The 132,666-nt window shown below is 35.5% G+C and overlaps 5 protein-coding genes and 1 long non-coding RNA gene across 12 annotated transcripts; 2 read left to right on the plus strand and 4 right to left on the minus strand.

Moving 5' to 3' along the window:
- Positions 1–24,016: 24,016 nt before the first annotated feature.
- On the plus strand, positions 24,017–30,800 carry LOC121244743 (tetratricopeptide repeat domain-containing protein PYG7, chloroplastic). 2 transcript variants are annotated; one of them, XM_041142946.1, is made up of 6 exons: positions 24,017–24,392; positions 25,380–25,466; positions 26,198–26,249; positions 29,014–29,306; positions 29,509–29,655; positions 30,306–30,800. In XM_041142946.1, the coding sequence occupies exons 1-6, from the start codon at positions 24,240–24,242 to the stop codon at positions 30,585–30,587; spliced, it is 1,014 nt and encodes a 337-aa protein (XP_040998880.1). In that variant the 5' UTR covers positions 24,017–24,239; the 3' UTR covers positions 30,588–30,800. The 2 variants fall into 2 exon arrangements, with proteins under 2 accessions (XP_040998880.1, XP_040998882.1); XM_041142948.1 differs by having other exon boundaries at positions 24,338–24,392; positions 26,194–26,249.
- A 1,416-nt stretch (positions 30,801–32,216) lies between these two features.
- Positions 32,217–43,121, minus strand: LOC121244014 (probable protein phosphatase 2C 6). 5 transcript variants are annotated; one of them, XM_041142063.1, is made up of 7 exons: positions 42,896–43,121; positions 42,329–42,616; positions 41,209–41,620; positions 39,964–40,353; positions 33,914–34,031; positions 33,497–33,720; positions 32,217–33,159 (listed from the first exon to the last, which is right to left on the minus strand). In XM_041142063.1, exons 3-7 carry the CDS (start codon positions 41,539–41,541, stop codon positions 32,620–32,622), a joined length of 1,605 nt encoding a protein of 534 aa, XP_040997997.1. In that variant the 5' UTR covers positions 41,542–41,620; positions 42,329–42,616; positions 42,896–43,121; the 3' UTR covers positions 32,217–32,619. The 5 variants fall into 5 exon arrangements, with proteins under 5 accessions (XP_040997997.1, XP_040997999.1, XP_040997996.1 ...); XM_041142065.1 differs by having other exon boundaries at positions 41,209–41,513; positions 42,865–43,121; XM_041142062.1 differs by having other exon boundaries at positions 42,865–43,121.
- LOC121244016 lies at positions 36,964–42,130 on the plus strand. Its single transcript, XR_005936362.1, has 3 exons — positions 36,964–37,122; positions 39,494–39,504; positions 42,082–42,130. It is a non-coding gene; the product is annotated as an uncharacterized LOC121244016 (long non-coding RNA).
- A 1,880-nt stretch (positions 43,122–45,001) lies between the features above and the next one.
- On the minus strand, positions 45,002–49,427 carry LOC121244013 (FHA domain-containing protein PS1). The gene is made up of 7 exons (XM_041142060.1): positions 48,953–49,427; positions 48,643–48,851; positions 48,442–48,528; positions 46,233–48,299; positions 45,988–46,123; positions 45,490–45,878; positions 45,002–45,409 (listed from the first exon to the last, which is right to left on the minus strand). Exons 1-7 carry the CDS (start codon positions 49,245–49,247, stop codon positions 45,167–45,169), a joined length of 3,426 nt encoding a protein of 1,141 aa, XP_040997994.1. The 5' UTR covers positions 49,248–49,427; the 3' UTR covers positions 45,002–45,166.
- A 20,800-nt stretch (positions 49,428–70,227) lies between these two features.
- On the minus strand, positions 70,228–91,580 carry LOC121244493 (protein PSK SIMULATOR 1-like). 2 transcript variants are annotated; one of them, XM_041142578.1, is made up of 14 exons: positions 91,060–91,580; positions 90,189–90,791; positions 84,738–85,063; positions 84,519–84,611; positions 84,328–84,418; positions 83,781–83,874; positions 77,942–78,039; positions 77,474–77,543; positions 76,759–76,862; positions 71,839–71,955; positions 71,540–71,616; positions 71,147–71,191; positions 71,001–71,068; positions 70,228–70,811 (listed from the first exon to the last, which is right to left on the minus strand). In XM_041142578.1, the coding sequence occupies exons 2-14, from the start codon at positions 90,510–90,512 to the stop codon at positions 70,555–70,557; spliced, it is 1,764 nt and encodes a 587-aa protein (XP_040998512.1). In that variant the 5' UTR covers positions 90,513–90,791; positions 91,060–91,580; the 3' UTR covers positions 70,228–70,554. The 2 variants fall into 2 exon arrangements, with proteins under 2 accessions (XP_040998512.1, XP_040998511.1); XM_041142577.1 differs by having other exon boundaries at positions 70,228–71,068; positions 91,060–91,574.
- Positions 91,581–122,512: 30,932 nt separating this feature from the next.
- On the minus strand, positions 122,513–125,919 carry LOC121244205. Its single transcript, XM_041142227.1, has 4 exons — positions 125,599–125,919; positions 123,128–125,357; positions 122,768–122,988; positions 122,513–122,668 (listed from the first exon to the last, which is right to left on the minus strand). Exons 1-4 carry the CDS (start codon positions 125,917–125,919, stop codon positions 122,513–122,515), a joined length of 2,928 nt encoding a protein of 975 aa, XP_040998161.1.
- Between the last annotated feature and the right edge of the window lie 6,747 nt (positions 125,920–132,666).

Consider the following 132,666-nt stretch of genomic DNA (forward strand, 5'->3'; position numbering starts at 1 on the left):
GATGTATTTAGCGGAAATTAGTTCTTGAAAAAGAAGGGTGAAAAACAACCTATGCCATCAATAAATCATCTTCACTTTTTTCTTTTCAGATTGGATAGTTAAACTGAAAATATTGCAAATAAATTCAGATAAAAACGTGATGCTAATATAGAATAGTAATGGATCTGTATTACAATGCAAAAACATGCACATCTTTTATTTATATTGTCGTTAAATTAACTGATTAAAAATCAACATGTAATTGTTGGCACCATCACAAGTACTACTAATGTATTAAATAAATGCATGACCAACAATAAAAAGCTAATAAAAAGAATGTGTTGCGAACCATCACAAGTCTATCTTTAAACCATACAATTTCAGCAGGTTTATTACTAATAAAAAGCTACGGATAAAAGCACAAAATAGAATCGTTGTGAACCCAAAACAAATTCTAAACTTCATCCACAAAATACTATCTTCTCTGATTCCATTTAGATCGACCATGTGCCTTTCTTCCAACTCTTTGGTAGTTTTGTTTTTAATTAAAATTTGTAAAGACATTCAAGCATTTCTAAGAACAAAAATAGATCAGAACTGTTATGGTTCCACTTTAATGCAAAATTGCATGGAGAGTCACAAAAGAAAATTGGAACAAAGAGTACTATAGTGGATCATTTTTTTTTTTTTGATAGGTATGGATCATTTTTACTAAACTTAGGTTCATAGTGCTCAAATTGTAGTCACCTTGTATGTCGATTATGCACAATATTATAGATTTCAGATGTTAGAAGATAAACAAACACACCTTCAAATAGTAACGAACATTTGCATATCAAACATGACCACATTTTGCTATAAATGCTAGCTGGCGTAGATAGATAATACAGACCACTTACAATATACTTCTACAACAACTAAACAACAAGATGATGAAGAAAAGGGTGGGGGGACCAGCAAAAATATTGTTGATGGGTTGAGCCGATTGAAGATCTCTGTGTGAAGAAAAGGAGAGGGGGAGACCAATGGCCTGGGACACAGTAAAGAGTTACGTGAAGAAGAGCTTTGAGTTGAGTAGATTGAAGAGCTCTGTGTGAAGAAAAGCTCTGTGTTAGGACGTCGATGGCCTGGGACACCGTGAGAGTCTGAGACAGAGAAAGCTCTGGGGTGCTGATTGAAGAGCTTGCGGCGAGGCTGCAACTCATGAGTCGTGATTGAGGTGGCTTGCCAATAGGTACCATGGGCGTGGGTTAGGGTTTTTTTAATCTAAGATTTGAATGAGGGGGCGGCGTGAGTGAAGATTGAAAAGGGAGTGACTATGTGTGGCTTGTGCGGCATGGGTTAGCGTTTTTTTGCAATTTTGGGTACAAGGTATAAACATAATTTTAACTTTCTAAATGGGTTATAACGGGTCAGAACGGGTTGATCCATTATCAACCCGTTAAGCAATCGTGTCTTAACAGATCAACCCGTTTTGACCCAACCCCGTTAAGACTAAACCCAAACTTGCTATTATCGTATCGTGTTTGTGTTGGGTTAATGGGTCATGTCACATTTTGTCACCCCTAATGTTAACATATCTCCTTTAGATCATTGTATCACACATCATGGCAACACTGATTACTCCAACAGGCATCACGACAAGACTAATGGCAAGACTTTCACAAGCTTTAGACTCAGTTTGGATTGAGAAATATTCTTAACCCATCTCATTTCATCATTATAATTTTTACAAATTCACACATAAAATACAATAAACAACTTAACTTTTTCGAATTCTAAAATAATAATAAAATTAAAAAATAATATTCTAACAATATTATATTCAATTTTTAACTTTAATATCAACTTATCTCATCTCAACTCACTATCTAAACCTAACCTAATGTGACAGCACGAAATCAGCCTCCATAAATGTTGATAGCTTTTGTATTCTTTCCTTTCTATATTGTACAAAGTCAAACATCCTACATGTTATGGGATCTTTATTTCCTTTTGTGTATATATAGGTGCCATGTACACTATGACAAATCAATGAAAAACATCCTTTTATAATACGTTTTCTGTAGGCTACAAAGATTAACAAAAAAAACCTTTTATCTATTTGCCAATACTCATTATTAGCTCTAAAGACCCAAATTCACAGTTCACACAGCAAATAGAGAAAATGCTCCTCCAAAGCACCGTTTCATCATCTCTACCTCTTCAAATGAACCTCCAAGTCCATCACTCAAGAGATAAGGGGAGAGAGAAATATTGAGAGGGACTAACCGAGAGAGAGAGAGAGAGAGAGAGCTTACCATGAAGCTGAGGGTTAGTGCCACTGGGTGGCTTACGGTTGCTGAGCACGGTGACTCAGAGTGCAACCATGGTGGCAGCAGCTTGGTGGTGCGACTGTGACTCGTGGTGATGTCTTGGCAAGGTGTTGTCATGCGTATGCCGTAGGCTTGCTGGTGTGGCGCAAAACAATGGTTGGGCAGCATGTGGTGCAGCCATGTGTGACACGAGGGGCTGCTGTGGCTATGCTGGTGGCTTGCGACTGAGGGAGGTGGTATAAGTTGTCCTAGGTGGCAGTTTACGGTGCTCTGTGTTAGGAATTTGGACCTCCCAAATTCACCCTAGGATCCACGTTTTGGTGAAATATGAATAAAAATAAAGAAATAATAACAACACAAGAATTTATATGGAAACTCCAAAAAACAGGAGAAAAACCACCAGACCTAGAGAAGAAAATACACTATGTGAAAAATTATTACAATCACATATTTTTTCTCATCGCCCCAAATGACACCCACAAAGCTTTCTAACTAGTAAAACTTTGACTCTCACCTATTTCCTTTTTACAAGAAAAGGCTAATAGAGAATTTTTCTTAGAGTCACAAGTTACTAATTAAGCTTATAACTTGGTGTACTTTATCTAGAGGCTAAGCCCTCTTATTAGAGGCCATGGGCCTTGGCTCCTCCATCACTCCCCACCGATGTGGGACTCCAAAGGAGCATAAACCCAATAATCTCCACCTTGCGACTTTGGCCGATTCCACAGCCACGCTCCACCGCAACGAAGATCTTCATAACTTATGTTATCATGCTTCACCATAAAAGCATACTCACTCATAATAAACCAATTCCAAGCATTTCAATTTTGGCCCATGTCGAAAATAACATTGCAGAAAAATTATAGTGCGACTTTCACGTTTGGCTTTCCTGGAAGTTCATCAGCCATCGACATAAATTTCCACCACACACCCTGCATTAATGCCAAACCAATGCCTGTGTGCAAACTTTTGAACCTGCTAACATTAACACATCCTCTATTATGACAACTTTGGAAATTAGCGGCATGCCATAAGGATGTACATGTCCCTTTAACAGACATTGCCTTCCATGGAGAGAGACACAACGTTAGTTTCATTACCAGTATCTCCATTTACTGACTTGGAGCCACTTGCTGAACCTACTCCTGCTCTTGGACAATTTTTCTTGACGTGCCCAGATTGTCCACACCCCCCAGCAGACTACTTTCATCTTCATGGAGTTCTTCTTCTTCTTCCCATTACCAGCTACTACCAATGCTAAGTTCTTAGGTAGACCATTTCTTCCACCACCTAGTCTTCTCTCTTCAGAAAAGAGTTTACTGGTAACCTCTGAAAATATTATTTTCTCCTTCCCGTGTATCAAAATAGGCTTCATATGCTCATAGGAAGGTGGAAGAGACCAGATGAGTCTCAAGGCTTGATCTTCATCATCAATTTTAACTCCAATAGATTCTAGCTTAGAGACAATGCCATTGAGAACACTTAAATGATCTGAAATAGTTGTACCTTCACTCATATGCAGTGTATGAAACTGCTCCTTCAGGTACACCAGATTCGAGATGCCCTTCATCTGATACAACTCTTCGAGATTTTTCCAGAATTCCTTTGCCGTAGATATTCCATGCACATTTGCAAGAACATTCTTGGCCAGACACAGACGTATCGCACTTGCTGCTCTCAAATCCAGATCTTCCCAATCTTCATCGCTCATTACAGATCTGCTCTCTGTTTCATCAGTCACGCTAGTATCACTGCTGACTTTAGGGATTGGTCTGCACTTCAACGCCTTGTGTAATCCTGATTGAATCAAAACATCCTTGACTTGAACTTGCCACAAGCCAAAATTGATTCTCCCATCAATTTTCTCCACCTTATATCTAATAGAATTTGAAGCCTTATTTCCTGACATTGCTTCGATGAATTTTTACCGTAGAAATGAATGGTACTCACTAAGTAAGTTCAAATGAAAGATTATTCTTTCCTAGACAGAACTTCAAGGTTCCCAAGAAAGATTGGAAGGTCACACTGGACCACTTAAATACCAATCTCCTAGACAGAACCTCCTTAGACTGTATGTATTCACACTACCACACCAAAGCTCCACCCACCAAAAAGAACCTAGTGGCTCTGATACCACTTGTTAAGAATTCAGACCTCCCAAATTCACCCCTATGATCCACTTTTTGGTAAAATATGAAGAAAACAGAGAAATAATAACACAAAAATTTACGTGAAAACTCCCAAAAACAGGAGAAAAACCACCAAACCCAGAGAAGAAAATACACTATGTGAAAAATTATTACAATCACACATTTTTTCTCCTCATCCCAAATGACACCCACAAAGCTTTCTAACTAGTAAAATTTTAACTCTCACCTCTTTCATTTTTACAAGAAAAGGCTAATATAGTACTTTTCTTAGAGTCACAACTTACTAATTAAGCTTATGACTTGGTGTACTTTATCTAAAGGCTAAGCCGTCTTATTTATAGGCCATGGGCCTTGGCTCCTCCATCACTCCCCACCGATGTGAGACTCCAAAGGAGCATAAACCCAACACTCTGATCTGGTATATAAAAAGACAGAGGGCAGAACATGCATGAGCAGGTAAACATGGGGCTGCTTAAAGTGGTTGGCCTGGACGATGCTAAGACAGAAGACGTGTGGCGATTTTGGCTTGGCTTAAGGAGGTGGAAGGTGCTGTTGTGTCTATTTGTTGAGGAGGTATTGTGCTCTTTTTTAGGTTGAAGAAATAGAGGTGTTTCAACTGTTCCAGCGGTTATAGTGGCATCTAGTGTCCCTTGGCGGTGACTGTGCACGACGACATTGTGACTGAACATGGAGACTGGCAGCTTTTATTGGTGGTTTTGAGTTACAGAAATGGAGGAGCTCTAGATTACGGGAGTGATGCCGTGAATGGTTGGTTTGGTTGCCGGTGGTGCGGCTGGCTGAGGGAGGTGGAGCTTGGACGTGGGTTGCGACTGTTGGACTGGACCTGGAGGAAGCCCTTAGTGTAGCAGACATCGACCGTGTTTCTATGAAGAGGTGGCTATCGGTTTGGACAGGTCCTTGGCGGCAATTGCTGGGTCTCACGACGGAGAGAAAGAGAGAGGTTGGGAATGCTACTCATGGTGGCTGGCGCTTGGCGGCTTGGCGCATAAATGAACTTGAGAGAGAGAGAGGTTGGGTGTGCTGCTCATGGTGGCGGCTTGGCACAGAAATGAACTTGAGAGAGAGAAGTCAAGAGAGAGAGAGAGAGCAGTGAGGAAGGGAGATAGAGAGAGACAGAGAGATCTAAGGGTCTGTTTCAGTGGATTGGGTAGAAAGAGACCTTCTATACAACTTTTGCACTGTAGCTCAACCTCCTCACACAAGGTGACGTGGATTTTATTTATTTATTTTTAAGTAAAAGGTTGAAAATTAAAACCAAGAATCTGCATTTCCCACATCCCTTGCGTTCCCCCTTCACCTAGCGTTCGCTTTTCTCCCACCCAACTTGAATCCCTACCGTAAGGTGCACAAGCCAAACCTTTCCATAAATCCATCTCTCTCCATAAATCCTCCCACAACCCGCATTCTCTTCTCACCACTCAAATCCGGATCTCTTCTCACCACATGTGACAAATCACTTCCGTAAGGCTTCGTCGACAAGATTTCCTCTTCTCACCGCTCGTCTGGGTTATTAACAGATGATGAACCAAAACGCATTAAAACCTTTTTTCATTGTCTAGGATATTAACAAAAGTTAACATTAGATATTAACAGGTAGTACCCTTTCCATTTTTTCATCGTTTGGGATATTAACAGAATCATTTAGAACCATACATTCTAATGCTTGATATTCCTACACAAAAAATTTACTCAAAATCAACCAAAAAAAAAAAAAACCCTCATGTAATTAGTGTTATCGTGAAGTGAACATCAGATCTGGGAATATGGGTTCTCTGCATCGTCTGTGTTTATCTGTGGCGCTGGGGTAAGGGGTGAGGGAGAAGAGTCTGGGTCTGAGATCTGGGGTGAAGGGCGTCAGGGTGATGGGAGAGGGTTCAAGTTTGAGAGTTCGTTGAGGATCTGGGGGTGAGGGAGAAGAAGGAGAAAAGGGAGAAAATGGCGTTGGGGGTGAGGCCGACAAGGGAGAAGAGGAAATCGAGGCTGGGGTGAGGGGCGTCAGTATGAGAGAAGCTCAGAGAAGAACCGTGACATGGGCGGTAAACCGGATTCGCCACGTGAGGAGTGTGGCGTGTGATCTGCAAACCAGGGGTTGAGTAGATTTATTGGGGTAGAAGGGTAGAAGTTATGTGAAAAATGTGGAAGAAAACCAGAGTGCAGGGCATAAGGCTTGTAGGGGATGTATGGGTCGACTGATTGGTGATATGGCATAGCAGATGACACGTGACACTATCCTGTTTTTCCATTTGGTATTTAGAAAGGGAGCTGTTGCTGTAGATACATAGAATCCCACAAAGGGATTGGTGGCATTATGCCATGCTTTTTTTTTTCCCTCCAAAAAGTGATCTACCGGAGACTAGAGAAAAGTGAAGGAGTTGTACATGCACTGTAGAGTTCTCGCCCATGCCATCCAGTCTCTTCTTCACACTTGCGTCTTTCACAAGTTTTCATTCCTACCCAACCATGACTTCTTCAGCAAACCAGGTTTGTAGCTCTCTCTTTCTCTTTCTCTCTCTCTCTACCACGTCTTCTTCGGCAAACCAGTTTTCCCATTTCTTTTTTTTTTTTTTCTTTTTTGTGGTTGGTATCGCCGGAGTCGTCCCTAACGTTGCCAAAAGTTACATATTTAGATTGGAGCCCTTGCCCGTAGGTATACACAAGATGGAATGGGAACAAAATTTTATACACATTCCTTTTGCATGAAGTTGGGAAATATTTAAAAAATGGCATTTTTACACACAGAAGCAGCCCTCCAAATCCATGAACAACCATTTTCTCTCAAATGACATGGAAAAATGATAAGTAGTAACAACAAAAGATTCAAAAACCGGAAGATGGAATAAATCAAAAATTTATGTACAAAATGTTGCCCAAAGAATCCCATAATTTGTCTACTCTCCCAAACATTTCCCAAAGAATAATATAATGTAGCCAGACAAATGGTAATGTTGAATCAGTAATGCACTAGTTAATAATTGTTCAATTAGAACCTCCATGAGAGAAGTCATGCAAACTTCAAGTCCCAGTAATGCTAAAAGCGTGCTAGTTCCAATTTGTATACACAAATCAACCAACTGTGTTCTATGTTAGGGCAACTCAAATGGAATCGAGAGAGAAAGAGATACCTGGCATCGGTGACCGTGATGGATGTCGGTGATTGTGATGACGGTCGATGACTGCTGTGGGCGACAGACTAGTTTTCGTGCAGGTGGGAAGGAAAATGGGGGAAGGAAGGAAAAAAGGAGGAGAGAGAGACTGATGGGCACCAAGATGGACCTAATCTTAAAGATCCTTTGCAAGTTTCAAATGGGCCAATTACAAGGTTAAGAGCCAAGAAGATCAAGGATGTAATGCAAAGATTGGTGCAATCCACTTGGATGAAGCTAGCAAGACTCCAACATTCAAGATGGGCTTCAGAGAAGGAGATCCAGTTTTGATCCACTTGATATCCCTGAGTGACTAGCTTATATCAATTGGATCAAAATTGGATCTCATTCTTTGAAGCCCATCCTGAGTGTTGGAGTCTTGCTAGCTTCAACCTAAGTGGATTGCACCAATCATTGCATTGCTTCCTTGATCTTCTTGGGTCTTGACCTTGTAATTTGCCCATCTGGAACTTGCAAATGATCTTTAAGACTAGGTCCATCTTGGTGCCCATCATTCCTCCTCTCTTCAAAAGGATTCGACCTCGAATCTCCACCTACATCAGATGGAGAACGGTCAGAAACATTGGAAGTAGTAAAAACATGATACTCATCGGGAAAATCCACTTTATATGCATTACCATTAATTTTCTCAAGAATTTGAAAATGTCAATCCAAACTACTCCTGTCATCAACAAGCAAAAGCATTAAAGCTAAAGGAGTAAGTGGATTAAAACCATAAATAATTTCAAAAGGAGAATAAGAAATAGTAATATGCAAGGTTTTATTATATGCACTCTAATAAGGGCCATTGATACTCCCACAAAAGTCCATGTAACAATTCAATGAATGACAAATAATACTCCCACAAACGTTCATAAAATACATCTAAAATTTTCCTTACACCAAAATGACCTCTCTAATTATATGCAAACTCAATGAATGGCAAATAATACTCTCACAAACGTTCATACAATACATTAATGAATGGCAAATGATACTCCCACAAACATTCATACAACATGTCAATGAATTGCAAATGATACTCCCACAAACGTTCATGCAACATGTCTAAAGTCTTCCTTCTACCAAAGTTACCCAACAAATCACTATGTCTATCACACACAAGTAGCTTATGCATAAAACTAGTAGGCACACAAACTTTATTCTCTCTAAACAAGTATCAATCTAGTTTATAGAACTTACCAAATGATAATTTCTCACATGTTCTATACACAATAGCAAAGCCATCGTCATTAGCATGCAATTTCTTATCATATTCAAATCTCAATAACTTCGCATTTAAAATAAAGATAAGGACATACCTTCTTGTTAATACATTAACCACAAAATTTTCCTCACCATGTGTGTATTTGATTACATGAGGAAAAGTCTCAATACAATCCTCCCACTTAGCATGCATTTTACTCAACAGCTTATCTTGTATCTTCAAGTGTGTCAAAGACTCATGTTCTTCAAAGAGAGGTCGAGTAGGAATTGTCGTACATGGCACAAAATCAATGCAGTGTTCTATCTCTCTAATAAATGGCAATCCACTAAAGACACCACTAGGAAACACGATCTCATATCCTTGCAACAAAAAGACAACAACACTAGGCAAAGATACCTCAAGTTCGTTAGTATTAAGACTTGCCTTAGCATAAAAACTCAATTTTCTCTTTATTTTTCTCTCACTTTCTTCACTCTTTTCTTTACTCTCTTTTTTCCTTTCACTCTTTTTTTTTTCTATTCACTCTTTTTTTTTCTGTCACTTAAATTTTCTTCTTTTTTTGAACTCTTGAGCTCACAATTACTTTTCAACTCATTCTCTTTTTTTCTTAACCTCAGCCTTATCTTTTTTTTCTCATATTTCTCTCTCTCCTTTTCAGTCTCACCATTTCTTTTTTTCTCAATCTCACATTCTCTCTTATTTTTTAGCTCAATCTCACTTTCACTTTTACTTTTTAGCTCAATCTCGTTTTCACTTTTTCTTTTTTGATCACTCTCACTTTCACTCTTTCTTTTTTTATCACTCTCATTTTCATTCTTTTTTTTTGAGCAACCTCACTTTTCTGTTTCAGTTGGTCCCCATGGACCTGTGTTGGAGTTGAAGGAGCAAGTTTAATTATTTTTTCATTCTTTTCAAAACTGTACATGTTCCTTAACCCATCATGGATCACCTTCCTATCATACTGTCACTTCTTCCCCAACAAAATATGGCTAGCATGCATAGGTATTTCATCAAAAAGCACCACATTCTTGTATTTTCCAATTGAAAAAAAACTAACACTTGCTTATTTACCCTAATCTACCCATAAATCACAAAACCACTGCAACTTGTATGGTTTAGGGTGTTTCAAGGTAGGTAAATTCAATTTCTCAACTAAAGTAGTGCTAGCCAAATTAATACAACTCCTCACATCAATGATCATACTACATACCTTGTTATTGATGTGGCATCTAGTATGAAAAATATTTTCGTTCTATTGCTCTGTATCATCCATCTTAATTTATGTATTGAGAACACACTCGGCAACAAGAGACTCACCATACTCTTCATTCTTACACTATTATGTTCAATACTAGGCTCACACCTCCTCCTATCTCTCATGCCCTGTATATTTCCAATTACCGCTTCACCCAACAATAAGTTCAACCGCTCAAATTATTGTTACATGGCTTGCAACACAAAAGATGAGTTATTTACCATCCCCTTTGGTGATGAGTCACTCTTATGAGACATCAAATATGCTGCACAAAAAGAATGTTAGTGGAAAACCTCACGCACTCTCTTACGTACACTCGAATAATGGCACTCTACTCGTGTTTCACTCATAATTGATTTTTTCCCAATAATAGTCTCACACTCTCTTGCCTTTTACCTCAATAGTTTTCCCGTTCAAGTTCTTTAAAAACTAGTTGAACTAAATCAAGACAATACAACCTTGTATTATTCCAACCTGCAATAGGTTTAAGAAACAAGGAATGAATAAAATGACACGAGACTCAAGGAATTTATACGAGGGAAAGAGTAATTATAAAACAAGATACTAAATAGAAAGATGTATTCTGCCCCTTTGATGATAAAGCCCAATCAACAAATGGTTTTCTTTCTCTTTGTTGTAACTATGTAGCAACCTTTGAATATGCTACATTTTCTTTTCTTTTTCTTTTTTTTTTTCAATTTTTTTCTTTTCTTTTCTTTTATTTTCTTTTATTTTATTTTATTTTCTTTTCTCTAATTCAATCACAAACAACAATATTCAATTGTGAAAATCAAGCAATTGAATTCAAACACACAAGAAATGACAATGAAGTAAAAGAGAATCAATGGAACAACACTTCAAGCAATTGACAAACTTAGAGATGCAAGAAACCCTAAAATTTTGAAACCCTAGGTGATACAAATTTCAGACAAACCAAAAACCCTAAGAATTTCGGCAGCCTACTTTTTGTTTCTTTTGTTTTTTGCAACCCTAGAACAATGAAGCCCTAGAATTAAATTTAAAGATGCAAGAATTAAAAGATAGAATTAAACTCGATTGGAAACCGAGCTCTGAATACCAAATGATATGAATCTGTGGGAATGGAATCCCTTGAACCAATTATCAATTTGAAAACTCACCCAAGAAAGCCAAAATCAAGCCAATGGAAAATTTAGACCCGTTGAGGAACTCGTTTCAAGAACCTAGACTATATGAAAATCTAGACCTGTTGAAGAAAGTAAATTATAAGGAAGAATGCCACAAATGTTGTTATTTACCTTTGATAAGTTCAAAAGTTTATTCAAGAACAAGAGGGAATAAACTCAACTCACAATGAATAAATTGATCAAATTTCATAAACAAATAGAATGAGGTTACAAAGAGTATTTAAACCAAAATTTAATTAAAATCCTAGCCAAAATAAATTCCAATCTTCCAAAAATACCTCTGAGTAAATAGTGTCGCGGCCACAATAATCGGGTACAGTAACTTACATATCTCAATCCCACCAAAACCCTAGGTTAACATGAAATCATTTTCCAAAATACCCTTAGGAAAAATACAAAGCATTTCCAAAAGAAACCCTAGCTTAAAATTAAAACAATCCTTAAGCTACCATTAAAAACTTCTCTTGAAACCCTAGCTCATAAAACATAAAACATATGTGGGTCAAACATTCTCAAGCTCCATTATTCTAGACTAATTCCTATAACTAATAAAATAAACCCTTTTAATAAATTAAAAAAGATCCAAACAATAACTTTAGCCCATGTCTTCCATAGCTTGCATCAAGTGGATCAAAACTAGATCTCATTTTCTGAAGCCCATCTTAAGTGTTAAGTTTTGCTAGCTTCAACCCAAATGGATTGCACCAATCATTGTATAATTGTATCAGTTTCCATTTAGAAATCACAAATATTAATATTACATTATAAATTTTTAAAAATTTTGATGAAATGGTGTACTTTTTTTTTTCTTTTTTTTTGTTTGTCTAAATATGATTCTGAACACATAAAAAAATTCAAGTAGTTTTCGAGTTCACTTGAAGGATCACAATTTGACTTCACTCTTGAAATGTCATTCCAACTAATAAAATCTATAATATTCATGTATTTCAAATACCGAAAATTATTAGAAATTTCTCCAATATTGGTATATTCAAACCATCCAAAATCATTTGCTAAACCTTAACGGCCAAAAATAAAAATTGGGGCCTAACTAAAATTCCAAACCAACCTCAACGGATATTACTCCTCCAGCTTAATTTAGACTCAATAAAATTATCCTTAATTCATCTCTAATAATTTTGGATTAACGTGTTACAAATGAGATGAAAACTCATTCAAATAGAAAATGCATTAAAATTAAGACTGACGTCCTTTTCATACTTACATTTACTCCCCACGACCCACATTAGAGAACGTTGTGAAGGAAGGGAGGCTCCAATAGTAGGACCAGGTGTACGGCTGAGCAAAAATTAAAAAATCAGACTTTGAATACGATTTTGCATTGTCAGAGTTGGAGCTCTAAAAAAACAGAGTCAGAGTTGGATCCTTTTTTCCATTTTCTAGTCAAAGTCTGAGTTGTTGTTGGACCGCCTCCGATTTCGAATCCGACTTTGTACATATGTAATAAAAATATGTATTATTTATATATTGATCATATATACTCATATAAAAATAGTAATATTTATATAGTTTAATTCAATACTAAACTAGCATGCATGAATTATTATAAAATAATATGCTTATACTATAATATAAATAGACCAATAATTTAGCACATGTAAACACCATAATATTACTACTATACTTATACTATAATATAAATAAACTAATAATTTAGTATATGTAAACATCATGATATTACTACTATACATAATCTAGTATAAAAATAAGTTAGACACTAGTAATATGTAATTAAACACTACAGTATAATGTTGAATTTAGATAATGAAGTGATATAAGATATTCTATGACTAGCAGTGAAGAATAAGTGAAAAGTAAAAATAAAATAATAAGCAGTAGTGGAGTATTATAGAAATAAGTTAAATACTAATATAGAAATAAGTTTCGTATAATAAATTAATAACATGTAATACTATAGTATAATAACATGTAATTAAAACTATAGTACAAGTTTAATATAGAAATAAGTCAGACACTACTATAGAATAATATAACGAGTTAATAAAATGTAATACTATAGTATAATAACATGTAATTAGACACTAGTTAATTAGTAATTATTAATAATCAATGCTAACAATTAAATTTAGTGATGAAAAAAACTATAAATACATAAGTAAAAAAACTTATGGTTAAAAGAAAGATTAAAATTAATTTAGGGGTTGGTTCAGGGTTTAGGAAAAAAAAGTCCAAAACAGAGTTTATGAAGAAAAAAAGAGAGTTTAGGCTACGTTTGGATATTGAGATGAGTTAAGTTGTAAATAGTAGTAGAGTCGTGCAGCCTGACAAATTCTCCCGAGAAGACTAAATGCCTTTTTTTGTTTTGATCTTTTTATACATTTTTTTTATATTCTTAATTATTTTTTAAAAAAATTCACAACATCATTCAAAAACACTTCATTAATCATTAAGTAAAAAAAAAATTATATCGGGACTCATTGTCGGTAGGGATCCTCGGGACACAAAGCATATTCCTAGTAGTATTTTGTTGATCCCATTGAGATGAATTTAATTTTTTTAGGTTGAGATGCATTTAACTTTTTAGATTAAAATGTATAACGTAGGTTGATATAAATTTAACTTTTTTATGAGAAATTAAAAAAGTAGTAGATACTATCAATGGTTGGTTTGAGATGAGTTAAGTTTGATTTAACAGCCAAACACAACCTAAAACTCAAAACTGCAGTAGCCCAGCCCAAAACAGAGTCATAACAATGTCGTTTGATGAAAAAGCCTCCCAAACACAACCAAAATTGAAGTAAAATGGCATAATTTTCATAAGCAAAAATGGCGTGACATGGTTTTACGTGGGAGCCATACTACACCCACTGAGGGTGTTGCACGAGGATGGCTATTGACAAGACCAAATGGTCTTTTTTATTTATTTATACAATTTTTTAATATCCTTAAACATTTTAAAAAAAATTCACAACATCAATAAAAAAAATATTTACTTGATCACTGAGTAAAAAGAAAAAAAATAAAAAATAAATTATCGAGAGATAATGGGATCCCCAACATTTCTCCTTTCATGGTTAGGAAAATGTTAGGGAACTGATGAATTAGAACCCCATATTGGCCGATACTTTTTTTTTTTTTGGTTATTTTAAAAATCTTAATGGTTAAGGAAGAGTTTATTAATGAATTATTTTTTAAAAAAAATATTTAAAAAAATATGTAGATATATATCTTATATATATTAAGTGTCAATAAGCAGGCAGCTCTTGGTTTATTTTTTTCTCTTTTTTCCCCTACTTTTATATTTCTTTTCCCTTTTGTCCCTTGGTGTATCTTTTTTTTCATTTTTGTCCTTGCTTTCTATATTTGTTTTCCCTCTATGTCCCTTTGTTTATCTTTTTTACCTTTTTGCCCCTAATTATATATTGATTTTTCTAATGTGTCCTTCATTTTTTCTTTCATCTTTTCCTATTTTTTTTCATGTTTTTGTCCTTCAATTGATAGTTGTTTCTCGTTAAAGTCCTTGATTCCATTCTTAGTGAATTTACGATTTTCTCCTTTTTTCCTCTCGAATTTCTACTTTCGATTTTATCCCAATCTAAATTTTCCTTCTCCCATTTTCCACAGCTTTCTAGAATTATTTTTTTTCTCATCTTTATCGGATTCTAGATTTCTCTTTCCCATCGCCTTCACAGTGTTCATCTTACAACATTTTGATATTTTTTGACATTTTTTAACGCTTCATATTCTTTTTTTTTCGTCTTGTCAACCGCTTCAGCCACTTTTTTTTGCCCAATTTTTGTTCTCCCATTTTCTATCGGTTTCTCGATTTCTTTTCTCTTCGTCTTTATCAGATTCTAGATCTCTCTTCCATGTTTTGCACCACTTCATCCGCTTGTTTTTTCTCCATCTTCATCAGATTCTGAATTTCTTTACATTTCTTTGCCGTTTCAGAATTTTTTTCCCAATTTATTTTGGTCACTTCTACCAATTTAGCCGTTTGTTATAAATTCTTTCTTTTTTATATTTCCCCACCACTTAAACAACTACTATCAGATTATTTATTTAGTTTTTTTTACACCGCTTTCACTGCCTATACTTCAGTATAAAAGCAATTGTGATGTTTTATTTTTTCTGCTATTTCAATCTGATAAAATCACAAATCTAACTGCCGCCTTCTGCATTCTAAATTTCATCGACTCTACTCTTTCATTTGTGAATTTCAAAATATATTATTAGAGTACGAAAATATAAATAAATAAATAAACAAATGCACATAGTATTTGAAGCTGTGTGGAGAGTTAAATAGAAATAAATATGTGCATCTGACAAACAAACAATATTATAAAAGGTAAATTCCTAACATAATAGAAACAAATATAAATAAACAGATGCGTATAGTATTTGAAGTTGTGCAAACAAATAAATAGAAAAAAATATGACTAAAAAAGATCCTCTTACGTAAGACAAAATATATTCTAAAGAAAAGGAACCAATAGAAATCAATATTTATTCATTGATGTACAGATTCACAATAGAAGAGAAAATAAACAAAACAAGGTCAAACATGTGAAATATCTGTTCAGATTTATAGAAAAATGAACATCGCAGATTATAGAACACATACTCTTCAAACAAAATATTACCACTTACAAAAAAAAAAAGTGCATTTACAGAAAAACATATACCAAACAAAAATAATTGTCTACATGCATTCATGGAATACGGATCTCTCTATGTTTCCATATTTAAACTTAAATACGAACTTTCCTAAGCTTCCATGGAATAGTACATACACATGCATATAAACAAAAAAATCCCATGTGAAAAAAAAAATCCCAAATATGTAGTACAGTAGATTTGAAGAAGAACTGCACAAGCAACAACAACAAAAAGTGCAAAATGAGAAAAGAAACAGAATAACAAAGGAAATTTGTAGTCCAACATATCTGAATCAGAAGTGCTCAGGTTTAGAGTAAGAAATAAACTGAGGAATCTGAGACAAAACTATGTCAAAATACGTCCAGGTTCAAAACAGATGATAAAAATTATAACTCTACTAAACAAATAAAATAGAATAGAATCGAACTTTATATACTAACAGATGCCAATAAAAATTCTTCAGACCTAGAATAAGATGTCCAAATATGCAAGAATTTATAAAGATTGGCAAGAAAATAAAATCTACACAAACTTCACTGATGTAATACAAACAAAAAAAATTAAGATCTGAAAAATAAAGAAAAGAAAAATAAATATATAACTCGTCACATTTCAATAAAAAAATTCAAAGATTGATACTCAACTATCTACAGTTCTTCATATGGGTAGAAACAAGCACAAGGAGGGTAAAAAATTAAAACCTAGAGCATGGCAAGTAATGTATGTAGCATTCATCATTTCTGTTGGACGACAAAGACTATAAATGCAAAATAGATAACTGAGACCAAATAAAAACACAGAGAGGAAAAAAATAGAAATAATGTAAACATCTCAGACTTCAAACATCTCATAATTTAGATTTGAAATAATAACAGGTTTAATGAGTAAATATCAGATCCAGAGACTTACAAAAGCACAAAAAAATTAAAACTTTTACACTCCAAACATCTAAGATTTCAGATTTAAGACCATAACATATATGTCACAAACAAATAAATTTATGCATCTCACAAAAAAATAATATTAACATCTCAAACTTCAAACATCTTAGATTTCAGATTATAGATAATAACAAAAGTGATGAGTAAATAATAGATTCATAGATTTCGAAATTAGATTTCAAATAATAACAAGTGTAATAAATAAATAACAGATGCAGAGATTTATAAAACTAAAAAAATTAAATTAAATTTTACAAGCGTATATGTTCTACATATTTCCAATATATTTATGACATAATCTACATAAGTCTGAAAAACATGAATTTATCCAAACATCTCAAAAATCAAATTTAAGATAATAACAAGTGTAATAAATAAATGTGTACGTTTTGAGATGTTTAAAGAAATGTTTGTTCTACATAAATCTAAAAATTTTGAATTTCTTCAAACATCTAAAAATTCATATTTCAGATAATAACAAGTGTAATAATAAATAACACATCCAGAGATTTACAAGACCCAAAAAAAACAAATTCATAACTTTTACAAGTGCACATGTTCTACATAATTTCAATATGTCACAAACAAATAAATGTCCTGTAACATCCCGTAAATTAGTGCATTTTTAATGAAGCATTTTTATTTATTTATTCAAAATTTATTCTCTTATTTTATAATTATCGGATATTTTAAATGGGTTATTTTATGATCTTTAAATTGTGAGAATTAAATTGTTATGTTTTCTTAATATTTATTTATTGTTATACATTTAAATTGTTCTTCTTTAAAATTAATTGATTGTGGAATTTAATTATTTTATTTTCATTGTATCATTACGTTTAAATTATTTTAATTGATTTGTTGTTTTAAAATCATTTCCGTTGGATCATTTTCGTGACTCAAGATGTGAGGACTGGACCTCATTTCTTTCACTCCATTTTCTCTTTCCTCTTTTTTTTTTCTTTTCTTCTTTTCCTTTCTTTTTTTTTTCTTTCTTTTTCCCCTGCTTTCCCCCCTCCCCGCGCGCACGACCCAGCTCCCTCTCTCTCCCTCTCTCTCCCCGTGCGTCCGTCACCTTCACCTAGACCGCCGCCATCGCGCCGCCGTGCGAGACACCGCCCGGCCGACCAGCTCCCTCTCCCTCCGGCGACCTCACCCCCCAAATCCCAGCCCCTACCTCGCCGCCGGTAGCCAGCACGCACCCCACGAAGCCGCGGCATTCTTTGCCCCGTTGCACCGCTGTTGCGCCACCTCCGTCCACCATTTCTTCACTACTTCATCCCCGACCTTCTAGCAACCCAATGGACCCAACCCCAGCTCCGATCCGTCATCGATGAAGCCCCACCAAACCCATTTCCGATTTGTGCATCTTTGGCCTAAAACCACCTCTTGCGCCGCCACCCACGGCAAACCACCACCACCATTGGTTTCACCGACCTCTCTAAGCCCTACCCTATCAATTTTGGGTCTTAGTTTGTCCCCGTTGAAAAGTGGGTATTTGAGACCCACGGTCACAGTGTATTTTACACTGTGTTGTTGCTGAGTCGCTACCTTTCGCAACTCCGTGATCCTCCAGAAATCATATTATAGCGCTGTAAGTATTTTCCTTAAAGAACTTTCATGATTTAAATATATTTTTGCACTAACACATATTATCTGTGAATTGAGTTGTTTTGCCAGACTGAGTCCGAGGAGTTTCGGGGGTCGGATGGATTGTGGACGGAGTTGTTGTGTGTTTGTTTGCATTGTGAATTGTGGTTGTTGGTTGTTGGTTATGGCTTGTTCATGTACATCGCATATTGCACGCATGATCATGTTTGTAAAGAAAATTAGGTTTTCGCATGATTGCATACATGTTCATGTGTTTATTGAAAATTAGATTCTCATGTGAGTAAAAGGAAAAGAGACTGTAGGGATGGTGGTAAGCAGGGATGGTGGTAGAGTCCCGCCTGCAATTCCCGCCTACGGTGCACGCGATAGGGATGGTGGTAAGCAGGGATGGTGGTTGTGTCCCGCCTGCGATTCCCGCCTACGGTGCACGCGGTAGGGATGGTGGTAAGCAGGGACGGTGGTAGAGTTCCGCCTGTGATTCCCGCCTACGGTGCACGCGGTAGGGATGGTGGTAAGCAGGAACGGTGGTAGAGTCCCGCCTGCGATTCCTGCCTACAGTGTCTGATAAATGAGTTGTTTTGTGTGAATCATTTTCTGGGAAAATGACAAACTATATTTTTGGGCCAAAATGAGATTTTTGGCGTGTGTTGGAAATAATCATTTTTCTGGGAAAAATAGTATTTTATGACTAAATGTATTTTGTCATATTGTTGGTTGCATTAATGTATTTTTATTCCGAGAGTTGTTTGGTTTATACTTACCTGTGGTACCATTTTATGGTATCGCAGATTTTGATGCAGATGATGATGACGAGCCTTAGCTTGGCTCCGTTGGTGGAGTGATCTGGGATTGCTCTTGTTTAGCGAGTTATGTTTTTATCAATTTATATATTGCATTTGTAATATATTTGGGATGACTGTATAACTCTTTAAAGATAAATTGTGTTGAATATTTGTATTTAAAATTCTGGTACTTAGTTGACTATTATAATATCCGCTGCGAATTTTTATTGTGCACCTTTGCATGTTGCACACACACTTGAGCATATTTCGTTGGGATGCGTGACCGTATTGTCATCATCCCGACGTCACGATTCCCGTTCTTTTGTACGTGGGAGTCGGGGCGTCATATGTCCACATATCACAAAGAAATAATATTGACATCTCAGACCTCAAACATATCAGAATTTGTATTTCAAATAATAACAAATTTATTAAATTTATCTACGCAAAAAAAAAAACTAACAGAAATGAACCACATCTATTCTTTTATCTACAGATTTACAATACAAGAAAAAACAAATAAAATAAAGGTCAAACACAAATAAAAAATATATATTAATCAAGATGCAAAAAAAAAAAAAAAAAATGAACATATTTTTAAAGATATGAAGATCTGTTCAGATTTATGGGGAAAAACAAAAGAAGAAACAACAGATAAAACAAAGACAAAACAAGAATCATATCTGAATACGATCTCTTCAAATATATGAAGATGTGTTCAGAAATAAACTCACTTTAGGAAAAACATACATTAGCTTAGATCTATGGGAAACGATTAACATCTATTCATTTACCTACAGATGCAAGATGTACGAAAAAAAACTTGAAAGAACAGAAAAAATGAAAGCCAAAAAAAATTACAAATGAACAAATATATATATATATATATATTTATGAAGATATGTTCAAAAATAAACCCACTTCAGAAAAATTATACACCAACTCAAATATGTAGGAAATGAAAAACATCTGTTCATTTACTTACAAATGCACGATGGAATAAAAAAAATAAACAAAAAAATATGAAACAATAGAGAAAATAAAAGTGAAAAATAATTACAGAGGACGGAAAAAGTAAAAAAAAAAAAAGAAGGAACACCATGAGATATGAACACGATCTCTTGAAATATATGAATATTTATCCAAAAGTATACAGGAAAAAAGAACCCAACTTAAAAAAAAATAGATTGACTTGGATATGTAGGAACAAAGAAATTAACAGCAAAAAAAATGAGAAAAAGTTGAAGGTCGGCTCGGGTCTGAAGATCTGTAGATGTATGGGGAAATAAAAATTAAAAAAAATAACAACATTCGTATCTAAACAATTGAGTTGGTGAAATGGACCTATTCAGATTTATAGATGAAAAAAAATTTAGACTTCTTCAGATTTATAGAGGAAAAAAAAATTTAGACAAACCAACTTAAAAAAAAAAATATTGTACTTCGATCTGCATGTAGAAAACAGAAAGAAAACAGAAAAATTAAAGAAATAACATGTAAAAAAATCCCCAATAAAACAACCAAAACGTTAAAAAAAAATAAAAAAAAAAAAAAGAACAATCTTCTATAATAGAGATATAAAGAAAGAGAGAGGGAGAGAGAGATGATAGAAATAACCTCTATAGCCGTGTGGAGAGACTTGTATTTCGGGGAGAGGAGGGGAGGATCTCGGCTTCTTGGAATGGCGAGCGATGGTTAGAGATATAGAACGGAGAAAAGGCATAAGTAGGGGTGCAAATCGGTCAGTTCGGTCCGGTCTGGCCTATTTTTTTCTTTTTTTAAATCAATTAATAAAAAAAAATTATTTAAAATACTAAACTAAACTAAATGACTTATTAATGTGGATTATGTAACAAACTCAATAACAAAATATTTTATACGATTAATGATAATAAACTAGATGAAAATTACATCATTAATTTATATAATTACTATATAATTAACTAATTGATCTTATATATTAGTTAATTCATAGATTATTGACAAGTGTTAATAACATATTTAAAATTTTATATTGTTAATAGTGATAGCTTAGATGAAGATATATATAAAATATTGTTAATTTATAGAATATTAGCAATATTAATAACATATTTAAAATTTTATATTGTTAATTGTACAATTATTATATAAATATAACAAAAGAAAAATTGGTTTAAAGATTAAAAAAAATTTTGAACATCACATCATATTACAAATAATTTTGAAATTTAAACTTCAAATTGATAATAAATTATATTAAAACTAGTAACACAAATAAATTTGTAAAATTATCAATTTCAATATTCTGCAAAATTTAATTGAAAATTGTGAAAAAATTATTCTAAATATATAGTCATTTTTGTTTCGAGAATATGACAATTGTTCATCAAATTTTAATAAGCAAATATTAACAAATTATATTCTAATATATTAGCATGGTCTTATTTAAGAAACATAAATATATTATAAAAATGATTGTATTATCTGTTATAATATATTTTTTTTGCATCAAACTTGCTGCTTTTGTACTTATCTTCTTGTTGTTCATTCTGCTGGTTGCTGATCTGCTCTATTTCTACTGATCATTTGTTTGTTCTCATCTCTAGGTATGTTTTATTACTATCTATACAAATAGATGTCATTGTCTACAAATAGATGTCATTGTCAGCACTGTATAATATTTATGCACTTATTTGTTTGAAGCATTTTCCAAATATGCGAAATTGTGATTACTAATTAAAATTAGTAAATACTTGTTGTATGTGTATTTAGATTTTTATTTGTAAATTGTTTGATATTATATTACTTGATTTGATTTTAATATTAAGCATATATTGTTGATTGGATGATGTTTTCTTATGCTTTAATACGGATATTTGTATTGTTGTTTATTTTTTACAATATTGTTTCTATGTTTTGTATGTCTACATGTTTGACAAATTATTATTCTTTTTTTTTTTTTTTTTGTTTCTCAAATTGCTGAGACATTCACAACTCATCATAAGAATGCCAACTGGTAGGCTTAAGATGAAATGGAGGTTGGTTGGGATGAAATGAAGATGGAGAATGTGAACTTCTAAATTGTGTTGTGGATTTGAAATAATGCGTGTTCTTAAATTTAGAAAAATGTTGATTGTTTGTTACGGCTCAATTAATGTCGTAATACTATACTTTTATTGATGCATTTAATTGTTCAGTTTTAATGCAACGATCGACATTCCTGGTTGGATTAATTTTTTTACATTGTTGTTTTCTTATCTTCTTTTGAAAGATGGAGATTGGAGATGAATGATGAGAATTTGTTAAATGTGTATTGTGGATTTGGAAAAGTGCATGTGGTTAGATTTAGAATATTGATTGTTTGTTACAATTCAATTAATGTGGTTAGTTTGGATGAAATGAAGATAGAAGATAAAAATTTGTGATTTGTGTGTTGTGGATTTAGAACAGTTCATGTGTTTGGATTTAGAATGTTGAGTGTTTATTAGCTTCAATTAATATGGTAATATTGAACTTTTATTGATGCATTAATTGTTAATTTTAACACAGTGATTAACATTCCTGATTAGAGAGAAATTTATGATGTCTGATCTGCATCAGCCATTTTATTACCTATCAAGTGAGAATTGCAGCAAAACTACTGGGTATGATAAAGATGATAATTTTTTATGCTATAATTGCAAATAAGTAACAACTTTACAACTAAGGTAAATATTCATCCAGATATTTTGAAGTTAACAATTTCTACATTATAATTATAACATACTATTTACTAATATAAAAAACTAATAATTTATTTATTATTCATAGATCTCAATTCTATTTAGAGGCATTTGATGACAGTGCCTCAATCGTAATAGTTACCTTTGAACCTCCAGTAGAACGAATATTTGATTGTACAACAACAGATCTTGTACAACATGCATGGGAGGTTAGATTTGTACTTTTAAGCACATTTAAGAAAATTATTATTTTTTATATATTTTTCTCATTACAAGAGGATCTTTCGTATATAGAGAATATTGTAAATAAAATTCAAGATAAAGAGTAGATGATTGTTTTGGGCACATTTATGAATGAATTTGGAAAATTACACCAAAACAAACTTAACATATTATCTATTAATAATGTGCCTGAGACAATAGAATAATTATTTCAAAAATTTTCTTCCAGACTTCTATTAATTGTGATGTATAGCTACAAGAAATTAATGTGTAATTATAAATGTGTTTATAAAAAATTTTATCTTATAATTATTAGGTAGCTCTTGCTTTATATTTTTTTTCCATTTTTATCTCTACTTTTATATCTGTTTTCCCTCAATGTCCGTATTATCATTTTGGCCCTAGGTGTATTTGTTTTTCTTTTCTATCCTTGGCCTTGTAATTTTATTTTTTCATTTTTTACAATTTTATTCATCTTTTCTATCTTCTTATTTCTTGCCGAGTCTTTATTATATTTTCTACTGAGAGTTTTTTGGATCTGTAATAAAAAATTGTATAGCTATAAATGTGTTTGTAGAAATTTCTATATTTGTAGTCATAGATATTCTGCAGATGATATATATAATTTTTTTTATAATCATTGAAAAAATCTTAAAATATAGACAAAATTATTATATTTCATAATTATATATATTAATCAATTTTTTATTATTACACATTTTTACAAGAAATTTTTATTTTTAAAAGTATTTTTTATATTTTTACAACTTGGCACACATGGAATGCACATGTATACCCTTTACTAGTGTGTGTATGTGTGTGTGTATATATATATATATATATTATACTTATCGGTCCAGCTATCGGTAGCAGGACCTAGAAGGTTTCTTTTTCTAATCTCCCCGCGACCTCATCCTCATCCCTCACTCACTCTCAATCTCAGAAATCGTTTCCTCTTCTTCAGCGCTCGTCCCTGCCCTTGCCGCGGCAAACACTGCCCATCTTCGACGGTTCCTTCTCCTCCAGTCATCCACGGCGTCTCTCCTTCATCCCCATCGCGACCTCAAAGCTGTTTGCCAAAATGTCTCTCCTCTCTCAGTCTCTCTCTCTTCTCCCACCCTGCCCCTGCGCCTCGCCGTCGGTTCCTTCTCCCCTCTCGGTTCCTTCTCGCCGTCGTTTCCTTCTCCCCTCTCGGTTCATTCTCGCCGTCGGTTCCTACTTCAGTCAACCCACGGTAATGTCCCCAGTCCCCTGAGATTGATTTCTGGTGGATGAGTTTTTTTATATGGGCTTGCTAATGACGAAGAAAACTTGTGGATGAGTTATTTGAGATATTAAAAAAAGGCTCAAATTTGAGTGGTGATTTGAATGATGAGAGTTCAATAAAAGTTGGCATGTTACCTAAAAGAGTATAAATTTCATTTTTTGGTACGGAGGAAATGAGAGACTACCTAAACACTTGGTATTCTTCCATCTTCCATAGATGGCCATTTTTATCCTTTTCTATACTTTAAATGGCAAGGATTAACTTTTTTGATCAGTAAGATTAAAAATGGCAAGGATTAACTGTCAGTTGATCATTAGCGATGGAACTTGATAACAAGGTATTTGGGCTAGTTAACTCTGTAGCAGGGTGGTAGGATATATAAGGTAATTCATATAACTACAGGATAAGCATCTACTGCATTAGTGATTGAACTGGATTTTGATGCATAAAGTCAGAGATAATTGAAGATATCGGACAAGTTGGTTCAAAAAGTTAGTAATTGGTGTATATGGAATGAGAGGAATGGACATTGTTTCGAAGATAGATAACGTTTGTCGGGAGGGATTAGAGATTTTTTCTTCCATACATTGTTACTTTTGGCATCGGCTATTGTATTGGATGGGACCTGTTTTAATGATTTCTATGTTGCTTTTTCCAGTTCTTAGCTTGTAATTAGGTGTTTTGTCTTGTATACTCTTTGTGTACTTGGGCTATGCCTGATTGTGTGGATTAATAAATTTCTTTTCACTTATAAAAGAAAAATATAGTAATTGAAATTTTCTGTCCTAGTTTCTTATTTAGTTAAAATTATTGTAAAAAAATTATACTTTGAATACTTTATTTGATGTTTCTTATAAGAACCTTTGAATTGTTTTTCATAAAAAGTGACCTCGTAAAGTATGCCCTCACTACTGCTACTAGTTTACTGAGTTTAACGCTACTGTTACCACCCAGGCAATTTTGCAGCACTATGGTGCACCGGTTTTGCTAACCTCTAAAACAGTCTGCAGACTGACCCTTGCTGGATTTCCCAGATTTCAGGTACGTTTTCTGATAATCTCTGCATCAAATGTTGCCACTAATGGAGACCCTCAAGAAATTTCTGGTTTAAGGAAAAGGGGGGTCTTGCAAAGTTGCTTTTGCTTTTCACGGTAGGAAAATCAACCCTGATTAAATACACAAGATGTGAGACTTATAGGGAGAGATCCTTCACATAGTAATTTTAGAAGTATATGATTGGTTTTTGAGTTTTAAAGAGGTTCTCAAGAATTTGTTATAGAGTCTCTTAATGCACTCATAAAAAAAAGGCCAGTTAATGTAAAACTTCAGTCAAAATAAAAAGCTTCCAAGCTCTTCTTTTTTAAAAGGATGACCAGAAAGTTCCAATCCTCTATTCCATTATTGCTTGTATGCATATGGAGCTAAAACTCACATGCCTAGTTTTCTCCAGGATCATATTTTATGCTTTGGTGTGACTTAGAAATCGAGGTTTACCCTTCAGTAATAATGACTAAAATCTCGAGAGAAAGTCTGGTTTGTTGTATTCGGTGCGTAATTTTTGTGTTTTTTGGGGCGGCCAGGGGGTCTCATTAGGCCTGTGTGCTGCATAACCTTTTCCCTGCCTTATAATTAATATAGAGTAAATGATTTTTTTTATCTCTTTACGTGCCATCTTTTCTTTTCTTTTTGCTTGCTTTGTTGCTAAGAACTTAGATGCATGTCCCCATACTTCTCTTGTTGCTAACCTTTTATTCTTTTGTGGATGAAGGCAGATATTTCAAAGAGAAATGGCAATGAAATTCCTTACCTCGAAAACTTTAGACGGTAACTCCCTATTCTTTATTTCAACCTTTCCACATACCATCTCATTATATTGGGTAAGCTATCTGCATTTTGTGGTTCATTTGGTATTTGATAAAGGTTTAATGCCCCCTTCCCCATAGGCTTAGGAATGCCACTAAGTAAACAAATATAAACTAGGTATAAAAGATTTTCATACACATTAGAAAACTAACTCAGAATCTCCTTAATAAAAAGTCATCAGTAGAACTGATTGAGAAACCGTAGTCGTTGTAGTTGTCAAAAGATGGTAGGACCACCTTAATTAAGAGCACTTTGTTCAATCTGCCTACTTACGTTTTATCCTTGTTACCATTACTAGCTGGTGTGGTGAATCGCATTGAGAAGCTCCAACGCATTTTCCTTTGGAGTGGATCAGGTGAAGAGTTTAGGCCTCGTTTGTTTTCAGAACTCCTCACAACTCATCTCATCTAATCATTACAACTTTCCTAAATTTTCACACAAAATAAAATAAACAATTCAACTTTTTCAAATAAAAAAAAAATAATAATATTAAAAAAATATATTCTAACAATATTTTATTCAACTTTTAACTTTAATCTCAACTCATCTCGTCTCATCTGCGAAAACAAACGAGGCCTTAAATTTCACTTAGTCAAGTGGGACAAGGTATGTTCTCTGATTGCTGGTGGTGGGTTGGGTATCTGAAATTTAAGAGTGTTTAATCACGCTTTCTATGGGAAATGACTGTGATAACTATGAGAGGGAGGCCCCGTGGAAAATGGTGAGGACACATTTTTAGTTTTTTATAGGATTGCACAAGACCAGGAGGCATCGGTGGCTGAGTTAGTGGAGATGTTGGTTGGTTCACTTCGATGGAATGTAAATTTCACCAGGATGGCCCATGATTGGGAATACTTTGGCTTTTCAGATTTCATTAGTTTATTGCATTCACGGCAATAAGAAATCAAAGAGTAGATAAGATGTGGTGGACTCCCTCTAGGAAAGGGAGATTTTCTATTTGATCTTTCTATAAGACTCATGAATCAAGATAACATTCCTTTTCCTTAGAGGAGCATTTGGAGGACGAATGCACTTTTAAAGGTTGAGGTATGGATAACTTCTTTGGGGAAGATCCTGACTATGGACAACGTAAGGAAGCACCGGATGATTGTTATTGGCTGGTATTGCATGTGCTGAAAAAGTGGTGAAACAGTGGATCACTTGCTACTCCATCATGAGGTTGCCTGAACACTATGGGATAAATTCTTTGGCAGTGTTGGGCTAGCTTGAGTTATGCCTGCGAGAGTAGTTGAGTTTCTGGCCAGCTAGAGAAGCCTTTACGGTATTCCACAAATTGTAGCAATTTGGAAGATGGTCTTCTATGGTGCATTTGGAAGGGAAGAAAGGGCTGGGACTTCGAAGATAGGGAACATTCGCTAGAGGGAGATTAAATCACTCCTTTTACATATGTTATTTCTTTGGGCAAAAGCTACTGATGTCAGGGGGATTGATTTTCATGATTTCCTTATATCTGTTTCTTTCTCTTAACTAGTCAGTTCCTCTTATATATTTCCTGTGTATTTGGGCTATGCCTATTTTTTCTATTAGAATTACTAAAATCTTATACTTAAAAAAAAAAGAAAGAAAGAACGACAATGAATTGCATTTACATTTAATAAAATGAAAAAAAATGCTCTTTTAAAAATCTTGGAGGGTTAGAAAGGTACCACAGTTCATGGCTTGCCTGGTGACTTTTGCCTGGGTTATTCAAGGCCTTATATAATGCCATCAACTCATGCCCTACATCATTCTTTGCATGCCAAAAATCAGAAATCTCTTCAATATTTCAGTTTGTATTTTCAACAATTTAATTTTTTTTATCAACTGAATTAGCGATTAGATTTAGTTAGCCAACAAACAACTGATTATGACTCATGCATAGAATGGCTGGTCAGGCAGTGACCGTAAAAGGTAATATATATACGTGTTTGCATGTGTGTCTACATATGGATATGGGGTTTTGGTGAAGGTCATTGGTGGTCCTAGGTTTGGACATTATGAGTGGATGAGAAGGGAAGGCATTGTGAGAGAAGTAATGTCTCTATTTTTTTTTTTTTTGATAAGTAATGTCTCTAAAAAATGACACGAAACAAGTGGAAGAGGATGGAGAAGGTTAGTTCTATTGGTCGTGGGACTGAAGTTCGCTGCAAGAAAAGGAAGATAAGTTTTGTGAGCCTTCTAAACAAAGAACAATATTATCGTGAAATTTTACTTTTTCCTGATATTTTGAGCCTTAAGGTTTATTTGTACTTATAAAAAAAAAAGAGAAAAAAACAAGCTTGGGTTTATTTGCAAGTTTATGTCTGTCCTAAATATTTTTTTTAGGAGTTATGTTACTTACAAGCCAGTGTGTAAACACACAACTTACTGTGGGAACATGTCAATCATAAAAAAAAATTGAAAGCACAAATATCTTTTATTCAATTTGATGTAGCAGGCTTCCACATCAATTGTGTTTAGTGTGTCAGTATTGCAAATAGAATTTTTCTTTTTTAAATGTTGGTCGGCTTCAACATAAGTATAGCCTATGGAGTATATTTGTTACTTTTTATCCTAAATCAGCTAAACTTAATAATGTCTGCTTTCTTTTTGCTATCAGTAAATAAAAATAATGTCTGCTTTCAACCAGATAATAATTCCATATTCTAGTTTTGGTGTTATTTTGGTAGTCTTTGCATGATTTTGATTTTCATATCCTTAAATGATACATCCTCATTTATTGCAGAATGTCCAACGAATTGGTTGCTTACTGAGGATATCAATGATGGAAAAAAACCATTTGTTTGGGTATCTTTGTTCTTGTGTGCACAAACCTTTTGGTTAACTAATGCTCAAGTGGCACATGCAAGTGAATATGGCAAACCAAACATGGTTTATGAGACTGGGGAGTTGTTTGAGTTGGGAATCCAGCTATCATATTTGCTGTTATTGTTAGGTTTCCTCGGGGTTGGGACCTTCTATGTGATTCGTCAAGTCCTTGTACGCAGAGAACTTGATCTTTCAGCTAAAGAATTGCAGGTAAGAGTTCGCAAATTTTCCGCCTTTACCTTTGATGGGATCCTTGCTTCAACATTGACTGATAATACTATGCAACCTCCCTAACCCATTTTAGAGCTTTAAGTGAAGACACATTTATTTCTGTTTTTTACCTCTGTTTTGCTACAATAATGGACGTGGAACAGTATTCTTTTTTTTTTTTTTTTTACCTCGATGATTTCAGGAGCAGGTAAGAAGTGGTGATGCCAGTGCAACCGAGTATTTTGAACTAGGTGCTGTGATGCTGAGGAGGAAATTTTATCCAGCTGCTAATAAATATTTGCTTCAGGCAATTGAGAAATGGGATGGAGATGATCAAGATCTTGCCCAGGTAATATAATATCTTTTGTGTATAAGCAACAATTTTAATGAAAAGCACAACGGTGCAACCCAAATATACAGAAATTATACAAGAGACAACACTATACTAAGAAGAAGAGGGAAAACAGAATTCAAGATAGTTATAATAGCTACAATACAAGTTTAAAGCATTACGTAGTTAACTCTAAATGTGGCTTTTGTAAATTGGAAACTTGTGTATTTTCTTATGATCGAAACTCTACATAATCTTCAAATTTATTTTACAAGTACGGTTATCTCTTGACTCAAAAGATTGTGTGCAATGTCTTCCGTTAGGAATTTTGGCTGTCTTGACTTGCTCTGACCAAATTAAGTCATGCAATGGATCAAAGATGAAATTGAAAATTGTACATCGCTGGGTATAGGATTGTATCAATTATAAATCACAAGCAGCTGTGCATACATATCCCATTCATTTAGGTGTGGGCTAATACTTGTAAGACTCTCTAGACTCCCGTCTTTTGCTAGGCTGTATTTGCTAGTGTAGTAACTAAACCTGTCATTTTCCCACTGTTTGCCTGCTTGTGAAATTGACATAGTGTTTTAGCTCTATCCCTACTTGTGAAACATGGCAAATTGAAACTTGGCTGATAATCATTTTTACTCAAATCAACTCAATAGGTTTACAATGCGCTCGGCGTCAGTTATATCCGTGATGGAAAATCCGACAAGGGAATCAATCAATTCGAGACAGCTGTGAGGCTTCAACCAGGCTATGTCACAGCTTGGAACAACCTTGGCGATGCCTATGAGAAGAAGAAAGACTACAAGTCCGCTCTCAAGGCATTTGAAGAAGTGCTTCTTTTTGACCCTAACAATAAGGTGGCACGACCCCGACGAGATGCTCTGAAGGAACGTGCTAAAATGTACAAAGGAGTCATCGTAAAATCGGAGGAGAGATGATTTCGGGCAGCTTGTATTAATGCTTGCTATGATCTATTTCTAACGAGGATATACATTTTTCCAGAACTTTGGATCGAAAGTGAGCAGATGTTCCATGGGTTGCCGTGGATTTTACTTATTAGAGGCCTGAAATAATCCCCAATTTGTTTTCTGTAACACCTAAGAAGAGTATCTATTTTTCATAGCACTTAAATAAGATTTTACGGATTTTTATGATGTTTTTGATATGATGCCATTTTATATTTTTGTTTGATTGTAATCGTCATCTTATTTTTATTTTTTATTTTATGATTTATAAAGCAGCCTAGTTTGGGTAGTGAGGTATTCAGGTATTCTCAAAATATTTCACTATTATTCAATACTATTTATCTAGATTTTAGCCCGAAAATCCAGGTATACTCGGACCGGAGTTTCAAACCCGGAGTGGAACTCGAATGAAATAAAAATCTGGAATTTGGGTTGGACTTGGTTTTTTTTTTTTTTTGAGTTTTGCTATACACAAGTAAGTTTGCGTATCAATTTGTGTACTAATGTTGTCTTTATATTCTAAATTCAAATTAGTACTGTTTTCAATAAAATTTACTTTCTGATCAATCATATTGAATGGATACGTGTATTAGTACATAGAATTGCTTATAATTAGATTTTTTTTTTTTCTTTTCTCAGCATGCTTGAATGCAGCATGCTTCAAACTTCAGTTTGAATTTGCAGTACATACTGTAAAAATAAATAATGAGAAAATAACAGAGTATGAATGGTTTGCCTTGTGGGCAAGTTCTCAAGTAACCAAATTTTGGCTGAAAGTGGCATGAAATGGGCAACACAAGTTGCTTTGACGAAGGCCGAGGGTCAAACGTATTGATAATGCACCCAAGCCCCTATATATTCGGGAGCCATTTTAATGGGTTTTTAATTTTGGTGGTAGCTAACTTTTGGCCCAAAAAAATAATCGTCAATAGCCTATATGATATACCTTCGACCCAACTCAAACGGCTAAGGCCATCTTTGAAAATGAGCTTTTGCAAATCATTGAAGCATGTGCACTCAACCATGCTGATAAAATACATGAAATATTTTATTACCCAAACGCAATCTTAATCCTTGGGTTTTTGTCTCAATGGTATATACTATCTGCGAACTTCCCCTGGTTGGAGATTTGAGTTTTAATAATTCTTCAAATCCAACGATCAACATTTATAGCTTATGATACGGAACTTATTCTGTTTTCACGACTAGTGCTATCGGGCGAAAATACATCATAGAAATGGGCTCCTCATCCTACAAATGCCAATTAAGATCAACATGAAAAAGTAAATCTTTAATGGTAAATTCTATTATTTTTCAAAAGAGTACGAAACCTGCATATCCTAAGACTATACCTAACATTACTCTCCGATTGCAAGGTCTTCTGATCAGTTGGTCAAAGGTTTGGCCATCAGTAGTCTCTGCATGAACTTGATATATATAGCTCATGGATTGCAACTAATTCCCCCATAACGCTGACCCCGGGAAGGAAGCATTGCCTTAGGTGAGTTACCACCTTTTGTTGGATGTGTTGATGGTGCTTTCGACTCTCCATAGAGGAGAGCTATAACTTTTGTTTTTGTTTTTGTTTAATGAATATTTGGATGATTCAAAAAATTTCATACCATAAATTCTTTTTTATCTTAAAAACATATCAACAGTAGGCTATCAAGTAAAGCAACAGAGCACAAAACATTACAACCATCCCCCCTGCCTCTAAGAAAGTTAACTTTATTAAATGTATTTGAAAAGAGAAAGACTGAATTTCACTAAACCCATCACAACAAGAAACTGCAAGACGAATTTTTTCTTCAGTGAAAGTTACTCCAATATGGTGTGGCTCACTGACTTACCTAGGTATTCTGCCGACACCTGTCAATCCGCATCTGCAGTTTAAAACCTACAGATTCTGCCATAAATAATTTTCCCAATGCAATACTGATTTGGAAATTGTTGAAGTTTCATGTTGCTGAGGGTAAAATTAAGGGCTGATAAGCCCTCATTTGTATCATAGCCACTTTGTCCAACTGGTTGCTCTTTTAATACCAGATGAGAACCTGGGAAGGCTTAGCAGACTGTTAACCCTGGTAACACCTTCTAAGGCTGACCACTCCTCATCTTCTGCATTTGAAATGCACTCAGCTAGACTCCTCTTAGACTGACCCTGACACTTCGCAGAAAGCTTTTCTTCAGTTGGCTCAGAGACGGGCACAATCTCGTCGGAGCCACATACAGTACTTGAATGGTCGAGAACAGAACTTTTAGTATCATCGGCTTCCAATCTCCTAGCCTTTTCATCTGTTACTGCAACCATCTCTATTGCCTCTTGTGATGCCTTTGTCATGTCATTGTCTACTACAGCCTCACTGGCTGCAGGTACATACTCTAGAAAGAGGCACACAACAGCACAATCATCATTCTTTGAAGTGGGATATTTAAGTCTCCATGCTCGAAAAGCGCAGTCTACAAGAGCTCTGGCTGCTGTTGAGCGACCTGGAGCTGAAGCCACGATATCGACAGCTTCTTTATTTGAGAGGACATCCCAAACCTGCATCAATATCAAATAGATAATATGATGCTGACATAAGCTTTAAAAATTGAAGAAAGAAGAAAATTTTGCACACATAGGCTTTCTCCAATTTACGACCTTAGTCTAAACAGAAAATTTACACTACAATTCCAACCAGGTCTAACGCTAGCAGAAAGCAAAGCGACAACACAAGTATGGAAAAAGTGGCTAAAATGCAATACAAAACCGAAGGCATGCCACCACAGAAATTGGCTAGATAAACTAACGAACCAAATTACAAGAAAAGTTTCTAAGTTTCAAAACTACATAAAGACTTTAAAATATTGGCTAGTTAAATGATAGCCGAGAAACATACCCCATCCGTGGCAAGAATAATGAATTCATCTCTTTCAGTAAGATGGTGATAGTACACGTCAGGAATGGAAATTAAACCAAAATCTTTCAGGCAAAAGTCCCCAAAAGCTCTAGCCATTGCCAAACCAGGCGAGTCATTATTAGGCAACCATACACGTGCCACCTCTGGCTCATCCTGCAAAGCAAAGACCCTTCCTTTGCACCGCTGGATCCTAGCAGCTTCCCCTGAATAACAAAAAGATAAAGAGTCTCAAGACCTTTATTTTGATCAGAAGTTTTATAGATAGGTGTGTATGTGTGTGGGTAAGTATCAGTTTTATAGATAGTAACAAAGGTCATCTCACAGCTAAGATCGTTTTGCCTTTCTCCAGATCTGCCTGTGCAAGTAGGAGAGAGAGAGAGAGAGAGAGAGAGAAACCTGGAAGATCAGGCTTCAAGTCCACAGTCAATTGTGTAGCAATCAAAGAATTGTCTATATCCCTTGTTCCCATTACTGCTCTCGAATCTCCGACATTGGCAATCACAAGATCCTGACCCTGAAAACCCATCAGCCAGCATGGTTTTCAGGGAAACCAAAACACATGAGAAAATTAGTGTGATAAAGTAGGTTATTGGAAGAACTTACCCTCAGAATGACAAAGGGGAAAATCAAACATATAATAAAAACAATGTTGTAAGAAACATGCTGTGTAGCCCTACTAAGTAGTGAATGTAGGACTTGGTACTTATACTTTTACAACTTTTACCCACTCCGTGTGTGTGTGTGTGTGTGTGTTATTCCTTTCCCCAACATGGGACCAGGGTGTTACATGTTGACCCCAACTAGTAGAACTCCCATCAAGATTGTAACATGAGGTTTGTTAGCCAAAGAAAAACTTGTATTCCTTTAGAAAGCTTGCCCAAAATAAAAGATCATCTTTCAAACTAGCAGAGTTCACAGAAAATTCGTCAGCATTATCTGAATATTACAGTAGTTATGTAATGACTCAACGAAAAATCTTAAGCCACATCTAGTACTCTATGGGATGCTTGGGGAATGAGATGAGAATTTTGTAAATAGTAGTAAGATAGTTTGTGAACAGTAGTGAGATAGTTTGAGTTAAGTATTTATTGGGTTTTGGGAGGGGAGAGAGAAAAAGTTGAATAAAAAATATTATAAAGTTAAAATATTGTTAGGATATAATTTTTTAATATGTTTTGGGATTTGAAAAATTTGAATCATTTTTTGTTTGGAATTTTGGGAAAATTGTAATGATTAAATTGAAAATGTTTGTGTTTGAATAATGTTTGGGAAGGATATGAGATGGGATGAGATGAGATGAAAATTGTTTTCAAACATCCCTAAAAGGAGTAGTCAAGTTTACAATCAGTCCATTGGAATAATTATAAAGGGCAAGAACTTCTGTCTAGACATTATAGGATCCCATTCACTACGCTCCTACACTTAGCGCATGCTTGGACACTTGGAGTACTCAAAATTTTGTGAATAGTAGTGAAATGGTTTGAGTGAAGACGTTTTATCTGGTTTTAGGAAATAAGAGAAAAAGTTGAATAAAAATATTATAAAGAAAAAAAAGTGTTTGAATATAATTTTTTTAATATTATTTTTATTTTGAAGTTTGTAAAAGTTGTATTGATTTTTGTGTTTGAATAATGATTAGTTAATGATTTGTTAATATGATTAAATGAAAAAGTTGAAAATTTGAAATTGAAAAGTATTTTATATTTGAGTGATGTTTGGAAATGAAATTATGAGAAGTTTAGAGAATTTTGAGAATTCTCAGTGTCCAAACATGCCCAATTTGGGATATTACAATATTCTCCCTTAAATCCCTGATGTCCTGTCAGACCATTCAATTATAGGTAGCACAGCACAAGTCCAATTGATTCTGATACCATTTTAACGACCAAAGGAAAGCTCAAGCAACATATGGGTTGATCCTCCAAAAGTATTTGTCAAAATTACAATAAGGCCCCATGGGATCTTTATAAGGGCAATAACTTCTCCTTCTCATAAAATATAGGATCTTATTCACCATCCTCTTATTCTTGGTCTGGGGTATTACAAGTTCTTGGTGAAAAGATGTGGCAATTTAATGTCAGAAATACATTTTAATTTTAGACGTTGCAGACAATGGGCTCAATTCAATGATTCTTGTCAAGTGCATTTACCAGAATAGGAAAATTGTTTCGATTAGGAACAAATAGGGCTGCAGAAAAATTTGGTATGCTAGAACAATATTATAGCAAAAATAGTTTTTTGCTTATCTATGGCAGAAAAGTGGAGAATGAGAACAAATAGATAGAAAATAATTAAAAATGGAGTGGGCCAACAATGTATATATATTACATACATGTTATTGGGTTCATAAATATATTACATAAATAATATGTTGACTTGTGTAATGCATAATTTTTCTAATCTATCATGATATTTCAACTGAAATCATGACCAAAGTCAAATGTGTTTACCTGGAGGATCAAATATTAATGATGAAGGTTCAACTTAATATCATTGGCGACAACTTATCATGAGAGCCATTCATCGCATTCTAATGTTGTAGTTTTGCCTTTGAAAATAGTGGAATCTAATGAGCCATTTATGTACCTCATATTGAGGACAGCTCGGATTTTTTTTTTTTTAATTTGCTTTATATATTATTTTGTGTTCATAGCTAAGCATGTGGTTGAGAAAAAACCTTCTACCAACAACAATCTCTCTCTTTCACTCTCAAAATTTATTCGTTTAGCCTATGCACCAACTAATGTTTCTCGGTTAACTTTTTTTTTTTATAAGTAAACGATTGTATTAATACAATAGGCATAGCCCAAAGTATAAAAGATGGTATACAAGAGGAGAACACCTATCTAGGATGAGTTTCTCAGTTATTTCAAATGCATTAAGTTCTTTGTGCTTGTCCCCAATCACATATAGATTCACAATTTCCATCTTCCTTTTGTTATCAAAACGAACAAACAATAACTCTACATGGAACATGGCTTGCACATACAGCACACGTTATGCTGAATTTATGGGTGTATCATTCCAGTTGGGAGGAGTTATAGGCATATCTTGAAGGCAAACAATATCAATTTTCCAGCTGCGAATGAGAGATCTAATATGAAAATGCTTATTAACATCATTGATCACCCTTACATTCCATGAAAGAATCTTAGGTTTCATGTGATGACAATACGGTAGGTGTGGCAAATCGTACTGAGAAGTTACTTAGAGCATTTTTGTGGGGTGGTATGGGAGAGGAAAATAAGTTCCATCTAGTGAGTTGGAATAGAGTTTGCGGTCCAATTGTTAATAGAGGTCCAAAATTTTAGTTTTAAAAATGTGTACTTGGGAAAGTGGTTGTGGAGGTATCAAAGGGAAGAGGAATTGATGTGGAGGGAGGTTATTGATAGGAAGTATGCAAGTGAAGGGGTTGTGGGGGGGGGGGGCTTATGGTGTGTGTTGATCCTTTAAAAATCGCACAACAGGGCGGAAGGAGAGAAATAGTCATTCCTGGCCCACTGAGTTGACTGGACCTTGATCGGTGTTGTTTGGAATCCCCGTCAGTATTCCGGTGCGGCTATACGGTGGCGATGCATTTGTCCATGGCAGTGGATAGAACATAAGTGCAGAGAAAGTATAGAGAGGTGGACACAAATATATTTGTTTACAACCATTCATATCTCATTGTACAAAGAAAGTTAGAGCTTTTCCTGTTGGAGATGCTGTCTTTCTTGAGAGGTTGCTGAAGAAGAAGATGATCTGATTGAGAGAGAGAGTATTTTGTCATCTAGTAGAAGACTTTTTATATATCTCTTTGTTGCGTGTGCCAGCCTGCAGTGATGGGACCTAACCACTTTGCGTGTGTCAGCTTCCATTTTCTTTCTACTTTCCCTCTGACACTTGTGTGCTCTCATGTCTCTTTATTGTTTGTCTTCTTGTCCCCTAATGGTAGCCTAGTGGACTGGGCCCAACTATGGGTTATGGTATTTTATCCCTTTACAGAAACCTGCAATTCTTAAGGGCAATTTGTTCTAACAAAAGTCCTTAAGAATCTTTAAAATAAAATATGCAACATAGGTCGTTAGTAAGGAAACCAATTTTAAAAAACGAGTTCTTTGTTCTCCATTCCGCTTGTATCGAGCGATAAATGCCTCCAGGGGCGAATTTAGGAGGGAGGTGTACTCGATCGCGTATGGTGCAAGCGCGGAGCTCAGATGTTTGTTGTTTTTGTTGGAATTTTGTGTGAAGTAACCCATACAAAGCGGTTAGAGAGCCCGTTGAACCCCTGGGTCCACTTTAGGCCGTTGTCGAGCCCGTTGGCTCGTTCCCGAAGGTAACTTGCGCTAGGCGGTTGTGGAGCTCAAAGGCCCGTTAACTCCGAAGGCTCGTTCCTAGAGGTAACCTGCTGGCAGCTGTTATGTATTGTGGCCAACCAAGGGACTGGGCTTGTACCCCGCAAATGTTGGCAAGTCTAGAGACTTGTGTTTCGACTGGCTGTTGTTTGGGCTGAGCTCAGAGACTCCGGCCTTGAGCCAATGCATCGCTTGGCTCCTGCCACGTTTGAGCTCCGCCCTCACGTCATACGTGGTTGAGTACACCTCGTGCCTAAATTCGCCTCTGGAGGCATTTATCGCTTAATACAAGCGACATGGAGAACATAGAACTCGTTTTTTAAATTTGTTTCCTTACTAACAACTTATGTTACATATTTTATCTTAAAAATTCTCAAGGACTTCTGTTAGAACAAGTTGCCCTTAAGAATCGCGGGCTTCTGTGAAGGGATAAAATATCATAGCCCATAGTTGGGCCTAGCCCACCATGCCACCACTAGGGACAAGAAGACAAACAAGAAAGAGACAAGAAGGGACATGAGAGCATACAAGTGTCAGAGGGGTCAAAAGGAAAGTAGGAAGAGAAGGAAAGCTACACATGCAAAGGGGTCAAATCCCATCACTGCAGGCTGGTACACGCAACAAGGAGATATATAAAAAGCCTTCTACCAGATAACAAAATCACTCTCTCTCTCTCTCTCTCTCTCTCTCTTGATCAGATCTTCTTCTTCTTCAGCAACCTCTCGAGGAAGAGTGCATCTTCAACAGGAAGAGTTCCAACTTTTTTTATACAGTGAGATATGAGGGACCATGAATGGCTGTAAACAAATATATTATAGTGGAGACTCCTCTCCAGAAACCACCGTAGACGTAGGTTTAGTGTCGAACCACATAAATCTGTGTCCATCTCTCTTTACTTTCTCTGCACTTAGCCACTTATATTCTATCCACTACCATGGATGAATGCATCTCCACTGTACAGCTACACCAGAACACTGCCGGAGGCTCCAAATAACACTGATCAAGGCTCAATCAACTCAGTGGGTTGGGAATGACTATTTCTCTCATTTCGGCCTATTGTGCGATTTTTATAGCATCAACAGTGTGAGTCTTTGGATATTTATTAGAAAGGGGTGGGATAATTCTGTGAAACAAGTTAAGTTCGAGGCTGGAGATGGTTCAAGAATTCGCTTTTGGTTCGATGATTGGTGTGGTAAGCATGCTCTTTTTAGAGTTTTTCCGGCAATTTTTAGAGTGGTTGTTAATCAGCGGGCTTCTGTTTCAAATTTGTTGATCGAATCTAATGGAGCTGTCCAGGATTGGGAACTTGAAGAGATTGCAGATTTTTTCAGCTTGTTGTATTCTCTGGATATTGGAGGAAATGAGAGGGATTGTATGTCATGGAAGCTTACAGCATGTAAAAAGCTTTCAGTTGGATCATACTATAAGTTGTTGACTGTTCAGCATCATTTCTCTTTTCCATGGAAGAGTATTTGGAGGGTTCATGTGCCGTCAAAGGTAGCATTTTTTATTTGTATAGCATCTCTTGAGAAGCTTCAGACAATTGATAATTTGAGAAAGCGTGGCATGATTATTATGGAATGGCGCTTAATGTGTAAGAAATATGGTGAAATCGGTGGACCATTTACTCTTACATTGTGAGGTGGCTAAGGTGTGATGGTGTGTTCAGTAGAGCAGGGCTTCTTTGGGTAATGCCTAAAACATTGGTGGATCTACTTGCATGTTGGAATGGGCTTCATAGTTGTTCTCAAGTGGCAGCCACGTGGAAGATGGTTCCTTTGTGCAGTGTATTTGGATGGAAAGGAATAAGCGGTGTTTTAATAACAGGGAGAGTACCGCAGAGGAAACCTGGAAATTTTTTATGTATACCTTGTTTCAATGGGTTTCAGCTATTTTACTTAATGGAGGGGCTATTCATGAGTTTTTGTTTTCATTTCCTAATCTTAGTCTGTAATTAGGTGTATCTTTTGTATACTTCCTGTGTACATGGGCTACTACGCCTATTGCATTTGATGAATAAAATTTTATTACGTATAAAAAAAAAAAATCATTCCTGACTATTACAATATTTATTTATATGCAAGGAAAGGTGTCAAGTTGCATGAAGATTACCTGCTTTACCAGAGTAACTGCTGTAGTTCCACTACAGAAACAATCGACTGTGGGATGCAATTTTAGTTCCTTATCCATTAGCTTGAAAGCCTTCAACATAGACTGTTTAAGTGGAATATACATTTCAGGAAGGTTTTCATTGGCCTCAACCTCTAATGTCTCATAACATTCATCATCCATGCTTGGAGATTTTGTTTCCTCTGTGCTCAAGGTTCCATGAGCATTTTCAATTTTGCAAAGGCTGCTCTGCTCACTAGCGGATTTAGTTGTCCATTGAGTACATAGTATAACTGGAAGAGAGTCCCGGACTTTCTTGGCAACCATATGACCAAAAGGACCATGACCATCAAATACCCCACAAAATATTGTATCGCTTCTTGAACAGAAATTCTATTGTAGAAACATGCCAACCAAGTTGTCATAATAACACATACAGGAATAAGAAAAAGGGAAAATATTAGCATCTAAAGGACAATGAAACGAATAGAAAAAAAAATATTAACATTAGGAAAGGGCTGTTGTTAGTGAATTCATTTAAAAAAAGGATTAGTACCATTTTTTCGGGCGATACTTTTGCATGGACACACCAAATAAATAAACAAAAATTAGAGGAAGAAACACTCTTTTTACAAATTAGAGGAAAGAACATTGATACACAACAACATTAAGCCTGCTTATTTGAAGGTACTATTCTGTAGGATAAGCTGCTATTCTTTGTATTTCAGCCTGGGCATTTACGCAGTGTAAGATTCATAAACAATGATATTTATGGAAGCGCCCAAAAGGCAGCAACATAGCTGGTCAGGACACTTCTTATCTCATCCATACAATGTGTTAGACCATCTAACCCAAAAGTGTAAACCATTAGGGAACAGGATAAAATGAATATTAAATTTTGATTACCTATCGAGAGAGAGAGAGAGAGAGAGAGAGAGAATATTAAGTTTTTCCATAAGGTTTTGGGTTCCAAACAGAGGCAATGGCTCCAAGGTCAGATGGAGCTAGGTATTGTTCAATGGGAAAAATTGCATCCATGGATTTGAAATGGTAAAATGTGTCAGATTTTCTTTTTCTAATATCTTGGACTGGATCATCGACAAAGATGTTCTCAAACTTGAACTCTAACTAATGCATATAACTGAAATTGAGTTTTAAAAGAAAAAAGACTTCATCTCAAACTAGAGGTTTTAGTCAAACGCACAAACCGGTTGATGAAAGGAATTGGAATGGCAGTACTGCACTAACCTCCAAAACAATCATGGCATCCTGATTAGTTCCTTTCTTACCCTGCTGGGTATATAAGCAGGCAATTTTACTGGCACCATTCATAACCATCCTCGCGTTCTCAGGAGTCATCATCTGATGGAGCAGTCCACCTTCAAATGAAGCTGCAGAGGATTTCTTTTTCCACCTCCCTGAACCCTGTCTCTTACTCTTCTTATTATTAGGAGAAGTTGAAGAAGACATTGATGCTGCAGTTGCACACGCACTAGAGTTTTCAGCAGCAGCAGCCTCTATTGTAACCACTTCCTCCATATAGAGCCTCTTTCCTGAGATTGATGAACAGCAAGAACCCATTCGATTCGATTATTGACGCTTTACCAATTATCCCCACGGCAGGCACGACCAACCTCTCTCCTGGCTACTCCTGTTCCTCCTAATTCCCATTTCAGATCCACCAAAGTATTTTATTTTATTTTTGATAAGTACGAAATTTATTAAAAAACCACATCATTAGGTATAGCCCAAGTATACATGAAGTATTCAAGAGAAAACACCTAATTACAAACTAAAGCTGAGAAACAGATCCACCAAAGTATTAATACTTCTTTTAGCCATCGATTTTTTTTGCAACTACAGTAGCTACGTCATTATCACAGCCAATATTTGTGGTTAACTGAAAACTTCTCAGCAACAAAGTACACATCGACTTACTTCAAGTAAAAGCAACAGCAGTTGCCGAGCAAGTCATTCAGGCATTGCCTCCTCCTCTTATTTCTCTTTCCGTTTCTATTTATCTCTCTTCCTCACGCCATAGAAGCATAATCACATTATAGTAATAATAATGATCATCGAAAAGATACAATAGAACATTTTTTTAAAGTGGCGACCACTGAGGGAGAAAAGCAATACATATAAAGGTGTGCTGAATTGCCGGAAGAGATATCAAAAAGGTATCCACAGAGAGGGAGAGGTTGGGTGCTTTAATTACTAATTGACACCGTATCAAAATGAAAAGCTTTTAGAAAATTTTTTTTAATGTAACCAGTAAAAATACAATAATCAAACCGACAGATTCGAGAGAGAATACACCGTTTTTTCCCGTTCAAGTAAAGAAGAGAATAAGGGAAATCTTACCACTTACCAGAAGTCTCGGCCGTAGCCGAAAACAACGAGAACTCGAAAACGGCGTTCACTGAGGGTGGAAGATCGAAGTTCAGGAGACGTCAAGGCAGTGTTTGGCTATGGGAAGAAAAACCCAAGAGTCTCAGGGAAAGTTGAAGAGTGATCAGTCTCAAAGACGAAAGCGTATCAGTCCAATTGCTATGTCTGGAAAGACTCGCACCCTTCTGCATATCTATGTACCTCTTATGCTAGGATTTTACTTGAATTCTAAAAAAGACCCAGTAATGGCAGAACAGAGCAGATCAGCCTGCATATATAGAAACCCGTTTTCTTTAAAATCAAAACTTGAAAAAAAAAAAAAAAAAAAAGAAAAAGAACGCGCCATTATACATTGAGGTAAGTAGCATAACAAACTGAATTGAAGCTACATGGGGATATGATGCCTAGAAAGGCATGGTGATTGGTCAGATCGAGGACCACTCCGTTTGAGAAAATGAATACAAGGAACTACGAAAAACACCAAGAAAAGAAAAGTAGAAGAACAAGAACAAGAACAAGAAGAAGAAGAAGGAAGAAGACTACTTACAGAGAGTGAGAGAGAAGTGAGCGAGCTGAATTTAAGAGGGTGTTCGAAGAAGATCGTAGTCGCCGGAAGGTTCTGAGGCAGATCGTAGTTGCCGCCTGCCAGAAGGTTCTCAGGATGGTGGACTTAGAGTTGCAGGACGATGACTGAGAAGAAAAAATGCCAAAACTGAGAGAGAAAAGGACCGAAGCTAAAGGAGGTGGATGGATGGATGGGGCCCCTCATTTGCTTGGAGTTATTCATATTTCAATATCATGCTGTTTTGAGATATTGGTCCACTCCATGCAATTTCAACTACCCCCAACTCTCATTTATTTATAAATTAACTACTAAAGCTGGTCAAATTTCATTCTTCACTCACCTCTCCTTCTATCTTTTCATCTAAAGTTTTTTATCCAAGTTTCATGATGGGATTTTAAGTAAAAGTGATAATGAAGACTTCCCAATATTTATGGTAACATTTCTAAATTTTTTTAACTTAATAAACATATTTCAACTGATAATACACCTATAATAATGTTGTTTATAAATAGTATTTTGTCAGATTTTACTATTATATAAATAGTGCCGGTGACTTTATTTTTTTACTTGTCACCTTTAAGGTTGTTCTCTAGTTTTGTCCTTTAAATTTGACTACTAGTGTATTTTAATTTATTTTTTATTAATGATTAAGAATTAAGAAAGCGATTCCTAATAAATTTGAATATTTTTTAAATGTTTAAAGATGTTTTAAATCTTTTTTTTTTAAAAAAAAAAAACATAATTATACTAGAGGACACGTCTAACGATACATACTAGACGACAGAGTAGTAGGGTCCTTTCAAAAATCTTCATCTAGCTAAAATTCGAATTTACAAAAAAGCCAGAACCTAGAGAAATACATATAGAGTATTCTTACTCGTTTAGGAATGGGGATAAGCATTACTATTCTTTTGTTGGGTATAACTCATAATGCTATTGGACTTGTAGTAGTAAGTTTTCTAAAATCTTCAAGTTTCACAATTGTATTTTAAAAAAAAACATTATTTTTATTTTCTGAAAATAAAAAATCACTTGACTAATCATCATTATTTTCAATTTCGTATCATACCGGTCAGTACGGCCGATATTTACCGTACTTGCCGCTGGACTAGTACAGCTACCATATACGTTTCGTACCGGCTTAAATACCAGCCATACCGGTCGGTACTGGTCATACCAGCCTCAATTTCGACCTGTACCGGCCTATATTTCAACCTTTAATTTTTTTTTTCAAATTACAAACTTATTTTTTTACCCTAATTCAGACTAAATTATTTATAATTTATATATATATATATGTATTTATATATAATTTATTCATATATAGACTATTATTTTAGAATATAATTTATATATATATTTTTATATATATTTATATATATAATTTATTCATATATTGACTATTCTGAAATGATAAACGAAACGGTATTAGTATTGAAATATTTTGTTCTAATGTCTTGACCGGTACGACTTTTGATACGGTATTCAAGATTGCTAATCATACCTACAAAAAGCCCACAAGGGAGATCTAACCGCCAAATTTGGCCATCGTCGCACCACTCTTAAAAGCAACCTTTTGTGGTCTGCCCGATGGCCGTGCCACCTTTGGAACGAGAGTTTCCACTCCCACAAAAAGAATAAAGAAGCCTCCTGATAAGGTCACCAAACTGCTATTTCTTATGTTTTCTCGGTTAAACCCCAAGATCCTTGAAATCTCAATGAGGTAATAACTTCAGAACATGTGATCCATAATTTCAAGACATGCATAATCCAAACAAGAAGCTTCAAGCATCAATTGTCTGTCACATTAAGGTTGTGCTTTTTACTTCATCTTTTAGTGCCTGTTTCTGTGGGGTTTTAAGTACCCTCAGAGTGGGAGCTGCTTTAAGAAACATATGTCCCTAATTCATCAAAAATACTATCTTTAATTCTGAAGAGTGAATATTAAGATAGTAAAACCTGTTCATGTGCTTGAACATGTAAAGTTATCCATGAACAGAATTTCTGATCCCCTGCTTGTGCTGAGATCAAATTAACAGAAATCTTTGCGTGAACCAGCAGAAAGACAATAGACCTAGGCCACAAATGGACTTGAAAAAAGCTAAATTTCAATTTTGATCATCGCTTGTTCAAAAAATTTTATAATCGGTACCAGCTACTGCAAAACAGGCCAATTCGGAACAGCTCCCACTCCTCTTTCTCAACAGAGAAAGCAGAAGATGAGGAAAAACTGAAAAGAAAAAGTAAATTGTTTTAGCTGACTGAACTGATCCGCCCATATTGAGAGTTGTGGTACAGAATAAGCTTCAGACCCTTTGCACTTTCTCCTTTTGCTGACTTCTTGAAGGGGCAGCGACAATACTGTTCCCTTAAAACCATATCATCTAAATAAGACCATGTACGCCCTCTGGGAGAGCTGTCAGCCCACAAGAACCTCTCAGAAAAGGGGTTAACCAGGCTCTCACGGAATTGGGGCGCTGTCTCACAGATTAAACCCTGAAAACAAGAAGAAAATGTAATCTAAATTGCATATTATTTAGGAGGGGAGAAACAGTTAGTGGAGATATTAGATATACCTCTGCCATGGCTTTGATTTTCAGAGTGACATTGTCACTTAGAAGGACAAGACGTCCCTTAGTGTTTGTTTTCCTGATTAGCAGAGCACAGTCCAGGATATGGTCTTCTGCTGTTGGTGAAACAATTTCAGACAAACTCCCATGGCTTGAAAATAGCATTGAGTTTGCTATGCCATGAGAAAAATGCACCCTTCCATCACTGTAACAAGATTGAGGGGAAAGGGGAGGGGTAGGAGCAATCATACTTCCCTCCTCCGATGAGCTCTGCACATGAATCCACCAAGTTTTTCTCAACATACATTCTTCAATCCATTCTAATGCTGAAGGAGCCTCTGTTGTTCTTCTGAATAGACTACAGCGCCGCTTAAGACAATCCAGTTCCCTTATGACTAATTCAAAAGAATAGTCCATATTTGTAGGATTCCAGTAAGTATTTGATGGAAAAAATTGAAATCACACAGAGGATGACATAATGGAACTGCTTAAAAACTTAGTTACCTGTTCTTGGAATTATCAAATGAGTTCCTTTGAGACCCTGTAAAAGATGTAATGACTTCCTTGACTCCTTGTTTAGAAGAGTAGTAGAGTCCACTATCATGGTCCAGCTTCTTCTGGCCTCTCCAGTGGGGTTGTCCTGCAAACGAACTTCACTTAGATGTATGTATACACGAAATAGCTACTTATAACCAAACCATAGGCATGTATTATTTAAAGAGCTATAACATTTGATTTTAGCAACTTACAGAAGAGATGTTAGTGTGCTCAAATTTAGAATTGCAGCTTCTCATAGCAGTTTCAGGGATTGAAGCATCTGGTTTACTCTTTCCTGTGGGGTCCACAAGTAAAGGTTGAAAGGGCACCCTTTCTGATATTCTCCTTATTGGCACAATCTCTTGGTCCAACCTCACTCGATTTATTGAAGCTGGTCTAGCTGATTCCCGTTCTTGACAAATTTTTTGTGTTGGGTTTCCATTGTCTAGACAAGCGGTCATGTCTTTTTCTGGACCAGGGCTTAAAATCACCTTTGAAGAGGACGATAAGCATGACTTAAAGTGCTTAGTTGCTTCAATCCTACCCTTCTTTCTGAAGGAATTCACAAGAGTTTTTGGGGTAAAATTCTCCTTATCCGGGGTAAAGATTTCTTCCTGCTCATGTAAACCAGTAAAAAGAGCCTTCGAAGTTGAGTTCTTTTCTGTATCCTCCTGACTATCTAATTCAACTTCAGCACCAATACCAGCCCTTTGAAGAAGCTCTTTTTCTGGAGGGATACCAGGGCTGAAAGTCACCTTTGAAGATGATGATGCACGTGACTGAGAGTTCTTAGTTTCTACAATCCTACCCTTCTTTCTCAAGGAATTCACAAAAGCTTTTGGGGTGAAATTCTCCTTATCTGGGGTAAAGACTTCTTCCTGCTCATGTAAACCAGTAAAAAGGGCCTTTGAACTCGAGTTCTTTTCAATATCCTCTCGACTATCTAACACAACTTTAGCATCAATACCAGCCCTTTGAAGAGGCTCTTTTTCTGGATGGATACCAGTGCTGAAAGTTCCCTTTGAAGCGGATGATGCGCTTGACTTAGAGTGCTTAGTTTCTTCAAGCCCACCCTTTTTACTCAAGGAATTCACAAGAGCATTTGGGGTGAAATTCTCCTTCTCGGGGGTATAGATTTCTTCCTGCTCAAGTAAACCAGTAAAAGGAGCCTTTGAAAGAGAGTTATTTTCTATATCCTCCTGACTATATGATTCAACTTCATCATCAATACCAGCCTTGACGTTCTTACCTCTACTCTTACCTGCACCTGTTTGGATCTTAACACTAGCAGGTTTACCTCTTCTTGACCAAATACTGCATTGTTTTTCCAATCCAATTGAGGAGCTTTCTGAGAGTTTTGCTTCAGATAGTCCTGCTGCAGCAAATACAGTCTGCATTTTTTCTTTTTCTGTACTCTCTGAGAGAACTGTAACAGTACCCTCCCCAGGAACCAAAGATGAGTCCATGTATTTTGTCGCAATAGGTACAGAATGAAGGCTTGAGATTTCCCTCATGCCATGGTCTTTCCTTGATACACTCACGTGTTCAGTTTCTTCGAGCAATTGAGCTACCAAGTGGTTCTCTTCATCACAACTTGCAGAGTCCGGGCTCACCAGCAAGTTAATTGTTTGTTCTGCTGTGAAGTTATCCTTATTTCCTCCATTGGGTAGTGATAGTAAAGCCAAGAGAGGCTGTGGGTCCTGGTTTTCTTCATTTACTTGTTGATTGATAGTCTTTTCAGGAAATTTCTCAACTGACAATGACGAGTTCTCCATGATGAAATTTTTTGACATTAGTCTTGAAGCATCCACCCAATTCGTTGCTTCTCCCTCCTGAACAAAAACTGAGGAACCTATGTTTTCCAAAGGCTTAAACTCCTGCTCTGACCTTCTTGAGGGGCTCTCCAGATTTTCTATTTCAAATAACACATCATTGACAGAGTGACGTTTTGGGCTCCAGTTTTCTTTCTCTAATTGCTGACCTTCAGTCCCCAGTATGACTCCTCCAACAGGCAGAGACAAGTCTCCCAACCCAGATCCTGGTCCAAAGTGCCCAGAACAGGGGCTCAAGATATCCCTCGGTTCACCAACAATTCTTGATGGGTTCTCATCAACTTCCTTTTCCTCACTTATCAAGAATTCAGGCAAAGGGGGAGCTGATGGTATTTCCCTGTTCCCAATCCATTCCAAGTTTACACCAGAAAATAAAGAATCTAGATCGTCCAAAATTGGATCGAGCGAGTGAATGTCTCTATTGTCAACTGAAAACCAGTTATTATCCTGTAAAACCCAGATAGAATATTTTTTTTTGGTGAGTCCAAGCTAGAAATACACAGACAAAAATCAGCTGCAAGCCTGCATGGCTACAAACAAGTTAGAAATATAAGGTTCTATTGCTTTCACCCATATATTCTCATCTCACCTGATATTTCTCTTCCTCTTTTCCTTGCACTACCAATGAATCTTTTTCTTCAATATTTTCATTTCCAATCGATAAAGGTTTCTCATCCTAACAGAGCCCAGAGATCCAAAAAGAAACGAAGAACGAAATCAGAAAAATTTTTCTACCAACAACTCGTGGTCACTCTAAATATTTTGCTGGTAAAATCAACAACTCTCTCACCTGATAAGTTTCCTCTTCTTTCTCCTTAGTCATGGACACATGCAACTCGGGTGGCACAAATGGATTTTCCAAATCATACGCGCGGCTCATAGGAATCCAATGCAGCCTATAGAGTCTGCTGGAGCCACCTAGCCTCACTGTATCACCCTCCATTAGCTCCACGCATTCCCCCGGCTCCACCTTCTTCTCCGAGACCCAGGTCCCATGCACTGAATGACCAAGAAACCATCATGAGCTTGGTTTTTATCATAAAAGAAAACCCAATATCACAAACCGAAGAAAAACTTCGAAAGTGAGAAGAAAGAATTACCGGACGATAAGTCCATGACAGAGAGCCGTTGCTTACAGGCTTCTGAGTGGATTTGAAGGTGGAATCTGCTGATGCTGGGATGAGTTAACATAATGTTGCAATTGGGGTGTCGTCCTACTGTCAAGATTTCTTCGTATTCTTGATCTGGGTTCTGGGAAACAGAAGATAGTGACGACGGTGCTGGATTGTTGACGATAAAGATGTTCTTGAGTATGGCACCATTCTTTAGGACTGTGAACACCGGGATTTTCCTCTCTCCTTCTTCATGGGGTTTGAACTCTTTCTTGGCATCCATAGATGGGTAGGGGGGTTTGGCGAGGGATTATAAGGATCAGGGAGTTCGAAACTTCGAATTCGTGAGGATTCCCGGTTGGTAGAGAGAAACAGAGACAGACAGATGGGGGGGATCTTTTTTTTTTTTTATAAAACCGGTGAAATTGGAAAATTTTCTTTTGCGACTGCCCTTCGGCGTTCCGTTCCGATTAGGGTGATGAAATGGAGCCGTTGTACTGAATTTGAAATTCAAATTTATTTATTTTAGAGCAATAGTCCGGGAGTGAAATGTAAGTCTAGGTTATTTTAATTTTAAATTTTTTTAAAATTATAAAAATATACCTCTTAAAATAATATTTTTTTATTTAATAAAAGATTTATACATGCAGTTTTCATTTGAGAATTGTAAATAGAATTTCTCTTTATTTGATTAGGTGGTATTATCATATTCAACCCTCTATCATTGTCAAAAAAGGAAAAAAAAAATCATAAAAGAGAAAAAAAAATATGTAATATTAAATACTGTTATGGAACCTACAATCTCTGCATGATTTTGAAAAAATAATAATAATAATTTTTGTACGTATTTATTTATTATTTTATTATTATTTTTCATTACTATTAATTACTATTTAATATTTTATCATTATTTTTTTATTATTATATACAGAATACATGAGAATATTTCACTACCTAAACGTAATATTTTTTCATTTTAGGCCCTGTATGGTTTTATAGATGGTCTCAACATTTAATCTCATCTCAACATTTAACACCATTCAAAGATAAACACTTTTCAAACAAATTTATAATTTTTCAATTTTTTCATCTAATCATTATTTACTTATTATAATTTTCTAAAACTTTCAAACAAAACATAAAAAAATAATTAAAATTTTACAAAGAATAAGGCTATAGAGCAGCTCACTATAGCACATCAGCCATAGCACACCTAAGTTGGCTTTTTTTTTTTTTTTTTTTCCTTTCCTTCTCCTTTCCTTTTTTTTTTCCCCTCTACACAGCACATCAATCTACTGTAGCACATCAGCCTACCCACACGTCAGGTGTGTTGCGGCTGCAGCCAACAGTAGACTGATGTGCATATTTATTCTTTTACAAATTTTAAAACAAAAATTATATTAAAAAATTATATTTTTTAATATTTTTATCTTATTTTCTAAAATCCTATAAAATATCTTATTTCAAATTATTTTACTATCATTCACAAATAATTTCATTATTATTTATAAATTTTTTTATTTCATCTTATATCATCTCATTTCTGTAATCAAACTTGGAACTCTACCCCTCGCTATACCTCCCCTTCGAGCCACAGGTGGTGGCCAAGACCTCACCTCCTAGCCTTATTTTATTTTCTCCAAATTACTGTGTTTTTTTTAAAAATAAATAATAATTATTACAATTGTAATTTATTTTTAGGAGAATAAAAAAAAAAATATTTTTCACTGGACAGCCTCATTGTTCTCCGTTAACTAGAATAGAAGAAATCCCTAACACAACGGTTTAAATTCAAAACTAATGATAATAATGAAAGTTATTTTAAAACGAGAAATTATATTTACAGTCTTAGAGTATATAAGTTTTGTATATTCTTTTTAAGAAAAGTGAATAAATATATGATTCACATGAAAAAATAATTTTTTTAATAATAGACTCTACTCTTTTTCAAAAGATGTATTCATATTTATATACTCTAAAACTATATCTATCATTACACTTAAAAAAAATGGATCAAAGGTGAATGTCAACCTAGACAAAGCAGATGGATTATTTACTGAACTGAAAATGAGAAGGAGATTAAGCTAAAAGGGCATTTGGCGAACTCAACTCCTAATCACCTGCAAGTAGTGTTTATTAAGGTGACCTATATTACTGATACTATTGCAAAGACAATTTTGGAAGAGTCCTTTGTGACTCGAGCATTCCTTTAAAAAGAACAAAATGTCTCACTTGATCAAGTTAAGTAATGCCTACGATGTGAAATTCAAATGTTAATTGGATCATCGATCCTAGGCCACGAGTTGTCTAACCCAAGCGTGGACTGGGTGGCCTAACTAGATCATTCAACCTAGCTAGGTGTTGTCTACCATGTTGAATATCCCCATGAAGTAAGTATGAACCTATCATGACTTCCCATGAAGACTTGGAGGTCAATCATTTGTTAACCCCATGGATATGTGAAAAATTAGCTTTGTCAAAGAGGAGGGAGGATGAGTAGATTTGGACTTCCATTACGTGTACCACTAGAAGAAAATAGGTCATTTCTAGCGATTTTATGATCGCTGCAAAAAAGCGCTGCAAATAGTCATTATTTGCGGCGATTTTACAATCTTTTGCGAAGATATATATTGCCGCAATTGATTTTTCTCAACGATTTAATAGTAAATGGAAAAGCCATTTCCGTTAATTTTTGGGACAGTTACAATACACAAAAATCGTCGCAAATAGTAATTTTTTGCAACGATTTTTACTTATTGCTGAAATTGATAAAAAAAAATACTTTAATTTCGTCGAAGATGCAGCAAATTAAAAATCGCCGAAAATGCTCAAATGCAGCGATTAATAGGAGTATTTGCGACGATTTTTAGTGCTAAAAAAGACTTGATTTCTTGTAGTGACAATAGAGGTTATTAATGGGGTTTCTAGGTCAGTTTCAATGGTAAAGGAAGAAAGAGGATTGAAGATAGAGTTGGATATATGTGAGTCATGAGGGTCTTGATGAGAGAGAACAAGTCGTAAGTGGGTTTAGCTTCCCCTACCTCAAGCAGAAAGAATACGTGGTATTGTGCTTTGACTCTACAATGCACAATCTATTTCTTCTCTTTGAAATTTTATTAATGGACTCCCCACCATAGAGAGAATCTTTCCCAAAAAAAAAAAAAAAACCAAAAGGAAAGTTCAAGAGGTGCAAATTGCGAAGTATTCATGCGAGAAGGCATTTCTTGTTTGAGGGTTGTGATAAGAGGACAAGCCTTGAGAGAGTTTCACTTTATTTGCCTCAAGCAAAAAGAATATGTGGTGTTGTTGTTAGACTCTTCACATCCCCTTTTGTTGTTCATTCTCTTTGTCATTTTCGGGATTGATCTCATCATTAGAGAAAAACTTCTCAAAAAATAAAAACGCTGTGTTTAGATGTTGAACTGAGTTGAGTTGAGTTGAGATGATAAAATATTATTAGAATATTATATTTTAATAATATTATTATTATTTTAGAATTTGAAAAAGTTGAATTGTTTATTATATTTTGTGTTGAAATTTAAAAAAGTTATAATGATGAGTTGAGATGAGTTTGCTAACCAAACTAAATAATTACTTGCAAAAAAACCCATTGAAACCCTAAAATTATGTGGGAAGCCAATGAGGAGATATGAATATAGGTTATGCAATTTAGGTTTTGGGTTTGCAATATAAGAATGGAAAAGAAATGGAGGTTGATCCATTTATGAAATGAAAGTTGATGGATCTTTTTTTTTTTTTTTTTTTCAAAATGAAACGACACTTTATTATTTGTTGATGTGGCAAGTACCAACAAGTTACATAAATTATGTGCGTAAAACATTCATTTGTTTAGAATTACTTTATAGTTTATATCTCATACATTTCATTTTGGGTACTTATAGAATCACCTCTACTTCTTTTTTTATCTATACAAAATGAAAAAAATTTATTCATCATCTATTTTCTCATCATTCTCTCATTATCCGGTTATGATGTGTCATTAGATGATAGGTTCACAAGTGAAATATAATAAATAATTTTCAATCATCTAATACCCTACATACATATATATATATATATGGCATGTGGTACGTGAGAATTTTCTATGATCTTATGAGGGGTATATATGGTATCCTATGATAAATTGAAAATACTATATATATATATATATATATATATATATATATATATATATATAATACTTGACATTACGTGACAATTACCCTTTACTAGTTAAAGCTTTCCATGTTATCACAAACTTGTTATATATAATTAAAAGTTTATTATAAGCATCGTAATTCTAATATATAGATACCTATTTGATCAGTAACTGTGGAACCAAGTGCAAATTAAGCATGGGGTAATGGGATGGCAATACTATAATGTTGGCAATTATACGTTGAATTGGTTGAGATTCCAACGATGTTTTCGATGAAGAATTGCTTAAACTTGTTGAAAAGTATTAATGCTAGTACCGGATACATTTTTTTTTTACAACTACTTCAAATTAGATGGAAAATCAAGATTACAAAAAAAAAAAAAAAAAAAAAAAAAAAAAAATCTTAAAATAGGATGCGAAGTAAATGTCCTGTTTACACCCTCCAATTATAGGTTGACACCTCATCAATATCTTGTACATGAATAAAATGTAGTCACCGACATAGAATTATTGAGAAAATTATAAATATATTTAAATTAAAAAAGAAAAAGAAAAGGGTTTGAATAATTGGGTGGTTTGGCCGCCCAGATCAGGGTGCGGCTTGCTACCCCAAAGTGGCCAAAATCACTTCTTGCAAGGTGGCCTCAAGGTGCTTGTACACATTCTAGACTTTATATATCCTAGTATTACTCTTTTTTTTTTTTTTTTTAAATAATGATAGTTTTTTGGTTCAAAATGTGACTGTTCTATACATCCTACCTTTAAAACAACTCTATTATGAACTGATAAGTCTTTAAGATCTTGTCCTCGAAGCTTTTCCAGATTTTCAATAAAATTTGCAATAGTGATAAATGTGTTAGAAACTACGATCTATCGTATGACTGTTCATCCAGACAATGTTTTTTCCCATCTTGGTCTGAAAATCGGGAAATCGGATTACGGTTCCGAGTTCCAGCCCAGAATAGAACTCAGGTTGCAAAATCTGAGTACGCCTGGTTCGGGTACTGGATTTTAAACCAGGAACTCGGCACTTTTTTTTTTTTTCCAGTTCGAATCAAGAGATCCTAATTCACTCTGCCGATCCACTTGCAAAGCATGGCGCATTAGACATTAATCTATTTTTTTTTGTTAAATAGGCATTAATCAAATAATAGATGTGCGTAATAAAAAAAAAATGCAAGCGGCGTAATGTTCACCCTCCTATCTACACTAGACGTCCCGAAATCAGAAATAATGTGGCCGGTTTAAACCCAACACATTTCACCAGAATAAGAAAGGAAGCTCGCATTCTTGTATTTGGTAGACCCAAAATACCATCCCTCTCTTTCTCTCCATCTGTGCCTTTGCAGGTTTGCCGTTTGCATTTCTGAGTCTGGGAGTATTCAAATCATCATCACATAGAGCCTTCTACTGTTGTTGTTCTTGAAAAATCAAAAAAAAAGAAAAAAAAAAAAAGAGTGTTCCAGCCCGGGTCTAATCCGGGCTAACCCAGTTTGAGTTCCGATAAAGGTGGGAAGCTGACACCTATCTTGCCACCCAAGAGAAATAACTCTGACTTTTTCAGAAGCCCTAAGAGTTGGTCTATACAACTACCCATTTCCTCACATACGGCACACAAATTCTGATTTTTTTTTTTTTTTTAAATTCTAGCTAAACGTGTGTTTAGATAGAGAGAAACACACGTTCTTCCTCCCCCCACATTCTTCCTCTACCAATGGCCTCTTCACGTCCCACCATCACGTTTTTCCTCCGCCAGCGGACTCTTCACGTCCGGCACCGTCTAGGACCGCTGAAGCAACGACTGACCCACCGCTGTCTGCTGGTGAATCTTCTCCAAGAGGTTTTTTTTCTCTGTTTTATAATCTTTGAGAGGCAAACTATTTAAGGAATTTCACAGGTTTGTTTTCTTTGTTTAAGTGTTTTCTTTGCCTTTTAAGATAAGTTTTTCAGATTAAGTAGATAAAATTTTTGGTGATTTTCTTTGCTCAAGTTATGGTTTTTTATGTGAATCTTGCAATGCCTTTCTTGCCTTTATTTGGGCTTGAAGAAGCAGAGAATATTGTAGTTAGTTTTCTAATTAGCAACTAATTATTTTCTGGGGTCTTATTGTTAAATTTTTTTCTTTCTTAAAAATCTTTCAATGAGGGTATAATGACGTTATGATTTTTCTTTGCTCAGGTGGTTATTTCAGTTCAACGTGAAAAGTTTGGATTATGGTTTGGAGTTTTCTTAAAAGTACCAAAAATTACAATAAAGTTTAGATTTTTCTTTGCTTTTATTTTTTGTCTACTTCCTATTGAATTTTATGAACTATGACTTGGCTATATAATCATCATGTAAAATGTAACTATTGGAATTGGCTATCGGAAGTTCATTACATTAACTTTTTTACTCTTTTGTCTATATATTTGATATGTTTTATTTTCCAATTTGTTTGGAAACTTGGGACTTGGGGTGTTAGTGCAGGGTAGTTTTTTCGATGCATTGTATAAGAGTGAGAATTATTTTTTTGATGCGTTGTATAAGAGTGGGAACTATATTTTGGATTCAAATCCAAAATTGAACGATTAGAGCCGTATGTAGAATATTAGTTGGAGTTGGGTATCTGATTACGCTCAAAAAATAACGCGGTAGTTGTAGCACAGTTTTGGGGTGTCGATTCCATAGAGAGACAAATTAAAAGAATAACAGAAGGAACAAAAAAACTAAAGAAAAATATGAAATGATTAATGGAGAACAAAGATTAATTTTAGATACAAATTAAAGTGAAGCAAAGTGACTAACGAAAAAAGTATTCAAATTTGATAAACAGTAAAGCATCGGGAATCACTTGCACAAATTTGATATTTTAATTATTCTTAATTCTTTGAATAACTCAATTGAGAATTCAATTCTCAAAATTTCTAATCAGAAGGTATATATTTATAAACCAAGATTAAACCAAATGTAACCATTTGAAAATCATTCACTACTTTTAAAATAAGTAAATTATTATCACTATTGAGAAAATCCAATGATGACAATATACCCAGCGATATTGTAGCAAAGAATTCAATCAATATAGATAAATAATTGATCTAAACATAATCAAAGAGCTAATCCATTCAATAGACAAAACATGACTGAATCTATAAACAGAATAAATTCTATGATTATTTGGAGAAGAAAACATCAACAATAAATTGAAAATGATAAAACAAAAGAGTTTTAGTAATTGAAAATCAAATACATAAATCAAAAATAAATTAAAAATATCATCTAATGTGAAAGTTCATTCCTAACCCTACTTGAGAATTTAGTTACCCATAAATATAATAGACAACAAAAATCTCAAGAGAAAGATAAAGCAAACGGCGGCCATTGAAATTAATTTCATCTTCCCCTCTTCAAAACTAAGCCGTCTCTCCCTTTATGAACTCTCAATTTCATGCTAATAAAATGCTTATATAGGGTAGGAAAAAACCCTAATGTCTTCATATTCCAGCATACAAAATCGCCTAAATTTTAGGACTCATCTTGGCAACCACGTACGCATTCAAGAGTTCGAATTTGGAAATCCTTATTACATACAACTTTGTAGCTCTTTAAGATAGCTTTCCTACACATCAAGAATAGTATCAATCATATATTTGAGCATAAAATTATGATCAAAATACTAAAGTATGTACAAGCTGTCTTCTAGCGAATTTCAGATTGACTTTTTCTCTTTGATCTGAATTACTCTCAATTACTCTCAAATCCCATCATTATCTTTATTTGAAGAGTCCTACACTCGTTGAAAGTTCTTAGGTTATTCCAAAGTCTTGCCTACTTGAAAGTCTTTTGAATTTGATTGGGTTTGGACTTGTTCTTTTATAGGCTCTGAAATTAAACATAAAAATCTACTCAGAACTATCTCAAAGTAAATAGAAACTCAATTAAAGAATACACGTTAATTCTGATGATTTCCTATTCACATTTTAGTATTTTAGTCCAATAATAGGATGTTTAGGGTGCACTTTCATACACTCATTAGTAAGCATGTCCTTTTTTTTTTTTTTTTTTTTAGCTGGGTAACAATTTAATTTCCCTATCTTCAGTTGAAATAGTGGGATGGACAAAGAGGAAGATGGAACACCACCTATGCAATCTACATCAATTTCACCGACTCAGGTATGAAATATAATGGTTATTTGAAAATGTCGTTGTGTCTGATATTGCCATTTAGTTAAATCTATTTTTTGTTTATGTATTATGGAGATATTATGGTCCAGGAAACCCGTACTACCCACCATTTATCATGCCTCAAAATGCATATCCAAATCCATATACATGTGCTTGGGGTAGCAACGTAGGTTATTTTTAAAGTTTTTTTGTTTTTTTTTTTCTTATATGCATTTGAGATGTTCTAACACCGTGCCTAACTAAAGCTATCGTTGATGCCACCTTTTGCACCAACGATGCCTTACCCTCCGTTGAATAATCTGGAGAAGTTCACACGAGTTCAACGTACCTATAAGATATATTCCTTTTAAACATTTTTAATTTTTTTTTCTTATTATGCATTGAATTTATTTGAACACCATGCTTCATTACAGCCTCCATTGAGTAATCCAGAGGAGTCAACAAGATCTGAAAAGACTTCCCAATTAGCAAGTGAATCATCAACTGTGCCATTGCCATTGGGTGCTGAAACTGAAAAGAATTTTGGAGGTACATCACACATGATTGATCAGAGCTGTCACTTGACTAACGGTATTAGACTTTTAACTCAATTAGTAAACATCCAGTGTTATAATATAAATTCTAATACAAAACATCATACATTTTCATTTTCAGAAATTTTGTTGAACATTAATAAAGAGGCAGAGGCCAAGGCAACTAATGAAGTGTCGGATGATGATGAAAGAGTTGAGGAGCCAAAACCTAGTATGGAGTTCGCTACTAATAAAGAGCTTCTGGCATATTATAAGCAATATGCCAAACAACAAGGTTTTGGTGTTATCACACAAAGGACAAAGAGAGATACATATGGAAAAATGAAGCATGTGACAATTGGATGTACACGTGGCGGTAAGTACCATCCGAGTCTTATCTCAAAGCCGTGACCAACAATTAAAATGGACTGTAAGACAAAATTAAACGCTTACTTGGACAAAAAGGGTGTATGGGTTTTGACCACTACTGAGAATACTCATAATCATAATACTGTTAGCCCATAGAAGTCTATATTTTTTAGAAGTCACAAGTGTTTAGATGAATACAGTAAAAAATTGCTTGATCTGAATAATAGAGTAGGTATTCGAATGAATAAAAATTTTGGAGCATTTGTTATTGATGCGGGGGGTTCGAGAATCTTGAATTTTAAGAGAAAGATTATCGAAATTTTATTGACAAAGCTTGATACTTGAGGCTGGGTAAAAGAGGTGGCGAAACACTTATTGATTACTTTAAGAGGATGAGGAAGATGAATGATGGATTTATTTCTGTGATGGATGTGGATGACGAGTTGCGACTCAGAAATGTGTTCTAGGCTGACGCACGTGGTCGAGTCGCGTATGAGTATTTCAGAGATGTGATAGCCTTTTATACGGCATATCTAACAAATAGGTACAATATGCCTTTTGCTCCCTTTGCTGCATGTATATATTCTTGTCTGCAATCTTAACTTGCTGTATATTCTTGCCTGCATGTATATATATTCTTGTTTGCAATCTTAATTTGCTGTATATTCTTGCCTTCTCTCTTAATTAATTTGCTGAAACTAAAGAGCAAAGTAAAACATTAACTAAGGAATTCAACATGCTGAAGTGTGTTTATCTGCATGCATTACAGCTTGTGCATTTTGCACTTGAGAGAGAGAGAGAGATAGAGAGAAGGCCCCCATGTCAAAACCTGTCCAAGACATGTCCATAATATTCTAAAATATTGATAAAAACCAACTCATTACATCACATGTTTATTAAATTCACTAAACACGACTAATTACATCACATGTTCATTACAATCAATTGTCCAAAGCTAAAACAACTTACATGAGTTGAAGCAATGCCCGACATACAAAAATATTTTTGGGATACATAAAAATTACAGCAAAAATTGCAATAAATAACAACCACGATGTTAACAATGATTTCAAGGTGCCCTTATATATCTTCTCCATTGCTTTATATTTGGCTTGTTCGATTGTTACATGTTCATGAAATAATCTCTCATTCCTTCGTTGAGCTAACTCTAACGTTATCTTGTAGTATGGATTTTGTTGACTTTCAATATCAATCCATTCAAAAATCCACAAAAGCAAAGTGGCTTGTCCAAACTTGCTTTGTCTTTCCCTCTTGAAGTACACGTACTTGAACCGGTATTACTTGAATTTGTCATTTGTTGGAAAATAGATAAACATTGTCATTGGTAAATAAATAAACATAGTCCACAATAAAGAAAACAAAATGAGAAAGCATTACAAATCCAGGCACAACATAGACTGCAGAGAGTAAATATAGGTAGCTTGACATACCTGCAGTGGAAGAGAATACCACTGTCATAAACACAACATACAACATTTATAAATCCATGAGTCTAATATAAAGGCCGTAGTTGATTTGCAAACACAATTATGTACAATGCTTATTTATAATTTTACCAGAAGAAAGAATATTGAAACAAAGGATTCAACTCATCAACTAAACCAAAAAAGAAAATGATGAATGAGATGAGAACTTGTGTAACTATAGTGTGCAAATGGGCTAGCACAAGTACACGGATAAGCAAACCTAAGGAGTCCTTACAGATCAAGATAATGCTATCCTACAAAATTGAGGGCAAAGTTAGAGCCACCCCATTATAAAATTCACTTTGCTAGGATGCATAAAGACTTTTGGTGGCAGTCCTTTGGTCTAAATATCGTCTTAACCTGTCCAACAAGGTAAGGCTGGTGTGAAACATTTATTTGATTATATGCATTTGATTCCCAAGTGTGAGACTGTTCTGAGTTTTTTTTTTAATATTTTTTTTTAGATTGTTGTTTTGAGGTCACTATTCATCATTTAGAAGAGAATTAGTTTTGTTTTTCTCAGTTGCCAGATAGGTAGATGTGAAGTGAGATTTTATTACATGTATATGTCTGCAAGTTACCATGAAGCCTCGCCATGATTCACAGAACACAAAATGTGGTGACATTGGAACTAGTCAAAACATTCTTAATCACAAACTTCAAACTCATCATGTGGCTAGGAGAATCACTAGATGATAAAAAGGCTCTATGTCATCCCTCTAGTTAAATAAATGAGCATATGAATCGTTCAACATAATTAGACAGATAAAATAGAAGATCGTTATGCACTAATGTAAAGTATAAACATTGATGACATAATAAAAAAAAAAAGAGGCAAAATATTTATATTCAATATCATTACATATGCTTTAAAAAGCAAAGAAAACACTATACTCTCAAAGTTCAAATAACAAGACCCTATGGTCGGGAGATTCTTACTATTGGAGAAAAAGGCTAGTGCTCATGAGAGCCATTAATAAAACCATCACTAATTTGCTGGTAAGTGTATACCTTTCCCCACACTGTACCTCCTTCCACCGTAATTAATAGTGTTTACATGCAATGCTTGACATCATTTATGATGGGATTTAACATCCAGTCTTGGTAAGATGAGGAATTGTTAATTGTTTGAATTACTATATTGGAGTTGCCTTCCAGGATAATATTATCCAGCCTCATTTTTTCTGCCTTCTGCAGTGCCATTAGAGCAGCTTTGAGCTTCATCTGTATTCGGGTGAGTGCTGCGGATATGATAAGTTTTAGTACTTAGAAACTCCCATATGCTATTCCTACATATGGATGTAATTATACTGCTTTGCTCCCTCACTGCAGCGTCAAAAGATAGGATCCAAGCCTCAGGTGGGTCTTGATGTGTTATATCATCAACTTTTGGGTGGTCATTCTTCATTGACCAAGCTCTCTTGTGTTCCTAGAAAGTTTTTTGAATTGATTTGACAAAAAAATTGGGGGTGGTGTGGATTTGATCATGGATTATTTTGTTCATGAGAAACCAAATAGAGTCCATTGCAGTTGTTGCAACGAATTGGAAGCTTTAACCATGGCGGCATAAGTCGATTTTATAGAATAAATTCTAAAATAGTGATGGATCTAATTAATTTTGTCTGTGATGGTATGGAAATCATAAGTGGCCAAAGGAATTTTTTGTATTTCTCTTGTTGTGTCTTCAGTGAAGAGGGCATTAAGAAGTAAGATATTGCACCTTCTTGGTTCTTCTAGGATGAGCTCAAAAATAGTTGAATTGTGGTCAATGAAAGAGAATCTAGGATTAGGGTGCTGTCTAATAGTTGAAATAGTAAGAATACAGGAATCATTCCAAATTTTTGCAAATGTACCATTGTTGATCTGGTAGCAGTAGCTAGTTTTCAGAAATTCTTTTTGTTTTAAGATGTATTTCCAGAACCAAGAATCTGAGGGCTTGGGATTGACATTGATGAAAGTGGTTGAACTTAAATATTTCTTGGATAGAATTTCCTTCCATAGACTATTAGACTCTTGTACATATGACCATGCATATTTAGAAATAAGAGCAGAGTTGAAGAAAGTCATTTGTTTGAGGCCTAACCCACCTATTGATTTTGGTAAACAGATTTCTTTCCAAGACTTGGGGGTATATTTCCTTTTTGTGGGGCCATCAATGCCCCCACCAAAATTTGCGGAAAAGGCCATAAAGTTTTTTTGTAATTGATTTCAGAAGGAGAGTTGTTGCCATGGCATAGTTGGGTATCGCACTCTCTACTGCTTTGATGAGGACTATTTTTGTTACTTGAGAGAGGATTTTTGCTTTCCAGTCTCGGAGCTTGGATTAGATTTTTTGAATTATATCCAAATGGAACTTTTTTTGTGTCCCCACCTCTAGACAAAGGGAGCCCAAGATATTTTGAATAAGGAGGGGAGATTCTGAAGTGAAAAATGAATTTGATCTCAATTTTGGTGTTAGGTGGAGTATTCCTGCTGAAGTGGATTGATGATTTCCTTGGATTAATGCTTTGTCCAGACCAAGTGTTGTAAGTATGAAGGCAATTAGAAAAAGCTTGAGCATTAGAAGGAGAGGCTGAGCCGAATATAAAAAAGATCATCCGCAAATAAAAGGTTGGAAATTGAGGGACAACCTCTAGCCAGCTTTAAGCCTTTTACTGAATTAAGATTTTCACTTCTAAGGATCAAATGTGAGAGGATTTCACCATCCAGAATGAAAAGGAACGGGGAAAGGAGGTCCCCTTGTCTAAGGCATCTTGCTGGTTTGAAAAAATCGTGAGGAGATCCATTTATAATGATTGAGTAAGAGACCGTGGTAATGCATTCTTTTATCAAGCTGATCTATTTCTGATTAAACCCGGCATGATAGAGGACAGAAAAAATGAAAGTCCATTCCATAGAATCAAAGGCCTTTACCATATTAATTTTTATGGCCATTTGTCCTATCCTTCATTTTCTTTTTTTCATATGATGGAAGATTTCTTGAGCCAGGATGGTATTCTCTTGTATAGATCTTCAAGGGATGTATGCTGATTGGCAATGAGAAATGATTTGGGATATGACATATTTAAGACGATTGGCAAGAATTTTTTATATGATTTTATAGCACACATTTGAGAGGCTGATTGGTCTGAATTGGTGAACGTCATTTGGGTTATCAACCTTTGGGATCAGGACCAGACTGGTATGATTTAACTCCTTTAGAAGTTTACCATTGAGAAAGAAATTTGGATGACAGTTATCGACTTTTTTTTTATCACCTCCCAGTAGGTCTTATAGAAGAGCCCTGTAAAACCATCTGGACCTAGCGCTTTTGATGAAGGAAGCTGATGAACAATTAAGGCTATTGCCTCTTCAGTAGGAATTGAATAGAGGAAATCATTTTCCTTATCAGAGATCTTTGATGGGAACAAACTGGCTAAGTTATCCGGGGTAGGCGGATTGGATGTGGTGAAGATTTGTTGGAAATGTTCTTGGATTGTTGAGATGATGATAGAGTGATTTGAAATCCAATGATTTCTTCCCATTTCTAAATAATCTACTGTGTTGCATCTACGCCGGATGACGGTAGATGCATGGAAGAATTTTGTATTGAGATCAGGAGTATTCAGCCAACTGATTCTGGGTTTTTTGTTTTCAAAGAGACTCTTCACGAATGAGGACTTCATTGATATTTTCTTTAAGTTCAGCTCCTAGATTGTCATTGGGGATTGTCTCTTCGGATTGCAATGATTTAAGCACCGAGTTCAGATGCTTGAGCTGTGTTTGGATATGGCCAAAACATTTAAGGTTCCAAGACCTTAAGGCTTTTTTTGTAGCTTTCAGCTTTTTTGCTAGAATGAAAGCTAGTGTTCCCTTAAAAGGTAAGTTCCAAGCTTCTTAAATGACTGTTAAGCTGGAGGGGTCCCTAGTCCAGAATTCTTTAAATTTGAAGATTTTGGATGAGAGGAATTGTTCGAAGAATCTAGGATAATAGGGGCATGATCTGACGTATCCCTAGTTAAAGTTGTGATGGAAGCTTGACAGAACATATTTATCCATTGAATGTTTGCAAGACCTCTATCAAGTCTTTCTCAGATTAGGCTATGCCCTGGTATATTATTGCACCAAGTATATTTGGGTCTAGCAAAACCAAGATCAACAAAACCATTTCTATTCATGAATAACTGGAGGCCTTTTGGATTGGATGATTGAGCAATTAATTGCCCCCCTTGTTTTTCAGATTAAGTAAGAATGGAATTGAAATCACCTATGGCTAAGGATGGACCAGGGTATGCTTCGGTGATTTTCATTAGTTGGTCCCAAAAGGCATGCTTCTTACTGTATGGAGCTGGGCAATATATCAGACTGAGTAGCCAGGGAACATGGGTGGGATTCGAGTACACCAACACTGATATTATATTGCTAGATATATGTACAAGATTAAAATCAAAACTAGGCCGATACATAACTAAAAGTCCTCCCCATACTGTAGCTCAAACTCCATAGCAGCCTACCTCTTCGTCAACCCCGCTTGTAATAGCTTCTTCTCATACTTATGCTTCTCACTCTACTAACATTCCTACCCTGTCTTCTCCCACTATAGCACCAAATTGTCCAATGGTTGAGACTGCCTCTTCTTCCTAAATACCTACATCTATTGACATCTCTGCACCACCCCCACCTAGGATCTTAACTCACTCCCAAATAGGTTTCTCTAGACCCAACAATTCTCAAACTCTCACATGTTCTATTCCTTTAAAGTTTAAACACACTTTGGTAGCCCTCCACAGTTCTATCTCATTCTTTTAAACAATCTCATTTTATCAAGCTATGAGATATGTGGAATGGAGGAGAGTTATGAACATGAATATGAAGCAATCCTAACGAATGGTACTTGGACTATCTGTCTACAACCCCCCACCATAATTTCATACATACCAAGTGGGTTTATGAAGTAAAATAGAAGGCTTATGGAAGCATTGATCGCTACAAATGCATGGGTTGTAACTAAGGGTTTCAACAAATTCATGGCTAGGACTTTTTTGAAACTTTTAGTCTAGTCATTAAATCTGCCACAGTTTGACTTGTATTAACTCTTAATGTTCATCATAACTGAAACATCTGGTAACTTTATGAGGACCGTGCTAGCAAAAGGAGATAGACCACCATTTGAGTGCCAGTGGAAGGCAAAGATGAAAGCCTTTAATTAGTTTGGTAGAAAATGAGGCAACAGGATCTGCAAAGTGCAGCTAGTCCAATGACAGGGCAAGTACCACTATGTTGAAGGTTGGGTTGACACATCTAGCGTAGTGTGTAATAAAGGATTTACACTATGTACCAATCAAGCAAGAAATGGTGCTAGCTATACGAGGGCAAGAAAGGCTGGTACCGAAAGGAGAGTTACGCACCTAAGACGAGCAACGGTCAAGGACAAGACCACTACGAACGTAAGAACTTTCTGGGATAATAGGAAAATGCTGAAAGTTTAGGGCAACATAGTCATATGCAGAAGCTCACACTTCATCTGAAGGATTACATCTCGAGTGGTTTTGCAAAAGTAAGGTCACAGCCTTACAAATCATATCATTTGAACCTAGAGATATGGTCCAGCACACGTAGGAGACCCTCACTCGAGGAGAGACTGCTGAATGGATGCAAGGCAAACCACAGGAATGTGCTTGCCTTGTCTTGTCAGTCTGTCTCTGGCATCCTATAGTAGGATGATCGAGACTAAGGCTCCGTTTGGATGCTAAGATGATCTCAGATGATCTGTTAATAGTACTGAGTTAAGATGTTTGAGTGGGTCTTATGTGAGAGTACGGGTCTCATTGAGATGAGTTTGAGTGTGTTTGGATGTATAAAGTAAGTTGAGATATGTTTAACTTTTTATGAGAAGTTGAAAAAATAGTGGCTCCCATCATTGATTAGTTTATTGTTGTAATGATGAAATAATTAATTAATTTAAATATTTTAGTAATAAACAAAAATATTATGAGGAAATTCCCCAAATGCATTAAAAAATTAATTTCCCACATTTTTTTCCAAATTTATTTAATTCAAATTTTCTAAGAATATTAAATATTATCAATTATGAAGACAACATTATCATTCCCCCATATTAAAGGAATTATTTTACATATTATTTAATAAGTACTCAAAATAATTAGCCATTTCGGGAGGACTATAATGTAATATTCAAAATAATATTTTTTGGGAGGAATATAATGTGATATTCAAAATAATTTGAATATTACATTTTAAAAAGTGAGAGTATTTATTGTATTTCACCGAAAAATAATTTAATAATTTGAATATTAAATGTAACTATCCTAAAAAATAGAGGAAACATAGAGGAAAAAAATACAATATCAAAACAACTACTATTAAATTTCAACAATCAACTATTTTTTCTCGTAACGAAGAAGACGCATGCAATTCCATCAAGCGATTAGGAAGCACCCAATAATAACTCAAAAATCAAGAAAGGGTTGGAGGTGCACCAGTCACCAATACTACCATACATGACAATACTATCACATGATAATCAATTATTCTCTTCCATCTGCCATTTGTCAGTGTAGTTGTCCCCTTAGTGAATGGTGATGAAAACACATGGCTATGCTGAGATCACTTCACATGAGTATAGTTGTGGCTATTGGATGCTGAGATGAGTTTAAGGTATGAAAATCAGCTCAGATCGTCTTAATCATTTCAACTTCTGAACGCAAGCTAAATGGCTCATATTCAAGCAAGCAGAGAGCCAGAAGTACTTCTAAAGAACATCTGACGGTCCCTCCCTATAAAGGATATTGGACAAATGATAAAATCTCACTTTGAGATCATGAGTACTTGACTTTCTTTGGAGTCAAAGCCTTCGATGAAAGCAAGTGACTTCAAAGGGAGCGACGAGAGGAGCAACCCAGCGTCACCATAGTGTTTCTAATACCGTTGATGTAGGTTAACTTCTAAGACAATACTCTGCTACTGTGAAATATGGGGTGAATGTTGTGGGTATGTTGTGAGTTCTAACATTTCATATTTTGTAACTTTTCCCCTTTTTGCTTATGAATAAATATTTTCTTTCATTATGTTTACAAATATCTTTAAATTGTGACTTTGAGATTTTAATGTTTTGAATGGTTTGGGTTAATGATGTGGTGATTTCGGGTGTGTGAGTCTTATTGTGTGTCAATCATCATGGATGGGTTGAGGATTCCCCTTACCATTACTACGACACATTGACATGAGTTTCATATGGGTGGGAGTGATTCCCCGTAATGGTCGGGGTGGAATGCTTTCGTATTGGCCTCATTTGATGAACGGATCGAGAGAATCCTCAGATGTATCATATGTGATGTTTTTGAGTTTGTTGGCAAGGTAAAATGTGTCCCCAGTGCAACACGTGTACTTCGGTGTATGTGTTGAATGATTTGAAACTAGCGAATTAGCTTGCACATTGGTCGGGTGGGAGTGATTTCCCAAGTCCAACGATGAAGTGATTTTCCCTGCTTAGCATTTTATGCAAGTGATAAGAATCTATATGATGAGATATGATAAGTTTTACATGCTTGAGAAGAGGGTGATTCCTCATTTTGGTGATATATATATATATATATAGACTTAAGTTTTTCAGAAAGGGTAATTCCTCATAAGGAGATATCTCACTATACTTATATACTTTTGTTTTACTTAACAGATGATTCCTCGCCACCCATAAATATATATGATCACTGATCTTTTACACGGAACTGTGCATTACGTCTTCACGTGCATTGTCTCTCATTAGCAACTTTGTTATAATTGTTTAACCTACCTATGATTTCTTTTATCGTAACTATAGACTTTGATGTAAAGATAACCTCAGGAGAAGTACCCGAGGAAGACAAACCAACCTTGCCCAAAATAGTTATGGAGCCCCATCTCCGATGTTAGTATTTGAATTGCTTTGGAGTTGTATTGTATAGTTTGGCAACCATCATGTCTGGTTCGTCGTATCTTGTTGTATGGAACAAACATATGGTTTGACATGTTATTATTTGAGAAATGAAGTGACATATGGATATACGTGTAATTAATGGATGCACCTATTTATTGTTAGACCTCTAGTACAATAGTATTTAGTCTCTGACTAAACTTTTACTTATTCTATTGCGATTTAGACATCTATTTACTTACAAGTGCACTTCTTTGTGAACATTGCACACATATTTCCAATTTAAATTCTGGGTGTTGCCATCCGACTGGCACACCCAAGATATCAACCTTGATTCTATTTGCATAGTTGATTAGGTGGCCGACATATTCACCAAGGGTCTGTCTTTCACACGATTCATGTTGCTCAAAGACAAGCTCAATGTTTGTACCATCCCTATTCGTTTGAGGGGGGATATTAACCAAACCTTATCAATAGAAGATGTAGATAAATATCAATATATGGATGATATAAATAAAGCTTCAAGCTTAGATGAGGATAACAATGGAGCTATTGTGATCATCAAGGAGATAGAATTACATAAAAGTAGGATATGTTAGCTTTAGCGTTCTAGTGTAATACCAATAGTAGAACTTTAGAGAACTCACATATAATTATTCGAAGTACTCATATGGAAAACTAAATTCATACCAATATGTATCTGTTTCTTGCAATAGCATATAATACTCTTTTGTTGTTTTCTTTCTCGTTCTCAAAGGCCTCAGTAAATGCAAAAAATTCTTTTTCATCAGTTGGTTCCTTCATGATCATGTCATCGAAAGAAAAATTTCAAGTAAGAAGCCTTGCTGCCAAACCATTTGCAAGGTTAGTGAAGACTCGTTGCGATGAATTGCCGATTAAGGACATGTTTTGGTACAATTCACTTGATTCTCCAATGCTGATCGAGCTCACCTCCTTTTGATCGATTGTTGTGGATATTATGAGCAACAAATAGATCAGATGGAGATCATTTCCAATCTTCAACTAGGGTTCTTATCTTGCGGTTGCCTAGTCTAAGCATTTGTTCCCTCATTTGGAGAAGCCTGAATATCTTCCGTTCTTCACATCCTCTATATGGATCCATTAGGAATAAACCATCATTTCTCTTCCTCTTCCTTGTCTTTGTAGCAATTGCAAGGCTAAGATTCAAAAGCTCCTCCTCAATCAATATATTCCATTATTTCCATGCATGCATGCATGAGAGAGAGAGAGAGAGAGAGAGAGAGAGAGAGAGAGAGAGAGAACTTGTGATTTTCTTGATTTTGGAAGATAGGCGACAAGTTGGTCATGTTTGACTATTTATTGGAGGAACTGAGATGGGAATATTTTAAAGATATTCCATAATTTAACCACAAGGGAATAGAACCAAATAAAGACAAGAGCAAGGTTGGATCTTGTTGTTTATGTAATGGTTCCTTCAATAAGATGGAGAATAAAGATAATCCTCCAATTGTCTTTCCAAATTGGATGGTCCGATTCTGAAAAGACATAGATACATCTTGTGGGTTCTACAATATTTAATGTCACATTTATAAAATTTTCGTGTAATGTGGACTCCAAATTAGAATTTAATGTTGTGTCTATATCTAGATCTTTGTATTGAACTGTTTAATTCAGTCATGCAAGCAGAGAGAATCAGTTTTTGGACATTGTAAGCTCCACATAAGCATTTAGTCTCTCTTTTTCTACATTAGACCATTCAATTCAGTCAAACCATTCAATTGTAAGATGGATGATTTGATACTTCAAAATCATTTCTTGGGTCAAGAACCTAAGTGATTTCTTCATTATCACACCTAGCTGCTTTTGAGATGATCTATGAAACTGAAAGGGTTTGTCGTGAGGTTCCTTAATTTGGTAGTTCTTAAGGCTAATAAGATGCCATCCACATTCCACAAGAAATAGCAAGAAAAGGGGTGAGTCAACCTACCCTCCTTAGAAGAATAAAAAATACTTGTTTTAATCTCTTTCTTCTCAACCTTGTCTCCGTACTTACTGTGTTTTCAAAGGATACCGTTGAATTTTTTAACATAGAGACAAAAGTCTATTGAATGAGGACAATATTTCAAAGGGTACCTAACTTCTTTTGGACTCTCTTTCGGACTCTTTTGCTGTTTGCTTTGGAATTTACATTAAGTTGGCAAGCTGCCAAACGTTGAGATTCCAGTCTTACTAGGTCAATATAGGAGCATTAATCGAGCTTCAAACCTCACATAAAAGAATAATTTTATATATAACTATGAAATGCGTAATCGCCACGTAATTATTTTGAAAAAAAGTAAGATTTACTATTAAAAAATTAATTTTTTTTCATATAAGTCCTATGTTTTATTTACTTTTTTCAAAACAAATACTTGATGATTGTACAATTCACGATTGCAAATATCTTCTCTCTACATAAAATATGTGGAGCTATGGAGAACTTCGAAAAATCACAGTGCCTTAGAAGTCAATATGTAAACACATCACTTACCATGTAATTCACTACAGCTATAAGAAAAAAGGTCAAGACAACAGTTTAGTTTGCATCTGCAGTCCATTGAAAGTCGTGGCTGCTGGAAAGAATAAAGAAACATTCAAGTATAAAACAAAAGGAAAAAGAAAAGAAAGGAAAAAGAAAAGAAACAGAACCATGAAATTTCAATTATTAAAATGCCTGTCTGTACATAACTAAATATAGAACTTGTCTGTTTACTTGTACAAAAAAAACTAAATATAGAACTCATACCTTCCCATCTCTACAACAATCAAATTGCCAACTCATTATCACCCTAAATTTTCACATTCAAAAAAAGTAATGACTTATATCACTCATGATCTAATTAGCAACTCACATGAGATTTCCCTTGCCACAAACTACTAGAGCACCCTACATGGAAAATGTAGCAGATGTACCAAGTTCAAACACAATGTCTCCTTTGAGAAGCATGTTGAAACGCCATATATAATTATAGACTTCGCATTGTATCAACTCGGTCAATGACATCCAAGGCTTTGACCCGGTCGATATTGAAGTCAATGACAGGAAGAGAAAATGGCCTCCTAATGGGAAATAGGTCCTTCTTATTTCCACTGGGGGAGTGGCTGATACTCTTACTCAGCCTATGGTGCTTGCTTAACCTGGTCTTTGCAGTATCAAATTCCTGACTCTTGCTTATTCCAGGAGTCAATTTCCGCTTACTCACATCCCGAAGCATTTCTTGGTCTTCAACCGTCAACATGGGGGATTGAGAATAGGGTGTGTAAGTTGATAACTGTGTGGTTTTCTGGCTGGGAGAGCGAATTGGGGATTTTCCAGGAGACCTGAATCCACCATTGCCAGCCCTAACTTGGCAGACCAAATGGTGAAGCCACATTACTAGTTCGAGAATATAAGTTTCGGTTTTCTCCTTACCTGCATGATGTAACGTTTCGATCTTAAGCAAGTCAGTCTGGCCAGCAGGTTTTCTGTTCACCTCAGACATAAAAGTAAAAGGGAAGGCTTAGTGAAATATGACACAAAAGATAAATGAAGGGAAAGCAAGTGCATTAAGAACTCACCCTGTATTTGCCCATTCTCCAACCCACCCAAAGCCATGATGAGCTCTAAGTGGACCAAAAAAAAAAAAAAAAAAAACATACGGTTAATTATTTGGAAAAAAAGTAAAAGAAAACAATTAGAAAGACAACATAGTGAAATATTTAAAAATTAGCAAAAATAGCATCTTGTCGGCCATTTAAACTCATGCAACTAAAACCAGCCACATTACAGTGTGGAAGAGATCTCCTTTTTTTTTTTATAATTAAGAAATAAAACAACTGCTATAGTACCCCCCATGCTCATGCGTGACACATATTTCCCACTGCAAGAAAGGGAATTGCGCAAATGATGGAATGGGGGTATCAGATGCACTCATAGACCAAAGCATTTACTGCGAGGGCAAGCAGAATTACTTTGTTGTGTTGGTAGCAATAGGAACAAGCCACTGTAGAGTTTTCTCCATCTCAGCTTTAATTTGTGGGATGGTTAGCTGCAAGAACACCATTTCAAGAAAGTTAGGGATAAGAAGATATAAATTAAGAGTCGGGAGTTTTGTCTGAAGTAAATTTTTCCCTCACAGACAAATCGATAGTGTCTACAGCCGCATGTGCACACACAAAGAGATATACACAAGGCATATATACGCAAAGAACACAAAATACTGCAATGACTCAGATTATTCTCCTTTGTAATAAGTGTATAAAACACATACCTCTTCCTTAACCTGAAATGACAGTAATTTTGAACGCAAAGATGCCTTTATACTAGGCGGCAGACCCTGATATAAAGCATCCCTCGTATTTGGAGGTACAGAACTTGACCGAGACACCTGATCATAACATGATGTTAAAAAAGAAAACCCCCCCTATTGAAAGTAAGAAAGAAAAGATAACTTAAAGCATCATTTCCCATTTGTTTAGTCTAAACATAACCTCCAGATTGCTGAGAGATTATTGTGCTATTGATACAACTTTTCTGCTTATAATCTGGATAATTTCTTTATGAGGAAACTTTACACTGACTGTTAGAATCATCAAAATAACAAAAGGTTGGTAAAATAATAAAATAGGATGCCCATATCTCATTTGTTTATGACAGCTGTGACATATGTTTTTCCGGTATGTACGGTACATAATTTTCCTTCAAACATGAAACTAGTTTTCCATATGCGCTTCTCATGAACAATGTGTCCTACAACTACCTAAGAATACCCAAAAATTTGATACATTCTATAATACACGAGTACCTCAGACTTATTGCAAGTCCAACAAATTCATAAAAAAGAAATCTCATGAGGTAAACTTTTTTTTTTTTTGAAAAGTAATCTCATGAGGTAAACTCAAGCAGGCCATCGATGTCCAGGCAGGTTTCGGCAAGCCCAAAACTGCTCAAAAGTGGGAGCAGCATGCTTTTCGGGTACCAAAGACCCAACCACCGATTTGGGTTGCTTCAGTTAGATTCTTAACTATAACAGTTCAATTTTGGGTTCAAAATTTTAGAACCACAGCCAGAAAATGTCAGGTTAAGGGAGTGATTTAACAAGACAAATCCAAATTGAAAATTTTTTATCGATTAATTACGATATCACATTTTGATATTACATGATACCTTATGGAATAAAAAGTCTAAAAGACAAGCAATTGGTTTGAAAATACTTTTCTAAGTTTTTTTTATAAACTAGTTGAGTTGCATTACCGATCCAGATGCATATTGACAAACAATAATTAAGTTGTAGATATTGAACAACCTATGTTTAGGATATAAACAAGCTGAAATTCCTCTAAAACTCCAACACCATTATAGACTTGCCAACATATGCTGACTACAGTCAATCTTGCCTAAAAACGTCATCACTAGTTGGATCTTGTCCAAAAAGCCCAGGGAAGTGCTCTAATTCCACCACAAAACATCAAGGCCAGATCTCATTGGGAAACACAATTGAGCAGGTTAGATTTTGTCGGAAAACATAATCTAGCCCCCCCCCCCCCCCCCCCCCCCCCCCCCCCCCCCCCCCCCCCCCCCCCCCCCCCCCCCCCCCCAAAAAAAAAAAGACCAATGCCGGTCAGACCTAGCCGCAAAACAACAAGGGCAGTTAAGACAACAAACACCAATGGCGATCACAATTCTGGTCATCAATATGCAATCAACAAACAACTCAACCAGAATTGCATGAGAAACTACTCGAAACAACCAAGAAACTGTATGAACCAGCTGAAACTCAACAAAATCACCCAAAAAGCCACTAGAACTGGCCAAACTAAGGAAAATCAGCCGAAAAGTAATCGAAACTGGCCAAAAAAGTACAGTTGAGCCGAAAAACTGACTGAACCATCTGAGCTCTACATCCAGCCAAATATTCTACTAAACTGACTCATAGTCATTCAAAATGTGCCAAAACCAGCTAAACCAGATGGAAAATGTGAAAATGCTGAAATTTTGACCCCGGTTGACCCATTATTTTTAGGTCTATGTTGAACCATGGAGGTAGGTTAGGATTGACCCAATAGTTATAGGCAGGAGAGAAATGGCCCAAGAATCATGAAATGTAAGAAAGACCGGCAACCAAAAAAACCAATATAAGATCAGCATATAAACCATGACTGATGCCTAAATAACCTAAGTCAAGCCCAAGACTGATGAAATAAAAAACCTGACTGTAGACAATCATGATAGAGAATAGAGAGCACCCGAAACCAACCATAGGTCATCATTCAATCAACAGCAGATCTGCCAACACTTTCTGCCAATGGAGAACTTATCAACCACGACAGATGATACCAGCAAACCCAGCGAGACCACACTTTCTTGGCATCAACATGAGCAATGGCCTCAAATCAACATCAAGAAATCTTACAACACAACTGTGCATGCTGACAAGAACCTCACAGCCAACCACCACCACAGACATGCCTGGCAATGCTCATAAACATTGGCAACCACCATGCTGATGAAAACAAATACCTCAGATGACCAAGAGGTGGTCAATAACACTCGTATTCTATTTCAAAGCACTAAGACATTAAAACCCACTGGAGACCGCAGCTAAACACCATGCAACCTTAAAAAACAACACCAAGGACTACCATGATGACTCTATGTAACAACCTATTCCCCATATAGAATATGAATAATCTACAGAGTGGATTCCAGGCTTCTCGGATACGTAGCAGACAGCTAGTAAGTTATAAAGGTAGTCATGTGATAGGAACCAAGGTGGGCCTACTCTTAAAGATCCTTTGCAAGTTCCAGATGGGCCAATTACAAGATCAAGGGCCAAGAAGATCAAGGAAGCAATGCAAGGATTGGTACAATCCACTTGGGATGAAGCCAACAAGAGCCCAACACTGAAGATGGGTCTGAAAGAAGAAGAACCAGCTTTGATCCACTTTATTCAAGCTGTGGAAGACAATATTGAATTTTATTTGTGAGTCGAGTTTTCTCCTCTTGTTCTTGATTGAACTCTTGAACTTATCAAAGGTAAATCACAACCTTTGTGGCGTTCCTCCTTTGTAATCTGGGTTCTTGAGACGGGTTCTTCAACGGGTCTAGATTTTAATATAATCTAGGTTCTTGAAACGGGTTCTCATCGGGTCTAGATTCTCCATCCTTGACTTGATTTTTGGCTTTCTTGGGGAGTTTTCAAATTGATTGTGGGTTCAAGGGAATTCATTCCCACGGGTTCATATCATCATGGGTGCTAAATCCCACATTAAGGCCATGTTTGGGAAGTGAGATGAGTTGAGAACATCTCATCTCATCTCAATGGTTCTCATAATTTCTTTCTCAAACATCACTAAAATACAAAACATTTTTCAATTTCAAATCTTCAACTTTTTCATCTAATCATTACCTAATCATTACAACTTTCTCAAACTTCCAAACAAAACACAAAAAAACAATACAACTTTTTCAAATTTCAAAACAAAAATAATATTAAAAAATTATATTCAAACAATTTTTTAACTTTAAATCCAATAAAGCATCTTAACTCAAACATTTCAATACTATTTACAAATAATTTCACTACTATTCACAGAATTCTAATCTCACTACCCAAACATGCCCTAACTATTTATTAGGTGAATTGGGCTTATAAGTGATTCTAGGGAAGCTTTATATTGACTAACCTTTTTGTGGTCATAGCAAATGTGGCTAGAGCTTTCCTTAGACCGTTACACATGGAATCAGAGCAAGGTTGTAACCTATGTGATATTGGAGTACTGCACATGCCCCTGATGAGGACGTCAGAAATCTAACCAACACAAAACCACCAAAAGAAAAATATTCGCTTTTTTTTTTCTCTTACACCAAATACTCTTAACAGGAACCATAATTTCAAACCCTAAAACCCTGCTATAAGGCTGCTTTTCCCGGCCTCCAGATCGCTCATAATTTGGATGCTTCAGTGGCGGGTTTTTTGGACTACTCAAGTGGTTGCCCTCAATGGAATGTACATTTTACTTGCACAGCAAATGATTGGGAAATGGATGCAATTTCTGATCTGTTTAGTTTGTTGTATGATACAAGTATTGGCAGGGCTGAGACAGACAGAATGGTTTGGATTCATATTGGAAATAAGAAGTACACAGTTTGCTCTACAAGGCATTGTCTGGTCAGAATGTGGTACATTTTTTTTCTTGGAAGTGTATATGTAGTAAGGTGCCTTCAAAGGCTGCTTTCTTTGGTTGGACTGCTTCCCTTGGGAAAATTGTGACCTAGGACAATCTTAGAAAGTGTGGATTAATTGTTATGGATTGGTGCTAAATGTGTAAAAAATGTGGCGAATCGGTGAATCTTTTGTTACTTCATTGTGAGATGGCAAGAGGATTATGGTATGAGGTCGTCAATAGAATTGGAGTGGCATGGGTGATTGCCTGGGAGGGTGGTAGATCTTTTCACCTATTGGAGAGTTCTTAGGGGTAACTCTCAAATTGCTGCTGTTCGGAACATGATCCCTTTATGTCTTTACATGGAGTATTTGGTTTGAGAGGAATGACTGGTGTTTTGGAGATAAGGGACACTCAGTGGACGAACTTAGATGTTTCTTTTTTAACACCTTATTTCTTTGGGCTTTGGCCAATGTGTTCAATGAAACTAGTGTTCATGATTTCCTTGTTTCTTTTTCTAGTTCTTGACTTGTAACTAGGCTTGCACCTTTGTATACTTCCTGTGTATTTGGGCTATGCCTATTTGCTTGTCTCAATAAAAATTTTCTTACTCATAAAAAAAAAAAAAAAAAAAAAAAAAAAAAAAAAAAAAATGAAAATGTAAGAGAAATGGGGGTGAATTTCTTTAGTGCCTTCATTTCATTCTTCCATATAGCAAGGGACATTAAAGGACAAACTACGATAGACACCTCACAATTAACTAATACCTTCTAGAATAGGAATAGGCATCTAGGGACCCTTTTCTCTAACACACAGAAAGTCATCTAGAGAAAATGTCCTACTTTCTATCTATTCTTCCAAAATATCATGCTTCAAAATAACTTCTTTTTCTTCTTATCGTTAAAAAAAGCTTTATTGATCATAAGAATAGGCAAGAGCCCAAGTACATGGGCTTCAAAATAACTCAAAAAAGCAAAAAGGTACTTCAAACATATTGGATAATACTGGATTAATCATAAACTTACAATGGTATCAATGTGAGCAATAATACTTGCATAATGCAATGCAAGACCAGCAGACCCCAGTTTTTTATGATTGCTATGAGTACCTTTAATTGGCTTGTCATCATCTGCAAGGTCGAAGAGGTCAAAGCATGAGAATTTCACTAAATTAACATAAGCCTAAGAATAGCCTGTCCATAAACTTCTACATCTAGTGTTGTTTAAAGAGGCCACTTCAAGAAATAAATGGCGTGAATGAAAGCATCCTTATAGAAGAAAATAAAAGAACGATGTTAGTCAATAACTTTTAATAAGCTTAAAAAAAAAATTGAGAGAGAGTTTTATCCTCTCAGATAGATTTGCAATCCAATGCAGAAGAAATTGGGGCTTTCCCACAAGGTTCATAAATGAACAGATGTTGTTCTATATTTCCAGGGAAGCTTCAATATTTCTAGTGACTTAGTGTGCTTGCTTTCTATGAAGCACAAACTTCATTACTCTAGCAACTAATTTGTTCCCCAATCAATATGATGCATCTTTCCAATTCTTTAAGGTAAACTTGGATGTTGTCTTTAATAATCTCAGTTGAATACAAATACACCTTGGAAGTTTGCAAGTAAAAAGCAGGAACTAGAAATGCCCAGAGTCTAGCATTCCCATTTGTAAGGAGAAAATACAAGGATGAGCAAGACAAGCCCTGATATGGACATCATATAATTAATGTTTTCTCAATGCATACCAGCACTACCAAAGGCATCATGAATCTCCAAATGCAGGGAATGGACAATGTCTACAAGCTTCTCCATCACCTGCAAAAGAAGAGAAAAGAATGGTCCTTTTGTAAAGGAATAACAACAATGAGAAAAAATTCGAGGATAAGACGCAAAGAGGTTCATTGTGCAAGTATCTATTAAGAACCATGGAATTATAATACTGCACACTGTGCATATGGCTGCCAAATGCACAATGGTGATAGTGTGAGAAAACATATTTATTAATAGAGGAATGCTATGCATCAACCACTATTCACTACCCCACACCCCACACCCTATAAATTTTTTTATAGGGTGTGGGGTGTGGGGTAGTGAATAGTGGTTGATGAGAAAAATTTTTCTTATTAATAATATCCAGGAACCCAAAATTCTCATGTCGCACATTATCTCCTTATGCACCTAGAAAGAGCTACATAAAGCAGCACTAACGTTACCTCTTCCAAGATCTTCGACCAGAGTGATTTTTTCTTCAAACTTTTTACATGCTTCTTTTGACTCTTTAACTCTCCCCTTAAAATTGCAAGGCTGTCCCCTACTTTTCAAAAATACAGAAATAAGCCAATATAAGTCAACACTAGGAAACAAAGTCACCAATAAATAACCGTAATTGTAACAACAACGGCGAAAACAAGACTTTCCATTTGTTTCTTCATTTTTTTACTTTTATAAAAGTAATCCTCCATAATCTATCAGGATTTAATACAGAACATCACAACTTTGAATCTAGGGCTGAATATTTCAATAAAAAAGAGCCCATAGGCTAACCCAGGCGAGAGAAAACTTTGAAGATGAAAAATTAAAATGTGTCTTTTATGCGTAATTGAAGGTTTAAATAATATACGCAAACAGCTCTGCCCAAGGGCACAAGAATTAGACATAAGAACAACCCGCCCATTAAAAATAAAGAAAACTCAGCCCATTAAAATCTATAGAAGCTGCCCATAGAAACAGAGTAATAAAAATAATTTAAGCTTCCCCAATGTCTGCTTGTGGTCCTCAAAATTCCTATCATTCATTTCCCTCTAAATACACCACACTAGACAGATAGGGACCATATTCCATACCACTGCAATTTGTGGGTTACCATACTAAATGTTACTGTTGGACTAACCACATAAAACGCATCATGCCTATGCCTCACACTACAAAGATGCAAACACATAACAAACTTTTTCTTTTGATAAGTATGCCAACATGTGTCCTCTCCGTACATTTTTTTTTTCTTAGTTTGTTACATAGTTTCCATTCCTTTCTAGAGACGTGTCCTCTCCGTACATTTTGTCTCCAGACATTTTAACTAATTCTGATTTTTTTCAGTGACTCTTGTCAGAATCAGGTTCCTCAGTTGCTTATCGTTTACCTATTTGTTTTAGTCTACAAGGATGGGTTTCTTAGAACACTTATCAATAGAAACAAAGGTGTTTGTTTTATCATTGGAGGTGGCAAAATGCATTTGTATTATTGAGAGGAGTAGGAAGGTTACAAAGGAGATGGTGCTAAGTTGTGCCAGTGCACACTGGTTTGCAAACACATTGGAAGAATGTTCATTATCGGAAAGCAAGAAAGATTTATGTAAGACATATCGAGATGGTGACAAGGCTATTTTCGCTCATCAGCATTCTAATGCTTTCGGGCGTTATCTAGAACTAGCAGAATACAGCGGTAGTGTGTGTCGAGGAGTTTTAGTGATCCTAGGGGGAATGGAAGGAAGGGGGTGGCAATGCCTCTCTTTGGAGATAAGCATGCTCTGTCCATCATCCAATAGATAAGACACAAACATTGCCTTTACTCCCGGTCAGGGTGGTAGACAAGGGGAAGGGGAAGCTGGTCGTCAAGATGTAGAGGCAGCGATGGGTGGCGCAGCGAAACTGGTGGTGGTGTCGCATGGTGCGGGCCACACATCGGTGTTGCAGCAAAGTGATAGGGGTAAAAAGGGAAGACCAGTAGAGGAGAGTGTTTATGGAGATGTCAACATGTTGGCTGGTCCTACTTGCCATCTTAAAGGGGCATCCAGGGGTATTTTAGTGATGTATGATAAATGGGTGGTGGAGAGAATGGATGAATGTGTAGGAGAGTTTACAGTGGCTTGCTCCTTTTAGAATATAGAAGACAAATTCTTGTTAGCATTTGCAGGAGTATATGGCCCTAATCTTGATTTGGAAAGAAAGCTATTGTAGGAAGAATTGGTGGGGATTCTTAGTTGGTGGGAGATACCAAGTAGTATAGGGGGGACTATAATGTCACTCACGTCCCGAGTGAAAGATTGGGTGTGTCTCACACTAACCCTGCTATGAGGGATTATGCTGACTTCATTTTCGAACATGAGCTTATGGATATTCCTTTAATTAGAGGCATGTTGACATGGTCCAACAGTTGTGAACACCCATCTTGGTCGAGGCTTCATAGGTTTTTTTTATAACTCCTGACTGGGAGTTACATTTTCCAGATGTAATTCAAAAAAGACTACAAACGTTTTGCTCAGATCATTTCCCTATCATCTTAGACAGTGGAGGCATCCAAGGGGGCATAAGGTATTTTATATTTGAGAATATGTAGCTTAAAACTAATGGTTTTGTAGACAAGCTCAAACAATGGTGGTCGTCGTACTGCTTCCAAGGTTCTCAAAGTTTCATAATGGCAAGAAAACAAAAAGCGCTAAAGAATGATTTGAAGTGATGGAATGAACAAGCTTTTGAAAATGTGGCCCACCAGAGGTGCTCTCTCTTAGAGGAGCTACAGGGTCTGGAGAGCGAGGAGGAGGCAAGAACTCTCTTGGAAGCCGAGAGAATCTACAAGAGTCAGATAGTCATGGAACTTGAAAGAGCAAGATTGATGGAAGAGAGCTGTTGAAGACAACAAATTTTTTTTACAAGTAAGAAAGAATTTAATTCATTGAATGAAATAGGTGAAGCCCATGCATACAAGAAGTATACAAAAGAAAACACCAAATTACATTCTATAAAGAAGAAAACGAAAACAGAAAATCATGAGTTGAATCTCCATTAAGCACTATAGTTGAAAACCATTGAAATAAAGAGAACACAAAGAATTTCCAGATTTGCTCCATAGTGCGCTTCTTATTATTATTATTTTTTTATAAGTAGTGCGCTTCTTATTATTAAAACATGTCTCGTTCATTTCCCACCAAATATACCACATAAGACACAAATGAACCATCTTCCACACAGCAGCCACTTGAGGAGAACTTTGAAGCCCAATCCAACACGCAAGTAGATCCACTACTTTCATAGGCATCACCCAATCCATCCCAATTCTACTAAAGACAAAAATTAAGGGCACTATAGCTATAGGAGAGAGACAAGTGCACGGTGTTCTTCCATTGAGTGGTTAATTTACATAGGAGGAGGAACAATGCAATTCAGCCATTGGTGGTAGACGGTGCAGTTTCCCTGGATCAGCTAGTCATCAAGAACCACATCGTATGGTACTATGATCACCTCCTCTCTAAACAGTATGCTTGGAGACCGAAAGTGGATAGATTAACTTTGAATCATTAGCCCAACAGGGTTCAGGGTGGCTTGAGAGGCCATTCGAAGAAGATGAAGTGTGCAAAGTGATCCATAGCATGGCTAGTGACAAGGCTCCAGGCCCTAACAGTTTTACCATTGGTTTCTTCTAAGTTTGTTGGGAAGTGATCAAGGATGATCTCATGAGGGTGTTTCAAGAGTTTCATGCTAATGAAAGGTTTGAAAAAAAGTCTCAATCATACATTTTTAGCTCTCATTCCTAAAAAGAGAGGTTCCTTGGATGTTAGATATTACCACCTATTAGCCTTGTACAAGATCATTTCTAAAGTTTTGGCAAAGAGATTTGAGTATGATGATGGAGAAGTTAATTTCAAAGCCTCAAAATGCATTCATCAAAGGTATACAAATTCTTGACTCGGCATTAATTACAAATGAAGTCTTGGACGGACAACTCAAATCTAAAGAACCTGGATTACTTTGCAATCTAAACATGGAGAAAGCTTACAATCATGTCAACTAGAACTTCTTGCTTTATCTACTTGTAAAAAGTGGTTTTGGGGTGAAAAGGTGTATTTGGGTAGCATATTGCATTTCTACCATCCGCTTTTCTATCTTGGTGAATTGTTTGTCGGTGGGTTTTTTTGCCAACTCCAATGGTTTGAGACGGGGGGATCCGCCTTCTCCATTACTTTTCATTATCATCATGGAAGCTCTTAGTAAGATGATTTCGGACCTTGTGGAAGGTGGCGTTCTCTATGGCTTCTCGGTGGGGAATGGTGATTATGGCTCTATTGATATTTCTCATTTGCTTTTTGCCGATGATACTCATCTTTTGCAGAGCAAATCATGGGCACATTCAATCTTTGAGGGCTCTCCTCCTTTGTTTTGAAGCTGTCTCCGATTTGAGAGTGAATCCTTCGAAGTCTAAATTGGTGCCAATGGGGGTTGTCCCCAATGCGGTGAATCTAGCTCACCTCCTAGGATGTACGGTATCTTCTTTGCCTATGAAGTATCTTGGCCCACCGTTGGGTGCTTCCTTCACATCAGAGGTGATTTGGAATGCTGTGATTGAAAAGGTAGAATGTAGATTGGCTTCTTGGAAGATGTTATACTTGTCTAGAGGAGGTAGGCTTATTGCAATCAAAAGTACCATTTCTAACCTACCAACCTATTTTCTGACCTTGTTCCCGCTTCAAACAAAGGTAGCCAAACATATTGAGAAGCTATAATGGAATTTCTTGTGGAGTGGGATGGGGGACGAGTTCAAATTCCATTTGGTAAACTGGTCCATTGTTTGCACACCAATGTCTGGGGGGATTGAGGATCCGTAATTTGATGAAACTCAATTAAGCTCTTTTGGGTAAATAGTTGTGGCGGCACCAACAATAAAGGTGGGCCCTATGGAAAGTCAGCTATAAATTCAAAGTTTGGGGAGTCTTGGGGAGGATAGTGCTCGAATGAGGTATGTGGATCATATGGGATGGGTTTGTAGAAACACATAAGAAAAGGATGTGAGGCTTTCCTAAGCCATGCATGTATTGAGGTAGGTGATGGTTCTCAAGTCAAATTTTGACACGACAAATGGTGCGGTGATCGAAGTCTCAAAGAAACATTCCTTGACATATTTTAGCTTGTACAGGTGAAGGATGTTTCATTAGCTGACCTCTTGGTCTTCTCTCGTGGTTCTCCTCAATGGAATGTAGATCTCATTAGGGTAGCACAAAATTGGGAGTTGGAGGTTATCACTGAACTCTTTGCCTTGGCATATTCTGCCAGGGTGACTGAGGGCACCATAAATAAGATCAGTTGGAGCCCCTCCAAGATAGATTCACAGTTAGATCATTCTACCAAGTTCTAACTAGTCAAGGAATGACCACTTTGCCATGGAGGAATATATGGAAGAAGAAAGCTCCTCCGAAAGTAGCTTTTTTTGTTCGGACAGCCTCCCTAGACAAGATTCTTACCACAAACAATTTGAGGCAAACATCATGTAATGTTGTTGGACTATTGTTGCATGTGTAAAAAGAATGAGGAATCAGTAGATCACCTGCTTTTACATTGTGAAGTGGCCAGGATCATGTGAGATGATTTTTTTGCTGGAATAGAATTATCATGGGCCATGCTTCATAGGCTGGTAGATTTTCTAGAAAGCTAGAGAGGACTCAAGGCAATTCACAAGTGGTAGCAATATGGAAGATTGGCCCTATAATGTATGTGTTGGTGCATTTTGTGGGAGAGAAATGATAGAAGTTTCAATGATAACGAGAGGACAAATGGATAAGCTTAAAGTTCTCTTCTTTAAAACCTTGTTCTTATGGGCAGGGGTCATTGATTTTAATGAACTAAATGTCCATGATTTTCTACTTTAGGTTGTAAACCCTAGTTGGATACTTCTTATGTATACATCATGTGTACTTAGGCTATGCCTCATTTTCTTATGAATAAAAATTCTTGATTACCTATAAAAATATAATGTAAATTACTCGCTACTGACATGTTTCAAATATCAATAAATCAAAATAAGATGTCAGTCTTTATTTTTTGGTTCATAAGTTAGACATGCACCTAATTTTTAGATAGAAAATTATTATAAAACTCGGCAATGAAAGATTACTAGGCTAGATGTAGCCAAGCATTGGGAATGACCATGACCCATTCCAAAGTTGGGGAATCAACAATACTAGACATTTAAACATCCTGGTCCTATGTACAACTGTCTATGTTGTAATAAGCATATCTATCATGTATGAACAATTTGCAAAACTAGAAATCCAAGTCGTGTTACCTTTTTGGGCAGCATTGGAGTTATCCTCTTCTTGAAGCTTCCGCTGATAATCCAGCTCAAATCTGTCCAAGGCATGCAACTCATGATATAATTCCTGAAACCAATAGAGATGGGTTTGTCTTCCATCAGTCAAATTCCAAGGTATAACATCAGTACAGATGGACCTTTCAGCTCAAATAGTCAATGTGTAATTTCTTAATTATGTCCATCTGAAATGTGAAAATATGGGAAAAAAATGCATAGAAGATCACAAAGTTACATGATTTCCTCATATCGATTTCTAGTTCCAACTAGTGTTTCTCTTGTATACGACCTATGTACGTGGGCTACGCCTATGTTTATTGTCAATAAATTATCATTTACCTATCAATAAATATATAAATATTTCCAACCAAAAGAAAATGAAAGAGGGAAACAATAGTCCTACTCTTTCCTTTTTAATTCGAACTGTGAGACAAAGGTCCATTATGACTATATTATTAATCAACATTACTGCAACTTAAAAAGTGTAGTGGTCTCTTTTCAACAGTGATGTGGAAATACTCACAGCTGTATACTGAACCAAAGTCATCAATTGCTCCATCTCAGCCTCTACTTCACCCTTCAATTGCTTCTGAGGGGTAACTTCGGAACCCAACCTAAAATATCATAAAGATAAAAATGCAGAACATGAAAACCTCAGTTGAGAGGTTTAATGAACACATCAAACGTGTAATACACAAGATCCATATCATTTACTTTTCAAAATAGCGATCCAAGTGGTGCCATTGTGGATCTTTGCAACGATTTCCAAAACGTACCACTTCACCAGAGAAAACTTTCAATTCTTCTCTGCCAGAATTGCAATATTAAATGATTAAGTTTCTTATTCATGTACCAATTATAAGAGAATCAACCAGCAAAATAAAGCAATAGCAAAATGTAATAAAAGCAATATAACTCTCTATGCCTATAAACCTCTTGTCAAATGCAGCAATTCTCAGGAGTTCATCCATATCTCTCGAAATTAAATTTTGCACCCCTTCTGATGGAAGTACCGCGTCTTTCAAATGCTTGATGTTCTCCTTTGAAAGTGATTGCATTAGATTGGCGCCCTTAACAATTGTATTTGCAACTTCAAAAGCCAGAATTGATATTTTATTCCCTTTTGTTGCCATCCCCGAGGTAAAACCACTACTGAGGTTCAAATTTGTCATACTACTACCAAGCGTGTCCAAAACTTCTACTGCCTTCCCAAGCCCAGCAGTACCAGCTCTGCCCAGAAGGGAGCTCACCTCCGAAACCTATAAAACAAAAGAAAACTTATGCCAATTTGACACCATTGCCATAATATTTACTCCATTATTACAATATTATTTAATTACTGACTATTGTATTTCTTACTCAGTTAAAAGCCAAACAACAAATTAAAAGTGTGGAGACCACCATTGGACATGTCTGAAACCATGGCAAATACTGGCAACTAACACGATGTCAACAAGCATCTAGGTTAGTGAGTACAGACTAACAATAATGGGATGCTTGGGGAATAAGATGAGATAAGAATTTTATGAATAGTAGTAAGATGGTTTGTGAATAGTAGTGAAATAGTTTAAATTAAGTATTTATTGAGTTTTGGGAAAGAAGGGAGAAAGAGTTGAATAAAAAATATTATAAAGTTAAAATATTGTTAGAATATAATTTTTGTTTTGAGATTTGAAAAAGTTGAATTGTTTTTTTTTTTTTTTTTTGTTTGAAAAAGTTGTAATGATTAGTGTGAAAGTGTATGTATGTCATTGATGTTTGGCAAGGGATTGAGATGGGATGAGATGAGATGGGATGCGATGCGATACGATGAGATGGAAATTCTATCCAAACATCCCCTAATTGTTTAGCTCACATCAAAGAAATGGCAGTTTATGCAAAAAAAACCAGTAGAGAAGCAATAAAGCACCATATCCCTGAAAGCAGAATCTTCATAACTATGGAGCATGTTTGCTTCCCTTTATTTGTGATCAATCGTGAAGAACTTCAAACATCTAGAAATATACAGTCCAGTAAAATAGCTAAACCAGAAGTTAACAGCAATAAGAAGAAGCAACAGGAGCTCCAATTGAGATTACATGCTAGATGTTATATCTTAAAATTCATTTCTGAAGGAATGATCAATTTTCAGCCAGCAGAAGTTTGAAATTAACACAAGTCCCAGTTTAGCAAGGTAAAATAGACAATAGTTGTTCAAGAGACCATCCCTTCTAAATAATTAGGTATTAGATACTTCATAATTTTTGTTTGAACATAGAATGTGTCAATGTGATGTAGCTCTTTTCATGGCCAAAGAATACTCATCTCCAGTTAACTGCAACAGGCTTTGGAGATATCAATTAGAGAGGGATGCACTATGGAGAACCTGGGGGAGTTGGTGGTCTAACGAAGTTAGAAGTGTGTATGGTGCGGTTTGTGGAAATATATTCGGAATGACTGGGGGGAATTTCTTAACTATGTCTCATTTAAGGCTGGTGGAGGAGATAGGATCCATTTTTGGCATGATCTTGGACTTGGCTCTCAAGAATGCTTTCCCTTCACTCTTTAGGATAGCAAGGGACAAAGAAGTTACTGGGCTGATTCTGTTGTTTTTTTCTAATAATATCCCTCAATGGAATGTGAGACTCATTAGAGACCTTCATGATTGGGAAGTGCCGGTTGTTTCAGTTTTTTTCAGTACGCTGTATGATACGAAAATTGTGCAGGGAAGGGAGGACAGATTGTTGTGGCAACATGCTGGAAATTACATTTTACATTCAGCTCCTATTATAAAATGCTGACTTGCCAATGTGACAATCAATTCCCTTGGAAGTGTATTTGGAGAGCAAAGGTGCCTAGTAAAATTGCTTTTTTCTGCTGGTTGGTATCTCTAGGGAAGATATTGACAACGGATAATTTGAGAAAGCGCAGTATAATTTGCTTAGACTGGTGTTATTTGTGCAAGAAAGATGGTAAATTGGTTGACCACTTTTCTCTGCATTGTGAGGTTGCAAAGACTTTGGGACGAGATTTTCAACAGGTTGGGTATTGCTTGCGTGATGCCCAAGAAGGTGGTGGATCTCTTGGCTTGTTGGAAAGGATTTATGGGGAGTCATTGCATTGCTGATATTTGGAAGATGATTCCTTTATGTTTGATGTGGTGCCTATGGCTAGAAAGGAATGGACAGTGTTTTGATGACAGAGAACATTTGTTGGGGGAATTTAGAGAGTTTTTCTTTCGAACTCTGTCTTTGGGCAAAAGTTCTTGTATTTAATGGAGATAATCTTAATGATTTTCTTTTAGCATTTTCTAGCTCCTAGTCTCTAGCTTGTATCTAGGTGTTTTCACTTGTATACTCCATGTGTACTTGGGCTATGCCTATTTACTTGCTTTAATAAAATCTCCCATTAATTTTTTTTTTTTTTTTGATAAGTAGAAATCTCCTATTACTTATCAAAAACATAATAATCCGTCAAGCAAATGGATCATAGTATCAGTCTATTCTTTTCAAAGTTTCATTATAAAACAACTTTAATTGGGCTGTACTGTCAACTTAAAATATTTAATGTATAGTTACCATTGCCTTTTACCCCTATCAACGGAAATATCCTACAGGTCTCCTTCACATTGTAGCAGGTGAACTTTAAGATTCATTGACAAGGCAATGTCGCCCCTAGAAGGTTTCCTAAATCAACCCTATCCTACCTTTAGCTTTCTAGCCCCCTGCCTCCAATCTTTTTTCAATGAGCAAGGGTATATTCTATGGTGGGTACCTAGCTTCAACCAAAATCCCTTTGTCCAACGGTCAACTCCAACACCTCTTCTTCACAAAGCAAGATAGGCACCATTTTGCTACTAGGGCTAACGGTACAAGTATACAGCCAATACTAGACACAAACAGAAAATGTTCTAATTGCCGTCCTCAAATTCTGAAAATTTCTCCAGCAAGTCACCTAATTTCATGCCAACACAGAAAATCTCTAGACATGTCACAAACTAAATCATTTACAAAAGTATTAAATTGCATAAAAAAGGGATACATCCAAAGAAAGGTGGGCTGAGGAAGCAAGGAGTATGATCAAGTTCTTATTCATAAGTCAAAAAGGTAATAGTTCTTGAACTGATGGTCTTACCCTCCCACTGGCCATAACAAGACGAGATGTCCTTTTAGAGTTCTTGGCTGAAGTTATTATGGTACTGTCCATGTAATGAACAACGAATAGAGGTAAAAACACACTATTACTTGACAGCATATGGGGAACTGTCAAGGGAACCTGTTCGTAAAAGGTTTGGAGAAAATTTCAATGTGTCTACCTTCTTGTATTCCATATTATTTTGTAATTATTAATCAATTTGGCTAATGTTCAAGTTCTGTCCCACACCAAGCCAATAATGGCTCAGTATTTGTGTGATGATGCAGAACGCAAGGGCAGGCTTCCCATTTACTTCTGTATTTCAATGAACATAACACACTCTAATGAACATGTGGACTGGAGAAACTAAAGTTTAATAGTCATAGTACTAAAGAACACCAAATGTTGTGTATTCCAATAATCATAACATTTATGGTATATGGAATATGAATTAATTATAGTTCAATTGGAATGGACATGATCAATATAGCAACCGACAATACAAAAAAAAGAAAAAAAAAAAGGTTTTACTTCTTTAATTGACATCACTGATAACATGACCAACTGTTGAAATTATGTTAGATTGTGGTAAAATTGGGATTTCATGCCAATGAACCCTGATGCAAATAGAAAAAGGTAAAGGCCGAGGTTGTAGATTCAAGATACACAAGTCGCGCATTATTTACCAATAAAGGAAATGATTCTTTTGCATTTCGCTTAGTTTTGTTTTGACTGGTTTTGAATTTCCTCAATGTTCAACTGACACAAGTTGGCAGATGAGCTCTTAATTGTTCAAAGAACTCCATCATCTAAAAGCCAAAGACTAAGGCAAGGGGTCCATGCTAACTAATGTTTTCTTGTATCTATTTCTAGTTCTTAACTAGATGTTTTCTCTTGTGTACATCCCATGTACTTGGAGCTACTCTTATATCATTATCAATAAAATTTTGTTTACCTATCAAAAAATAAGCTCATTAAGAATCAACGTATTCCAATGAAGTCAGATTTTGAATAGAATTAAATTTTTGAGAAAGTGACTTTTCCATCCCTCCTCTCTTCTCTTCTCTTCTCTATTTCCCAAGTTTACCCTAGTGACTTTTCTATCCCTCCTCTCTTCTCTTCTCTATTTCCCAAGTTTACCCTCTACCCTCTCTTCTTCTTTCTCTAGTCTCTTCTAAGCTTCTTCTCTTCTTCTATTTATTGCTTCTTCTTCCCTCTCCTTAAACTTTCTTCTTGATCGTGCTTGTCATGCATCATAATCCTCTTCACCGCCTTTTTCAATCTGTTCACTAGTACCTTAGAAATTATTTGATCAACACCACCCACTAGACTAATGGGATAGAAATTCTTAAGGCACCAACTTTTTTAAGATAAGAAAAACATATGTCTCATTAAAGCTCTGCTCAAACTTCCTTCGAGCGTGAAACTCCTGGAAAACTACCATAATGTCTTCTTTTCGAGTATACTTTTATGGAACTTAATTATTATAACATAATGCAGATAGGTTTTGAAACAAAATAAATAAAACTATTTAATCTTTTTCTTCCCCTTCATCACTTTCTCAAACTCCTAATATATCTCATGCTCAGTGCAATACTGCTCAAGTTTTCACTCAAACTTAGCATATCAAATAACAATGTTCCTAAAATTGCTTAGGTTACCCTATTGGCTATTAGTTTTGGATATTTAGCTCCACTTCCCCCATAACTTACTCGAATTAGAGAATTAAGTACATCTGTTCTACCCAAAAAGGGAATGGAGCAAGGTTGTGATCAGTTAAATTTCGTGATTATAAATTTATCCCATGCCAAGACAAAAAGAATAGAATTTAATACATATACTTCAAAATATAAACCTTTGAAAGTTCATGCCACTTTTACTTGTTATCTAAGGTACATTCTTGCTTGATTATTGTCTCTTTGTGTTCTTATAGCATGATTTCAAATTCTTTGTTCGACAAAAAGAAACCACACAGCACAAAGCCATGATTTGAAAAGAGCTGTAGAATGGACAGGTAACTCTTAGGAATTCATTAACTAGAATTACTGCAACATGTTACTATCCTCATTCTGATGGGTCTGATTTCTAGTAATGGATTCCTTCCAATAGAAGAGTCTGGTTTCAAATGCTACTGAATTCAAGCATATATAAAACAAATTTGCATCTAGCAACCTATCATACCATACATTGTTCAATCTAAAAGATGTATTGTCAATTCCAAGAAAACCATAAAGCAAAAACATGCAAAGAACAAATTGAGTTCAAAATTACCTTTGCCACTGCTGCCTGCTTAGATTTGATTGATCTAGACTTGTTTGATAACACCCTCGACAAGTGGGGAATCCCGTCATTGATATCATCTGGATGCAGTCCATATGATACTACATTCGGTTCTCTTAACTGCTTATCCACAACTTCACCAACTGGTGATGGGTCATGGCTATTTATTTTTTCTGGCAATACACGAGACTGAAAATCCATCCCAGCCCCATTATTAGAATGACCATTAGCATGTGGAAAGTTTACACCGGTAGCATTATCTACATTTACTTCATCAACAGTGGATCTTCTAGATCTTGAACAAATCCCACCCATCGAATTGACCACCACAAACTAAAACTCACTTGTTATTCACAAGTTCCATGCAATAACCGACAGTGAACTATTTACAATCATTGAGAGCAGCCCGTGTGTCCAGAAATTCAAAACTGTAAGTATCAGAGACAGTCCAGAAGTTCCTTTGACTCTCACAGCTAGGAATTTAATGATAGCAGTTTGAAACTAAGAATGAAACATTATAGTTCCTCCAATACATCCACAGTACAAATACTGATCACCACTGAAGCTCCAGCCTTTTAACTCCAGATCACCAAACTGTGAATCAACAAGATATCCAATCACTAATCCGAGAGTAAGAATCATAATACTTCAAAAATAAAAATTATAACAGAATCGTTGGAATTGATTTTTTATTGAAAAAGAAGAGGAAAAAGAAACAGCATTTGATTAAGAAGGCGATCAAATAAAGAAACCAATAAACGCCGATTACATTAAAAAACTTAAATTTAAAGTCAAACGCAGCAATCAAGAAACAGAAAAACACAGCGTGTAGCTACATAAATAGAAATAGATAAAAACTCACCAGAATGGATGAGTTGCAGCTGGATCTGTTGGAAAACAGAGAATATGATGATGATGATGATAGGCAAGGAAGACGAGGAGCAGAGAAAGAAAACAAAAAATGACCCTCAACAAAACCCAGAAGGCAAAAGAAAGAAAAGGGACGCACAACTGAGAAAGTCGATCAGAATCACAAAACCTCTCTCTCTTTCTATTCTCTCTATGATCAAGAGCTTTTGCTTATGGGCAGTGAACAAGCTGCCAAACCCACAACCCTTCAAACGGACTGACTGCTTGCTGCTGTAGTCAAAACCCCAAAATCCCCCAACCAGCCTCAATTTCCACCTCCAGCTTTAACCCCCCATTCACCCTTTAACCAAAAGTCTTTCAATTTGAAATGGAGTCAAATATCTTGGTGTGTCCCACTTCCAACATTAATCAGTATTTTTGTAAGAACTTGATCATATCGAATCTTGTTTCAAAAAACAAAAAAAAAAAAACAAATACCGCTGTTTTCAAACAATTGAGTAATGTAGTTTTTCTTGAACAGGTCAAAGTATAGTGGGTTAAAGAAATTTCAAACCTCTTCACACAGTGGATGTAAAATACTGATTTAATTTTATCTAACTAATTATTAAGAAATCTTAAAGTATGGATGAAATAATACTTTCACGCTATCACAACATACTATATTATTAGAAGTTTTTGCACAATGACCAGTTTCTAATTGTATAGCATTATTTAATATAGCGAGAGTACCCTGTATTCATAGAATTTTTTTATTTATTATAACACCCCGTATTTTAGTGTATTTTTATTGAAGGAATTATTTTTATGGATTCAAAATTTTATTCTCTTATTTTAAAATTATTGAATTTTTAATTGGGTTATTTTTATGATTTTTAGTTTACGAAAATAATTTTCGAAGTGCTTTCTTTAAATTAATTATTGTTATGTGTTTAAATTTCTTCTCGAATTAAATTAACTTATTATTGGGTTTAATTATTTAATTTCATGTTAATCACTGTGTTTGAAATATTTTATTTCACTAGCTGTTTTAAAATCGTTTTCGTTGGATCATTTTCGTGACCCAAGTTATGAGGATTGGACCTCATTTCCTTTCCTTCTATTTTTCTTTTCCTTTTCTTTTTCTTTTTCTTTTCTTCTTTTCTTTTTTTTTTTTTCTTTTCTTTTTCTCCTCCTGGTTTTCCTTCTCGCGCGCGAGTTCTTCTCTCTCTCTCTCTCGCCATGCGTTGGTCTCTTCCCCAGCTCGCCGCCGTGCGCCGGCGGTGGTCGACACCGCCCGGCTCCACCGCTTCCCCAGCCACCGGAGACGCCACCCCTCCATTTCCAGCTCCATTCGCATCGCCATTAGCCACCACGAGCCCATTGAAGCCGCGGCATTCTTTCCGCCGTTGCACCACCATTGGCCACCATCTTCACACCACTTCATTCTCGACCTCTTAGCAACCCATTGGACCCAACCCCACCTCCGATCTGTCACCGGTGAAGCACATCCAACTCCATTTTCGTTTTGGGTATTTTTGGCCTTAAAACACCCCTTGCGCCGCCACCCACGGCCAACCACCACCACCACTAGTTTCACTGACCTCCCTAGGCCCTACCCTATCAATCTTGGGTCTTCGTTTGCCTTCGTTTGAAAGTTGGTATTTGTGACCCACGGCCACAGTGTATTTTACACTGTGGTGTTGCTCAGACGTCGCCTTTTTCAACTTCGTGATCCTTCGGAAATTGCTATATAGCGCTGTAAGTATTTCTCCAAAGAACTTTCGTAATTTAAATGTATTTTTGCACTAATCCATTTTACTGTATTTTTTGGCATGCCAGACTGAGTCCGAGGAGTTCGGGAGTCGGATGGATTTGTGAATGGAGATGTTTGGTTGGTTTGGTTGAATTGGTTTGGTTGTTGATGGGTTGTTTTGATTGGATCTGTTGGGATTGATTTTGATGGATGTTAGATCAGTGTTGGTGCATGTTCATACCATTATTTCATGCATGATCATGTTTGTAAAGAAAATTGGGTTTTCGTGCATTGCATTCATGCTCATGTGTGATTTGAAAGGCTGTGATTTTATGTGATATTATTTTTGGGTGCGTGTGTATCACGACCCCAAGTCGAGATGGGGCATTAACTCGGTGGAGCTCCTCTGGTTACTCGGGAGCGGAATATACTGAGTAATGTCCCCTGGGTTGTCGCTGGGCGACAATGGGATCGGACGAGATGGTCTCGTACCGACTCCGTGGTCCTTCTGCTGGCGAGGACTAGAGGATGTCTGGCCACGTACGCGCTGGGCGCGGAACTGGGCATCGCTTGTTGCGTAGTGTGGGTGCTTGGCCATGTACGCGCCGGGCGCGGAACTGAGCATCGCTGCGAAACCAGGACGTGCGGATGGTCCATAGGGGAGGCCATGGTGCGTATGGAAATAATACATGGTGCATATGGAATTAATGCACTATTTTCTGGGAAAATAGTGCGAGTTTGATTTTTGGGTAAATCATTTTCTGGGAAAATGTTTTACGGATATTTTGGGCCAAAATGAGATTTTGGCGTGTGTTGAAATAATTATTTTCAGGGAAAATAATGTGTTGAGTAAAATGCATATTTTTCATGTGCATGCATGTTAGTTGCATTTAATGCATTTTATATTACGTTGTTATTTTGGGTCATACTTACCTGCGATACCATTTTGTGGTAACGCAGATTTTGATGTAGATGAGGAGGAGGAGGGCGAGCCTGAGGAGACGGCTCCGCCCGAGGAGTGATCTGGGATCACTCGTTTGTTTATTTGAAAACTATTGTAATATATTTTTATGGATGACTGTATAACTGCTATTTAAATTTTTACTGATGTTTGATTGTAAATAAATTCTGGTACTTAGTTGACTATCCGCTGCGTTATTTTATTTGTACACTGTTGCATGTACACACACTGGCACTTCGTTGGGATGTGTGACCGTATTGTCACCATCCCGGTGTCTCGATCCCTGTGTATTTATATAAGGAGAATTGGGGGCACCACATTTATTATTATTATTTTTTATGTGGGAACATCTTCAAGCCACTTGGGAGACTCATCTATACAGAGTAAACTTCAGTCCTGTAGACTATACCTTATGAAGTTTTTCTATACGGAATTAGTTAAATCGTTGACTTTTCATCAGGGTGTGGCTCCAAAGGAAGGGAATAATACCACAAAACCAAAACCTTCATCACTTGGACCAACTCCTTGGAGTTTATTCATAGAAAAATTATATTCTCACACGTGTGTACGACATATCTAATAAATTGTTTACAGAACATAATTTCATTTGAAATATAAATTTTAAAATTTAAATCTTATAAATCGATTCTTACTATTTAAGTGATGTAGATGATGTGTTCTATACACACAGGCTTAAAAATAGAATTATCTCGTATGTATATTCTAACTACCTAATAATTACTCAATATTATTTATTTCGTTCTTGTCAACTTCTGAAAAAGGCTTTTACACGCTATCACATTATTTTTAACACATATATCATAACAATATTGGCCTTGATATATTAAGTGTTAAAATCTTCTTTACTAACTTTATAGGGGCCAATTTGTATTTAGAACTCACTAAAATATATATATTTTTTTCTTTTTTAATTATTTTTTGAGCTGATGAGCTGGTAATGAAGTCTTTTGACTTTAAAATTCGTTGACCCAAATGAAAAGTTGCTACTTTGAAACCGTCTCATATTTATCACCAATCATTAAAAGTTTATATATATATATATATATATTAGTCATTAAAAGTTGCTAATCACTCCTTTTGACCAAAGTAACACTTGTAAATTTCTATTATTCATGGCCTCCTTTGTCAATTTTATAAATATAAATAGTTTAGTGACGGTAATGAATTATTTTTTATATGCCTATTGGCAATTAAAAAAATATATAGACACTACTCTTGCAATTTCTAATCCAATCTAACAGGGGTGGCTTTTAAATATATTAGAAACAAAAATTGTCTCTCTCACTCTCCTGAAAAAAATCTCTCTCCCTCCACCTCCCCTTGCACATTTGGCAATTTATTGCCGAGGAAGGAGGAGAGTCTTGGCCCTTTCTCTCCACTATTTATCTTCTTTAATCATTTTGGCTCTGTTTGTATAGTAAAAATATTTTATCTAATTTTATTTTAATTCATCTTATTATTATAATTTTTTTAAATTTTTACATAAAATATAATAAATAATTCAACTTTTTCAAATATCAAAACAATAATAATATTAAAAAATAATATTCTAACAATATTTCATTTAACTTTTAACTTTTAACTTTTAATTTTTATATAAAATCATCTCATCTCACCTCATTAGTATTCTTTCATATGGTTTATTAACATGATTAAAAAAGAGGAAGGTAGTCCATAATTTTTTTAATAAACTCTCTTATAATGGAGAATTGCCGTGACAACATATATGAACTCCTTACCAGTTAAAAAAAAAAAAAAAAAAAAAAGGGTTGTAAAAGATCTTAAATGGATGCCTAGACGGTTACAATTATTAAATAAATCCAAAAATCAAGGCATCATAAAAGAACCGATTCAAGCTGTATTTAGATGTTGAATTAAATTGAACTAAATTGAGTTGAGATGATAAACTATTGTTAGAATATTATTTTTTAATATTATTATTATTTTGAAATTTGAAAAAATTGAATTGTTTATTATATTTTGTGTTGAGATTTGAAAAAATTATACTGATGAGTTGAAATAAGTTGAGATGAGTTTATGTATCAAACGAAGCCTCAAAGAAAATAAATAAAGGCCTTTACCGCAAACATGCTTTATTAACACTCAAAATATTGTTTAAGGACTCGTTTGGATAGTGAGATGAGATAATTTTAAAATAATTGAATAAAATATTATTTATTAATATTATTATTGTTTTAGAATTTGAAAACACTGAATTGTTTATTATATTTTATGTGAAAATTTAAAAAAATTGTAATTATAATGTGAGATGAAGTAAGATAGTTTTTGTATCCAAACGAGCCTTGTTTCTTAGTGTACTCCACATTTGAACTAAATCACTGATTAAAATGGAACCCAGCACCATTTTAAATCTCGAAAATCATCTATGATTGGATCTATATACTAAATCTTGCAGCAATTTCTCCTTCTATCGACCGAAAGTTCAGCTTTAATTTTGTTGCAAAGTCTAGTTTTGATAATATTTATACTTGAAAATGCTTATTCAATAGTTGCAGTAGAAAAAAGAAGAGTAAGAACGAGTACAACAACTCGAAAAATAAGTTGGTAGATATTTGATATTATAATACTTACCAACCATTGGCACAATTTAGAAATATTTGGCAATCCCTCCAAGTTTGAATGTTGACTACATATGCTCATAATGATGAAATTCTATGTTCAATTCTTCCATTTCAAGGTCAGTAAAATCTTGTAAATTATTATATATACAAAAATTTTATGTACAATCATTTTTATATATTATTTGTACACTCTATTAATGTGATTGATTGCATTACTTTTTTTAATATAAAATAATTATTTTAATCAATCACATTAGTGGAGTACGTAAGAAGTACACAAAAATGAATATATGTAGAATAACTCGGAATCATTTCTAATTAATCTAAACAATGTGTTTTGTAAGCCTTTAGGTTTTCTTTTACTATTTTTCCTTTTAGTAATACTAGATACAATCTCAAATAGACAGAGTATGCAACAAGTATGTGCAATTTAAGGATTGTTACAGCTATGGGTGTAATCCGGTCGGTCCGGTCCGGTCCAATCGGTCCGGCCTAATTTTTTTTTTCTTTTAAATCAATTAATAAAAAAAATTTATTGAAAATACTAAATTAAATTAAGTAATTTATTAATGTGGATTATGTAACAAACTCAATAAAAAAATATTTTAGATAGTTAATGATAATAAATTAGATGAAAATTACATTATTAATTTATATAATTACTATATAATTAACTAACTGATATTATATATTAGTTAAATCATAAAATATTAACAAGTGTTAATAACATATTTAAAATTTTATATTGTTAATAGTGATAGGTTAGATGAAGATATATAAAAAATATTATTAAATTTATAGAATATTAACAAGTATTAATAACATATTTAAAATTTTATATTATTAATTGTACAATTATTATATAAATAATATATATAATATTTTTTTATTCAGTCGCTCCGGTCCGAGAAATCTCCACCGCGGGATCGGACCGAAGACCGAAATTTTCCTATTTATTGGACCGGACCAGACCATCATTTTTTTGGTCCGGTCCAGTCCAGTCGGTTTCTCCGGTCCGAACCGACCGGATTACACCCCTAGTTACAACAGTGAGAGAAATCATAATCTTTTTTGTTGGAAATTAGAGAGAATGATTATATGATATTTGCAGTCATAAAGTGTAAGCATCGAGCACTCATTTTGGAAAAGTTGAGTAAATATTAGATCCACATTAAAAAATTAGTTTTTTAATAGTGAATTTCACTCTTTTACAAAAGGAGTGTACAACGCTTATACAATTCATGACTATATCTAGCATTACTCATCAAAAACAAAGAAAAGAATATCTTTAAAGAAAATATGTTTCATCTCAAGAAGCAAGTCATACGATGCGAAGTTCCGCGTAGTCCATTCGAAAAAAAGTGGAGTCCACCGTTAAAAAAATAACTTTTTTCAAGTGGGTCCTAAAGTTTCCTACTTTTTTCAAAAGGAATGTGTAAGACTTACATCTTAAGACTGCAAATATCAAATCTTTACCTTGCACTCATTTTCTCTGGAGTTAAGTAAATAAGTAACTAAAATTTCAAATATTTACTTTTTTAGATACTTGCTATATTCAAATTGCACCTTCCATTTCAATGGGATTGCAGTTGCATCATTTTGTTTCCTCTATCTCCCGTTTTACTTCTTCGAACATGCATGGTATTAGCATAGAGCACTTGCAATTTAACTAAAATGCAACAAGCATGGGATGTAGTAGCTGAATGAAGGAAGGAATATTGGCTGATGAGAAATTCTATATGGAAGCTAGAATGGAATTTCCCTCTCAGTGGGGTTAGCAAAAGCCCCTGGGCCCTCTAAGAATGCGCACGACCTAACTCCACATAGATTATGGAAGCATAATTGGGCCCTAGCCTACGGGGTACGTACAAGGGAGAGAAGGATCGGCAAAGCGACCACGCACTTCACTGCCCTTCACTCCACATATCCTGCACTAGATCATGCCATGTTGGCAGTACGGGGATAGCGACAAGCGACAACAATGCCAAGCACCACCTCCATGCACCACCTCCATGCCTGGGAGTTAGGATAGTGGGCACACTCCTTCTACCTGACACGAAGTGTACAAGTTAAGAAGGACCCTGTTAGGGATCTCAGTCAAGTTCCTAAATATTAAGATTCGCTAGCTCCCTTTGCCTTGTGATGATCGAATGTCTCTTTCCAACTTGCTTGGCTTTGAACAAATTATGGTAATGGAGGGTCCCTAGGTTGATGGAGGTATGGTGTTTAGTGATAGAATTGATGATGATAATGAGTTGGGGTCATCTAATTGATGAATTTGTGTGTTTGATGCAATGTGGCACGACTTGATGAGATCCTTAGTGTTGGCGCCACTTGGGTGATGATTAGGGTTGGTATGGTGAAATGAGGCTAGAGTTTGGATGGTGGCTAAGGGAAATTTCAAAATTCGAGTTGATGGATTAAGGCTAGAGTGTTTCGGCTAGGGCAAGAAAGGGATGGAAATTAGGATTTGAATTGGTCTAGGGTAATTCTTAAAATGTAGGGATTTGTAGATGGTTTGGATGTTGGATAAGGTGGATAGGGTTTGATTCTAAATGATAAGATGTGGATTCGGCTAAGGATTGGAAAGGAAGGTCTTTTGTGTGACTATATGATTCTAGGGTTGTTCCTATAATTTATGGATTTTAAGGTGTAAGATGAAATTCTAAATGGTAGGAGATGATTTAGGGATTGGTAGGATTTCGGCTAAGGCAAGAAATGAAGGTCTTTTAGGGTTTGAATGAGTCTTGGGTTGTTCCTAAAATATAGGGATTTTGGATGTGGAAGATATGGTGAGGATTCCTAAAATTTATGAAACCCTTATGGGAACTCTAGGGATTTCGGCTGGGGCTAATGTGATGGAAGGAGGCTATGTTTTATGAATTTAGAAAATATAGGAGATATGAAATTGGATTGATGGAGGCTTAGTATGTGTTTGCTAGGTGAGAAAGTTCAAAAAAATATCAGAACAAGCTAGAAAATATATGAACAACAATGGAAAATTGGATAATTGGATAGTGAATGTAAAATACTCATAAGATTGATAAACTGAATCAACACCTATTCACAAATTGCAAGATGATGAAAAATGATAAATAAATGGAACAACACCTATTCATGAATTGCAAGGTGATAATCCTCTCATTGGGATTCACGGATTGCACCCAAGTAGCCCAAGTGTAAAGGCACCGAAAATGATCTCAAGAACAAACAAACTGTCCACAAAGGAATTTGTCAAAAGATACAAATGAAATGTCTAAAGGTCCTATTTAAAGCAATAACATAAGTGGAAAATCTTAAAAGGCCCCCTTGTAAATTAAGTTTTGGATGGCCCCATGATGGCCTATGGCATATGTTGGCCTTTGGTGGCCTAGGCTGGCCCAGGCTGGCCCATGGCTACTGGCGTCGACTGGCATGGCCCAAACATGGGCTTGGGAGCTGGGTTGTGTTGTTGCTGCGTGACATGGCCCAGGCAAGGGGCCTTGGCGTTGGGTTGTGCTGCTGTGGCATGGCCCGGCAAGGGGCCTGGGCTATGTTGCTGCTGCTGGGCGAGAGCGCACTGTGCTGCTGTTAGGGACCTCGGTAAAGTCCCTAAACATTAAGGATCCGCTAGCTTACTTTGCCTTGTGATGACCGAATGTCTCTTGCAAACTTGCTTGGCCTTGAACGAATTATGGTAATGGAGGGTCCCTAGGTTGATGAAGATATGATATTTAGTGATGGAATGGATGATAATGATGAGTTGGGGTGATCTAAGTGCTGACTCTGTGTGTTTGATTCAATGTGGCACAACTTGATGATGATCCTTGGTGTTGGCACCACTTGAGTGATGATTATGGTTGGTATGGTGAAGTGAGGCTAGGGTTTGGATAGTGGCTAAGGGGAATTTCGAAATTGAGGGGATGGATTAGAGCTAGAGTGTTTCGGCTAGGGCAAGAAAGGAATGAAAATTAGGGTTTGAATTGGTCTAGGGTAATGCCTAAAATTTAGGGATTTGGAGATGGAAGATAAGGTTTGGATGATGGTTAAAGTATCCTTAATGGATTAGCCAAAAAACTACATGACACTTTTGATGAATGTAAATTAATTTGGCTTTTGGCTTTTCATTCACATTGGAATAACTATTTTTTCTTTATATAACAATAAAATAATATAAGATAAATTTGACTTTAGCTATTCACATCAAATCCCTATATTGGATTATCCATTTATTCATTATATAATAATGAGTAATTAATAATTAAAAAATATATATAATTTTTTAATTATTATTTTATTTTATTTTATCATATTTTACCATTCTACCTAATATATATTAATTAGTAATCATATTCTAATTAAATTATATTAATTAGTAATCATATTCTAAACAAAAAAAAAAAGAAGGTTTGGTACCATGCAATGTAACACTCGGGCCCAGCCAAACCCGCTTTACAAAATTTTTGAGTTTATAGATAAGAAAAACCCACTTCGAGTTAACAAGTATTTTTTTCTTTTATGGACCTCAAGCTCGTATTTTTTTTTTAATGGATGAAAAACCCATTGGGATTTTAGTGAGTAATTTTAGAAATAGGTTACAGACCAATAATTTGTATTAATGGATTATGAATTTTTTATTTTTATTTTTATTGAGCTTGATATTTAGATTATTTTTGGTTATGATGTATTGGATGAAGCAGTGATTTATTTTTGAGCTTGTGGCCCAGCAGATTGTGGAACAAAGCCAGTTAGAATGTGAGACAAAGCCCAATTCGTGAGAAGTTTTTTTCTTTTCAGCCATTTCCGCGCACGTTTTCTTTTCCATCTATTTTCTCCCCTAGAGTTATTCCTCACGTCCTTGGCAGGTACGTTTCTTCATCTTAGTGTTTCCCTTAGGGTTTCCATCACCCATATATATACACACATATATTATTCCATGCTTGTAGAAACTACCCAACCACTTGCTGCCCCAGCCCAACTCTTGCACGTCCTCACCATCACAGAAAGCCAACCACCAAAACCAAAGCCCCATGCAACTTTCCAAGGAGGTCAGACCGCTGCATGCTCCTCCATAACGCTGCCATAGCCACTGATCTGCACCACAAAAGATGTGCGACTCCCACACGAAACCGAAGCTGAACAACTCTGTTTTGCAGTCCAAAAACAGAGCAGAACCGAGATGGCCATTTTTAGTTGATCATCACCTTGGCTCTCTCATCACTCTATCTCTCTGCACTTGGTCACCCAGCCGCCGATGTAGCCACTATCCACCTCTAAGCACTTTGCACAACTCCTTCTCACACGGTGAGCTTCCATTTTCTCTCTCGATTTCTCTTGGTTTGTAGTGTTCACTTTCTTTCTCTCATCAGTTTCGCTCTCTTTTTGCCTCCATGCTCTCTCTCTCTCTCTCTCTATCTCTCTTTCTCTCAGTACATCTAGCCATCCTGCTCCACCCACGATCACCGCATCTCCCTCTAGGTAAAACTCTGCATCTCGACGTGAAGTTTGTTTTTTGTTTCAGTTTCCTCTCTTCATTTTTGTTTGCTTTTCTTGTTCCTCCAAAAACAACTAGTATATGCCTCTTAGTCTCTAGTCATAATATCTATAGTATTTACGTAAATGTCATCAAGCCTTTGATCATTGATTTTCCGTAAAGCACCTCAAACCAAGTGTTTTTTTTTTACAATTTTGCCTTTCCAATTACAAAACTACCAAGAGTTTCTAATTACATTTTTATCCTTAGTATAAATTCATGGCAAAGTTAAATTTTTTTATGGACTTTGTTTTAAGTCTCAAAAAATTTATATTTTGTGCAGATAGTATTTTATTTAAATTAAACTGTGTTTAATTGGATTATTTTCCAAAGATACCAATTTCTAAACTGTGTTTAGAAATGTGACGATATTTTAGGACTACGTGGATTTAGGTTTTTGAGGAATTAAAATAGATTATTTTAGCATTTTAGGCTTAAATATTTAAATACGTGTTCGATTAAAAATTTATGAAAATTACGTGATTGTGTTATAGGTGACGATTAATATTTGTTTGGCATTCTTTGAGAAAATTTCAGAAAAGCTAAGAAGTTCAGGTAAGTGGGGTTCCTATGCTAGACTTTGCATAAAAGAAAATGAAACGAGGTTGATTTTGAAAATACGCATGTTTGCTTTGAAAAAAGAAAATCTGAAAATAACCTCAGATATATGTTCTGCATATGCATGAAAATTTTGTATAAGAATAAGGTATTTTTCTAGCATGACTGGTGTAGACATGAACTTATTTTTGACTTTCTGTTATTGAACTGAGAAAAATGAGCGAATATGAAAAATTGTGCATAAATTATATTTTTGTGATCTAATTTTGTTCTGTTATGAAAATGTTCTGTACTCTGATGTGATATGATGTGATTTCTGAAACCTTCGGCATCACATTCTGTTTCTGCTCAGTTAGCTATCGAGGTTTGCACAACCCTACCACGGGAGTTAAACATGGTCTTCGTTCTGACATGATAAGATAAGATGAATATGTTCAGTTATGCTCTGCTAAAGAAAATTTTGCATAAGAATGTTTTCTGAAAGTTTCTCTATTATATTTTTGGTAATATGTTATGATGTTGCATTCTGAAAACAAGTATTCTGATTCTGCATTCTAAAAGAAAATATTTTGTTTAGCATTCTGAATTCTGATAAATGCTCATGTTTACACACTAGTATATGTTCTCTGCTTACTGAGTTATTGATAACTTGCCCCTTATCTACAAATATTTTTCAGATAATTTTGATGGTTCAGCTGGAGAACAAGAGTAGGAAGTTTTAGTAAGGTGTGATGATCGTAGTGGAATAAGTGTCTGAGGGTACAAGTGCTTATTTGAGAACCGAAGTTAGTAAATTGATTTATTTTCGATTATTTTGATTTGATGAGTTAAGGATATTTTTGAGTTTTTGGAGAGTTTTTAATTTATGTTATTGAGAATTTCTTTATTGTCCCTATGAAGGAACATAGATATTTGGGTTGAGTAAATGAATTAATATTTTATAGAGTTTTCTGGATTTTATAGTTGTGTTTTTGAAGTTGATATTAATTATTAAGAGCTAACTCTCAAGACTTTCGGAATCAGGGCGTTACATGCGAGGCCCCTCCAGCACATGAGCTGTGCATTAATGGTTTTTTTTTTATGAGTAAACTGAAGTCGTGCATTAATAGTTACTTAGAAAATATAGACATTTACTTGAAAGTAGTTAATTTACTTGAAGTCGTGCTCCCAAATATCACCTGGTAATATCACTTTTGTTCAACTTGAAAGTAGAGAGAGAAATAAATGATAAAATATACATTTGGTGTATCTACAGTAACTAGCAACTTTGAAAATGATTTTGGTATTCACTGTAGCTAAAGTCCAAATATTTAGATTTTAGCTAATCCATTGTGATGATATTTTGGGGTCTAATAGCTAAATATGTGATGGATTTAGCTTTTAGCTAATCCATTGAGGATGCTCTGGCTAGGGTTTGATCCTAAATGATAAGATGGATGGGAGTTGTTAGGATTTGAGGTTTGAATAAGGGTAAGGGGTGTATTTCAAATTTTGAGGGATTGGAAGATGGATTAGGGTTTTGACTAGGTCAAGAGATGATCCTAAAATATAGGAATTGCAAAGGGAGGCTAGGGTTATGATTCTTAAAATTTAAGAAATCCTTATGGAAGGCTAGGGTTTCGGCAAAGGCACTTTGGTTGGACAGAGGCTATGTTTTAAGAATGTAGAAAATATAGGAGATACGAAATTGGATTGATGGAGGCTTAGTATGTGTTTGCTAGGTGAGAAAGTTTATGAAAATATAAGAACAAGCTAGAAAATTTATGAACAATCAATGGATAATTGGATAGTGAATGGAAAATACTCATAATATTGATAAAAGAAATCAACACCTATTCACGAATTGCAATGTGATGAAACACAAGAAAGATAAATGGGACAATACATATTCATGAATTGCAAGGTGATGATCCTTTCATTGGGATTCATGAATTACACACAAGTAGTCCAAGTGCAAAGGCACCTAAAATGATCTCAAGAACAAACAAACCATCCACAAAGGAATTTGCCAAAAGATACAAATGAAATGTCTAAAGGTCTATTTAAAGCAATAACATAAGTGTAAAACCCTAAAAGACCCCCTTATAAATTAAGTCTTCGATGGGCCCCATGATGGCTTGTGGCATATGTTGGCCTTTGGTGGCCTAGGCTGGCCCATGGCTGCTGGAGTGAGGTTGGCATGGCCTAGGCATGGGCCTAGGCGCTAGGCTGTGCTATTGTTGTGGCATGGCCTAGGTAAGGGGCCTCGGCGCTAATTTTGCACTGGGCTACCGTTGCTGCTAAGCGTGCGCGCGCTGGGCTGTGTGTTGGCTTGGGTAGCCACTAACTTCGTTGGCTGCCCAGGTAGGGCTGCTGTGCACTGTGCCGAGTTGTCACTAACCTCGCTGGGCGTGCCATGGCAGGGGTTGTGGCATGCTTGTGAGGTTGTCTTGGGCATGTCATGGAGGGGCCATGACATGCCCATGGGACCACTGTGGGGCTGCTGTGGGGCTGTCAAGGCTTGTCAGCGAGAGTGTCAAGGCCTAGCCCATGGGGCTGTCGGGGCATGTCAGCAGCAGTGTCGAGGAATGGACCGTGGGGCTGTCAAGGCTTGTCATTGACAGTGTCAAGGTATCAGCCATGGGCCCGTCAAGGCTTGTCATGGCATGGTTGGCAAATTGAGCGTGGGCCACTAAAGTTGGGATTTTGAAAGACCCTCCAGCCTTTAATGCAATGGTGTGGCCACAAAAGATGCAGGTAGGTACCCTGCCAGGGACGTGGTATCCAGTATGGCTTACAGGCAACCTAGCAGTAATAAAGGAAGGGCCATTTCGGCTCAGTATATAAACCTATTCCTAAGCTTGGGTAAGAAAGGTTTTTTCCTTCACCTTCCGCCCTCATTCTTTTCTCTTTTTATAAACACACTCAACACTAATTGAGGCATCGGAAATGTTATACACTCCCCTCGAGCCCTCAAAACTATTGTTTCGTAGGGCATCATCGCGTGAGACGTGGAACACAGTGGATACAAAACACGTCATCAACAAAAGCCTTACACCACACACATCCACCTAATTAATATGTGATTTGTCATTTTTTCTCTTCTATATTAATATTTAAATATGTGTGTTTAAATTGAATAACAAAATGATAAATCACATATTAGTTAGGTAGAGCTGTGTGGTATAAAGATTCCTTGTAACATTTCTTATTGGCTAATAACCCTTGTACTTTAACTTGATTAAGATTAGACCTTTGTGAAGTTTTTTTTGTTTCTTTTTTTTAGATAATTCCATGTCCTACAACAAACATTAAATTTGGCTTTTCCATTATATATTTCGGCAACCTTGTTTAACAGAGAACATGTTGCAGTCTTAAAAATTGTCACATGGGATTTAAAAGGTTATATTTTAAAATTAAAAGAATAAATTTATTTTTGACATAAAAATTGATATTAAGTTGTTTTTAATAAAAAAATATAAAATTAGAATTTATTTTATTTCTTAGATAAAATTAAAATTAGGTTTTTCTAAGATTTTATAAATTGAAGTTATTTTTAAGTTATCTCTTTTCTAAAATTTTATATGAAAAGTAGTTATTTTAATTTTGGAATTCTTTATTTCCACTTGCAAAGGTGCAGCAAGTTTTGAAGCAGTTGAGAGCTATATGATTTTTCTTGTTGCCGATTTGACAGGTTGGAATGTCATCTTTTTGGTGGAGCAGTGTGTGTGCCCATTAGGCTGGCTGCTACCAGAGAATTTGCGAGAAGAAGATGAAGTCTTGTTGGCAGATTGGTTCCTTTGAACAAAACCTCTCCCCTTGGAATTAAAAGAATCAGACTATCCTTGACCCTTCTTGTTTTTTGTAAGTTTTCTGGCCATAGAACACCATGGCAAGGGTTGGAGGGCTATTGTAACACCCCGCTTCCCAAAAAGACATTTTAGAATTTTTCGAGAAGCCAGCGTGGTACTACTAAACTTGAACTTAAAAACCTTCTTTTTTTAGCAACGCGTCAGATGCGAAAGTTTCCATAAATAAAACAACTTTAATAGATACTGAAAATCCAAAATAGAGTCTACGGAAGCACTTATTTAAAAAAAAATACGGAAGTCTCATGTGCTTATCAAAATAATTTATTTAAACTTTAAACCATAGAAATAATCATAGCATAACCTGTCTAGGCCTCTGCCTCGCCCCTCGGGGTCAAGTCCTGTCCTGCAATCTTATCCTCATAAATGTCATCACCTGGAGTAGTTTAAAAACATAAAAATAAACTAAAATGAATCGAATACTCAATAAGCAACACATCATATAGTAAACATAATAAACATAAGGTTTCTTAAAAAAACGTGCATACTCACAAATACATATGTAATTAACATGAACATGAATATAGACTTATCTTTCACTTATCATATGTCGTTACCCACTGTTGACCCCCATGAGTTAGGGTTAGCGAATCTAAATAGATTCCGATTCCGCCCGTGGCCGCGAGTTATGGAATCCATACATAAGGAAGATATACTGGGTGCACTACTAGCATGAATGACCTGGCAATGCAATATGCCCATAACATAGGTACCGTCGTCATATCATAACATAGGCCGTTACGTATCTTATCATAATCATACTTGCATACTTGTCATTTCATAGATTTCAAAAGAAATCATATACATACTTGTCATATCATATCATAGATTTCAAATGAAATCGCATTCTTTCATAAGTGTCGTGATACATGTTTCCTCACACAAATTCATGACTTTTCATAAATAATTTTATGCATAACTTTCACATAGAATCATGCATTTCATAAATAATTTTATGAAATAAATCTCGCATAAAATCATGTATGACTTTCCATAATTATTTTAATGCATAAATTATCACATAAGATCATCAATATTTATAAACCTTTACATAAAATCATGACTTTCATAAAATACTTTAATGCATAAATCTTCACATAAAATCATGATTTAGGTACATAAAAAGGGGATTCCAATGGAGGGCATACATGCATCATATTTTTATATAAAAAAAATATGCCGTTTACCGTACATACGTGTAAGGGTATGATCATGCTACTTACCTTGCAGCGCTAATCCACTATTTTGAGCGCGTAGTCGGTCGCCTATAAAAATAAACACGCAATTTTCATAAATTTCTAATTAAACCCGTGACTTTATTTAAAACCTAAACTACTATAATAGTCTATATTTCCTAAACCTAGATTCTTCCTAACACTAAAATATTCTTATCTTTTAATCCTAAATAGACATGGGTATTTTTTAAAAACAACATAATGGGCATGGGCATTTTGGGAAAGTCTAAAAATTAAACACATAAAATGAGAAGGCATCTTATGGAAACGGAAGAAAAGAAAATAGTTTACGGGAGTGGAGGGTGGTGCGATGCTCACCGAGGGAGGAAGAAGGCAGTCACGACGGTGGGTCTGGTGGCTGGGCACGGCGTCAACTCCGACGAGTGGCAGCTATGCAACTGAGAGTGAGAGAGAGTTATGAGAGAGAGAGAGAAATTGAATCTTAGAGAGAGATTATGGGGACAAAGTTTATGCACCATGCAGCGTGCATGGGAGCTTCGGGAGGTGGCGTTGGGCGTCACTGGGCGGTGGAGGCTAGATCTCTAGCGTCATCTGTTGCTGCTGAAGGTGGCGTCGCGGCCCAACAGTGGCAGAACGTGGCTCTCGATTTGGGCGAGGATATTTCCTCTATTTTGGTGCAGTAAAATAGAGTATTTTGGTGTGGTTTCTCAACGGCTGGGTGACGGTGGTGGAGGGAAGAGCTATGGTTGCTACGTGTGGGAAAGTTTGTGTTTCTTAGTTACGCGTTGGTTGGGTAGTGGGCTGGCGGTTTCATGGCTTCTGCATGGGATGTGGACTGACCAAGTGCTGCGCCGTGGTCTTCGTGGGGTTGGGAAGCAAACGTGGTGCTATTGGATGGACGTGAGATGGTTCACGGTGCAGTTTGTGGAAGCTGGACGGTGACAATGATCTGTTGCCGTGGGGTTAAAGCAGATGAGAGGAGTTGGGGCGCATTGGTCATGCGTGCTGATTGGTGCTGTGTGGGTGCGGGGGTTTGGGCAGCGGCGTTGAGGAGATTAAAGTGTATAGACATATATACACACACATATATATATATATATGTATATATAGGTGATAGAGAATGATGATAGAGAACTTTCAAAACAAAACCTAGGGAAAGAGACGTGCAACGAGTGAGATGACTAGACGTGCATGCGGAGGAAACGGATGCACTGAAGTCGTGCATGCAATGGCTTGATGCGTGAATGGAAGACTCACGGTGGAGGACTTGGGGAGTGCGGCTTGCAGTTTTGGTGAGTGTACTGTATCTATAAATATATATGATTGAGAACTCAAAAAAAAAAAAACCCTAGTTAAAAAAAGAAACGTGAATGTGCATGAGTGAATTGTTTGAAATTTATAGAAGAAAATCTGGTAGAGAGGAGTTTTATAATGAAAATGACTCATGAGCTTGGAGAGAAAATAATAATAATAATAATAATAATAATAATAATAATAATAATAATAATGGAGCCTTAATAAAAAATAATAATCTATCCGATAAATTCTCTAATGGGCTTTAACTTATTTATTGAGCTTAAAAAAAAATTTATCCGTAATTTATATCTAAAAATATAGGATCGGGTCGTTACAGCTATTGATTTGGTGCCTTTCAGCATAGCTTTCAAGGAGTGTTACGACTTCAGAATAGGATGGAACAAGAGGACATAACATGGTAGCATTAAAGAATTCAAAATCTTTGCCAAGACCATTGAGCAACCACCAAGATTTCTTGTGGTCATGAATAGATTTGCCAATGGCAGCCAATTCATCACAGATATTTTTGAAACGATGAAGATATGTACTCAAGCTATCGGTGCCACTAGTAATAGAGGTGAGCCTTTGCTTCAGTGCAAGGCTTCGATCTGAGGACACTCAAGCAAAAGCATGAATGAGTGCATGCCAAACTTCGACAGTAGTGTCTAAGCTAACAACAATGCCCAACACTTCCTCTGAAAGGGTAGCAGTAAGCAACCCTTGACCAATCTATCTGTCCTACACCATTTATGGTATGCATGATTTGATTGCACCTCAGAATCAGAGATGACAATAGTCTTTGGTGGATTAGAAATCTCATCAGTAAGGAAGCTTTAAAAATCATAACTTTCAAGGATGTTGATCATTTGAGTTTTCCATAAAAGGAAGTTGGTGGACGAGAGCTTAATGGACACAAAGTTTAAAATGCTTTGTGTCACAGGGTAGGGGTATTCCTCAAAAGAACCGGATGAAATAGAGGAGTTGTTGCTTGACATGTTGTGAAAAAAAAATCTCTATCTTTTCCCGTAGGCTCTAGATACCATGAAGAAGTTTGAGAAAAGTCTATCTTATGAGAGTGAAGATAGACAGTATTGTATTGCTTATATACGAGTTACAAGGACTCAAGGAACTCATCAATAGCTCTATACAATAGGCAAGAAATACAAGGCAAGAAACGTGAATGTACAGCTATAATTTCCTAACATATACAATAGTCTTAAACATATACAATTGACTTTCCAACTATGGTGAAACCATTCTGCCAAGGAGGATCCGTAGGAGGATATGCTGCTGATTTCCTCTCATCATGAGGCTGATTTTGTGCTAATACGTTATTAGATTGATGTAATATATAACTGAATGGCCAAATTTAAAGTTGATCAAAAGCATAAGGAGTTGTTCCAAAAGAAATTGCACATGATGCACATGACTCAATCTCAATTGAGGCAAAGTAGAGTGAGCTATTGGCCAATTCTTTTAAATGAAAGCCCACTGTTGCATTCTCATTCTCAACATTCTTCCGCAAGGTGTTGTCCAACTAATCAACAAACTCTTTTAAAATTATCACTACAAGAGATGGTTGTTTTTGGAACAAAACTTTTTGCCTCCAAAAATACAATTTTCATCCCAAAAGGTATTGGATACAAAAATCTTTTGTCTCCTATTCGTCCCTAAAAGACCGTCACAAAAGGTCTTTTGGGATGAAAATCTTAATCTCGTCTCAAAAAATATTTTTAGGGACGAAATGGGACCGACCCATTCAAACGGGTTCAAATGAAATTCTTTTTTGGGGATGAAATAGTTTCATCCCAAAATCCTGTTCAAATTAAATATATTTTGTTTGAACATACAATTAACTGTTCAGACAGTTTGGTAATTTGATTTGAATGACACAAATTTGATTGCTTCTGTTCGAATGCAATAAGTTCTCAAACACTTTCTTGTTGTTCGAAGGTTTAAGTTTGTATTCGAACATAGATAATCAGATTGAACGTCCATGAAAATAGTTTGAATGGAACTATGTTTGAACGTTCAGATCAATGAACTATGTTCGAATGGTTGAGTTACTTGATGGGTTTAGTTCGAACGAATTGTATGCGTTTGAATGCTCACACATACAAAATGTTCGAACTTAGTAGCAATCCATTCGAACTGGATTGGCGATTTCATTTTCATTTGAATAGTTTTTATGTTGGTCATTCGAATGGTGATAGTAAATGTGTTTGAATGTTAATAAATAATTATTACCGTTCGAACTGAATATTTTTCATTCGAACATTAATCAATGGTACAGTAAATTATAAATTTAAAATAACAAAACTACATTTAAAAGTTATAATTAAAACATCACAATTGTTCAAATGTTGCATTAAAACATCTTACAAACTTAGTACCATAATTCTAAAAGACATAAAAATTAAGAGAATAAGTTCTAAGTTGGTGGTGGCATAAAGTTCTGGAACATCATTAAATGAATATGTTCGAATAGTTTTTGGGTTTGAGTTTCTATCTCCCTCCTCAAGTCTTGTTGTTGTTGTTCTCTTAATCACGCCTCTATATTTGCTGCTTGACGTAATTGATCTTCCAACTCTCGTTGGTTTGACTTCAACTGTTCGAATTTGCGCCTTGCTTCCTGTAAGTCTCGAGAAGTGTTATCCAATCTGCTCTAAGAAGAGGGTGAGGCTAAGGAGGAATGCTTCATGCAACATTCTAAACCCTTTAAATATCCAAAACGGTCCAAGAATTTGAGAAAAAAATCTTAACATCATTAACAAAGGATTCATTAGATGAAACATTTTGCCGAAGTACAACCATCTTGTCCTACAAAAAAAAAATTATTATAGGTAGTATAAATAACATAAATATTATTAGGCAATAAAAATGGATTAAACTTACATAATCTGCTTCTACTTCAAGACTGATCCAAACACCATCGCAATTTGTATGCAATTTAGTATACAATTGGGTTAGATTATAGTCAGTAGGACTATCATGTTCCTGCAAAAGGGGAATATATGTTATAATTTCAATCACAAATGTTGATATACATTACCAATTTCTTTGATAGTTGATGAAAAGATCTAGAATCTCCATAATGATATATATTTAAATTTGATTTATTTGCTTTGTTGAGTCTAAGATTAAATTAGATAGAAACACAATTATGCAAACACTCTAAATAATTTATCCATGTAAACGACAATAACTAGATATCGGCATGTTAGGGCATAATAACTTATTGGGTCATTTTTTAAAATTGGATATAAGTTATTAGTGATTAATGTAAGGTGTTTATATGGGATATAAGTTATTAGTGATTTTTTTTTCTTGATAAGTAAAAGTAAAAGTTATTAATGATTTATTCAATTATTTCATATATTTTGGGTTCAAATTTAATTGGTCATTTTCTTAAATGGGTTATTTTGTTCATTGTGATTTATGCAGGGACTAGTATTAGGGAGATGCGATCCCTGTTTGAGGAGCATCGCACACTTTCAGTCCAGGATCATGGAGAGGATCACTATGCCTATCATTTCTCAACTAAATGATGCATGGCTATGAAGCAAGAGGACCTCAATAATCCAACAATGCAGTTTTATTTTGTATCGAATATTTATTTTATCTCAAACATTGTCACTTTTGGATAATTTTGATTTTACATATATAGTTTGTTTGTTCATTAAAAATGATTTTTTTTCTTATCATTTAGCAATATCAAAAATGAGTTTTGTTGGATGAAAAAAAATTATTTGTAAATTGTTATTTACTATAAAAATCTATTAATTTGTATTTCCAACTAGTTATATTAATTTTCTTGGATGACATATATGATCTATTTTGATTTACCATAAATAATAAATCCGTATAGGTAGATTTTTCATCTTTTAGAAATGAAAATTAATAAACTCAAATAATGATTATTTTTAAAACTTTTGAATGCCTTCAATATATTTCTATAACAACTGTTATTTCAATTTTGTTCATCACCATTTGAACAAATCTTTGGAGCTTTTGAACGATTTATAGATCTGTTTGAATGTAAAATTAACGTTCGATTGAGATATCAAGCATCTGTTCTAGAATTGTATATAACTTCCCACCAAAAATATCGTTCGAATTATTATCTCAACATTCGAATGGAAAATACCATACCTTCGAATGGTCTCAAACTCATTTCGAACGAGAAACTTATGTTTGAACTATGTGTAACCCTCCCCAACCACAATTGTATAAAACTTCCCGCCACAAATATTGTTTGAACTCTTATCGTAGCATTCGAATGTAAAATACATTACTGTTCGAACCAATTACATTACGCTCAAACGATTTTCTCTTTTGGGATGCTATATTTCGTCCCAGAAACTATAGTTCGAGCAGATACTTATCTATTCGAATGGATAAAAAACCGCTTCCATGTTTTGGAATGAAACTTTAATTTCGTCTCAAATAAATACTATTTGCGACCAGAGTTTTAAAAATTGTGCCGTATCAGCTGGTACGGCTAGTATTTATCGTGCCGGGGTAGTGACCGATACAAGGAAGTTATGTGTTTCATATCAGGTCAAATACTGGTCGTACCGGTGTGTTTCGGTTAATACCGACCAATTTTCAGTGTGCTAACCAAAATTTTAATTTTTTATATTTTCAGTGTATTTTCACAATTTTCATTCCAATTCTCAAATCTGAAGACTATTTTTTTAACTTTTTTAATCCCCTTTGCTTGATGACTGAAAATCAAATCTCTATTTCCCTTTTTGTGATGAAGATGAGTGATTATATTTTTAATAGTTGGATTGAAAACTTAGAAGTATTATTGAATTTTATAAATATGTGTTTTAACCTTTTAAGACTTGTATTGATGTTATTTTGAAATATAATTTATAGATATATAATTAATTTATCTATATATAAACTATCTCGAAACTGTACTGGTACCAAAATATTTCGTTCCAGTACCTTAACTGAAATAGTCACTGAAACAATATTCAAAACTTTGTTTGAGACAAAATATATTTCATCCCTAAAGGTTAGATTTCTTGTAGTGTGTTCTTGAATGCACAAACTCGTCAAAGAAGGCGTTAAGCTCTTAGTCCATTGTGTAGCATTGATTTGAGCCCAAAAAGCATCCTTCAAATATATCAATGTCCAAAACGTTCTCTCACTGTATAAACTTGCTAGCCATCATAATGAAAATTGTATGTATTAATCAATAGATTCCAGAGCATCTCAAACTTTTCACAAGTTTGACAATCATAAACACATTGTTGTAACACACTTCTTAGGCCACAATTGTATTGAGCATGGGAAGTTAGCTTTTTCAACTATTTTCTCATGATGTGCCAGAGACAATTGTCTTGTGTTTCGAAAGGTAATGACAACCATGTTTTTTATGTTCCTAACTCGACCATTTATAATAATATTTTTAATCTGTACATTTTAACTCGGTTTGAAACACGCACACAAAAGCTTTTGTATATTTACTTCATATCAATCAAGCTTAAAAGATGATTGATTAAGTATGATGGTTTACACTCACAAGGGTACAAGCAACATGTCATATCTATTTATCTGGTATTCCATATTGAATGTAACAACATCCCAAAAGTATTGATATGTTGCCCTATTTTGCACATTAGTCCAGAAAACATTTCATAATCTCGAATATTACTACAACATATATGCTCATTTGCCGCAAGTTCTTTTTGTACAAATTAAAATTTTGGAAACTACTACTTTATTACAACAAAATATTGGCGTAAAAAAAAAAAAAATTTAGCACTTGCAGCCAAATTACTTGAGACAAGGGAAAAACAATGGGTAAAGGTGTTTTTTAAGATGAGAAAACACATGTGACTAAATGTGGACGAAAATATTACACTTTGAGACAAATCTATTTCTTTTGTAGGAGAAACTGCATGGCGACATTGATAAAACCCTTTTCACGATTGAGATTTGCAAGTTGGAAATATTGCCTTTAATCACAAACACTAATATTCCATTCTTTAGTTTGGTGTTGCACCCTAAATTATTATGGGTGAAATCTTTGCCGATTACTCCTCCATTTGGATACTAATATCTTTGATGATCTGTGAATAATAGTGAAACAGTTTGTGAATAATAGTGAAGTAGTTTGAAAATATCTGAGAATAATTGTAATCCCAAACAGATCCTAAGAGTATCTCATATGATATGTGAATAATAGTGAGAATAGTTGTAACACTAAGGCCCCAGCACCAAGCCCAAGCAAATCGCAGATTCTATAAAATTTTTCTTTTGGGATATGTATGAAAAGCCCACTCGATCTTTAACGAGTAAATTTTGGAGTAGGTTACAAGCGCAAAATTTATTTGGGTAGAGCATGGATTTTATTGGACTTAATAATTGAGTTAAAAGCTTTTAATGGACTAAGTGGGAATTGACTCAAAGATTTATGAGACAAGTTATATTATTTTCAGAGGCTAAGTCGAAGCCCATAACTCCTAAAAAAAGCCCAAACTGCCCAAAATCTAAGCCCGTGAGAACCCAAGGATTGGTTTCCACCCCACACACGTTGCCACGCCATGCACCTCTCCATCCCACTAAGGTTCACGACAAGGCATATATTTATACCCACATATTCATTCAAACCTCAATTTTGCTTCCTCAATCTAGGGTTGTCGTCGACCCTTTTGTGCTGCCAAGCTACATGCTGTTGCCAAGACCTCTAGTCTATGCTAGAAAGCCACCATCACCACCTAGTCGTTGCATCGAAGGAGTATATGCACAGAGGTTAATGTTGGAAATCCGTGAGGCTGTATCTAGTTCCACCACCACACATCCTCCCATCACAGCCAAAGAAGCCCACACATCTCATGACATTGCACCCTCATGGTCTCCCCACAGCCCACAGCCACAGCCCTCTGTCACGACCCGTAGTGTCGCTACACCAGTGCACCACCACTGTAACACTCCTTTGCTCAGCCACTGCGAAACCCACTGCATGAACAGCCACATTTCACACCACTAATCATGCACTAGCACCCTGAAGCCAAGCCAACCTCGTCACACATCCTCTTCCTCCACGCATCCAACCCCACACGGCATGCTCTGTTTTTGCTCATCAGAACAGAGCACTTGGTCCCCCACTGTGACACATAGAAATTGCAAGTCTCCACACCGTGACCAAACATGACGAAAGCTGCCATGTTTGGTCACTGCTACACAATGAGTCTCCATCGCCAAGCACCCCGTGCATAGCCCTCAACTCTGTAACAACCCGATCCTAAGATTAGGCCATAAGATAAATTTTATGTATTTTTTTTTATATAACTATAAATTTTCTATTATTATTATTATTATTATTATTATTATTATTATTATTATTATCATCATCAGATTTTACATTGTTAATTTTAATAAGATTATTATCATTTTATTATTGGTATTTTATTATGACCCAATTTTTTGCAATAACCATTAGAGTTTTGTTTTGAATTTGAACCTTATTTCTCCCTATCTCCACCCATAAGCCTCATTCTTATCTTTTGATTGGCTAATCGTCATCTCATCTTCATTCTTACCTCCTAGTTGATTATCCTAATGGGAAACCAACTCTAAAATCCTATTAGCAAACATTCATTTTCCCTCTATATAAAGCCACAAAGCCTCTGAAATAAAGAAACTTTTAAGCCTCATAACGAATCCCCTTCAAGCTGCTAGTTGTGAGCCTTATTCTCCAACAGCCACCGCAGCCTCTCTCCCAAAAACCAGTTGTCCACCATCACCAACCACCACTACCCAGAATACTTCGACGCCTTGGACAACCATCGTAAACCAACGACTAGCCGCGTCTCTCCACTATCAACAACCAAAAGAGGCCCCATGTGTTCTGATCAGCCCACCGTCAACCACCTCAGGGAGCAACAGACCACCTTTCCACGGCCACAGAAAGAGCCGACCAACATAACCCCGTCACACCCACCCCATCTCGGTAAGCCACGGTCGTCCGCCATTCTCCCTCTCTCTCATTTTCGGTAATCAATCCTCTCTCTCTCTCTCTCTCTAAACCCTCTCTCCCTCTCTCGGTGTCGTACCACCATATAGAAGCCTCCAGTTGTGCCGCATTCACTCCCAGCCACCCAGAGCCGCCATCCAGCCCATCCTCGTTGCGTGCCCTCTCTCGATGAGCCCTCTGTTTTCTCTCGCATGTCTTCTTTGTTCTGTTTGTGTGCTTTAAACCTCCAAGAACCATTGATTCACAAACGGGCCCTTGGGCCCTAAGTATGCTGGGTTTATTTAGATGGACTTATGTAGTGATATTATTATGTGCCAGATTGCAACTTTTACAGATTCTAGTAACCTTTAAATGGACTTGTATTTTAAATTGGGCTTGATCTTATATTATTTCAACAACTATTTTAGTAATTTTATTGAGCTTAATATTTTAAAGGTGAGTTTTTACTTAAATAAATATATTAGTCAAAGGCTCATTTTTATAAGGAAATGTTTAAGGAATTTGAAATGTATTTTAAAGTATATTATTGAGCCTATTATTTAGTTAATATCCTTCTTTGTCTATTTAGTCGGATTTTAATAAAATTATTATGTTATATTTTAAGTAGAAAAATTAAGAAATATGTTAAGAATATTTAAATGATATTTATGAGATTTCTTATAAGATTGAATAATTATGTTAAGAAAAGAAATCTATTTTAAGAATTGGGATTTTTATGACTTATGTAGAAAAGTCTAAGTATTCTACTAAATTATAATATGCTATTAGTATTTAAGTAATTTAAAATATCAGGATTTATTGATTATAGTGTTAAACAAAAGATTTATTCGACTATCTTCTAGATTATGAATTTAATTAAGTAGGAAATTAGTACATGTTGTTCCTAGACAAATTTAGTAATAGTTAATACTGCATATAGGTGACGAGCTACGAAGTGCGATTCAAGAAGAAGCACAACGAGATAAGTAATTTGATCACAAATTGATCATCATAGTTCAGTTTATATATAAGTATTATTCAAGCCAGTTCGTTGACAGCCATTATTTATGCCCCACTAATATCATATGCAAACATGTCATCCGAAATAGCATACGATCATGTTATTTCGCATCATGTTCAAATTCAGAAATTATAACTATGTATGTATTATGTCATGTATCTCATGTGTATAAGACACGTAAGCTATCTAAAGTTCAAGTACAAGATAAGATTAAATCAGTTAATAAGATGACCATTCAAATGCATGGTACCAATGCAGTTCAGGTCAGGGTGGATGTGCAAGCCACGGACTCAAGCGTGGTCCATTGTAGTATGCCAAAATACTATCAGCAGCTCCCATTGCGGTCGTGGGACATGGGGCTGGTGTACAACCTAGCATATAGGGTTAAGTGTGCTGGCCAGTTAGATCAGGCAGTTAAGTCAGATCAGTCAGTTAATTCAAATAAATCAAGTCATGCATAGCATAAGCATCATTATGAACAGTCATGATTTTAAGCTCTCAGCATGAAAACTTTTTATTAAAACCGTATGTTTATTATGTTTAAGTTGTGATGAATTTCTTGTTGAGTCTTTGACTCATTTTAGTTTGTTTCCATGTTTTTAACCACCCGAGTGAGAATGATGAATACGAGCAGGTAGGCCAGAATTAGAAGGAGCAGTTGATTTAGTTTCAGAATTTCTAGAATAAAATTTTCTTTTATGACATAAATTTATTCAGTTTATTCATTTAGGCTTCGTTTGGAAGCCAAACTCCTCTCAACTCATTTCAATTCATCATTATAATTTTTTTTAAATTTTATCACAAAATATAATAAACAATTCAACTTTTTCAAATATCAAAATAATAATAATATTAAAAAATAATATTCTAACAATATTTAATTATCTCAACTCAACTCAACTCAATTCAGTTTAACATCCAAACGCAGCCTTAATGTTTTTGGAATACATTTTATTAGACATTTTTCTACAAAATAAATCCTAAAGTTAATTTATTAAATATGAGATCTCTTGCCGGGTTAATTTTATGAAAAACACGTGACACTCCTAGCCTACGGGAAATGGGAGTTACAAACACTCTCGGTAATCTCTCTTCCGTTCACGCCGTGCTCTCTCTTTCTCTCTCTCAGTGTCGTGCCTCCTTGAACTCGATTCCGTCTAGCCACCAGGTCTGTCGTTGCACTAGCTCCATCGCACGGCTTTTGGTTTTCTCTCGGTGAGTTATCTCGCTCAATCCCTCCCTCACTAGATGTACTTCCTCTTAAGCTTGTTTTTCTTCAAGTTCTAGCCTTTGAGTTTTACCTACTTATTATATATAATTACATAAAAGCCCTTAAGATCACGTGTATAGCTCCGAACGAAAGATTCTAAGCCTTTTTAATGTTAATTACATCTTTGCCCTTTAGTTGGAAGTCATGGCAGATTGTTTTATTTTATTTCAAATGGGTCTTGGTCGGATGTTGAGTCCAATTGTATTAGTTACAAAACACCTATTGTGTGGGTCTGGGCTTGATTTTAAATAGATTGGTGATCGAGTTGGAATTTTGTTAAGTGAATATTAAGTGGAGATGTATTTTACATAGGCCTAGTTTAATTAAGTAAATATATTAGCTATACACTTTATCTTACAGAAATAATTTAGAGTTCAATGTATTAGCCGGAGAAGTTAAGTGAATATTGATAAAATTGGGAAGTGATGACATTTTGTGGTTACGAGAATTTTAGATTTTTAGGAAAAATAAGTTATTTTAGTATTTCAGGCTTAAATATCAAATTGTGTGTTTAATTAGAATATTTAAATAAGTTAAGTGTCTTTTTTATAGGTGATGATTGATACTCGTTCAGCATAGTTGTGGAAAATTTCAAAAAAGTTAAAAAGTCCAAATAAGCAAGATTCCTATGTTAGACTTTGCATAAAATGAATGGACTGAGATTTGTTTTATGAAAAATGTGCATGATAAGTTTCAAAAAGAAATGTGAAAACAACCTCAATCATGTGTTCTGAATTACTCATAAAACTTTGTATAATGAGAAAGTATTTTCTATCATGACTAGTATAGACATGAGCTATATTTGACATTCTATTTCTGAAATGTGCAAAAAGAGCGAATATGAGATTTGAAATTTTTTTTCATCGATTAAGTGACGATAATTTAAATCTATTTTTGATATTGCGAAGATGATATGAATTTTTTCAATACTCTAATTTGATATCATGTGGCATCTAAAAACTTTTGGCATGACTTGCTGATTCTACATCTGATTTTGTTCTGGTTTTGATATTTTGTTTCTGATCAATTTCATTAAGGCCCCACCATGGATAATAATAGTGGTATACGGCCTATCATGAGTAATAATAGAGGCATACGACCCTGCTACGAGTAATAATAATGGTATATGGCCCTTCCATGCATAATAATAGTGGTACACGGCCCTGTCATGGGTAATAATAGTTGTATACGGTCTTACCATGGATAATAATAGTAGTATACGACCCTGCCACGAGTGATAGTAGTGGTTTCTGTATGAGTGCACACAATTCTGGTGACAGAGTGATTTATGTTTTGTGAGGCTATCTGCAGATGCAGAACACTACCACAGGGGATAAATATGGTCTCTGTTATGATATGATGATCTAATATGATGATGATGATGATGATACTCAGTTATGCAATGCTAAATGATACTTTTGAATAAGAATATTTATGAACTTTTACTCTGATATTTTTGATAACATGTTATGGTTATACATTCTGAAAATAAAAATGTTTTGTTCTGCATTCTAAACTTGGTAAATGCTCATGTTTACATACTAGTATATGTTCTATGTTTACTGAGTTATTGATAACTTACCCCTTATCTCCTCAATATTTTTCAGATAATTGTGATGGTTCAGCTAGAAAATCAAAAGTAGGAAGTATTAGCAAAATTTGATAATAGTATAGTAATAAGTGCCAAAGGGTACAAGAAATTGTTGGAGACTCCTATTTAGTAGATGTATTATTTTATGTTATTTTGGATATTTTGAGACATGGATGTTTTTGAGTCTTTGTAGAGATTTTAATTTGTTACCTTGAGATATTTCTTTGGTATCCGTGAGGAGGAACATATATATTTGTGTTGAACAAATAAATTTATATTTTATGGAGTTTTTAGAGTATATATAAATGTGTTATGGGAGATGATTTTCCCTCCCTCCTTTGAAATGAGGGGGATGGCCTTCAAATTCAGCTTCAAGTTCTAGTTTTTTCATAATCTTTGCATTAGAGGCAATTTCAGAAAGTAGTTGATCTAGATTTTTAAAGGGATCGAAATCCAAGTCTTAAGGATGAACAATATTATATGGAGAAATACTAGTCTTCCCGCTGGCCCCTCCCGCTTGACGTGGAGTACCCACATGTAAGAATATTAAATATTTAAAAAACAAAACTTGGCTAGAGCCCTTACCCATCGTCCAAAAGCCTTCTTCAAAATCCCAGATCTATAGCCCTTACCCATCATCCACTTTCCAGAATCGAGATCTTTCTTCAAAATCTTGGCTAGAGGCCTTCTTCCAGCCTTCTTCCACATCGTCCAAAAGGCACTTCCATCCCAGTTCCTTTTCAAAATCGTCTCTCCTCCGCATCATCTCCTCCACATCAACGGGAACATCGTCTCCTCCGCATCATCATATTTTTGGGATTGTGATTTTTGAATGTATTTCCACTAAATTTATTTTTTGAGTTATTATTATTTAGAAACTGAGTTTTGAGCTCAAAGCCTCAAACTGGGTCTTGAGGTCGATATCGCTGGAACTCGCAGAAAAGAAAAATGCAATGAAAAGTGAAAAAATTGCGTTTTGTTCCTTTCCTCCTCCCCCACTTTACTCTTTATATTTATATATATATATATATATAATTACACGTGGCATGACACATGGCATGCCACATTGAGCGGGATGGGCGAGCGGGAGAACTGAGCGGGGACTATAGAAGTACTCTATTATATGTTGTTGGACTTCACCTTTATAATTATAATCAGGTTTTTCCAATTTATAAAAAATAATTAATTAGAAAGGTGTTTTTTGCAAACAATTTAGCAAAATTGAAGACCTATATCGTGAGCTATATATAAGAAGGCATTAAGTATTGATGGTGTCTAATTTTATGAAGATGTACATGGTCTAGCACGTTGTATTAATAAAGTCTAATTAAGCTTGGGCAATGAAATTAAAAATTGGTATATAAAGTAGTTTTACAATCTAACATACCATATCAAGTCATATACATAAAGCTGCAATATATATGTATATATAGATATATAACTATATATAACTAGCTAGTTCAAATACATACATGAATAAGTAGTCTAAATCATGGGAAGATGATGCAAGGAACTCCTCGTCCTCCATGAAAATTTGCATGTTCTTGGACTTCATTACATACTCTACTGCTTCCTCATTATATTCAAGAACGAAACACCACTTTATCAGCTCAAAGAGTGCACCAATATGATCACTGTTTTCCCATAACAAACCCTCGGATATTGCTTTAGAGAAATATGTAGCATACTTAATCATATTCTTATATCCACTGGATCTGTCCAACTTTTGTAGAAACAACTTTGAGGCCTCTCTATCCCAATGTATCTTCCGACTCACTTTCAATTCTATGTTTTCCCCTGAAGAAAGTGATAAGGTATAGTTTACAGTGATAGGTTCAACTGTCTCAAAGAAAGTCATATTCAGAAGCCCTTTGACAGCTTCATGTCACCTCTCTGCTTCCATCTTCAACACAGGATCTGCTAGAAAACCGAGGATGAGCTTAACCAACCCTTTCTTAATCATATCCTTTGGATTCACCTGATTGAGTTGAGCATCATCCACCATTGATGCTTCTTCCTTCTTTACCGATTCAGATATAGTCTGGACTCCGATTTTCCTGTACATTTCAAGCAACTTTGTCCTAGGTAATGAAGGCAAGCTTCGCTCAGGGTACTAGACAAATATGGGTCGAGGAGAAACCTTTTCAAAAAGATCCTTCAGCTGAAGATCATCGGCAATGAAAACATCATGCTTGTTGGACAGCAAAATTCCATCTGAATATGAAGCAACTGGTAATTTCTGCAACCTATCAGTGAGAGTTCTCTCAGTCTTTCCACTCCAGTGCTCAGAAACATAGACCCAGAACTTGAAATAGTCTTCATGTGGCAGTTGGGGTTTGAACTTTCCCAAACCTTCCAAAGCTGGCAGTAATCATCAACAGAGGGATTGTTATTAACATTGAAAGCTCTTGGGAAAAAAGAGAGTAGCTTCTGATCATAGTATTTTTCCAAAACATGCAACCGGAAACTAAAGAGATCATCCTTGTCATGCAAAACACACTCTCCGGGGCTGACCCACTTTCCATTCTCAATTCCATCTGGGATCCAAATCCTTTTGGCTGCTTCAGTGTCCGGCTCCCAATTAAATCACTCAAGTAGTTATAAATTCGAACTATAGTGGAAAATTCATGATGGAAATCAAGGTGCCTGGCAATCAAGGGGCTTCCTTTCTTTACACCCATGGTAACATGAATAGCTTTAAGCTCTTTTCTGTATGATCTAATGTTAGAACCATAAAAACCTTCATCAAGAAAAGGTCCATCGGTATGCTTCAAATGATAGCCCCACATAGAATCGAACAAGCAGCACTGATCTGGAGGCCTATAACCATCATTCATCTTCAACCATTTTTGAGAGATTCTTTTGCAGAAAGTATCTGGAAATTTGTAACTCCCTCCATGATCATGCAATAAAATGTGGATGCATTCCAGCAGGGCAACCACATTTGCAAGAGTTATGATGGAAGGGTTGGGGAAAAAAAGACCATCAGCAATAAACTTTACACCATCTTTGAATTCAGTGAAAACCCCTATACTTTTCAGCTCTTTCTTGTATTCGTGAATGTCCTTGCCATAATACTTGTCACTATCGTCTATGAAAGGGAGCAATGTAATTGGGGCAATTGATTGCCAATCTGAACCATACAGAATGCAATAGCTTGGAGATCTGAGATCACCAAGCCTAGTTCGCAGCCACGTCACCTCACAGACGTATTTCCTAAGATCTAGAGGAAACTTATATGACAAAAAGGATAGAACAGTTTCTTTTGTCATGGAAGTCGCTTGTTGCTTGAAACTCTGGGCAAATACTTCGGCTGCCTCCTCAAAATCCACCTTTACTCCAAGTTGCTGCAACTCGTTTCTGTACGAGAAGATGTTGCCTCCATAGAAATCATGATCAATGAGTGGGAAACCGTTGAAAACATGTAGAGTGCAAGCCCATTGAGACTCAAACAAGAAACATTCTCCTGGAGACATGTAACCAATATTTGTCTTGAAGCATTTCACACCACTCAATGTCCTGATGAGTTTGTTGGATTTTCCTGAATGACGCATACATTCTAGTATGAATATAGCAGCCTCTGTTGTCAAAGACGACAAGGATGAAGGTGATTTTAAGTTGTCTACAGCAAGCTTGTAACTTCCACTGAAGCCAGTTAACACACCAAGGGACCTGAGTTCCTCTTTAAAAGAAAGGATTTCATCCCCAAAGTAACCTGTACCGATGAAGGGGAGGTTACTGATTTGAGATGCAACTTTCCATTCATGACCAAACAAAACAGATCCAACTGGAGACATGTCACCTCTGGATGTCCTCAACCATATTCTTTCTATGATAGTACTGATGAATTTTTCCGGTGCAAGATAATTGGCCCTAAAAAACCTGATGAAATTCAAAACAGAGAACACTTGGCTTTTAGTTAAAGTGGAGGAATCAGGAAGAGACACGAGACGCTTCCCAATAAATTCACATGCTTCTCCATACTCAAGCATGACGCCCATTGTCTTTAGCTCCTCATATTTATTTATTTGATCACCATAGAAACTTTGATCAATCAATGGAATATCAACAAGCACTGGTCTGTTCTGCAAAATGTTTCCTAGTGAAGAAGTAAGCATGAATGACTGAGATGGTGGCCTATAACCCAAGCATCCATTGGTAGTAATCTTCAGCCAGCTACCTTCCTTTATGCTCGCCAAAAATTTATCTGGGATTTGAGTTCTCCTACATTTCAGGTTTTGAATCCAATCCAAAAGCAAGAACGCATTTTGTTTGGTGAGAGGTGCAGAAATAGCGGGAATTGCGACATTGGGAGGAGATATATGAGGGATATCAAAAGCAGCAACATGAGTTTTAAGGAACTCTAAGAGCTGTTCTCCAGAATAAGATTCACCTGCAAAAGAACCCGAGCGCAAGTATTCTTCTCCTAACTGAACATAACTTTGACCTTTCCATGGATTTGAACCAATCAATATTGCCCATTTGCTTCGGTTGGCAGGGACCAGAACCCCTTTCCTCTGTCTGATTAGATTGCCATAGTTATCTATGAGGGGCATAATACCACATAAATAATCTACTTGATATTTTAAAAGATAACTCTTTGAGAGAGAGTGATATAAGAAGTGAACAAAGGCAATGGCGAGCTTCCGGTCATTATTGATAGTCTTAAGGTGAACTGCATAGTCATATACATCCACATCACGGTCATTATTGATAGTCATTAAGGTGAACTGCATAGTCATATACATCCACATCACGAACCTAGACATGTTCTTGAAGCCATTGTTGTAAAGTCATCTTCTTAGGAAAGAATCGAATAGCTTCTTGTGTGCTTTCTGGCATAAAAAAATGACTCGCAACACAATGGAATTCCCAGTACGAATTAATTAGCCATGAAGAATGACGAGAATACTTGGATGAGGACACCACCTTAAAAGAGTTTATGCATTCTTCTATGCTGCACAAAGATACATCCTTATCAACACCCAAATATTTTATGAGTGGTATGTTCTTCATCTTGGTGCTGTCAAATTTTGACTTCCAATTCTCGGCAACAAATAGTAAAATCTCCAAATACACGTCCTCGATGACTCCTACAACAAGGTTAGAACTCTGGATGCACTTGGCATACCATGCATTGTTGACTGGTTCTACTCCTAAGAAACTCCATATGCGATCATACTCCCCTTTATCAAATGAAGAACACAGTCTTTTCTTTCCATCGGATGAGAGATTAAACAAGCACACCCCTTGCTTCCCTGCCTTTTCCAAAATGTTCCAAAAATCAGGCATAAGCCTACTGACTTCGCATGGTTTATGAAAGAACTTCTGCTATGTCTGCGACTCACTCGGGACAATATTTTCTTTAACAAGCTTTTCCTCGATTGAATTCGAGCTCGAGTTCGAATTGTCTTTTTTAATAAAATTTAATAATAAATAAATAAATAAAATAATATTGAATTTATACAACTAAGAAGTAGAACCTTTATTGAATTATAAAATTTCAAAAAATTTATATATAATTAATATTTAACTAGTTGATATTTATCCAATATAGGGCAATTGACAAATTATAGGGCTTTATTGTTCCAGGCTTACAAAAAACAAAAACAAAATTTAGGCTACCGAAATTTTTAGGATTTTTGGTTTAGCTAAAATTTGCATCACCTAGGGTTTCAAAATTCTAGGGTTTCTTGCATCTCAAAGTTTGTCAATTGCTTGCAATGTCGTTCAATTGATTATCTTCTATTTCATTGTTAAATCTTCTGTGTTTGAATTCAATTGCTTGATTTTCACAATTGAATATTGCTGTTTGTGATGAATTAGATAAAATAAAATAAAATAAAATAAAATAAAAATTCGATAAAAAAAAGGAAAAGAGAAAAGAAAATAGAGCATATTCAAAGGTTGCTACATAGTTACAACAAAGAGAAATAAAGACAATTGTTGATTGAGCTTTGTTATCAAAGGGATTGATTACATCTTTCTAGTTGATATCTTATTTTATAATTACTTTTTCTCTTGTATAAATTCCTTGAGTCTCATGTCATTTTATTCATTTTTTATTTCTTGTTCTTGTTTCTTGAATCTATTGCTGGTTGGAATAATACAAGGTTGTATTGTTTTGATTTAGTTCAGCTAGTTCTTAAAGAACTTGAGTAGGAAAACTATTGAGGTAAAATGTAAGAGAGTGTGAGACTATTATCAGGAAAAAGTCAATTAAAAGTGAAACACGAGTTGAGTGCCATTACTCGAGTGTAAACATGTCAGGGAGTGTGTGAGGTTTTCTAATAACATTCTTTTTGTGCAGCACATTACAATGTCTCTTAGAAGTGACTCATCACCAAAGGGGATGGCAGATAACTCATCCTTTGATTTGCAAGTCATGCAACATCAGTTTGAGCGGTTGCACTTGGTGTTGGGTAAAGTGAGGGATATGATGAATAATCAAGAAGCGGTAATTAGAAATCTACAGTGCAGGAGAGATAGGAGGAGGCGTGAGCCTAATATTGAACATGAGCATAAGAATGAAGAGTATAGTGAGTCTCTTATTGCAGGCGTGCTCTCAATGCACAAATTAGGATGTATGATACTGATTAGTAGAGAGAGAACATTTTTCATACTAAATGTCACATCAACAACAAGGTATGAGGTATGATCATTGATGTTAGAAGATGTATTAATTTGGCTAGCACTACTTTAGTTGAGAAATTGAATTTACCTACCTTGAAACACCATAGATCATACAAGTTGCAATAGTTGAGTGATTGTGGGGAGGTTAGGATAAATAAGCAAGTGCTAGTTTCTTTTTCAATTGGGAAATACCAGGATATAGTGCTTTGTGATGTAATGCCTATGCATGCTGGCACTATTTTGTTGGGGAAGCCGTGATAGTATGATAGGAAGGTGATCCATGATGGGTTAAGGAACATGTACAGTTTTGAAAAAGATGGAAAACAATCATACTTGCTCCTTTAACTTCAACATAGGTCCATGAAGACCAACCAAAGCTAAAAGGTGAGATTGATAAAAAAAAAAGATGGAGTAAAAGTGAGGATGAGAATGAGAATGAGGAAAAAACGAATAGTAAGACTGAAAATGAAAGAGAGAGAGAGAGAGAAAGATGAGCATAAGGCTGAAACCTAAAAAAAAAAAAAAGAGAATGAATTGAAAAATAATTGTGAGGCCGAGAGTTCAAAAAAAGAGGAGAGTGAAAGAAAAAAAAAAGGAGTGAAAAGGAGAAAGAGAGTTCGAGGAAAAAAGAGAATGAGGCCGAAACATCAAGAGAAACATCAAGAGAAAGAGAAAGTGAAAAAGAAAATAGAGAGGAGACTAAAAGTCAAGAAAAAATAGTGGAGCCACGAGAGGAAAAAGAAAGAGAGACTACAGAGAGAAACAGAAAAATAAAAGTGAGTTTTTATGCTAAAACAAGCTTTTATAGTAACGAATTTGACGACTCTTTGCCTAGCGTTGTTTTTTTGTTGCAGGGATATAAGGTCATGATTCCTGACGGTGTGTTTAGTGGATTACCACCTATTAGAGAGATAGAGCATTACATTGATTTTGTGCCAGGTGTGATAATTTCTACCCGACCTTTCTTTGAAGAACATGAGTCCTTGATACACTTGAAATAACAAGGTAAGTTGTTGACTAAAATGCATGTTAAGTAGGAGGACTGTATTAAGACTTTTCCTCATGTAATCAACTATACACAAGGTAAGAAAAATTTTGTGGTTAATTTGTGGTTGATGTTTTAGCAAGAAGGTATGTCATTGTCTTCATTTTAGATGCAAAGTTATTGAAATTTGAATATGATAAGGAATTGCATGCTAATGATGATGGCTTTGCTAGTGTATATGGACCGTGTGAGAAGGCATTGGTTGGTAAGTGTTATAGACTAGATTGGTATTTGTTTAGAAAGAATAAACTTTGTGAGTCTACTAGTCTTACGCGTGAGATGCTAGTGCATGGATGTGGTTTGTTGGGTCATTATGGTATTAAAATGATTTTAGACATGTTGCATGAACGTTTGTGGGAGTATCATTTGTCATTCATTGACTTGTTGCATAAACATTTACGGGAGTATTATTTGTCTTTCATTGAGTTTGCATATAATTAGAGTGGTCATTTTGGTGTAAAGAAGATTTTTGACATGTTGCATGAACGTTTGTGGGAGTATTATTTATCATTCATTGACTTGTTGCATAAACGTTTTTGGGAGTACCATTTGCCTTTCATTGAGTTTGCATATAATTGGAGTAGTCATTTTGGTGTGAGGAAAACTTTTGATGTGTTTTATGAATATTTGTAGGAGTATTGTTTGTCATTCATTAAGTTTATATATAATTGGAATGTTCATACTTTCATACTACTACTAAATTTTTACCTTTTGAAATTGTTTATAGACTTAATCCATTTACATCTTTAGATTTAATGTCTTTACCTGTTGATGACAAGGGTAGCTTGGATGGACTTTTCAAAATTCTTGAATAAATTAATGATAATGCATATCAAATGAATCTTCCAAGTAAATATCATGTTTATGATATTTTCAATGTTACAAACATTTTTTCCTTTTATACAGGTAGAGTTCGAGGTCGAATTCTTTTCAAAAGAGGGGGAATGATGGGCACAAAAATGGACCTAGTCTTAAATATCTTTTGCAAGTTCCATATAAGTCAATTACAAGGTTAAGAGCCAAAAAGATCAAAGAGAGAATGCACGGATTGGTACAATCCACTTTGGATGAAACTAGCAAGAGCCCAACACTCAAGATGAGCTTGAAAGAAGGAGAACCAGTTTTGATCCACTTGATACAAGCTGTGGAAGACATCACTTAGAGTTATTGTTTGGACCTATTGTTATTGAAGGCTTTGAATTTGTAAAAGGATTTATTTTATTAGTTTAGAATAAGTGGACTTGAGGATGCTTGGCCCATATATGTCTTATTTCTTATGAACTAGGGTTTTTGGGAAGGCCATGTATTTTGGCTAATGACTTATTTGGAAAGTTACTTTTTAGGAACTAGGGTTTAAAGAGGTACTGTAGCTGGGGGTACTGTAGATGTGGCACTATTCATCCAGGGGTATTTTTGGAAGGCTTTATTTTGGCTAGAGTCTTAATTAGGTTTTTGTTTAAATATTCTTTGTAGTCTCATTTTAAGAAGTTTATGAAATTTGATGAATTTATTCATTTTGAGTTGAGTTTACTCCTCTTGTTCTTGATTGAACTTTTGAACTTATCAAAGGTAAATCACAACCTTTATGGCATTCCTCTTTGTAATCTAGGTTCTTGGGACAAGTTCTTTAACGGGTCTAGATTTTAATATAATCTAGGTTCTTGAAACGAGTTCTCGACGGGTTTAGATTTTTTGTCCATTGACTTGATTTTGACTTTCCTGGATGAGTTTTCAATTAATTGTGAGTTCAAGGAATTCCATTCCCATAGGTTCATATCAGAGGAGTTGTCAGATGGGGATGCAAAGGATATTCAATAGCAAGTAAAGTGAGAGAGAGAGTTCAACACAGGAGGGTGAAGAGGCCGAAATAATAAATAATGGGAAATGGGATGCATATTGGCTCGCCAAATATAGGGATCCGCTATGGCATTCCCAGTTCTAAAATTTGGGAAGTTGGATGGGAGAGTGCAATTAGGGTTTTTCCCAAATTGTCTCCTCTAATTTGGAGAAAAAGGACGGATGGGTAGCCGGATGGGAGTTCTCTTACAAAACTTAAAAGAAAGAAAATTTCCCCAAGTCTTTTGGTTGTTTAATCCTTCATGTTTCCCTCTACCGTCTTGGGCAAAACTAAAAATAAGAGACCGATTATAGGTTAGGTGAAGATTCAGCCGAGATTCGTAGGTAACTCTTGTTATCTTTTCTTTCCTTTTTTCTTTAGTAGCTGCATGTTCATGTTCTATTTCTTTAGCATCTAGTTGGCTGGTTGCAGAGAAAAAGTAAAGGGAACTATTTTTTGAAATAATTATTTTTGGAAATTAAATAGCATCTGATCTTGCTATTGGTTTTAGGGTGTGCTGTTGTACTCATGGTGACATTGCTTGCTGTCATGGATTAGTAATCAGAGATTGCTATCTATTCTTATTGTTGAGATACTATGGCTATGGGTAATCAAACCCATCATGTACACTTTGTATAACTTTTTATAGTTATGAGCTTTCTATCATGAATATATGTTAGGAGTAGGGCTGGGCGACAGGCCCTTATAAAAAAAGTGTAAATTTGGGATCTAATCACTAATTTATATTATGAATGTATTCCACAATTGGACATTTATTTTCTTCTTTTATATGATCGGAAAAGAAGAATTTGAGTATATGGTGGCGCTGATCATTTTTGGAACTGATCGATTGTAAATGCAACTGCAATTAAAATAAATATATATATATATATATTAAAAAAAATTAGGGAGTGATGTATCTACTATCTCTATTACAAATAAATATTTGTAAATTAAATATTGAATGTGTACCTTCAATTTTCCTTCCTAAATGGGTTTTGATGGGTTAGATCATGCAATAATTTATCCAACTTGGCTTCAAAAACTCTTGCTAGAGCATCATATTGGTTTCATTGGATACATCCTGTTGAAAAGTAAATGAACAAAATTGGAAAATTGATGGAAAAGTAAAATTATTTTTTCATTTAAAGCAATATTGTTCATTCATTTTTTTTTTTTTTTTTACAAAAAAAGAGGATGTATGCATCTACTGAATTTTTAAATGTAAGCCAAACCCTATATTAAAGTAGAATTGAGGTGGTGAAAACACAACACTTAGGTCTCGTTTGGATGCACAACTCAGCTGAGTGCACTTCATTTGTAAACTGCTTTGAACATCCAAACGCATGTTTCATCCTCTTCTGAGTGCAGTTCAAAGGTGAGATTATTGGTTAGGCCCCACACCTGACAAAGTTCAGATTTCAGATTATTGATATTAGGGATGATCTCGGTCCGGTCCGGTCTAGTCTTGGGCCATTTTGTGGACCGGACCGGACCTATTCGGTCCAAGAATTCTCCACCTTGGACCGAATTGAGTAACGTATAGGACCGGTCCAGTCTAGTTGGGTCCAATCCGGTCCAGGGTCGGTCCAGTCAGTCTAGACATACCTAAAATGGATCATTCAGCCCACGTATTTTTTTTTTTTTTTGGCCCAATTTCAATTATTTTCGACCCACTTTAAATTTGTACATTTTTTTAGCTAAAACTATTTAAAAAAAACTTGATCTTGAAAAATAGAATGATAAAAAAAAAACCAATCTACATAAAAAACCAAAAAAAAAAAAAAATACAAAAGTTATTACAAATTATAATCCAAAACTTAACAACTTAAGTACTTAACATATAATGGGTAATTTACAACGCTTTGAAAGATCAAAATATTAGAACGAGGTTGAAAGTTCGCATCAACAAAACTGGTTAGTGATATTCTAACTAGTTTTTAAAGAAGAGTGACGTTCATATCTGCTTAACAACTGGAGCTTAAGTTCTCATGTAAGAAATCCCTGCAACCAAATTTATGCAATAAAGCAAAAAATACCAAGGACCCAAAATCAAAAATACCAAAAACCAAAAATCTTATGGCTTGTCAATTCCCAAAACTTACAAATCATATATCTTATGGCAAATAGACAAGATTTTTCATATTAAAGTTGCATTATCCAAAACCAAATCCTCCACACCATACTTGGGAGTGAAAAAGAAACAGACGACAAATATTCAGCTAACAATAAACACTTCACATGGAACACAATCCCCACATGCCCACTAAACAAATATAGACAGATTAATAAATCATAACCTACGTGAAGAGATCATCAGAGCATAGCTTACCAACAATCTTCTCACATCTTTAGTCTTTAATCAACATTGGGTGTAGGGCTAGTAGACATTGAATTTGACGCATTCACGGAATCAGTAAAGTTCGGGCCTCCAACAAGTTCTATCCAAAAAAATTTAAAACAAAACAAGTTAAATAAAGTTACATAACATAGAGGATATAACAAAATAAATCACAAAAGATAT

This window comes from Juglans microcarpa x Juglans regia, chromosome 8S, assembly GCF_004785595.1.
Source record: "Juglans microcarpa x Juglans regia isolate MS1-56 chromosome 8S, Jm3101_v1.0, whole genome shotgun sequence".
NCBI classification, from domain to species: domain Eukaryota; kingdom Viridiplantae; phylum Streptophyta; class Magnoliopsida; order Fagales; family Juglandaceae; genus Juglans; species Juglans microcarpa x Juglans regia.

Excerpts from the sequence above, each read along its gene's own strand:
- LOC121244743 (XM_041142946.1), top strand. The coding sequence starts at position 24,240 with ATGTCTCTCCTCTCTCAGTCTCTCTCTCTTCTCCCACCCTGCCCCTGC. Across the intron at positions 25,467-26,197 it reads CTGGATTTCCCAGATTTCAG|ATATTTCAAAGAGAAATGGC; the intron begins GTACGTTTTCTG and ends GGATGAAGGCAG. Across the intron at positions 26,250-29,013 it reads TACCTCGAAAACTTTAGACG|AATGTCCAACGAATTGGTTG; the intron begins GTAACTCCCTAT and ends CATTTATTGCAG.
- LOC121244014 (XM_041142063.1), bottom strand. The coding sequence starts at position 41,541 with ATGGGTTCTTGCTGTTCATCAATCTCAGGAAAGAGGCTCTATATGGAG. Across the intron at positions 34,032-39,963 it reads CAGTTACTCTGGTAAAGCAG|GGTCAGGATCTTGTGATTGC; the intron begins GTAATCTTCATG and ends ATGGGTTTTCAG. Across the intron at positions 33,160-33,496 it reads TTATTCTTGCCACGGATGGG|GTTTGGGATGTCCTCTCAAA; the intron begins GTATGTTTCTCG and ends ATATTGATGCAG.
- LOC121244013 (XM_041142060.1), bottom strand. The coding sequence starts at position 49,247 with ATGGATGCCAAGAAAGAGTTCAAACCCCATGAAGAAGGAGAGAGGAAA. Across the intron at positions 48,852-48,952 it reads TGTCATGGACTTATCGTCCG|TGCATGGGACCTGGGTCTCG; the intron begins GTAATTCTTTCT and ends TTGGTCATTCAG. Across the intron at positions 48,529-48,642 it reads AAGAAGAGGAAACTTATCAG|GATGAGAAACCTTTATCGAT; the intron begins GTGAGAGAGTTG and ends GGGCTCTGTTAG.
- LOC121244493 (XM_041142577.1), bottom strand. The coding sequence starts at position 90,512 with ATGGGTGGGATTTGTTCAAGATCTAGAAGATCCACTGTTGATGAAGTA. Across the intron at positions 84,612-84,737 it reads ATTGCTGCATTTGACAAGAG|AGAAGAATTGAAAGTTTTCT; the intron begins GTTTATAGGCAT and ends CAATTCTGGCAG. Across the intron at positions 83,875-84,327 it reads CTTTGGTTCAGTATACAGCT|GAATTATATCATGAGTTGCA; the intron begins GTGAGTATTTCC and ends TATTGGTTTCAG.
- LOC121244205 (XM_041142227.1), bottom strand. The coding sequence starts at position 125,919 with ATGCCTGATTTTTGGAACATTTTGGAAAAGGCAGGGAAGCAAGGGGTG. Across the intron at positions 125,358-125,598 it reads ATTTGGGTGTTGATAAGGAT|TTCACCTTAATGACTATCAA; the intron begins GTATCTTTGTGC and ends ATGACTATGCAG. Across the intron at positions 122,989-123,127 it reads AAGTGGGTCAGCCCCGGAGA|CTTTGGAAGGTTTGGGAAAG; the intron begins GTGTGTTTTGCA and ends GATTACTGCCAG.